Source organism: Urtica dioica, chromosome 10 (genome assembly GCF_054948205.1).
Source record: "Urtica dioica subsp. dioica isolate 48M chromosome 10, U.dioica_male_clone48M_v1_H2, whole genome shotgun sequence".
NCBI classification, from domain to species: domain Eukaryota; kingdom Viridiplantae; phylum Streptophyta; class Magnoliopsida; order Rosales; family Urticaceae; genus Urtica; species Urtica dioica.
The window spans coordinates 4590570-4733997 of NC_142765.1; the positions used below are offsets into that span (position 1 = coordinate 4590570).

The 143428-nt window shown below is 36.3% G+C and overlaps 12 protein-coding genes and 1 non-coding gene across 14 annotated transcripts; 7 read left to right on the forward strand and 6 right to left on the reverse strand.

Moving 5' to 3' along the window:
* The first annotated feature begins 7629 nt into the window (after nt 1-7629).
* UBC27 (ubiquitin-conjugating enzyme 27) lies at nt 7630-9573 on the forward strand. The gene is made up of 5 exons (XM_089628109.1): nt 7630-7945; nt 8360-8408; nt 8615-8774; nt 8872-8961; nt 9113-9573. Exons 1-5 carry the CDS (start codon nt 7765-7767, stop codon nt 9218-9220), a joined length of 588 nt encoding a protein of 195 aa, XP_089484235.1. The 5' UTR covers nt 7630-7764; the 3' UTR covers nt 9221-9573.
* An 8373-nt stretch (nt 9574-17946) lies between these two features.
* Nucleotides 17947-21942, forward strand: LOC149383171 (Protein kinase superfamily protein). The gene is made up of 8 exons (XM_089628573.1): nt 17947-17981; nt 18047-18492; nt 18582-18866; nt 19250-19567; nt 20378-20605; nt 20751-20851; nt 20958-21081; nt 21342-21942. Exons 2-8 carry the CDS (start codon nt 18163-18165, stop codon nt 21645-21647), a joined length of 1692 nt encoding a protein of 563 aa, XP_089484699.1. The 5' UTR covers nt 17947-17981; nt 18047-18162; the 3' UTR covers nt 21648-21942.
* Nucleotides 21943-41853: 19911 nt separating this feature from the next.
* LOC149383172 (uncharacterized) lies at nt 41854-43139 on the reverse strand. Its single transcript, XM_089627700.1, has 3 exons — nt 42615-43139; nt 42088-42516; nt 41854-41985 (listed from the first exon to the last, which is right to left on the reverse strand). Exons 1-3 carry the CDS (start codon nt 43104-43106, stop codon nt 41854-41856), a joined length of 1053 nt encoding a protein of 350 aa, XP_089483826.1. The 5' UTR covers nt 43107-43139.
* A 3951-nt stretch (nt 43140-47090) lies between these two features.
* Nucleotides 47091-52846, forward strand: LOC149383173 (phosphoribosylaminoimidazole carboxylase, putative / AIR carboxylase). The gene is made up of 15 exons (XM_089629081.1): nt 47091-47353; nt 47476-47691; nt 47802-47913; nt 48477-48539; nt 48647-48785; nt 48985-49040; nt 49519-49592; nt 49732-49882; nt 50213-50474; nt 50572-50688; nt 50834-50931; nt 51038-51155; nt 51247-51341; nt 52249-52355; nt 52484-52846. Exons 1-15 carry the CDS (start codon nt 47166-47168, stop codon nt 52575-52577), a joined length of 1890 nt encoding a protein of 629 aa, XP_089485207.1. The 5' UTR covers nt 47091-47165; the 3' UTR covers nt 52578-52846.
* A 3165-nt stretch (nt 52847-56011) lies between these two features.
* LOC149383174 (uncharacterized) lies at nt 56012-62288 on the forward strand. The gene is made up of 3 exons (XM_089628451.1): nt 56012-56262; nt 56884-57094; nt 57259-62288. Exons 1-3 carry the CDS (start codon nt 56098-56100, stop codon nt 62049-62051), a joined length of 5169 nt encoding a protein of 1722 aa, XP_089484577.1. The 5' UTR covers nt 56012-56097; the 3' UTR covers nt 62052-62288.
* A 6919-nt stretch (nt 62289-69207) lies between these two features.
* LOC149383175 (GTP cyclohydrolase 1-like) lies at nt 69208-72382 on the reverse strand. Its single transcript, XM_089627701.1, has 6 exons — nt 72371-72382; nt 72083-72138; nt 71350-71435; nt 71190-71302; nt 70774-71031; nt 69208-69738 (listed from the first exon to the last, which is right to left on the reverse strand). Exons 1-6 carry the CDS (start codon nt 72380-72382, stop codon nt 69208-69210), a joined length of 1056 nt encoding a protein of 351 aa, XP_089483827.1.
* A 651-nt stretch (nt 72383-73033) lies between these two features.
* On the reverse strand, nt 73034-74232 carry LOC149383176 (nuclear polyadenylated RNA-binding protein). Its single transcript, XM_089627702.1, has 3 exons — nt 73635-74232; nt 73300-73439; nt 73034-73219 (listed from the first exon to the last, which is right to left on the reverse strand). The coding sequence occupies exons 1-3, from the start codon at nt 74230-74232 to the stop codon at nt 73034-73036; spliced, it is 924 nt and encodes a 307-aa protein (XP_089483828.1).
* Nucleotides 74233-74749: 517 nt separating this feature from the next.
* On the forward strand, nt 74750-77582 carry LOC149383177 (small ribosomal subunit protein eS7-like). 2 transcript variants are annotated; one of them, XM_089628471.1, is made up of 6 exons: nt 74750-74863; nt 75793-75877; nt 75969-76042; nt 76127-76250; nt 76344-76526; nt 77247-77582. In XM_089628471.1, the coding sequence occupies exons 2-6, from the start codon at nt 75803-75805 to the stop codon at nt 77364-77366; spliced, it is 576 nt and encodes a 191-aa protein (XP_089484597.1). In that variant the 5' UTR covers nt 74750-74863; nt 75793-75802; the 3' UTR covers nt 77367-77582. The 2 variants fall into 2 exon arrangements, with proteins under 2 accessions (XP_089484597.1, XP_089484598.1); XM_089628472.1 differs by having other exon boundaries at nt 74777-74863; nt 75777-75877.
* Nucleotides 77583-80125: 2543 nt separating this feature from the next.
* On the reverse strand, nt 80126-81680 carry LOC149383178 (NAC domain-containing protein 83-like). The gene is made up of 3 exons (XM_089628470.1): nt 81417-81680; nt 80774-81063; nt 80126-80609 (listed from the first exon to the last, which is right to left on the reverse strand). Exons 1-3 carry the CDS (start codon nt 81613-81615, stop codon nt 80271-80273), a joined length of 828 nt encoding a protein of 275 aa, XP_089484596.1. The 5' UTR covers nt 81616-81680; the 3' UTR covers nt 80126-80270.
* Nucleotides 81681-86077: 4397 nt separating this feature from the next.
* Nucleotides 86078-87034, forward strand: TIM8 (translocase inner membrane subunit 8). The gene is made up of 2 exons (XM_089628543.1): nt 86078-86262; nt 86765-87034. The coding sequence occupies exons 1-2, from the start codon at nt 86215-86217 to the stop codon at nt 86951-86953; spliced, it is 237 nt and encodes a 78-aa protein (XP_089484669.1). The 5' UTR covers nt 86078-86214; the 3' UTR covers nt 86954-87034.
* A 91-nt stretch (nt 87035-87125) lies between these two features.
* Nucleotides 87126-90497, reverse strand: LOC149383180 (putative protein S-acyltransferase 7). The gene is made up of 5 exons (XM_089628542.1): nt 90291-90497; nt 89359-89541; nt 88844-89140; nt 88292-88525; nt 87126-87946 (listed from the first exon to the last, which is right to left on the reverse strand). Exons 1-5 carry the CDS (start codon nt 90399-90401, stop codon nt 87395-87397), a joined length of 1377 nt encoding a protein of 458 aa, XP_089484668.1. The 5' UTR covers nt 90402-90497; the 3' UTR covers nt 87126-87394.
* A 5628-nt stretch (nt 90498-96125) lies between these two features.
* TRNAQ-UUG (transfer RNA glutamine (anticodon UUG)) lies at nt 96126-96197 on the reverse strand. The gene has a single exon. It is a non-coding gene; the product is annotated as a tRNA-Gln (tRNA).
* Nucleotides 96198-137836: 41639 nt separating this feature from the next.
* LOC149383182 (bidirectional sugar transporter N3-like) lies at nt 137837-140703 on the forward strand. The gene is made up of 6 exons (XM_089628683.1): nt 137837-137986; nt 138126-138162; nt 138266-138476; nt 138606-138764; nt 138927-139046; nt 140023-140703. The coding sequence occupies exons 1-6, from the start codon at nt 137950-137952 to the stop codon at nt 140356-140358; spliced, it is 900 nt and encodes a 299-aa protein (XP_089484809.1). The 5' UTR covers nt 137837-137949; the 3' UTR covers nt 140359-140703.
* The last annotated feature ends 2725 nt before the right edge of the window (nt 140704-143428 follow it).

A 143428-nucleotide genomic window follows, 5' to 3' on the forward strand; every position in this document is an offset into this window, starting at 1 on the left:
AAATATTTCCTCAATTGAAGCGTTCAGATGGTGATATCTGTCAAACTTACTTGCGAAAGGATTTTTAGGACCTGCTTCAAACCTGCTCTTTTTTGGTGGACATGAGTCTTCTGATTGTCGTCTTCGGAGCTCCTCACGTCGAGGTCTTGGGGCCTCAGCCTTCCGTGCTGCTCGCTTTGTCTCCTCGGCATTGATGTATTTTTGAGCCCTTTTCAAGAAGTCATTATAGTCCTTAGGACTTGTCTTCTGAAGTGACCACCAAAATTCCGATTTTGATCGGATTCCCGATGTGATCCCAAAGGGTTTGAAATCTTCATTGAGATCATCAACTTGTAATGCATGTTCCGAGTAGCGGTTGATGTAGTCTTTGAGTGGCTCGTCATGAGCTTGCTTCACAGTTAAAAGTCTTTCCTTCGGAACCTTCTCTGAGCTTGATCCGACAAACTGTTCCATGAACTTCCTGGACAGTTGTTTCCATGAACCCACGGAATTCGGCCTAAGTTTCTTGTACCACCTTTTGGCTGAGCTAGTTAAGGTGATAGAGAATGCTCGGCACATGACTTCAGGACCTGCTCCATGTAGATGCATCCATGACAAGAAGGTATCAAAATGATCTCCAGGATCAGTCTTACCATCATAGGCCGGTATGGTAGGCATTCTAAAGCGCTCCGGCAGAGGGTGTGCTATCACCCGTACGGTGAATGGGGAGACAGTCTCTCCAATCTTCAGAGTGGGCTCTTTCTGGCCTAAAGCAACTTCTTCAATTCGACGCTCCAATATTTTGAAGTTGGTCTCATTGGTGCTTGCGTTGTCGCTCATCTCCAAGCTTCCTTCATGATCTTTCATGGTCTGGGAGCGACTTCTTTCTCCGGAAGGTTGGTACCTGTCAGGGATCTTTTCCTGGCTGGTTTAGAAACCCTCCGAGTCAGAATCTTCCCAATCCCTTTCATAGCGATCCTTGGCGTGTCTTCGGGATTTCTTAATCCCCGATTCCTGCTCCATGGGTTCTTTCCCGGATCAGTGAGATGGCTCTTCATCAGAGATCACCACCGCGCTCCTCATGGTGACCTTTTCACCTGGATTCTTCCACGTAGCTCCGTGTTGCTGGTCTCCAATGCCCGTATATGCTCTCGCATTTCCTTGAATTGTTCAGCAAGACTGGGTTGCGGGTGGATCTCGGTCATTTCCTCCGTAGTGAGCGGTAGAGTGTTGTTGTGATGCTCAATCTCAGCGTCAAGATTAACATCTGTAGTGTTATGGTCTGGAATGGACGAACTGGCCATAATTCTTCAGCGTCCCCCTCCTTCTAGCGCCAAAATGTTAACCTGAAAAATTGGTTACACCTATCTCACGAAGTGATCTGAGTTCCGAGTACGCAGTCTCGGATGGTCTCAGGTTCTAGGCAAGACTTTCTCCAAATAAAGACAATTATAAGAGAGCAATGTAAACGAGAGTGTTCTACGAAACTATAGCTAGTTCTTCCTTGTTAAAAATTTCTCTCCCCTTTTGGTCTCGTCGATGTCTCTATTTATAGGAGTCTGGGAGCCTCGGCACTTGTTAGTGGATGTCGTGGGAGGATGCTATGGATCATGAGGTGATCAGTCTCACGTCCTATGGCAGTTATTTGGTCCCCACTCTCTGTCATGAAGAGTGGGTAGTTATTTGCGCTGTCCTCGGTGTTAACCATTGAGGTGAGCGTTTTGATTATTTATTACACGTATTTTACTGTCCAACTAGTCTTTTAAACCCATTATCTTCTCTTCTCTTCGACGTTCTGATAGATAGGGTCCGTTCTTTGCTAATTTGAACGTTCGCTCCTTAACCTTCATAAGTTCTCGGACCTTTGGGTACAAACTCCAGTGGTGGATACCTTTATTCTCGGAATACCGATTAGATCATTTGATCTTAGTGAATTCTACGAGTAACAGCTAGCGAATCCGATTTTAGAACGCGTCTTTCTTCCCATCTTCATATATTTTATTCCCTTTTTTCTCCTTTTTTTTAAAACAATATGCCTAATCTTTTGTTTCAAAGCGTTTCTAGTACTATTGCGTATATATTATGATGTGTACACATATTATATAATTTAAATTTATCATTCCATATAAAATTTTAATTTCCTGATTATTATAATTTATATACTTGATATTGTCTCACACAATTTATATGTATTAGTGCATTCATCTACATATTTTTTCCTTCAGTTTTGTGGCTGATTAAGATCTTTAACGTTTTGAATTTTTTTCTTCAACTTTTAATTTAGAAATATGACATATTTAACCTGCTCGTCTCATCCTCTTCAAAATTAGTTTTCGACTCCTCATCACTTGAAAAAAAGAGAGAAATATGACTAAGAAGCAGGGCGTGGTATAATTTCCCAACACAAAATCGATGATATTAGTGTATGCACATGGTCAAGACATTACCAACAAAGTATGTAGAGGCCCGCTGGCTGGCCCAACATAATTGGAGGCCTTATGCAAAATTTAAAAATTAACTCTCTTAAAAAAATACATTTATAAAGAAATTGGTCAATATTTAAATGTCCGATTAAATTATAACCCTTTGATATTATGATAAGGGGCTTTTTTTAGCCTTTATTATTTTTTAAAATTTTGGGGTCTTAAACGTGAACTTAACTCGCTGATGGCAAGGGCCGGCACCGTCTTCCTTTCGACATATGGCATACACGACATCGTTGCACGAATTTCTTGATCTCGCCACACATACTAGTAGGGCTGTACAAAACCGAACCGAAAATCGGATAAAACCGATATCCAAACCGAACTGAAATCGAAATTTGGAGCAACGTCAGATAACCGAAATTCGGATTCGGATAACCGATCCGGTTTCAAAAACTGGACTGGATATCGGATTTGATTTTAGACAAATTTGGATATCGGTTATATAACCGAATTTTTTTATTTAAAAAATAAATTAAAAATAATTAAATGTAGGTCTTTCACAACCACCTAGACCATGACTTTAAAATAAAATAAAATTTTCACAACATTTTTTACCTAACTTTTATTTTTTTATTTTTTAGACTATGAATTATTATTTTAGAGCTTTATATGACTCGTTTTGTACTCGTATTTAAATCATTGTAATAATTTTAGAACTAGATATGTATTTAAAAACTGGATAACCGGTTTGTTTAAACCGGATATAAAACTGGATCCGAAATTTAAAGAATCGGATAACCGAATTTTGAAAAACGGATAATGGACCGGATATTGGATTTAAGAAACTGGATAACCGAATATTCGGATAACTGAATTTCGGTTTTAGACTAAACTGGACTGGATATTGGACCGAATTTTTAAAAACCGAATATTCGGATTCGGATATAAAAAATGTAAGAAACCGAACCGAACCGAACCGATCCAGTTTCAGCCCTCCATACTAGGATAGATGTAGGAGGATTGGACGAGATGCAACAATTAGCCTCTTCCACGTGCAATTCTTGGATAATCTTTAGGCGTTGCCTACATTTAGAGACGCATAAGTGATTCCCGCAAAATAATAGTCAAGAATCCGTTATATGCAGTCTATTCTTCCGGCATGAAACATCTTAGAGCACAACAGAAACGGAGAGGTCTGTGGTAAGAAATTCACGAAAAAAAATAGTCAAAGTCAAGTACCTCAATCTGCAATGTGATCAACAAGTTGCTTTGTCAACTTAGGGGCACCCACGACGCGGTTTGTAACCCATGTGCTATGTTTAAAACTTTACAAATGTGGCCTATTGTGGATATCAGGATGAGACCTTTTCTTGTCAGTGCAGATGTCGCACCAAATCATGATACACCTAAAAGATGAACTTGTTAGAAATATTGCGTAACTAATATGTATATTATATACGCGGAAAAAAATTAGACTAGCTTGGTAGAAAGAAAAATAAAAATTAAAAATAATACTCTGGCTGAAAATAATTAAATTAATTAAACAACAACAACAGAATATATTATAAAACGGAAATAAGAGAAAAGAAAAGAAACGCCGAGGATTGATCGACGATTTCCTTAAAATAATATTGCTCTCTCACAGGTGTTGAAAAAACCACAAACAATTTACCTCTGGAAGAGCTTTGCACCAAAAAAAACTTCTCCGACAAACCGAACATGTAATAAAACCGACTACCGACTACAAGAAAAAACACAAAGCAAATTTCGGGATAGAAAATTGAGAGAGAGGAGATTATATTTTCGGGTACTATGAATGAGAGAATGAGCCTCCTTTTATAGGCCAATGGTCCGAGTGGTTACAAGATTTGAACTATCCCAACTGTCCATCATAATGACCTTTAAACGCATTAAAGCTCAGTAGTACATAGTGATCAACCAATGCAAACGCGTTTATCCTCATGATTTTCATATTACATTTTCGTTTCAATTCTTTCAGGCTCCGTTTGGAACCCGGAAAATAAGAGAAAAAGTGAAAATAATAGAGAAAATGAAAATGTAAGAGAAAATAATAGAAAAAGTCAAAATTCTAATTGTGTTTGAAAGTCATAGAAAATATGAGAGAAAATTGACGGGAAAGTAACGATGAGACTAGGGACGGAGCTAACTCAAGTCCAGGGTGGACTCTAGCCCCCTCCCCCTCATATTTTTTTTATTTACATTTTTTCCCCATTTTTAAAAAAATTTACATTTTTTACCCTAAAATATGTACACTTTTGATCCATTTTTTTAAAAAATTTCATTTTTACCATAAATTTTTTTTAATTATAGCCCCCTAAATTTTTTTATTTACATTTTTTGCCCATTTTTAAAAAGTTTTACATTTTTACCCTAAAAAATTTACACTTTTGACCCATTTTTTTAAAAAAATTCATTTTACCATGATTTTTTTTAATTAGCCCCCCTAAATTTTTTTATTTACATTTTTTGCCCATTTTTAAAAAGTTTTACATTTTTACCCTAAAAAATTTACACTTTTGACCCTTTTTTTTAAAAAATTTCATTTTTACCATGATTTTTATTTTAATTAGCCCCCCTTAAATTTTTTTATTTAAATTTTTTGTCCATTTTTAAAAAAGTTTTACATTTTTACCCTAGACAAATGTGATCCCCTCATAGACAAATGTGGAGGGATTCTCATTTTCCATTTGATTTTCGAAGGAAAATGAAATCCTCATTTTAGTTATACACTTTCCCTCGCATTTTCCATCATATTTTTTTCTATCATATTTTCCTCAATCCAAACAACCTAAGTAAAATAGGAGGGATTTTCATTTTCATTTCCCTCCTATTTTCCGGGTTCCAAACGGAGCCTCAGAGAATCAAAATTGTCCAATAATTATTGCAATAACTCTCACAGTTACAAAGACAATTGATTTAATTCTCATATTAACGAAAGTGTTATATACGAAATTAAAATTTTTACTAAGGCAAAATTTGCAATAAAAAGATAAAGATTATCACAAATAAGCCCAAGCCCGGCCCGACCCGGCTCGGCACGAACAGACGGACGGCGGCGGCGCGCGTGAGGTGGATTTGGGCTTCCTTAAGCCCTTGCCCCACTACAAAATTGGATCACTCTTGGAAACCCAAACTTTTTTGCACAAATTTGATATATAAGCAACACTCATTTGTCCATTCTCATTCTATATGAGACTCTATTATTTAACTTCCTTCAAACAACATAAACACAATTAATGTGTTTCTTAAAGCATACTTTAAGTAGGTCTGACCCAAGCCTTAGGCCAACTAGGCAATGGCCTAGGACCTCAAAATTAAGGCCTATTTCAAAGTAAAATAAAGGTCCACCATTATACAAATCAAGTTTGTTTATATATATATATATATATATATATATATATATATATATATATATATATATATATATATATATATAAGGTGGAATAGAGAAAATGCAAAGCCCACTATATAAAGGGAAAAAAATAGAGACTCCCAGAAACTCACTATATAGAACCCCAGAATATGAACGTACTGAATTAAAACAAAAGCACAATTGGGCCTTGGTTAATTTCTTAAAACACCAAGTATAAATATATATATATATATATATATATATATATATATATATATCAATCCTTTATTTTAGAAGAGTTTTTGGAAAAAAAAATGTGTATACATATAAAAATTGTTCTTTTATTTGTTATTTATTTATTTTTGAACATTGATTTTGAAAAAAAAAAAAAAAAACAAACAAACAAACATGTACGGGTTTTTGGTAGGCAAACAAGTTCTCTAGGTGAATTGGTTTTATTTTTATTTTTTGGAGAGTATGACTGTATACTCACTGGCTACATGAATTGAAAATGGAAAATTTTGGAGATATCTTAGTGTTTTTTTTTTTTTTTGTAATTTATTAAGGTCATTATATTACTTTTGATCTTATTAATAACATTTATGGTTGAAAACTTTACTATTTTTTCCTTTTAATATTTATTAATTTATTAAAAATGCCAAATTTTTAGCTTTCGCCTAAGACCTCATTATTCGTTAGGCCAGTCCTGACTTTGAGTATCAATTTATCATTCATTATACTTCTGATTTTGGCAAAGTTATAATCGATGTTATATCTCTTTTCGCAAAGAATAATAATATCCAAGAATTACACAATTTCGATGAGTGAATCCCACTCAAATCTTTGTCAAAATTCATTAGCTCGCAAGATAATAATTGCTCATAAAAAATTCCCACACTTCCAACAGATGTCTCGGTGGAACAAATAATGATGCCAGTGCTGGACGGTTTGCATCACTGCATAGAAATCGACTGATGTGGCAAAAGGTATGGAGAGACACAAAAAGGATGGTTGTTTATTTGCTCACGAATACCAATTGATAATCTCTAAGACCTATTGAATCGCTTGGTGAATTCCTGATTAAGAGCATCAAATTTGCAATTATATTGAAATCAAATTGGGGAAAATAAAGTGTTTCATAATTATGCAAAAATGCCTTACCACCGAAATAAAAAGCTTAAATACTAAGTTCAAAACCTCAAGTACAAAACGGAAAATAACTGAAAATAAAAAAGCAACAAAACTCTAAATATGCAGAAAATGCTAGCAAGTGACAACAATCTAATTTGGTGCTAAAAGTCGATTTAGTACACCGTTCTAATGTAAACTTGGGCTTTGACGTGATATATTATAAGTAGTAGATCTCTTACTAAAACCATAGACTAATAAAAAAAATCTCAATTTTGACCTTTTTTTTATCATTTACCTAAATATTTTTTAAAAATACAATCATTACACATTTTTCCTCGAACCCCCTTCTTATTATTTCGTAGTAAAGGTGGACATTTTATCTTGTTAAAATTAAGCAATCGGTTAATTGACATCTTATACGGTTAAAATTAACCGAACTGATATTTTTAACCGTTCATTTTGGTAATTAACCAAGCGGTTAATTTTAAACGATTATTTTATGATTAATCACAGTTAATCAATCATTTTATATACAAATAGATTTGCACTCACTTGCTAAATCACGGTTAAACTATTTAACCGGCTAACCGATTAAACCTTTAACCGTATTGCCAACCTTTATTTCATAGTAACTTTTCTTACCTCAAAAAAAAAAAACAAAAAAAAAACCTCGTAATTTTCCGCAGTAATAAAGAAACGGAGTGATTAGTCATTAACGTTCGTCATTAACACACTCGGGAGAGACGAGAAAGAAATAGAAAATAAAGGCTCTATTTTCTTTGCTTTATAGTCCCACGACGAGAGAAGAGAGTTTCATTCGATTCCAGTTTCACACATCCAGAGAGAAAGAGAGAAATGGTGGACTTTGGTCGAGTACAGAAAGAGCTCCAAGAATGTAGCAGAGACGTCGAGTCATCTGGAATCCGCGTCGCTCCGAAGTCCGATTCCAGTCTCGCCCGACTCATCGGAACCATCCCCGGACCCCTCGGCACTCCTTACGAGGGCGGTACTTTCCAGATCGACATTAATTTGCCCGGTCAGCCTCCGATTCCACTCTCTCTCACCTCTTTCTAGGGTTTCGATGCTGTTTCATTGGAGCGGGAAGGGAATCGAATGTTCTTGATATGTGTGTAATTCGATTTGGTTTCCTAGGGTTTAATCAATGCTGTTGAAATAGTTTATCTGTTCCTTGGTTTCCGTTTCAAATTGCTTCGTTTTTATCCAATATACTGTCAGGGAGTTAAACTTGAAGAAGAAAACGAGTAGTGAGATTTTGTAACGTTACTGGTTTCTGGTCTTCTCAGCTTTCATTGTTTTTGCTCTTTTGGAAGTTGGATTATATCTCTGATGAAAATTAGAACCTTTTCTTATAGCCTTCAAAGCTGTAGTTAGATGTTTTTTTTTTTTTTGGTGTGTGTGTTTGTGGCTAAATTCTGTTTACTTCTTGCAGATGGATACCCATTTGAGCCTCCCAAAATGCAGTTTGCCACTAAAGTTTGGTATGTATGAATGAAATCGCGTGTTTTATTTAAACATCTATTGCCGATTTGGTACACTTGGGAACACACAAAAAGTTTTTGGGGTCAATCATCTGGGATTATGAACGATTTCGGACTTTCGAGTTACTCACATTTTGTCACTTGGTAAGATGTTTGTTGATACTTGAATAATATATCTCCTTTTTTCTGTTTTCTTGTGGCAAAAGGCACCCGAATATCAGCAGCCAAAGCGGAGCTATCTGCCTCGATATCTTGAAGGACCAATGGAGCCCAGCTCTCACATTGAAGACCGCTCTTCTCTCTGTTCAAGCATTGCTTTCTGCTCCACAGCCTGACGACCCTCAAGACGCTGTGGTCGCACAACAGGTCTCGACCTTATCAATCTCTCTCTATATATAATATACTCTCCGACGTACACAAATGATTTTTCCGTTTGTCTGGTTTTTGTTGTGTGACATTACAGTATCTTAGAGACTACCAAACCTTTGTGGGCACCGCCCGATACTGGACAGAGAGTTTCGCCAAGACATCGACCCTCGGGATCGAAGAGAAGGTGTGTTTTGAACTGTGAATTGTAACGAAACCAAAGTAGAAACTCAGATATCGTTTTCATGATCTACGTCAAATGTATTTTATATATGACAACCCGCTAAGAAAGTCTTATTTTTGTTCGTATGCGAATCGGGACCTGTGTTGCGTCGCAGGTACAAAAGTTTGTAGAGATGGGATTCCCAGAAGCCGAGGCGAGAAAAACTTTGGAACTAGTTGGCGGAGACGAAAACTCGGCCCTCGAAAAGCTTTGCTCTGGCTAAAGTCTTAAGATTTTGAGACGCGGCTTCTTTTCGGCAATATGACCCATTATATCCCTCATTTCAAGAGCCTGGGAAATATACTAACTAGCAGGGTTAATAATCATATCTAATACATACATATATATAATATGTTTTTTTTTTTCAACTTCTCTGTATTGAGGTCTGTTGTATTGATCTGATATGACTTCCATGAAATTGTCACCCCTACTGTATTTTTCTTTCATTTGGACCCAGGTTAATTCAATATGGTGAAAATGCCATCCATATGTCAATTTCTGTAGTTGGCAAAACAAAAACAAAAAGTTCTGACAAGGCACTAATTGTTCCAATCCAGGTCACTTTTGGGAATTGAATCCATGAGCTACTCAGATTTCTGTCCTTTTATGATTTATCTGCAAAAAGCTGTTTGTTTCATAGTCGTTTGAGAATTTAGTGAGCAAATTTATAGGTGAAAATTCAGAGAAGAAAGTGAACTGAGAAATACACAATATGCTTACTCTTATTTGATACATATCATATCGATACAAGCTAGTACTAGAGGAACAAGTCTTTACAAGATAGATATTATTACATTGACATTGGAATAAAAAAGAGTAGTGCTTTTAAGAGCAATGGTACATAGCGACCCTTCTCGGCTGAGGAGGTTGGCACAAAACGAAGAAAGCCATTGCCAAAAGCAGACCCACGAGCAGACCCGCGAGCACGCTCTCGTCCGATCCCGAGCAGCAAAGAAATCCCATCTTCAATACCCTCTTTGAGCCAACAATGAACAGAAAAGGAGTGAGCTTTTTCTAACTTGTAACACAAAGATAGATATAGAGAACCAATTATTGATGAGAGGGGTTTGTTTGTAACCACAAAGAGATACAATGCCTCCAAATTTGCTTTTGATTGGGAAAGCAATTTGTGGCTCACTCTTTACCTTCTGAGCTTTTTCTAATTGTGACCACACAACAAACTCTAATGGCACCAAATTAAGAACACCCTTCAGTTCTCACACTGAACTATACATAACGATTAAGAAGCAGATAACCATTGAGCTTAATATCTTTCAAAAAGTTTAGTGCATTTTATCAGTTTTTGGCTATCAAATATTTAAATTTTTATTTAATTAAAAAGCCCTTACGGGACTATACAGATAAAAAGTCAAAAAGCCTTAGATTACAAGAACAATATAGCTGAAAAGATAATTCAAACCTCCTTAAAAGAATATGAAAAGTGGATCAAAGATACAATCACTATATAACAATAAAAATAGTGGTTAACCAGCATATCTAGGTAACACGTATCACGACTTATTGTCGATTGCATTTTAAAGGTCCTTGTTCGACTGAGATCCACGCCCAAGTATACAAATCATTTCTTTGATCCACGTTTGAGTTATAGAGAATGAAATTTAAAACCACAATGATAAAGATTCGATAACACAAAAAACCAGATTCATGTCTGGATTATTAAATCATAAAAATAAGTGAAAAATATGTGTAAAAATAAAGAAGAAATCAATAGTTGTTGGTCTGCACGACGGAGGCGGACTCGTCGTGGTAGTGGCGGACCCATAATTTAAGTTACGAACGATGACTGCAAAGAGTCATGAAACTCTGTATGAATGATAAATTTGACAGAAGCCGACGAACACATGGAGAATAAAAAAGTGAAATACATTCCTCAGATTGAGAGCCTCTAGTAGTTAAAACCACCGAAATCTCATATTTCTATGAAGACGGCTATCCAATTATTAATTAGAGGAAATGACGGCAAAAAGACTCAATGTTTACGGGTTGTAACACTTAAATACCCATTTTTTAAAAGTGGTGGGAAAAGTACCCAAGATCAAAAATTTGTCCCTCCGTTACAACCTCTCCTCTACTGTTAAATTGGATGTTAAAATATGTGTCAACATCTGATGATTTTTTTCAAAATTAAATATATAAATAAATAATTTTAAGTATGTTTTAAATTAATATTAAATTTTTAAACACTCTCTCTCTCTTATCTGTACACTCCTTCTCTCGAAAAATATTTTTCATTAGCATTTTATTTTTCTTCATCTTATGTAGCTTTCTCGTATATAATTGGATCTAATAGGCCTCGTTTGGCATAGCTTTGTTTTAAAAAAAAGTGTTTTTAGATTCAGTTTTTGAAAAAATAAAACTGTTTTTTTTTTTTCAAAAACTGACAGGTGTTTGGTAAACTGTTTATAAAACAGTTGTTGCTGATAACAAAAGTTGATTTAGCGTTTGGTAAAATAAATATATTATAGTAAAAAGACTAAAATAGACATGTTCTTAAAAATTAAATAATAATTATTAGTATGTTTATTTATATGCATATATATATATATAAAATATTATTTTCTTAAAAAAAATCAAACAGAAAAAAAATAACGTAACAAGATAAACTACTATTGGACTCCAACGACCAACAACATTCCAATAAGACGCACAAATCATTTTTGAACAAGTTTCACTCTTACATATGAAAAAAAACGATGAGGCAAAGAGAAAAGATGTATTATGGTACAAAAATTATCACAATTTACGAAGGGAGATAGAATTTAAAACATCATACAGATGACTTATAAACACTTTGTACGAGGATATTACGGTAATTTGTATAGCAAACTTAAAAACACTTTTTCCAAAAGCTAAGAAACATAGCTTTTCTATCTCACGTACAAAATCTAAAATCGTTTTTGAAGTTTTTTGTAAAAACAGTTTTGTTAAACACCGGATAAGCAGTTTATTTTTTTCTAAAAAAAAAAAATAACCAAACGCAGCCAATATATAAATTTGTATCGTATCCTTTAAGTTCTGGATTTGATTGTTCGCACAATTGGGTCAGTTTGGCGGGAACGTAATGGCAAAGATTCAGTGTTGGAGCGATGGTGAATCCATTGGGAACCATCAAGATTCAGTGCCCTTCTTCAGCGGCGGAGAACGGGAACGATAGCTCCGATACGTTGTTAGCGATGAAGCACTACCATAGAATCTCCATGGATTGGAGTCCTGATGAACACACTGCTCTTGAGGAGAGTCTCTCGCCGTGTCATCGCTTCCCTCTCGCCACCGTCACCGTCCACGATGCGCCGTTCCTCATCCGCGAATCATTCATGTCCACGTTTGTGACCCAATTGTGGTCGCCGTTGTGTGCGTGCCATGGATGTCGACGTTGAGATAGGTGGAGATGCTCTCGATGCAAGTTCAGAGAAAATGATGTCAATCAAAGGTATTGCTGACATGTAATCGCATAAGAAAGCCTTGGATTCTGGATTCTTGATCTTCTTCATCGATTTCGGATTCGCCGTTGCCGCCATTGCTCCTGTGTTAGTCGTACGGTCTCAGTGAGCTTATCTCAAACTCACATTTTTTGTGTTCTCTTCTTCAGGGTTTGGAGTCTAGACACGGAGGAGGATATTTAAGCAGCAGAGATAGTCTAGGAGGGAAACATAAAAACTTAAAGAGGAATCTTCGATTGTTTTTGTGGAAAATTCAAAGTGAGAGTGAGTGGATGTTTTCAAGTGAAGGAATCCATTTTTTTAATGTGAAGAAGAAATACTAATTGAATTTTTGTATGGAGATGATGATAATGCCTTTTTTTCAGCGTGGAGAGAGAGAGAGAGAGAGAGAGAGAGAGAGAGAGAGAGAGAGAGAGAGAGAGAGAGAGAGAGAGAGAGAGTTTATTTTTAATATTTAAATTCAATAAAATTAATAAAATTTTGTCAAAATTATTAGATGTTGACACTTGTTTTAACATCCAATTTAACAGTAGAGGTTGTAACGGTGGGACAAATTTTGATATTTGATACTCTTTACACCACTTTTAAAGAATGGTCCATTAGGAAAATGATGCAGGGCAAACTGGACTATAGTTTCAAGAATGTTGAGATCACCGAAACGGACAAAAGAGTAGTGTTTTCTAAGTGGAATCGACCTAGTAAACAAGACCCACAAAGTTGGGTCTCGGGATTTAAGCCGAATTCTGACGTTTAGGCTTTCAAAATGACGTTTTGTGTTCTTCTCGATTAATTTAACTATAGCTTTTATTATTGTGTTTAAGTAGATTTAATTTACAAAACTTTTCATTTCCAAAAGACTTTTCTTTTCCTTAGTCTTTTCGTTTTCATTTGAATTTATGTTAGTGTTTAGAGTTTTAATTATGTCTTTTGGTATACTTGTAACCATCATTTGAAGTTGTATTTATAGGCAACTCAATCTGAATGAAAATCAATGAACATTTCTAAAAACACTTTCGTGAGAAAATACTCTCTAAATTCTTAGGTTCTAAATCGTTGAACTTATCAAGGCAAATAACTTTGTGGCGTTCTTCGAGTTCTAGACTTATCAATAGTTTCATTCCATAGACTATTGTGGCGTCTTTCATTCCCCCCTCAATCTTATCAATAGTTCAAATTACAAACTATTGTGGCGATTATCACTCCACCCAAAACACCAAACCGACCCTTCCTTTCAACCTATCCAAAAACCACCAAAAAATTCCCTACAACAACAAAAAAGCAAACCTTCATCCAAATTGAAGCAAAGACTTATTGAGGCAACCCATGTAATTCCGCAACGATTTGAGCTTCGTTCATCGCAAAGGCAGCGAGGTTCTCATCATTTGGTATCAGAGCCGAAGACGATCGTGAATCATGCAACTTTTTGCTGGGTTCGTTGAAGACTACCCCATGTCATACGTGTTCAATGACGACGTTGAAGATGAAGAACATTTTTTTGAGCCATTGGGTGATCCAATATACGACGCGGAAATCCATGACGAGGAATTCAACGACGAATCGATTTTCCAAAAATATAACATCAAAGAGCCAATATTTGACTATCCGATCTTCGAAGAGCTAATCTTTGACAAAGACGAGGAAGACACGAAGATATCTCTTTCTCCAATTATCAATCAATCCGATGGAGGTGATACAATTTTCGTTGACGTGTCTTATTTATTTGAGATTGCATTAAGTATTTTGGAGTTCATCAAGATTGTCATTCTTCATTCGCACCACCTAAGAATGAATCGAATTCGAGGACGAATTTTGTCATAAACGGGGAGAATGATGCAGGCCAAACTGGGCTATAGTTTCAAGAATGTTAAGATCACCGAAACGGACAAAAGAGTAGTGTTTTCTGAGTGGAATCGACCTAGTAAACAAGACCCTTAAAGTGGGGTCTCGGGATTTAAGCCGAATTCTGACGTTTAGGCTTTCAAAATGACGTTTTGTGTCCCTCTCGATTAATTTAACTATAGCTTTTATTATTGTGTTTAAGCAGATTGAATTTACAAAACTTTTCATTTCCAAAAGACTTTTCTTTTCCCAAGTCTTTTCGTTTTCATTTGAATTTATATGTTAGTGTTTAGAGTTTTAATTATGTCTTTTGGTATACTTGTAACCATCATTTGAAGTTGTATTTATAGGCAACTCAATCTGAATGAAAATCAATGAACATTTCTGAAAACACTTTTGTGAGAAAATACTCTCTAAATTCTTAGGTTCTAAATCGTTGAACTTATCAAGGCAAATAACTTTGTGGCGTTCTTCGAGTTCTAGACTTATCAATAGTTTCATTCCATAGACTATTGTGGCGTCTTTCATTCCCCCCTCAATTTTATCAATAGTTCAAATTATAAACTATTGTGGCGATTATCACTCCACCCAAAACACCAAACCGACCCTTCCTTTCAACCTATCCAAAAACCACCAAAAAATTCCCTACAACAACAAAACAGCAAACCTTCATCCAAATTGAAGCAAAGACTTATTGAGGCAACCCACGTAATTCCGCAACGATTTGAGCTTCGTTCATCGCAAAGGCAGCGAGGTTCACATCAGAAAATAACCAATTTAAACGTTTGGCATTGCTAAATAGCTAATGTTTGGTAAATCTTAAGTAAATAATCATTTTTATGTATTTACCGACGTAAATCTTATATAAATACTCACTTCTATATATTATGTCACATCATTATTTACGACTATTTACTTAAGATTTACCAAACATCGACTATTTAACAATGTCAAACGTTAAGTTGACTATTTTCTTAATTTTTTGTTTCAAGAATGAGTACTTAAATATTACAACCCATTAATATTGGATCTTTTTACCGTCATTTTCTCTATTAATTAAGTGTCTTTCTACCGGCACAACCATTAATTTGATAACCATGGATTTATGATGTTTAATTAAAATTGTGGATGCAAGGGCATTTTAACAATTGAAAAATCTATATTAGGGAAAGAGTGACAAAAGTGAAAAAAAAAATGTTTAAAAGGAGACCTGTGAGTGAAAAAACAAATGCATCATTTTATTGTATTAGTGACATATTTTCATTTCTCATTTTCTTAATAAGCATGAACCATCATAGAAGACTCGGTGAAAAGAAAGGTTTTCTTTCTTTTTTTTCTTCTCTTTGGAAAGCTAAAGAAGAAAGAAAGCTAAGTTTCAACTTTTAAGCAATCATAATTCATATTATGCTCTATTCCTATTGTTCCTTGTTATTTTTAGTTGGGGCAAAAGTGAATTGTATATTTATAACCAATCAAATGAATGCATGGAAAAAAAAAACTTTTGTATTATTATTATTTTTAATCTCATGGCATGGCATAGCATGGCACACTTTACTAATTTCAAGAGCACTATTTATTCATATACCAAATGTTTTTAAAACACAAGTGGGTAGAGTAATTTAAACATAAATAAAAAGAATCAGATAATCTCAAATTCAAGACTAACTTTTCGCCCCAATTGCCGCTACAATGGTAGTCATTATTTATTATTGATATATTCTCAACTCTTTTTTTACTTTTGAAAAGGTATTAATATTATGTATAGAGTCTTACCAATTTCACTTCAGCAATGTACTGAAATATTTTTACGATTAGTTAATGAAAAATGTAGATTATAGCGAAATCAAAATCATCATTGCACCGATTAAGAAATATAGTGATAGTCGTATCACATTTTCAACTAATTCCAATATTAGTGTGAAAACCCTAATATTCCATGACGATAAGCCAACATTTAGGGCCTGGTCTATTCAATCCCAACGGTACGTTTTAACCTATCGTATTGCACCAAATAATATTAGTCTTTAAATTTCCATCCGAGTTTTCAACACAAATCAACATGTCAATTTCTTGCCACGAAACACAATTACTTGGACCGTTGATTTCCCATTAAAATTATCCACTGACGAGAGCTTTTCAAAATCAACAATCATGACCAAACACACATTTAGACAGAATATATGATGTCCCTTTCTCGACTATGCCAAGTAAATATTCTTTCTTACGACCTTCTATAGACCATAAAAAACGAGCAAACCATATTTCAAATTGCACAAAATCATTATTTACATATCTAAATTAAACTATCATATTACTATTGGCTAAGCACGTTGCACCTCTATATAATTTTGCCCATGGGCAACATTATGGGTACTGTCTGATTGATATATTTATTTATATCCCCAAATATCTATAGCATATATGTATGGACAAAATATCTGTTCAATATATTTATATATGGGGAGCTTTGAAATTTGGGTTGTTTTGTTTTGCTAGTATATAATATATCATAGAATAGTTCTGAAAATAATGTGTGACAATGTCTGCAAAGTTTATTTATTTGTATATAAAAATTGGTGCTAAACGACAATGCATGGATAGTAGTGGTTGGTGAGACGAATTAAGAATCGGTATGAATTCTTCTTTGCTATTCAATTCAAATAACAAATTCGTTCCCATTTGTTGCTTTTGACTAAAAACTTCAAAACAAAGCCTTATCTCTCAGGTTCTTATCTCTTATTTCTTTGCAGTAATAAATGCAAACTCATAATGTCCCTTTTTTTATTAGGGTTTGGCGTGGTAGATAGAATAACTTAATTTAACAAATAAATAGATTTATTTTAAAAGAACACATTAATAGACTTCATAAAATATATAATCTAATAACCTCATCACGGGCAAAAATAAAATTGGATTGACAACAACCCAACATGTGTTACGACCAAAAAAATTGACTAATCAACTTCAAATGGTATAGTACTGATTAATTGGTACACAGACTCAAATCATGAAAAATTATATTACATAAAACTTTCAGTTCGACGTCAAACAAATTAATACGGGACATCATTTATTGTTACCTCATATGTATCATTGTAAAAATAAAAAATTAAAAAATAAATTAAAAAATAAAATAAAAACAAAAAACAACAACAACAACAACTAATATAAAAATAATATCTTTGGCCTAGATATTTTGTTCCTTTTTGGCTGGAATCTTTTAAGATTTCATGTCATAACCGTGGTCAATTTAGTCAATGGAACATGGTTCGGGACTTGTTGTGATACAAAAATAGAAAAGAATTGTTTAAATAAAATACACTCTAATTCAAGGGATCTCTTAATTTAATATGGACTCTTAAACCAAAACGGTTTTCAGACTTTACGTAAAAAAATATATATATATATATACACAAAAAAGAAGTCTCGCTTTGCTTTGACATTTTTATCAGACCATCTCTTTCGTTACGTCACACATCGTCTACTGGAATATTAATTTCTTAAATATAATATTTGTTTTCTTCCAAACAGTCATTTCTATTTTTCCGCTGACAATGCCACCTCATAGCCCAGGGTGGTGTTTCCGTAATTAAACCGAAGATCGTGTCCAAAGACTGGAAACTAGAGACAAGTATAAGAAATATAACTCGTTCGTGAAACTGTCTCTCACTCAGTCAAGCTCGTGTAAGCTCTTTCCTTGAATCCTTTTCTCTCTCTCCCTCTTCTTACTCCGGTTAATATCGCCGCAGATATCACTAAATACGACGGCGTTTGGTTTCGAGTTTCAGAGTTCAAAGCCGCCAGAGCGAACGAAACGCGTTTCGGAGAGAAAATTTCATTTCCGATGCGTTTCGACGGGTGAGCGATGGGCTGCATTCTCGGCGTCGCGTCTCGCGGCAGCGAAGATCGCCAGCGATCCGCCGTGGAAACCACTCGCCGCCGCGGAAAACCCGAGCGACGACGCTCCTCCGGCGCAGAGGTCAGAAATGAAGATTCCGCGCCGGTGGCGACGGAGAAGCAGGTTACCAGACGCCGGACCACCGGCGATTTCACGGCGATCGAGCGTCGGAAACCTAAACCGGACGTTTTCGCGTCGAATCAGGACGGTTGGCCGTCGTGGCTCTTGGCCGCCGCCGGCGACGCCATTGGAGGTTGGACTCCCCGGCGAGCGAACAGCTTCGAGAGATTAGCGAAGGTAAACTCTTTTTTCTCCTCCAGACTCTAAATCGCTCAATCTCTGCGTATTAATGGCTTCGCGTATGACTCTTGTTCTTAAATGCTCAGATTGGTCAGGGGACTTATAGCAATGTGTACAAAGCTAGGGATTTGATTACCAATAAAATAGTGGCTTTAAAGAAAGTTAGGTTTGATAATTTGGAGCCAGAGAGTGTGAAATTCATGGCGCGAGAGATTCTAGTCCTGAGGAAACTCGATCACCCCAATGTGCTCAAGCTTGAAGGATTAGCGACCTCAAGAATGTCTTGCAGTCTCTACTTAGTCTTCGAGTACATGGAACACGATCTAGCCGGGCTCGCCGCTCGCTCCGGCGTCAAGTTCACTGAGCCTCAGGTAGTTGAAAAAGTTCACTACTTTTCTTCTATGGAATTATATGATTGTGGATTGTGTTGTGTTCTTATGTTTAGGTTCCGAAACAAGCTAATGCCATTTTGTTCCTTTAGCCTTTTGGATTTTTATATGGGTTTGATGTTACTTAAAGACCTTCCTATGATATGTGATTGGGTCCCATACTACAGTTCTTTTCAAAATCTACTCCAATATTAGGTTGATATGCTTTTTAACGATGGGTGAAAAGAAAAAGGACTTTTTTATTTATATTTTTTTTTTATGTTCTGCTATGTTTTATTCTTACCGTAAAAATCCTCTCTTTTTCACACACTAGACACTTCAAGCTTCCTTAGAGTTTGATCTGTGCTTTTTCGGGTATAATTCAGGTAAAGTGCTACATGAAGCAATTGCTGTCGGGGCTCGAGCATTGTCACAACAACGGAGTTTTGCACCGCGATATAAAGGGCTCGAATCTGCTCATCAACGACCAAGGGGTCTTGAAGATAGCCGATTTCGGGCTGGCTACTTTCTACGACCCCGATCAGAGGCAATCGATGACGAGCCGTGTGGTCACTCTTTGGTACCGACCTCCCGAGCTGCTTCTCGGAGCCACCATCTACGGAGTTGGTATTGACCTCTGGAGCGCCGGCTGTATCTTGGCCGAGTTACTTGCTGGGAAGCCAATTATGCCGGGTCGTACAGAGGTACTGCTTTTTCTTATTATGATTTTTTTTTTAATATACAAAATAGCCACTTGGAACTAATTCTAAAAAAATAATTTAAGTTTATGATCACTGTATATAAAAATTCATCGATAGGGTCAAAAAAATTATTGACAATTGATATTTGCACATTTTTGTAAATTTTGCCTATCTCTGCATTAGTTTCAATTGGCTATACGGCTAGAACGCCCTTATATTATTTATTGTCATTGTTATTGTTATCTTTGTTTTCATATGTTTGTTGCTTGTGAATCATTAGAACTTGATGGACTCTGTACTCTGGTTTGTCACTTGTTTGCAATGTTTTAATAAATGACGCTTCATTCTGAAAGTAATTAAAAATTCAACTTTTTGTATGTGTGTGTCCATGGTCTTGGTCCACTTTCTTTAAATAAAAGATTAAATCGCTTTGTCTATCTATCTGTTCTTTGCATTATGATTCATGAACGAGTTTGTAGCTATAGGGTGTCCTTTGGGTTCCTTGCATTTAAGTCAAAGTCAATAAGCTGTGTTTTTACTTTTTAGGTATTACAAGTCAAACTCTTTTCCAGATCATTCTAGAGGCTTATGCACGCCTAAGAAAAATAAAGTTTGGAAAAAGACAAATGGTAAACATCTCAGACACAGTTATTGTTCTGCCATTCTAAGTGGGCCAATTAGTAACTGACAGATTTAGTTCATGCCTGAGAGTTCTGGTATCCATTGGTGTTATGATTCTTGTTCTCCTCTTTGATAGTTTTATAGCCTTGGCTTGAGAAACCTCTGAAAAAAATTATTGTCCTGAAAAAAAAGGTTGAACAACTTCACAAGATATTCAAATTGTGTGGTTCGCCGTCTGAGGAGTACTGGAAGAAGTACAAGCTGCCAAATGCAATGCTTTTTAAGCCACAGCAGCCATATAAGCGCTCCGTGGCTGAAACGTTCAAGGATTTTCCCCGTTGCTCTCGACCTCTCATCGAATCTCTTCTCTCAGTAGACCCCGATGGACGAGGCACCGCCACTGCGGCTCTAGAAAGCGAAGTGAGTATAATACTTCTTCCTTCGCGGATTACATTGTTTTATCGACACGTGACATGCTAATTTCTTACACGTTCTTTCCTTCTTTACTAAGAAGATATCGAGTACTTTCGGTCATAACTTTTTTTTTCACTGGCCGTGGATTCAGTTCTTTACCACGGAGCCTCATCCTTGTGATCCATCAAGTCTGCCTAAATATCCTCCCAGCAAAGAGCTGGATGTCAAAATACGCGAAGAAGAAGCGAGAAGGTTTCATTTTTTTTTTCATTTTACTTTTTTGCTTTTCTCGTGATCACCATCTTTGAAAGTCACGGAAAACTATTTTTGTTTCTTCTTTTTTTTTTCTTTCATCCAGGCAAAGGGGTCTAAGCGGGAAAGGTTGTGCTAATGACGGCGCCAAAAAAGTCAAAGTTCGTGACCGTGCTGGTCGGGCTATTCCGGCTCCGGAAGCTAATGCAGAGAATCAAGCAAACTTAGATGTATGCTCTCTCTCTCTCTCATCAAGTTTAGGCTAACTTTAATCCTTAGTTATTGCCCATCAGTTAAGATCTTTACTTCTTAAAGCTTTTGAGTTTGTCCCAACATTCTTTGGTTACAGAAATGACATTTACCATAAAATTCCAACACTATCAACGAATGACTCCTATATTTCCACCTAAACCCTACAAACAACCGATCTCCACAAAAAAAAAAAAAAAAAAAAAAAACGGCTTTATTCACATTCATGAAAAATTTTCAGAGGTGGAGACTTGCGGCACAAACAAACACCAAGAGCAAGAGTGAGAAATTCCCGCCACCTCACCAAGACGGAGCGGTCGGTCATCCACAAGAGGTGTCTTACAAAGGCCCTTTGTCTTTCGTCGACTCCGATTCGTCATTCGGCTCGGCGGTGTTCAATCCGAGGTCTTCAGGGGCGCCCGGAGGAACTTCTTCGAGGAATAAATCCAGCACAGAGGATCCTCGTTCCGCCCCGGCCCACAGGTTCATACGCGGATTCAAACCTTCCTCAGTTTTGTCAACAAATTTATTTCTCAAGGGTAAATAAGGTCATAAAAAATATTTGGGGAGTTTCTTGTTTTGGAGGGTCTAAATAATAGGGGGGAAAATTAAAAAAAAAAATAGTCCATTAGCCATAGCCCTGAATTGATTTATCATAATGCTATCGTTTTTCTTGTATTAACTCTTCTTGTACTTTGTACCTACGGCTGTGATTGATTGATTGATTTTTGGTGTAAAAGGAATCCAAGGGTAGCTCACAAGGACTCGGTGTATATTATATTCTGAGTGTATAATGGAGTCCTACTTTTGTGTACAATTTTTTTGAATTGTACAATTTCACATGTTCATGTAGAATTGGATCCCAAAAGTCTCAGAGATAACCATTTCCATTCTCTAGTGCAAGCGCAACCAACGAAGATTCACTTTTGATGTAGTACATTATTGCTACATGGGATATAACATGGGTTCTAATTTTTTTTTTTTTTTTTCACGCGTATAGTTTACAATGGATTACATTAAAATTTACATATAACTTATTAAAAAAGAGAAAAATTTAACTTCATTGAGCCCCGGCCATACACAACGTTCCAACATATTATTGTTTTACGTTTTTTAGAAGAGTTGTGCAAATGAAGCATTTATTAACACAAATGCCATGTCGACACGCTCATTTATTTCGGTTTGAACCTTATTGACTTTGATCTTATATGCCTAATTATTTTAGAAAGTTTTTTTTTTTTATTATTATTAAAGATGCTTAAATAGATTTTTATTTATTTATCTATTTTCATACCAAAATACCCTAAACGGTGAAAAACTTCATATTCTTTAGTTTTAAACTATATCTCATTTTCCTCATTATTTCACTTTCAAAATTATAATAATTGCATTTGAAATCTATTTCCGTACTGAAAATGATTTTTTTTTTTTTTTTGTGTATTATATACTTTGAATTTTTTTGGCATATTTTAATTTATACTAAGAAGTTTTTGAATTCCATCGCCTACACTTGTGTTGCTCGAGTCGATGGACCAAAAATAGAGCGTCAATATTTCACGTCTTTTTATCATATATTCTAGGTTCTCAATCTCATCAATCTCTTATTACCTAGTTTTTTACCTCTACAAAACACATTATGAGTGACATAAGTTATACCTGTCGATTTTGTCATTTATAACCTGTCGATTTTGTCATTTATAACGTTTTTACCTCTCAGGACCATAAGTTTTTTTTTTTAATTTCTAGCTGCACTCCGGAGGGTTGCCTACGTACCCATTTCGAGGATCAAGCCAGTCGTAGTTCGATTAGATATTGTTTATTTGTGATATATTTTCAGGTGTTGTATGTTCCAGGATCTTAGTACCGGTTTTCATTCTTGAGGTTTTGAGCTCCTAGACTCTTGGTCTAACCATTTTCTAGATCTTGTATGGTCCATCCCAATTTGCTCATAGCTTTCCAGCGTTTTATTTTGCGGCGTTTTGGAAAACCTTTCTTAATATTGAACAGCTGCGTATTGATAGTTTGCTGTTCGGATGCGAGCTCGATCTCTCTTTTCTTCGATGAAGTCAAGTTCGTGTCATTTATGAGTTCAATTCTTCGTTATTGTCTGCGTATTCCCTTCTGATGCTTGGTACTTCGATTTTAGCGAGGATTCTTGCTTCCATTCCGCAGACAAGCAAGAAAGGGGTTTCTCCGGTTGTAGTTCGTGGTATTGTTCGGTATCCCCATAAGACTCTGGGAAGCTAGGTGGCCCAGCCTCCCTTTTTCCTTTGAGTCTTTTCTTTAATGATGTGACAATTGTCTTGTTCGTTGCTTCGGCTTGTCCAATTCCTTGCGGATATCGGGGGTGTAGATTTGCTCAATCTGATTTTCCAATCGAAACAGAACTTTTCAAACTTTGCATAAATGAATTGTGAACCGTTGTCGGCGATGATTTCCTTGGGTGCTCCATGGCGGCAAATTATGTTCTTCCAGACTAATCCTTCGACATAGGTGTCTTTTATATTCGCGAAAGCCTCATCTTCGACCCATTTCGAACAACAGTCCGTCAGAATGAGCACGAAACCTTCTTCTTTCGGTGGCTGGTGGAAAAGGACTCAAGATATCCATATGCCATTTCATGAAAGGGTATGGTGATCAAATAAAAGAAATCTCTTCAAGTGGTTGATGGATTGTGTTCGTGTGCCATTGACATTTATCACATTTAAATGCGTACGAATGTGCGTCGGCGAGCATCGTGGGCAAGAAGTATCCTTGCCTTTTGGCCTATATCGCCAAAGATCTTGGTCCCGAGTGATTGTCCCACTATCCATCGTGTATTTCGCTTAAAACGGTTTGGGCTTCTACTCCAGGCATCTTAGGTACGATCCATAGATACTCTTTTTGTATAGCGTTTCATTTATTAAGAAATACCTCGAGCTGATGTTCCTAATTTTTTGGGCGCACTGCTTGCCGTCTGGTAGTTTCCTGTCTCTGATGTATTGAGTAACTTATGTCATCCAATCCGATTCTTTGAGTATGATCATGTTTATATCCATTGAAATGCTAGAATCGTTGATTGTTTCTATGGGAATCATCATTTTTACATCAGGATTGGAAGTTGAGGCAGGGCTGCCAAGGCGTCAGCCGAAGAGTTCTCGCTCCTGGGGATATGCTCGAGTTTGAAGTTTCAAATTGTTTCGTTAGGTTGTGTAACACCTTCAAGTATGCTTCCACGCGTTCGTTCTTGGTGTTGAATTCTCTGCTGTACAGGTATAGTGGATCTCCGTGTTCTAGTTTTGCCAAGACTGGTGGTTCCGCGAGGTATTGTTTTAGTTTGGTGAATGCCTTCTCGCAATCGTCAGTCCATTCTGCATTTTTGTTCCCTTTGAGCATCTTAAAGAAGGGGAGGTATTTATCAGTTGACCGCGAGATGAATCGATTCAGGGCCGCTATCCTACCTGTAAATCTATGCACTTCTCTTTAAGTTCGTGGTGAAAGCATTTGTAGTACTGTGTCGATATGTTCGCGGTTGGCTTCTATTCCCTTTTGAGTTACCTAGTATCCTAAGAATTTCCCCAATGTTACTCTGAAGGTGCATTTGGTGGGCCACGTGATCCGTATCTTTGAGGGATTTGACTAACAACATGTCGTTTATGTACACCTCCACCATTTTTTCGAGTTGTTCCGAGAACATCTTGTTTACTAGCCTTTGGTAAGTGGCTCCCACGTTTTTGAGATTGAATGGCATTATTTTGTAACAATAGATCCATCTGTCTGTTATGAAGGATGTTTTGTATTGATCGCCATGATGCATGAGTATTTGGTTATAGTCTCAAAAAGGCATCCATGAACGAGAGCAGTTTATGCCTAGCAGTCGCATCTACTAGGTTATCAATGTGAGGTATCGGATAGCTGTCTTTTGGACATGCCTTGTTCAAATCTGTGAAGTCTACACACACCCTCCACTTTTCGTGTTTCTTCTTTACTACCACACTGTTTGCTAGCTAGTTGGGGTATTTAGCCTCGCTTATGGAATTGGCCTTTAGCAATTGTTCAACCTCCTCATTGTCGGCTTGTGCTCTTTCGGGACCGAGCTTCCATCTTTTCTACTTTAGGGGTTTATAGCTCGAATCGACGTTAAGATGGTGAGAGGTTGTATCGATGTCTATCCATGGCATATCTATTTGACCACACGAAGGTTTCCATGTTTTCTTTCAAGAAGTTGATGAGCTGTTCTTTGATATCCTTTCTGAGCTCGGATCTGAATTCTACGCAGCAAGTTGGATCTATGTTGTCTACTTGTACTTGATCGACGAGTTCGAGCTTTGGCTTTTCGCTTCTCGGTTTCTTCTCGGACTCGTTTACCTGTAGTTTCTATTTCCGAGGTTTAATCTTGAATGCCCTCATATAGCATTCGCGAGATGCTTTCTGGCTTCCTTTTATTTCTTTTACTCTATCGGGGCTAGGGAACCGGATGCACTAGTGGTATAGGGATGTGATTGCTTTCATCGAGTGGATCCAAGATCTCCCTAAGATCATGTTGAAAGGAGTAGGGCAGTCTAGGATCGTGAGATCTACCATATGGCAGATTCATACGGCCCATACTGAGAGTTGACCGATTCTCGGCGGTGTTTCATTCTTTCCATGATGAAGTCGACTCTTTTCTTTGGGCCAGTTTGTGCGTCGGGGAAATCTTCCTCATCTGCTCGCCCTCTATTTCGGGGTGATTGCCCTTTGTTTCGCGGTCCGTTGAACTGTCTTTTTGAAGGTGCTTTAGGGAGTTCGATTCGCTTTAGCTCGCTAGAAGCGAACTTGGCCGCGAGTAGCTCCTTGAGTTCTCTGTTTTGCGGCCATGGTACTTATGATGTTGACTCTAATATATATATGTAACCCCATTTTACGTTTAATCATTTGCGCTCTATGTGTAATTTATTTAAAAATAAAAATAAAAACAAAAAACAATCACTAAATCGTGGAGAACACATACGAGAAAATAGGTAAAAATCGACATTTGATAGTCATCAAAATATAACTTATTAAAGCTATTTTTTATTTCAAAATTCGGAATTTAGAGGTTAGGGTATTGGTTTGGACTTTGGTTCAGTTTCTTATATCAAAATCAACGTCAATAAAACCATAAAAGAAGATTCACAACACGATTATCCATTTTAGAGTATAATTTTGTCATTTTAATTAAATAAAAAAAATTCTTTTAAAAGATATAGTTAAATAGATAGTACAAACTCGACAATTTTGAAAATCAAAGGTTAAACTCAACATTTTACAAACACATGATATATATATATATATATATAGATACATGTATATATAGATACATGTATATATATAGATAGAGAGAGAGAGAGAGAGAGAGAGAGAGAGAGAGAGAAATTTCTTTTTTGGTTTCAAAAGTAAATATCAAGATTAGACCAACTAGTTGAAAAATACCAACATTGAACTTTTGACCCAAATTCGGATAAAAATACCCTTTCAATCTATTTTTCCATTTTAAATCATTAAATTTCATCCAAATCAATCCTAACTTATCCGAATCCATTCGAGTTCATCGGAATCCTTCCGAATTCATCGGAATTCATCTTAAATCTTCGATTTCATCCGAAATCATCTGAATTCATTAAAAAAACTTATAATCATCTTAAATCTTCGAATTTCATCGTAAATAGCTATGGATTTCATCGGATTTCATCTTAATCCATCGGAAAAATTTGAAATTCAAAATCCTAACTTTTTCAAAACCAATCAAAATCATCTAATTATCACTCTACTCATTATTAAAACCATCCTACAACAATTCAAATACAAAAAAAAAAAAAAAAAAAAAAAAAAAAAAACTTTTTTGTCAATTTTTTTATCGTCAAAATCCTAAATTTGAAAGAAAGAAAAAGTTATTTTGAGTGAGAATGAGAGGAGAGTGAAAAAGGGAAAAATAGGCTGGAAGAGTATTTTTGTCCGAGTTTTTATATCAAAAGTTGAGTCTAGCGGCCTTGATATTTTTCCAGAATTTTCTCTATAAATACATGTGTCATTTTCCCAAAAAAAAAGTGCTTGGAAGCGGAGACGGCTACGAGTAAACATGCTTCAGCAGAGCTCTCCCTTCCTCTCTTCAAATCTAGGGTTTCAACCTCCATGGCTAACAACACTCAACAACAAAAGCTCTTCTTCTTCTTCTTCTTCTTCTTCTTCTTCTTCTTCAGTAGCGTTGAAGTAGAACCAGAGATATCCCAGACCGGTCTTGGCTTGTCGTGCCTTGCCTCACTCTCACGATAATTCACCAGAGTAATTAATTTCTTCGTTGGCTCTATCGCCAAATTTCCCCCTTTTTGGTTCTGTACTTTGAGTGATCAGTGAAAAAAAAAAATTAGAAAGAGAATTATTATATAATAATAATAATAATAATAATAATAATAATATACGATATTGTATGATAATGTACTATACAATACGATACATTATAATTATAGACGATCTATTATAGATGACAACTCCTCTACTGATAATATAGATGATCTAAATCTTTTGTATCCATCAGAATTTTTGAACACTCTTAATTTTAAAGACATGCCACCTCACGAATTACATCTCAAAATTGGTACTCCTATTATGTTGTTAAGAAATTTAAATCAAGCTACAGGTCTATGCAATGGAACCATAATAATAATAACACAATTAACAGATAAAAAAATTGAAGGTCGAATAATAAATTCAGATAATTATAATGAAAAAGTATATATTCCACGTATTGAAATGACTTCTCATGAACCAAAATGACCTTTCACATTTAAAAGAAGACAATTTTCAGTGAAAACATGCTATGTAATGACAATAAATAAAAGTCAAGGGAAATCTTTGAAAAGAGTTGGTTTATTCTTAGATTCTGACATTTTTACTCATGGACAATTATATGTTGCATTGTCAAGAACAATATCACCATACGGATTACATGTGTTAATAACTGATGTTGTGAGAAAATATGACAATCATGTAAAAAAATATTGTTTACAAAGAAATTTTACACAATTGAATTTAACATTTGATTACAAATCCATTGTTCAAATAGCTACAAGTCTTATGATTATTAATTTGTAAAATATGGGTGAATCATGATATAAGAGCGGATCATATAATTACGACATTCGTAGATGAAAAAGATAAGTTGTAATTCTACATTTTTATAAATCACTATTTTTATAATGTCAATTTTTATTTATTGATTGACATGTTGCAATATTATGTTTTATTTTCCGGTATTTATTTATTATTTTCCACAAGAACACAGCAGAAAGAGCAATCAATGAATGATTAATTTCAAAATCTTCTTTTGTTTTTCTTATATTCTTTTGAATATATATTTAATAATTTGTATTATTTTTTTGTATTCCATACTTGCATCCAAGTATGTAAACTTTTAATGGTATGTATTACTTTACAAACAATTAGTATCATTTTTTTGTTACATTATGTTTCATTTTTTGTATTCCAATTTTGCAAGTCATACATTTATATATAAAAAATATTCTATTTGATTATTAATGTCTTTTATATTAAAAAAAATGAGGTAAACTTAGTTTCGGCGCGATTCATGTGTATCTTAAAAGTGTAAGGGGTCCATATAAAATATGTATATTTTATTAATCTATTATAGTTTTTGCATTCACCGATTCTTACTCTATACCCTTTCTTTCATTTTATTTTAATGGGTTGATTATTTTATAGGTCAAGGTAGCAAAATAGAAAAAATGAAACTATGAAATTTGTTTTTAGCCTACGTTTCAATACTTTTAGGGAAATAGCCAACAGGTTTATGTGACAATAATTAAAGTCCGATTTGCCCTTGTTTATTAACAAATTCGTCATTTTCTCTCTCCTACTTTTTTCCTACATTTTTTTTACATAAAAACTTCAAAAAACCATATCTATCTCATATGAACTCGAAATTGAGTGATTCCAAATCCTACGGATTCGTGACGTCGAGATCTTCAAAAATATATCCACGTAAATATTATGCATTAGACATAATTTTCATCAAACACAATGAGTCTATTTTTGAAGATCTCGACGCCACGAATTTGTAGGATCCGAAATCACTCAATTTCGAGTTCGTATGAGAAAAATACGAATTTTTGAAGTTTTTATGCAAAAAAAACTATATCGCCAAATTTCTCCCTTTTTGGTTCTGTACTTTGAGTGATCAATGAAAAAAAAAATTAGAAAGCGAATTATTATCATTATTATTATTATTATATAATGATATACGATTATTACAATAATATACGATATTGTACGATACATTACGATACATTATAATTATAATGTACGGTAAAATTCATACAAAAGAAATTTGAGTTATAATGTACAAAAAATAATAATGTAAGATATTGGACGATAATGTACGATACAATACGATAAGATACTATAAAATTCATACTTTTTGGGCATTTTAAGCGTGAATGTCAAATTCACGTGAACTTTGTCATTCCAGACCGTCATAGTTCGTAGGATTTCCTCTTATTTCGTCCAATATAATTGTATCTCGTTGTAATCGAGCATGAGAGACCAAGTGTGAGCTTAAGAAGATGGATGGAGTTACTTTTTAAAAGGGTATTTATATCCGAAATATAGACAAAAGTCTATTTTTAGATATATTTTATAAATATGAAATATAGTTTTGATATTTTGCTAATTTGTAGGTTATAAAATTTCTCTCGATATTTCTTCGCTCAAAAGGCCGAGAAAATTTCTTTATATATACGAACAAGCAAACGTGCCCGCCCGTTGCAGCAGGATCTTTTTTTTTTGGTGGCATGGATTTGCTTGGTTGATCTAATTTTAGGGTTTTGGAAGATTGATGAAAGTAGATTGTTTTGGGTTGAATTTTAAAGTGTTTGTCTTTTTGGTTGTGTTGGGTTTTTTAAACCGGTTTGTTACCTAAAAAAAAAAAATTGCTCGGATGAAAACAGGGTCGAAAGATGGATTTATAGTTATGCATTTTAGCTGCTTGTACATTATTTGTTGAACGTCCTCTGAATGTATTGCTAATTTTGGTTTCGTTTTGAATCTGAGAATGAGACTTATAAAAAAAAATTAAAAAAACACAAATTTCTCAGATGAAAGCAGGGTAAAAGAGATGACTTGGTAACTATATTTTACACATAAATAAGAGCCGAGGACCTTCAAAGCTATTGATGTATATATATAGGCCGATTAGGAAGAAAAAAATCTTTCCCAAAATATCTGGATTTTGATGAAAGAAAGATTTAAACAAAGCTTTGGAGAATTCGAGACCGCTGTGCACATGGCTATAAATGTATTTTTTTTATAATGTTAAGGTCTTTTCCACAAAAATCTGGATTCATCGATAGAGTTAGAATGATAGAACTTCTAATATTGTTTAATGTTGAGAAAATAGCGGCATAAATACCCAAAGTTTTCGACTTGTAACACTTATATCTCCAATGTTTTAAATTCGTGGGCAAAATACCCAAGCTTACAAAATTGTGTCACCGTGAGTGTATTAGACGGTAATATCAGACGTGGAACAAATAAACGGTGAGATTGTATTACAAACATTTATTTAATTGATAAATCAATTTTTTCGTTCTATTAAAACAACAAACAACTTATAAATGCAAAAAAATTAAAATGGCAAATGCGAGAGCCACGAAAAAAGCCCCAAATTGAAAACCTAAAAATCGCCGATCTACTTCTCTTCATTATCCTGATCGAAACCCCGAAATTAGGCAAATGGAAGCTGAAAACTCATCATCCACAAGCCGTTGTAACTTGAGTCGACGTCGTTCACAAATTGCAGGACCGAGAAAGGGAAAAAAATGCTTGTGCGAAGTTCAAGAGGTTCAGAGGACTTCATGGACCAATCTGAATCCCGGAAGGAGATTTGTGGGCTGCTACAAGACCCAGGTAAGGACGTGGTTTCTTGATTATGTTTCAACTCGGTTTTGGGTTTTAAACAGTTTGAGGGTGGATGCAATTTTTGTCCGAAATTTGTAAATTAGTGTGTAAATGTTTGTCTTGTTTAAACAGTACGAGGGTGGATGCAATCATTTTGAATGGATAGACCCTGAAATTTGCGCGAGATCGAAAGAAGTGATTCCTGGTTTGCTAAGACGATTGAACGAGTACGAAGAGGAAATCAGATTTCTGAAGATGTGCATTGAAGAAAAAGAAGTAGTTATAAGGACGAGTATGGAGCTGAATCAGTATAAAAGCTGTTGCAATGGACGTATTTTTTTTTGTTTTCTAATGTTGATCAGTGCTATTGTACTTGTGAAGTTATCTGTGTAACCTCAATTGTTTGGTTTGAATTCTGTTTTGGTTAGTGTTAAATGTAAGGGTTTGAGTTTTGGTTTGGTTAGTTTTTGTGATGAAATTGTTATGGTCATATAAGATTATAGTTCAATGAATTCAGTTTATGATGAATTTGGTTTGAATTTTGTTTTGGTTAGTGTTAAATGTAAGGGTTTGTATTTTGGTTTGGTTAGTTTTGTTTTGATCTCGCAATGAAATAAAATAGGTCAGTTTGTACCATAAGAATTTCCATTAAACTGTACCAAAAAACAGGGTCAATTATGCAAGACAATTGCACCATTAAAGTCTACCAAGCATTAATGGAAATTCAGAAACAAATGTACCAAAAAACAGGGCCAATTATGAAAGACAATTGCACCATTAAAGTCTACCAAGCATTAATGGAAATTCAGAAACAAATGTTCCAAAAAACAGGGCCATTAAAGTCTATAAAACACATCCTAAACATCTGCATTCCGAGTGTTGTCAATGGTGCCCACAAGAAGAGTTGTAGTCTTTATTTTGTACATTTGATGTAATAAAGTCTCATGAAGACTCTTGCTTGTAATTGCCTATCTATTCATTAATAAAGTTGAAACGTTCATTCATTCTTTCTTTGTTTGAAGCTTTATGATAAAACCTTAGTCTTTTAGTCCATAAACAAACTTAACAACTTACGAAGAGACAAATGTAGATTTGCATGAACAAACTCTTCGTAGTTTGCTTAAAACGATATATTCGCAATCTTAGGGTCAAAGGACTATTGACCTCAGTATGATTGTTAGAAGAATCTATGATGTCTGGTTATGAGGCATTGAGAGTTGGGGACTCTATAGTTCTTCTAGGTATCTTCCGAAGGTACTGAATTGACCAGTGCACTTCTAGAGACAATATAAGAACAAACCATTTAACCTCTTATGTCTCGAAGTCACTATGTATGAATTGCATCATGCTTACCTTAATCCTGAAATGAGACATGCCATTTCACACCTTAGTATTCTCATTTGAGAAAGTCAAAGTTCGGACTCACTATGTCATTCCGAACAGGGCCTATTGGTGAAAGACTAAGTTGTGAGTATGTCATGAGTAACTTTGTGAAGTTCTCATAGATATGGAATTCATGTACAAGATTGCTGAAATGCAATGTATGTCACCTCATGCTTTGTTCCTTGGAGTGTGAATAAATGAACTGGCCAGTGTCCAAATTGAGTCCTGACTCTCTTGGATGAAACAATGTGACTTGTTAGCTCCTCGTCAATACATTGTTTCTAACTTATTTACAAGCGACAAAGGAGTTGAGGAAATAACAGCTAGAAGGGTAAAATGGTAATTTAGTAAATCCCGACTAACTGATGACATTCATGAAGGGTAGCATAGATAATATTCAGTGGATCCGCTCATTATAATTAGGTCGAATTCTTGAGTAGAAAACAAATTCATTTGAACCGAGAGATTTTCAGTGTCAGCTCTTTAGTGGAGTCAGCTGGCATTAAGCTAAACTTGGAAAAGGTTTGTGAACTTTTGAGTCCAAGTGTTTAGCTAAAGCTTTGTTCATTTGGGTCCATGAGGTCACTGTCACGAATCACATCGATAGGAATAGTTAAACTGGAAGCTAAGTCAAAACAAGAACGAAAATTGTCAAAAGGGTATTTTTGTCTTTTGAGACAAAGGATGAAATGAATGTCAATAAATTTTTTGACAAGTTCATTTGATGACTTAATGTCACTCGGCCATAATATGATTAATTGGGCCTTGTGGATTAATTTCATTTCATAAGAATTTTATTGAAAATTCTTAATGGGCCTTTTTCATGTTGTCATGAACAAAATGGAAAAGCTTCTAGAAGCCCCTTCTAGAAGGTGATAGGCGCCCATAATACCCATAGGAAGAGAGAATATTTTGTGCATAAATGTATCAAGATACTTGCCAAAAGAAAAAGAGGAAACAAATTTCCCCTAAGAGGAAACATGGTGGGCGCCCAAATGTTGTCAAGAGAGAAGCAAACAAAAGAGGAAACAAATCCAAGGACTTACTTGTTTTGTCTTGGACGTGCACCTCTTTGAAGGAAAAGGGAAATTGGCTCATGAATATGTGATATTCTATAGAAGAGGAAACTACCTTATTGAAGGTAATCCTCCTCCTATAAATAGAAGCCTCATTCCTCACATTTCATTCATCCAAGTTTAAGAGATTTGAGAGACTCTCTCTCTAGAACTTTGGCCGAAAATCCTCTCTCTCTCTCTCTAGTTTATTTTCGATTTTTTCTTGTCTTGGCACCTAGGTCCTCACTCGACCTAGTATTTAGCTCTGCGACTTCGAGACTCGTTCTTAAGTCGTAGTGTTTAAAAGTGCTCACTCACTGATTCCTTCTTTTCGAGTGATTTAGTGATAGAAACTTTCGTGGTTGCTCGAGGTGCCGAGGAAAGGAAGAGAGACGTGCTGCGAGGGGAGACGAGCGTTGCAACTTTCCAAAAGCTTCTACAAGGTTCAAGCTTCAAGAAAGGTTAGTAAACTTCATAGCTCATATTGGTTTTTAATTACATGTACTTGCACTTGTCTAGGTTAGTAAAAACTGTTTTACTTGTAAAAGAAAATTTTTAAAATTCCGCCGCTTCCAGAAGCGTTAATTATTTTCTTAAACCCTAGATCGATTCCAACAAATGGTATCAGAGCTATGGTCAAAGGAATGGATGTGCATGTTTTTAAATTATGAGCTTGAAAATCGTTTTCGAAAGTTTACTAATTTTGTGACAAGTTAGAATTGTAATCTTAGTTTTTTTTAATTTATTGCTCATGCCTTTAAATTAAAAACCATGTTGATTTTCTATGAGTTTGGGATGATGTTAAAACACATTAGAATCAGTTCTAAAAGTTTTTAATTTTTTATATTGAAAAACGTGTTTTAAAGGTTTGAGAATTTTCGAGTAAATTTTGTGACTAGTTTTATTTTCTTGCTAGTTTCGTTTACTTACTTGAATCGTTTTATGCATGTTGTTATTTCTTTTATTCTATGTTATTACCCTGCTAATAAAACACAAATAAAAGCTTTAAACAATATCTTAAAACGTTCCGTTACACTCGATTCTTTTTCGCACCTAAAAGGACGAAGCTTTAATTTATTTCTTTTTCTTCGAGCTGGAATGTAAACCCGCATTAAAAGCGGCATAACTCTCTGCTCAGAAATCTAAATTTAATGATTCTTGAATCAAATTAAATCTCTGTCTGTCCTCTGTCCAATGCCACCGGTTTCGGCTGAAAAGGACATCGGAGCCGCCAGATATGGCGATTTTACTCCGAGGTGCGCGGCTGTCTGAAACTCCAGTTTTTTTAGAAATCCGGATTTTCAAACCCCACTACCATGAGTTATAGAACTCTAATGAGAAAATTTTCTTGAGCAAAAATGTTTTTCATATGATTATAAACATGATGTGTAAAGATTAAAAGTTTTGATTTTTGAAAGATTAATTGAAATTGAATTTTTACAAAACTAGTTTGAATTTTGAAAAACCGTTTTCACTTTCAAACTTGAAAATATTTTGTCATCCAAATCAAATAAGTTTTCAAAATGTTTTCAAAACTATATCTATATCACATATGTTCAAAATCTATATGCTCTTGAAATTTTGAGTGGGAGGTCTCCTTGTAGACAAGCCGAAAAATAAAAAGATGTGTAATCTCAAACTTTCAAGTGTTCGAGTGAGTTGAAGTTCACACTTCCCTCACGCACTTTCCCGAAATAGAAAATAGGAAAAGATCGAGTATGTCCCTTGTGCCTTTATGCACTAATACTGCTCTGAACATGTCGATCTAGGATTCTCTTCTAGTTGTCCGCTCTGTCGCTCTCTAACTAGGAAATTTTTTTCCGAACTTATAAGAGTCGATGAACCAACTCCAAAAACTAAGTGGGAGGGTTATACTCGTTGTTTGTAACCCGCGATCCCCAACACTAATGAAAGATGCAATAACGTGGGACTAAGAGCCGCTCTTGCGACCCTCACTTAAATGTGAGTACTCCAAGGCGTTATTGCTTCGATCATTGCTCAATGAGCTACGTCCGAGAGTGATGCAATGATGGCAAGGCCTCCCCTTGGGGGATTGTTTTTCAAAGCTGATCTTTTGGACTAAGTGGTTGGTTGCACACTTAGGCTCAATCCCTAGTATCCTTCCTTAAGGCTCTGCGAAAGGATATGAGTGATCAAACCAATTTACAAGGTGGCTAGTCAAAATGATGTACTGACATCTTGGCTTAGCATTAATGATGTGTCATTTACTTATAAAAGGAGATTTTTTGCGGCCTTCTCTTGAGGGAGTAAATTATCGTTTGGTTTATAACACCTTTGGATTTTATAAAAGTCTTAATAAAACTTAAATCCTAAACCAAAGACTAATCATAAACTTGTTTCAACTTATATAGGCAATATGTCTCCCAACCATCTCTCTATCTTTCTTTCCTCGATCAAACTCGAAAACGAAAACTACATAGACTCGAAACGTAACCTCGACATAATACCTACCGTTAACAAGCACAATTGGGTACTCACCACCCCATGTCCTCTTCTGACGAATGATGATTCAACTCAAGAGGACAATGACGCCTTAGCGGCCTGGCTTCGATCCGATGAGATTGTGAGGTGCTATATCTTGGCATCTATGAACAATATGCTGAAAGAGCAACATCGTGACTTCGAGACTGCCGCTGACATGCTCTGCAATCTCCTTGAGATGTTTGGAGGGCAAAGGCGTCAAACAAGGCTACAAGCAGTCCGACAGTTTATGAACTGTCACATGAAGGCTAGGACTCCTGTTAGAGACTTTATGATACTGATCATTAGTTTTCTAAATAAAATGGAAATCCTAGGATCTGAGACTGATGGGAAGAATCTCATAGATATGATCTTAGAAACTCTCCCCGCGTCTCTTGATACCTCCAAGATGAACTACTCCATAAACAAGCTAGAGTACACTGCTACCAAGCTTATGATGGAACTTCACACTGCTGTAGGTCTCACTAAGAGAAAGAGGAATCAAGGAGAGGCACATGCTACTGAGCAAAAAGCCTCCGCCTCTGGAACTGTGAAGAGACCTTACAAGGCCGATAAAAAGAACTGTCCCGCCTATCTCAAAGCAAAGGAACATAGTATTGTACTAGTTACCGAAGCATGCTTAGTAGCTGATAATGTATCAATGTGGATTCTTGACTCCGCTGCTACTAACCATATTTGTTGTTCCTTGAATGGTTTCAAGAAAACCAAAAGCTTAGAGGAAGGCGAGTTCTGTTTCAAATGGGGTGATGGGAGCCTGGTGTCCGCGAAGGCTGTGGGATCCGTGACGCTGTCTTTTGAAGACCGCACTTTAAACTTGAATAATGTTTATTTTGTTCCTACCTTTGGGAAGAACTTAATATCCGTTGCTCGTCTTCTTGAGCAAGATTATTGTTTAAAGTTCATTAAGAATGGAATTCGTATTTCGTTTCCTGATAATTCTTTTGTCACTGATGCATGTATGAAGAATGCTCTTTTTTACATCTATCCCACTCAACCTTCTCTTTTAGACACCGAAATAGATAACGATCTAATTAGGGAGCCAAAGAGGATCAAACTTTCTGAATCCTCCGATCTAACAAAATCAACATACCTCTGGCACTTAAGACTTGGTCATATCAGTCTAGATAGGATTAAGAGACTTGTGAGGGATGGTCCACTCCAAGCCTCTGCAATAGGTTCACTACCTACTTCTGAATCCTGCATAGAAGGAAAAATGACTAAGCGACCTTTCTCCGATAAGGGTCGAAGAGCCACTGAGTTGCTGGAACTAATACATTCTGATGTATGTGGTCCGCTCAACCAACAGGCACGTGGAGGATACGAATACTTCGTTACCTTCACTGATGACTACTCAAGATATGGGTTTGTCTATTTGCTTAAACACAAATCCGAGACCTTTAACGTATTTAAGGTCTTTAGGGCTTTAGTGGAAAAGCAAACTGGCAAAGTGATCAAAACCCTTCGATCTGATCGAGGTGGTGAGTATATGTCTGGAGAGTTCGATGACTTTCTTAAAGAAGAAGGTATCGCTTCTCAGCTTACCGCGCCTGGCACACCTCAACAAAACGGAGTGTCAGAGAGAAGAAACCGAACTCTTATGGAGATGGTTAGATCAATGATGAGTTACTCATCACTCCCGCTTTCCTTTTGGGGATATGCCCTCGAAACAACCGCCTACATTCTGAACCAAGTTCCGTCCAAGACGGTTCCTGGTACTCCTTATGAACGATGGACTGGCCGTAAAGTGAATCTTGGCCGCATCCGAATTTGGGGTTGCCCTGCACACGTGCTGAGGCAAAAGACTAGCAAGTTGGCTAGTAGGTCAGAATTGTGCCTGTTTGTAGGATATCCGAAGGAAACCAAAGGTTTTACTTTCTATAGTCCCGAGGACGATAAGACTTTCGTTAGCACGAATGCTCGTTTCCTTGAGGAGGACTTTATGAAGGATGCAAAACCTAGAAGCAAAATTGTGCTTGAAGAAAAGTTGGGTGAGGAAGCTTCTACCTCGTCTGTAAGAACTGTTCTTACCCCAACTAAAACACAACCTAACTCATCAGAATCTCGTCAAGTAGTACTTCGACGTAGTGGGAGGGCTACTCAAAAGCCTGACAGGTACATGTCTTATGGAGACTCTCTTGTAGCCGTCTCCGACATGGATGACCCTGTTTCCTATAGCCAAGCGATGGCTTGTTCTGAATCAAACCTTTGGCTTGACGCCATGAAAGTTGAAATGCACTCGATGTATGTCAACAAAGTCTGGAAACTTGTAGACCTTCCTGAAGGGATTAAACACGTAAGGTGTAAGTGGATATACAAGAAGAAAAGAGGTCCTGATGGGAACGTCGAGACGTTCAAAGCATGACTTGTGGCAAAGGGTTATACCCAACAAGAAGGGATTGACTATGAAGAAACCTTCTCGCCAGTCGCGATGCTTAAATCCATCCGCATACTCCTATCCATAGCTGCAGCTCTCGACTATGAGATCTGGCAAATGGATGTCAAGACAGCCTTTCTGAATGGCAATCTTGACGAGCGCATTTACATGGCTCAACCAGACGGTTTCGTGGATAAAGGTCAAGAGACCAAGGTTTGTGAGTTGCTTAAATCCATTTATGGACTAAAGCAAGCATCTAGGTCATGGAATATTAGATTCGATGAAACTGTAAAGAGCTTCGGCTTTGAACAGTCAATAGATGAGCCTTGTGTTTACAAGTTAATACACGAAGGCAAAGTTGTGTTTCTGGTACTATATGTCGATGATATACTACTCATTGGTAATGACGTGGGTAAGTTATCTGAGGTTAAGGTCTGGCTGGCAAAGCAATTCGAAATGAAGGATCTAGGAGAAGCTGCATACATTCTGGGAATCCAAATCTTTCGAGATAGGAAAAACCGGACCCTGTCGCTCTCTCAAGCATCTTATATTGATAAGGTGATGGATCGCTTCTCGATGCAAGACTGCAAGAGGGGTCAAACACCCTTTAGGCATGGAGTTTCACTCTCTAAGGACCAGTCTCCCAAGACTGCACAAGAGATTGAAGACATGAGGAAAATTCCTTACGCCTCTGCCGTAGGAAGCCTCATGTATGCTATGCTTTGCACCCGACCTGATATATGTTTCGCCGTTGGCGTAGTTAGTCGTTTCCAATCCAACCCTGGACTCGAGCACTGGATTGCTGTTAAGCATGTTCTTAAGTATCTTCGAAGAACTAGGAACTTGATGCTTACATACTCAGGTATTGACCTGACTATGACGGGATATACCGACTCCGATTTTCAAGCGGATAAGGATTCCAGGAAATCCACTTCGGGATCTGTGTTCATCCTTAATGGTGGAGCTGTTGTGTGGAGAAGTATTAAGCAATCTTGCATTGCTGACTCCACAATGGAAGCAGAATATGTGGCTGCTTGTGAAGCATCCAAAGAGGCTGTATGGTTTAAAAAGTTCCTTAAGTATTTGGAAGTTGTTCCAAACGTCGACGAGCCCATGACCCTTTATTGTGATAATAGTGGGGCTGTCGCTAACTCAAAGGAACCTAGAAGCCATAAGCGCTCTAAGCATATTGAGAGGAAATACCATTTGATTCGAGAGATCGTGCAGCGCGGAGACGTGGAAGTGGAGAAGATCTCAACGGTGGACAACCTCGCAGATCCATTCACCAAGGCCCTAGCGAACAAGGTCTTCGACCAACATCGTGAGGGATTAGGCATGAAGGACTACACACACCTTCTTTGAGTCAAGTGGGAGTTTGTTGTCAATGGTGCCCACAAGAAGAGTTGTAGTCTTTATTTTGTACATTTGATGTAATAAAGTCTCATGAAGACTCTTGCTTGTAATTGCCTATCTATTCATTAATAAAGTTGAAACGTTCATTCATTCTTTCTTTGTTTGAAGCTTTATGATAAAACCTTAGTCTTTTAGTCCATAAACAAACTTAACAACTTACGAAGAGACAAATGTAGATTTGCATGAACAAACTCTTCGTAGTTTGCTTAAAACGATATATTCGCAATCTTAGGGTCAAAGGACTATTGACCTCAGTATGATTGTTAGAAGAATCTATGATGTCTGGTTATGAGGCATTGAGAGTTGGGGACTCTATAGTTCTTCTAGGTATCTTCCGAAGGTACTGAATTGACCAGTGCACTTCTAGAGACAATATAAGAACAAACCATTTAACCTCTTATGTCTCGAAGTCACTATGTATGAATTGCATCATGCTTACCTTAATCCTGAAATGAGACATGCCATTTCACACCTTAGTATTCTCATTTGAGAAAGTCAAAGTTCGGACTCACTATGTCATTCCGAACAGGGCCTATTGGTGAAAGACTAAGTTGTGAGTATGTCATGAGTAACTTTGTGAAGTTCTCATAGATATGGAATTCATGTACAAGATTGCTGAAATGCAATGTATGTCACCTCATGCTTTGTTCCTTGGAGTGTGAATAAATGAACTGGCCAGTGTCCAAATTGAGTCCTGACTCTCTTGGATGAAACAATGTGACTTGTTAGCTCCTCGTCAATACATTGTTTCTAACTTATTTACAAGCGACAAAGGAGTTGAGGAAATAACAGCTAGAAGGGTAAAATGGTAATTTAGTAAATCCCGACTAGCTGATGACATTCATGAAGGGTAGCATAGATAATATTCAGTGGATCCGCTCATTATAATTAGGTCGAATTCTTGAGTAGAAAACAAATTCATTTGAACCGAGAGATTTTCAGTGTCAGCTCTTTAGTGGAGTCAGCTGGCATTAAGCTAAACTTGGAAAAGGTTTGTGAACTTTTGAGTCCAAGTGTTTAGCTAAAGCTTTGTTCATTTGGGTCCATGAGGTCACTGTCACGAATCACATCGATAGGAATAGTTAAACTGGAAGCTAAGTCAAAACAAGAACGAAAATTGTCAAAAGGGTATTTTTGTCTTTTGAGACAAAGGATGAAATGAATGTCAATAAATTTTTTGACAAGTTCATTTGATGACTTAATGTCACTCGGCCATAATATGATTAATTGGGCCTTGTGGATTAATTTCATTTCATAAGAATTTTATTGAAAATTCTTAATGGGCCTTTTTCATGTTGTCATGAACAAAATGGAAAAGCTTCTAGAAGCCCCTTCTAGAAGGTGATAGGCGCCCATAATACCCATAGGAAGAGAGAATATTTTGTGCATAAATGTATCAAGATACTTGCCAAAAGAAAAAGAGGAAACAAATTTCCCCTAAGAGGAAACATGGTGGGCGCCCAAATGTTGTCAAGAGAGAAGCAAACAAAAGAGGAAACAAATCCAAGGACTTACTTGTTTTGTCTTGGACGTGCACCTCTTTGAAGGAAAAGGGAAATTGGCTCATGAATATGTGATATTCTATAGAAGAGGAAACTACCTTATTGAAGGTAATCCTCCTCCTATAAATAGAAGCCTCATTCCTCACATTTCATTCATCCAAGTTTAAGAGATTTGAGAGACTCTCTCTCTAGAACTTTGGCCGAAAATCCTCTCTCTCTCTCTCTAGTTTATTTTCGATTTTTTCTTGTCTTGGCACCTAGGTCCTCACTCGACCTAGTATTTAGCTCTGCGACTTCGAGACTCGTTCTTAAGTCGTAGTGTTTAAAAGTGCTCACTCACTGATTCCTTCTTTTCGAGTGATTTAGTGATAGAAACTTTCGTGGTTGCTCGAGGTGCCGAGGAAAGGAAGAGAGACGTGCTGCGAGGGGAGACGAGCGTTGCAACTTTCCAAAAGCTTCTACAAGGTTCAAGCTTCAAGAAAGGTTAGTAAACTTCATAGCTCATATTGGTTTTTAATTACATGTACTTGCACTTGTCTAGGTTAGTAAAAACTGTTTTACTTGTAAAAGAAAATTTTTAAAATTCCGCCGCTTCCAGAAGCGTTAATTATTTTCTTAAACCCTAGATCGATTCCAACACCGAGCTCCCTCTCTTTCTTGTTGCTTTCTTCGCCTTGCACTTCTTTTAACTGTTTCAGTTGTTGGATTGGACTTCGGTGGTCTTCCTCTCTTTTTAGGAGGAGATAACTGTGAAAGAAAGAGAATTAGTTTCAGATAACATCATATATTGTAACAAACACACATAGACCATAATATAAATTCAGATTCAAGTAATCATACCTGTGAAACAGTTTGGTTTTCACAAGTTCGCTTAGAATGGCCACTCTGTTTGCAGTTGCTGCAACGATTTACTTGTCCCTTCCTACTCTGTTTTGTGCCGTTGCCAGTTCCAACACGCGGTGGTATCTCATCATTCTGCTTGTTTCTCTTTTTCTTTGGACGGCCTGGTAAAATTTGCTCAGTGGGAGGCAGAATTGGGTTCAAACCACAGTCTGGCCATTTGTCAGGACTGGTCATCGGGTCAATCATTCCAGAATACGCAGCTATGTATGCGTCTTTCTTGTACCAGTCATGTATAAAGTCGAAGTGGTCCAAACCAGATGACCAAATGCACGCCAAAGCGTGTGGACAAGGTATTCCTGTAAGCTGAAAGAGTCGGCACGTACAGACTCTTGTTCTCAAGTCCACTGCAAAGCTTTCAGTCCCAAATAACATGACCTAAATAAAACCAGATCAAATCAAAACAAATTTCAAATCAAAACAAATTTTAAATCAAAACAAATTTTAAATCAAACAGATTTCAAAGAGATTATTACCTGAAACTTTCCATTCCCAGCATTAGTTGCCATACAATGCTTTGTTACATTCTTGTGGTTTTCAATAATAGTAAAGATCCTGTTACCAATTGGACGAACCCATTTGTGTACTTCCTCCCTTTTCTGCGCAAATCGAACCATTAACCAGAACCGAATCTTCTCCAGGAGCGTCACAATTGGCTTATCTCTTGCTGGCAGTATGGCTGCGTTAAAACTTTCACAGATATTGTTTATAAGCATGTCACACTTCGCTTGAACTCTAAATTGTGACTTAGACCACTGTGACGGTTCTCTCTTTGACAGCCATTCATAGGCTTTCTCATCTTCATCTTTCAGTTCTTGCATCCGTTGCTTAAACTCGGTTTCAGTCGTGGCACGTGCACATGCCCACAACATTTGTTTCAACATCAAGCCACTATGATCCTTCTTGAAATTAGCATGTAAATGCCTTACACAAAACCGATGCTCAGCCCCTGGAAAAACCTCTGCCATAGCCTTTTCTAGCCCCTTTTGTCAGTCAGACATCATAGTGAATCCAGTGCTGTTATGGACACCAAGATCCTCTTGAAGTAGAAGCAGAAACCACAACCAACTCGAGGTGTTCTCTTTCTGAACAACAGCATAAGCAACAGGAAATTGGGAGTTGTTTGCATCAACACCTATAGCTGCCAAAAGCATGCCCTTACAATATCCCTTGAGAAAGCAACCATCAAACCCAAGCAAAGGTCGGCAGCCCTTGTTAAAACCATCTTTACACGCCTTCAGACAAATATACACTCTCTCAAAGACTCGCTTACCCTCAATAAGATCGGTTTTGAGCAGTGCCGTGGACCCTACCAATGAACAATTACAATTAAATTGTGAAATTTTATCTCTATTTGATTGAAACAGTTTGGTGCAACTTTATCTCTATTTGATAATTGAAACTGTTTTTTTGAAAGAAAAAAAAGAGAGAAAATCAGTTTACCTGGATTAGTACTTATGAGTTGTTTGCAATAGTCGTCGAGAATAGCAAATTGGATTAGTACTTATGGTTTAGGGTACTTTAACCTGAATTCTTTTAGTTGTTTTTTTTTTCATATCTAAAGGTAAAATCGTAAAATGTTGTAATTATGCAAAACTATCTCCGCACACTAATTTGACTTTATGTGAATAGTGAATTCCGACTTTTCTTTATATATATATATAATATGTCATTTTCTCTATATATATACGAAAATTTCTCCGATTTCTCTATAATCGGAGACGGCTACGAGTAAACATGCTGCTTCAGCAAAGCTCACTCTTCCTCTCTTCAAATCTAGGGTTTTGACCTCGTCTGAGCTCAGTGGAAACTTACATGGCTAACAATACTCAACAGCAAAAGTTTTTCTCTTCTTCTTCTTCTTCAGTAGCGTTGAAGCAGAAGCAAAGATATCCCAGCCCGGTCTTGGCTTGTCGTGCCTTGCCTCACTCTCACGATAATTCACCAGAGTAATTAATTTCTTCCTTGGCTCTATCGCCAAATTTCCCCCTTTTTGGTTCTGTACTTCGAGTGATCAGTGAAAAAAAATAATTAGAAAGCGAATTATTATTATTATAATTATTATTATTTTGTTAATCTTGTCGAGACTGGTCAAGTCTAAGATCGTTGTTTCCTTTGAATTTTTGTATCAGTTTAATCAGCTAGAACACGTGCTCTCTTTCTTCGACTGCTTAGTGAATGATTGTAATTGTGGAGTTCCTCTAGAACAGTGGATTTTGCTGATGTTTACTTTTTATGATTCTCGTCGAGACATCCTTATATATATATATATATATATATATATATATATATATATATAAGTGGTATCTGGAGATGCAGTGACTGAGGAGGTTTGATGTGTGTAGGAAAGATAAGATGCCTGTTCACGGGATATAATAATAATATACGATAATATATGATAATGTACGATACAATATGATACATTATAATTATAATGTACGATAAAATTTATACAAATGAAATTTGAGGTATAATGTACGAAAAATAATAGTGTAAGATATTGTACGATAATGTACGATACAATACTATAAAATTCATATTTTTTGGGCATTTTAAGCGGTGAATGTCAAATTCACGTAAACTTTGTCATTCCAAACTGTCATAGTTCGTCGGATTTCCTCTTATTTCATCCAATATAATTGTATCTCGTTGGAATCGAGCATGAGAGACCGAGTGTGAGCTTAAGAAGATAGATGGAGTTATTTTTTTAAAAGGGTATTTATATCCGAAATATAGACAAAAGTCTATTTTTAGATATATTTTTTAAATATGAAGTATAGTTTTGATATTTTGTTAGTTTGTTGGTTATAAAATTTCTCTCGATATTTCTCCGCTCAAAAAGCCGAGAAAATTTATCTATATATAAGAACAAGCAAACGTGCCAGCGCGTTTCTGCATGATTATTTGATACATTTTAATACCAATAAATTATGTATATAATTGATTAAATAATAAAATTAAATTATATGTTTGATTTATTGGCTAAGAAATATTACATTGTTTCAACATAATCAAAATATGTTGAACGATGTCGCGCAACTGCAAATTTGTTTTAGTGTAAGTCAATAATAATATATATAATTTCTAATTGACACCTTTTGCACTAAATAAAATATATAATAAATTTGAAAAATTAAATGAAATACACCAACTTCTAAATATAAAATTGTGCATTGCAAATTATCAATATAATTAATGGTCATATTTTAATACATTTTTCTTAAATTCATGGAACATATAACTTACATTATTTAACTTTCTTGTGGTTTCCTAAAAAAAAAAAACAACTTCTTTTTGGTTGTTATTAGAATAGATAATCATATGAGATAATTTATTGGGACAAACAGCACGATTCTGATAGAGAATAATGTTCAAGACAGCATATGCGATTCAAACATTAAACGAATGTTAACTAATTTATTAGAAATAACATAACAATAAAATAATGTATTATGAATTTATTTGACAAATGTTCATCAAATAATTGTTTAACGTTAGTTACACTTGAAACAGTTTTTTTCTTCTTCCACACGTTGGTGTTTCTTATATAATTCATTGAATGACACCTATAAGTACAACACTACTTTCTCCATATCTTGTTGTTGCTAGCAAAAAAAAAATATCAGCCACGTTGATTTTATTATATTTTTATGTTTAGAAAAAAAAAATGCACTCATTTTTTCGCTTTGAATAGATAGACCATCAGCCATTTACTCATCTTTTGTATCTTCGTCATTCTATTTTGTTCAAAAGAGTTGTATAAAAAAACATTATGGAGAGAGAGATAGAGAGAGAGAGGAGTAATAAGATAGAAGAAGAAAAAGAAACTTCTATCGAGATTCGACCGACCTCAAAATTTTAAACTCTTCTCAGCTTCAGGCCATCGCTTCCAACTCCATCAAGGACTTGGGAGCCATCACCGAGACCGTCTTCGCTATAACTCACCACATCAATCTGATCAACGCCACGAAGTCAATGAGGACCGCTCAGTTCAATGTTGTTCGTTCTTCACAACCTCAGATATCGTCCATCATGTGAATGTTCAAAATTTTATTCTTTTCTCGTTCGAAATTCCAAGAGGAGCTCAAAGACTGTAACATGAACCCAAACGAAACCGTTAATCGCCTTCTCACTCAAGGTCTCTAAAAAATTATAATCTTTTACTTGGTTGGGGTTTCGCTCGCGTCGGATTGTTATTTGCTTGGTTTATCTTTTTTTTTTGGTGGCATGGATTTGTTTGGTTTATCTAATTTTAGGGTTTTGGAAGATTGAGAAAAGAAGATTGTTTTGGGTTGAATTTTAAAGTGTTTGCTTTTTTGGTTGTGTTGGGTTTTTTAAACATGTTTGTTACCTAAAAAAAATTGCTCGGATGAAAACATGGTCGAAGGATGGATTTATAGTTATGCATTTTAGCTGCTTGTATATTATTTGTTGAACGTCCTCTGAATGTATTGTTTATTTTGGTTTCGTTTTGAATATGAGAATGAGACTTATAAAAAAAATAAATAAAAAACACCAATTTCTCAGATGAAAGTGGGTAAAAGAGATGACTACTTGGTAATTACATTTTACACATAAATGAGAGCCGAGGACCTTCAAAGCTATTGATGCATATATATAGGCGGAATTGGGAAGAAAAAAATCTTTCCCGAAATATCTGGATTTTGATGAAAAAAAGATTTCAACAAAGCTCTGGAGAATTCAAGACAGTTGAGCACATGACTATAAATGATTTTTTTTTTATAATATTCAGGTCATTTCCACAAAAATCTGGTTTCATCGAGAGAGTTATAATGTTCGAACTTGTAATATTGTTTAATGTTTAGGGTAATTTAACCTGAATGCTTGTTTTTTTTTTTTCATATCTAATGGTAAAATCGTAAAATTTTGTATATATAGTGATTTCCGACTTTTCTTTATATATATATTGAATTCCGACTTTTCTTTATATATATATTGTCATTTTCTCCTCTCTATATATACGAAAATTTCTCCGATTTCTCTATAATCGGAGACGACGAGTAAACATGCGCTCTCTCTTCCTCTCTTCAAATCTAGGGTTTCGAACTCGTCTGAGCTCCGTAGAAACTTCCATCGCTACTCAACAGCAAAAGTTTTTCTCTTCTTCTTCAGTAGCTTTGAAGCAGAAGCAAAGATATCCCAGCCCGGTCTTGGCTTGTCGTGCCTTGCCTCACCCTCACGATAATTCACTAGAGTAATTAAATGGAGTTCCTCTCGATCAGTGATGTTTACTTTTTATGATTCTTGTCGAGACATCCTTATACATATAAGTGGTAATCTGGAGATGCAGTGACTGAGGAGGTTTGATGTGTGTAGGAAAGAGAAGATGCCTGTTCACGGGGTATCCGACACCATTGTCGGTGTTCTCGGAGGCGGTCAGCTAGGTCGTATGCTTTGCCAAGCGGCTTCACAAATGGCTGTGAAGGTCACGATTTTGGATCCTCAACAGGACTGTCCTGCGAGCTCTCTCTGTTATCATCACATGGTCGAGAGCTTCGATGATAGCGCTTCTGTCGAAGAGTTCGCAAAGAGGTTTATTTTTGGCTTATTTATTTCAGCGAATTTGTGAAATATCTGTTTGGGGATTTATGTGTTGCGCTTTTTTCTTTGGGATTGTTAAAATGTTTGGCTGTGTTGGTCAGGTGCGGAGTGTTGACTTTTGAGATCGAACACGTTGACGTTGCGACTCTGGAGAGGCTTGAGCAGCAAGGAGTTGACTGCCAACCGAAAGCCTCGACGGTTCGAATAATCCAGGTATTAATCCTTCTTGTCTCACTTCAAATCGCGTTGAGAATAAATTGCTTTGAAGATTCCACTGTACGCTATACTAATCCTATAACTGTCTAAAGATCGTTTTTTCCTTTGAATTTTTCTATTATATTAATCAGTTACTTATAAACATGTCTCTTCTCTGCCTAAAAATTAAAATAGCTGGTTGTGTCTCTCTTTTTCGAATGCTCAAAATAGTAGAATTGTAATTGTAGTTCCTCTTGTACAGTAGATTTTGTTAATTGTTCATTAGGAGATGGATTTTGTTTTTTTGTTTTTTTGTCGAGAGTGGTCTAGTCTAAAGATTGGTTTTTCCTTTCAATTATTGTGTTGTATTAATCAGTTATCTATACACATGTCTCTTCTCTGCCTAAAGAATAAAAAGAAAGAAAAACAAACAGTAGTTATTGGCTTCTCTTTTTCGAATGCCCCGCGAACGAAATAATAACATTGTAATCGTGGAGTTCCAAAAGTACAGTAAATTTTGCTAATTGTTCCAAAGAATATTTGGACAAGACCAAAGCTAACTTGTTTGGCACAAATGGCAGGACAAGTATCTCCAGAAGGTTCATTTTTACCAGCACGACATACCACTTACCAAGTTTATGCAGGTTATATACTCTTAATACGTGTTTGAGACTGATGGTAGTGAATTAGCTCTCTATATCTACAGCCGTGTCTGTGACTACGGGCTAATGAAAAACTATTCCAAACGTAGGTCAGTGATCTCGAAGGAGCTAAGAGAGCAGGGAGTCAGTTCGGATATCCATTAATGATAAAGAGCAAAAGGTTAGCCTATGACGGGAGAGGAAATGCTGTCGCAAATAGTGCAGATGAGCTTTCTGCTGCCGTTTCTGGTGACGTCTTCAAAACTTTGAAAGTTTCTTTATTGTATAATTATATAATTTTTTTTTTTTAAACCCCGGCATTAGCTATTACATGATAGAACCAGTTAGTGTTTGTTCCTACTTTCGACAAGTCTCAACCTTGGCTTAACAATGGCTACAACTCACATATTCTCTGAAAGGTTTTCAATTTTTTTTTTTTTTTTTGCAGCTCTTGGAGGGTTTGAACGTGATTTGTATGTTGAGAAATGGGCTCCTTTTGTAAAGGTATACCTTGTTAACTTGATACATTGACTGCATTTTTATTTTCTTCCTGAAATGGACATTATACACTAACACTAAATTTTTCCTTTTGCATAACGAACTCTCTATTTATTCTAAATAAACTGGGTATCTTCGTAATTTATATCTATAAGGTGTTCCAGTCTAGACATGAGTCGAGTAATTTCTTGTTTTGCTTATTTAGCTTGTTGGGTCGTTCAGACTTCATAGTTATACCAAATGTTTAGACTGTTCTAGAGTTATATAATTTTTTTTTATATATATTTTAAATATTATTATTTACTTTATTTAATTTTATTAAAAAAAAAATTCATATCAAGTCCTCCTAACCTTTTTTTTTTTAGCCTCCTCCCTCACCTCTCTGGCTCTGTCCTGTTCATGGCATGTCAATAAATATAAAATTGTAGTTGAAAGATGTTTCTAATGAAGTTCCTAAAAACCGTTTGGCAATACGTTGCTGTAGGAATTGGCGGTAATTGTCGCAAGAGGAAGAGATGGCTCAATCGTATGCTATCCCGTTGTTGAAACAATCCACAAGTACGCATCAGCATTTTGCATTCAGAGTTTTTTTTTTAGTTACCACAAAATATTTAAGGGCTTGTGATGTGTATCAGTTTGGATGATGCAATCTTGGTCATATATCTTATCGATTATCTCACGAATTTTTTATGTCTAGGGAAAATATATGTCACATCGTCAAGTCACCTGCGAATGATGTGTCACGGCGGATTCGAATTCTGGCTACTGAGGTTGCACATAAGGCTGTCAGTTCATTAGACGGTGCCGGAGTCTTTGCCGTTGAGTTGTTCTTGACAGAGGACAACCAGGTATACTACAATTATATTAATGAGACTTACACAAAGACCTCATTTATAGATGCTAATTCCGTGAATATCTCCTGTTTTTAGAACTTCCACAAATATACAAATACCTCTTTATTTTTTTTAAACGATTTTTCCCCTTATTTTAAATGGAACTGTTAATTGTTAAAAAAAAAGATGTGTGTATGGAATAAAAAAATAAGAGATATTTGAGAGATGAAGTTTGAAAATAAGGTACTGGAGATGTATGCTATTTATGCATTCTTGAGATCTTTCTGGGCCTTGTATTCTTGTATTGTGCTAATCTATCTATAATGGTGTTAATTTTTTCTTTAGATCTTACTGAATGAAGTTGCGCCTAGACCTCATAATAGTGGTCACCACACAATAGAGGCTTGTTACACTTCCCAATACGAACAACACTTGAGAGCAGTTCTTGGCCTTCCACTTGGTGATCCGTCGATGAAAGCTCAGGCAGCGATAATGTATAATCTACTCGGTGAAGACGAGGGAGATCGCGGTTTCTTATTGGCTCATAAAATAATTGGAAGGGCGTTGAGAATTCCGGGCGCCACAGTTCACTGGTATGATAAGCCAGGTAAGTTGTATATAATTTTTTTTTTTTCATTCTTGGCTATGTCATGATTAACATGTAATTAATAACACAACTTGTTTTTATCGTTGTGATGAACCAGAAATTCGAAAGCAGCGAAAAATGGGCCATATCACGATTGTGGGTCCTTCCATGGGCGATGTGGAGAAGCGTTTGGATTCAATGCTGAAGAACGAAGTGTTTGACAGTCAATCAACAGGTTAGTTTTATTGGATGACTCTGTAAAGTAAAAGTCTGTTAAAAAGAACATTCCAAATTTTCAAAACTCTTGTCGGTTTGTCATCAATTCTTCATAATCAATGAGAAGGTCGTGTTGATTATGTTTCTTGTTTCCATTTGGAAAGTCACACCACAGGTTGGGATCATCATGGGGTCCGATTCAGACCTGCCTGTTATGAAAGAGGCAGCAAAGATTTTGAAAATGTTTGATGTGCCTCACGAGGTTAGCTTTCCTAACTTTTACTTTTCTTGCGCGAAATCATCCCGAGTTATCACCGACTTACGAGTTTCGAACTCTTACCTTTCGATTCACGTGACATAAATTGCAGGTCCGAATTGTTTCTGCTCACCGAACTCCCAAGCTGATGGAATCATATGCAGAGTCCGCTGAGGGTCGCGGGATTAAGATTATCATTGCCGGTGCCGGCGGTGCAGCCCATTTACCAGGCTAGTCACATAAAACTCCGCTCTACACATTCCTTGACATTTATTCGTATCGTTTCCACTTCAACAATAAAATCGGATTCGAATATTTCAGGAATGGTAGCTGCACTTACTCCTCTTCCAGTAGTTGGTGTTCCTGTGTGTACCTCAACACTAAACGGCATCGATTCGCTCCTGTCAATAATGCAGGTAACAATTTAAAAAAATTCAGTTTTACCGAAACAGTCGAATATAACTATGCGTGTTAAGATGAAATATGATTATCGATATCACTGAGCTCAGTAGTGTGAGCTCGTGACCCAAGTAAGGGCATTGAGTTGGTGGGACAATCTGTTCGTACAAGAATGTCGGATCAAGGTTCGGGCTTGTTGCGATATTTTCGCACACGCAAGTGCACGTGTCGCTCAATTAGTTAAGTTCGTAAGTATGAGTCGATTCCACGAGAACTATGCTTAAAAATTAGGACTTCATGCTTTTTTGTTCGGCTCTAACTTGTTCGAAAAGTCTTCTAATCACTTCAAAATTGCTCCGTAACATTACGTGACGCTTTACTAACCTCCTTAACACTCAAATGGTCTCTCAAACTTGTAAATCACTCAAAAACACATCAAACATACCAAAAGTTACTCGAAAACGTGTGAAATTCAAGCCGGAAAATAAGAGTCTAACGCGTACAATACACACCTATCAAGGCTATATATTGATATTGAGGATAAATTGCTTATGAATAGTGATTATACTGGCCCCCCGTTCCAATCTGGAAGTTGGGCCGTGTGACTTAAGCGAACACCCATATATTGTGGCCCCTATGACATGTCTATTTGATTCTACATATAAAATCTTCCAAACGCTTCCATTTCGAATCCCAAAAATCAACTTGAAGAAGACTCCACTTTGCTTGTTTCGATGTAAATCATCCAAACAACACTCTATAACCTTATGGAGTTGCTCTATTACGTTCCTAACACTAATAACCCGGAAAAACTTGAGAAATCTACGACAAAAAAAAACATCGTCGATATTTGGTTCTCTTTTCAATGCTTCATGCAAATCAGTGTGTATATAATTTTTTTTTTTTTTGGTATAAATCTTGCAGATGCCTAAAGATATCCCAGTTTTGACGATGGCCATAAACAATGCCACCAATGCGGGTCTTCAGGCGGTGAGGGTGTTGTCCATCGCTGACGACGATTTGAGAGACAGGTTAGAGATCACAATCAACCCCTCTTGGGTTTTTTTTTCATACTCTTTATCATTTTCTCCCGAAACAAGTTACCGATGAATCGGCTGTGTATGGATTTCATGCGACCGTACGTATAACTATGATGCAGAATGAGGCAGTACATAAAGGAGAAACAGGACGAAGTGTTGGCAAAAGCAGAAAAGCTTCAAGCCCAAGGCTGGGAATCGTACTTGAATAACTAAGAAAAATCTTTCTTTAGGGATCAACCGCATTTCCTCGACTCCGAAGAAAATGATGCTTGAAGCAAGTTTAGACTATTTCTTCATTGTTCCTTGTGGAATCACCTATCATAAGGGGAAATTTTTATATGTTGCCTCCCACTTATTCAATTCAGTTGGCCATTTTTTCATGGCGTATTACCTTTTATTTATTTATTTATTTTTAGCGATAAACTCATTTTAGTGACTTTTGCTTACCCATTAAAAGGTAAATTAGTAGTGATTGCTTGGTATTTGATTATGTTCTCCATTGTTCCTTAACTACATTTTAGTTTGTACAGAAGTTAAGTTGTGAAAATTGCATATGTTAGTGTATTTTTGAAATGTCTATAGAGTTTTTTACAGCGAAAATATTATTTTTCATCTTATAAATAACTGTTCACAGATTTTTTTATTTATTTATAATTATTTACTGTCTGAGGTCTATTTAACTTTATTTTATTTATAAAGAAAATAATTTATGTTTAAACAAAAATATTTAATTTTTTTTTTGAACCACCATTGTTTTAAATTTTTTGCAATTTTACCAGTATAGTTTCAATTATGATGTAGAGAATGACACAAAAAAGTAGAAATTTTAAAGTCTGTTTAAGCTCACTATACCGTAAAAATAAGGTGGCCTCATAAAAATATGGGTAAACTAGCAACGTAGCCATTTTGAAACATGGTTTTTGGAATCTAATCAATGTTTGGTAAATTTTGCAATCTAGCCATTTACTGAAATTTACGGATATAAAATACCTAATTTACCATTTTCCTTATACTTACTTGATCAAAGCACTAGCCCACGTTTGACCGGTTTGAATTGTATACAGCTAATTAATTTCATATTTTTTCGCAATTTAATTGGATATTTAGCTAATTTAATAGGAGATTCGGTGATGTAATTAAAAGAGAAAACTAATATTTATTTATTGAATAAGTCAAAGTCAAACACGTTAATGAATACACGGGATTAATCATGAACCGTTCAAAATTTGAAAATAAATTTGGAAAAAAAAAAGAAGAAATTGGTTTATTTGATATTATGCGTGTGAATCCAGCTGTAATGCAATAAATGCACAAAACATTTACCATAATTAACAGAAATTAACAAATCAGCGGAGATTAACAAAAATTTACAAACATTTACATTGTATTTGCTTACACAGCTATAATGTTCATTAAAGAAATAAACGCTCAATAACCAACTTTGCCAAATATAGATTTTTTTTTTAAAATTCGAAATATATACACGTATTTATATTGTATACAGCAATTTAATTTTAGCTTTTTGAATTCATAATAGGAGATTCGGTGATGTAATTAAAATGGAAAAGAAATATTTATTGATTGAATAAGTCAAACAGGATAATGAATACACGTAATTACTCATGACCCGTTCAAAATTAGAAAATAAATTTGGAAAACAAAAATACCGTATTAAATGCGTATTAAAGGAAATGAAAGAAATCGGCTCTACCTGCACATATGTAAATTTACCATAATTAACAGAAATTAACAAAGCAACGAAGATTAACAAAAATTTACAAACATTTACACTGTATTTGCTTACACGGCTATAATGTTTATTAAAGAAATAAACGCTCAATAACCAACTTTGCCAAATATATATATTTTTTTTTAAAATTCGAAATATAAACCAAATATAACAAATTCGGCTACAAACTCAAGTTTCAAAACGTGGGCTAGTATTTTTGAAACCAAACCAAGGCTAATATAGTAAATACCATATTACATAAATATGACACGTCATCAAATTTGGCTAGATTCGAAAATTAAACGAAACGTTGGCTAGATTACAATTGCAACGTTTGATGTGGCTTAGATCGACTAATTTTTCTAAAAATATTGTGGCCTTAAATGTTATTGATTGTTTAATCCAAGGATTTGAATACCGTTATCGATGTCGTACCGGGACTTATATTTTGTTGGATTATCGGGAGATATCCTTGATTTATCGGGATATGTAGTGAGGATATGTGCCGATGAACTTTCTGTTATCGATGTGGTTTATTAGTAAATGCTGGACTTATTGAGAAGATATACAATCAGCAAATATATATAATGATGTACATATATATAAATATATTAGTACTTAATTAAATTTATCATTCATTTATAATCCTTATTGTTATACAACTGATATCCGAATTTTCCTAAAATCAAAATCGATATCTGATCTAGTTTTTGAAACCGGATCGGTTCCGAATCCGAATTTCGGTTATCTGACGTGGCTCCAAATTTCAATTTCGGATTGGTTTGTATATCAATTTTATCCGATTTTCGGTTCGATTTTGTACAACTCTAGCTTGCGGTGCTTTTTGACACGCCTATGACCGACACTTAGTCGCGTGTCTTCCTGTTTTTCGGCCGAGTTGTCGTTTCTCTCTGACTGGTGGATTCTTTAATTTTTTAAATGATTTTTTTTCTTTTGATGTTTTTTATTCATTAAACATTTATTTTAAAATTACATGATCATAGGATTACGACATGTGTACTTCCGTAAAAGATAACTGTCAAAATAATAACAATAGAACTAAAAATTAACATTAAGTATTTTATATACAAAAAAAAAAGTATTTAAGTGTATTTGGCATAAAACTTTGAGTATATTCCCACCGAAAATTCTAATCCTAGCGCAATCAATTCGAACATGAAAAAGAATTGTGATGAAAATCATTTGAAAATGAGAGAAAAATATGAGTTTTTTGAATCAGGGGTATTTTTGTCCGATTTTGAGCCAAAAATCCATATTCAGATATTTTTAAACATTATGGTCTAATCTTGATATTTAATGGCTTATTAAGCCCAATTAATGAAATTTTTCAATATAAATATAAAGTCGTATTCATAACCTTCGTAGATACGCCTTCTTTGTTCCTTTCTTTCTTCGTCTTGGTCTTCCCAATAGAATAAAATAAAAATAAGATTTAGATAGTGTTTGTCTTTGTCCAATACTCCAATGAACGCCAAAAGTCGATTTTTTTTTAATTTTTTTTTATCCAAACGCCAAAAGTCGGATGACTGTATGAAGTTGGCTTTTCCGTACAACACAGTGGACTAGCATCCAATTATTCCTTTCTTTTTCCTTCTCTTTCCCGCTTCATTTTCTATTTTTTTTTCCTCGAAAAGATGCTTCATTTTCTATTTGTTTTGTATCATATTTTTGCCCCAAAAATCATCGCCAAATTCTAATTCACTCCCATTCTTTCAAACACGTGGTCACGGTATGTCCTTACGTGTGTTTCTGAGAAATCGAGCATAAATAGAATTTAGGTCAAAGTTGTGGTAGAAAGTGATATTAATGATATATAACTTGTCGAAGAAGTTGTTTTGACTTTTGACTTTCGAGTCCTTTATTATATTATTTAATATCACAGCTCTAAGTGGTTTCTGAACTTTATTTTCTTTCCTCCTCTGAACTGAAGCATAGAACCGAACAGTCTTTGAACTTTATTTTCTCTCTGATTTCTGTACGGAAATGGCGAGTCCGAGAGAGCACATAGAAGAGATTCGCCGGAAAGACTTCGGGATCGGCGGGGACAAGTCTTCTGAGAGAGTGATGAAGTCTCTACACGAGGTCTTGAAACACGTGTCCGTCGAGATTTACTCGAAAGACGTTCATTTCTTAATGGAGCTCATTCAGGTAAACATTTCACAGCCGCGAGAAACAAAGCGTTTGAAGCTTTTTTTTTTTAATAGTTTTCCGTGCTACCTTTTTTTTTTCTTTCTTTTTCTTTTCTTCAGTCCTTCGGTAGTTCAGTGGTTTGCTTTTTGTTTCAGTTGTCACAAGAACCTAAGGTTTTTTAAAATGAAAATAGCTATCTTAATCTTACTTAGGCTTCATGATTTCGCATTGTTTTTGGGTTCATGGTCGTTTATATATATATATATATATATATATATATATATATATATATATATATATATATATATTTGCATTCGTCGCTTCTTTCTCAGCATTGATCATGAAAAAAAAAAAATGAAAGGTTTTTCTTTAGAATAGTCTTTGCTAGCTTTGTAACAACGGAAGTGGCGTAACTATTTCTTTTAATTTTTGTTTTCGTTTATGAACTTTTCGTTTCATGTACGGTCATTTCGTTTGGTGATCAACTGTTAGACTCCATTGAAATATCTTAGAGTTACATATTAGCTATGAAAGATGGCGTAATTGAAAAACTAACCTAAAAGTACAGACACAAATGTTTTGAACAATATTAGGACAAGTGAAGCTCAGTTGTTGTTGTTTTTTTTTTTTTTTTGGTAGAATGCTGAAGATAATGAGTACTCTGCGAGCGTTGATCCATCGTTGGAGTTCGTCATAACATCTAATGACATCACCGCCACCGGAGCTCCGGCGACTTTGTTGATCTTCAACAACGAGATCGGATTTTCACCCAAAGATATCGACTCCATTTGCAGCGGGGGCCTATCAAGCAAAAAAGGAAACCGGAAAAAGGGATATATCGGTGAAAAAGGTACGTTTTTAAATAAACTTAGAGTTTGTTTCATTGTGTATCTTGATTTCAAACTAAAACTTGATCGAATGGTTATTTATTTTGTGTCTAATTGATATGCTCCATTAGTTTGATGACCAGTGTGATTGTTTAACTCGTGTTTTTTCTTCTTCTTTTGATTTCAGGAATCGGCTTTAAAAGCGTGTTCTTGATCACGTCGAGGCCGTATATTTTTAGTAACGGATATCAAATAAGATTCAACGAAGAGCCATGCCAGCACTGCAACTTGGGCTACATCGTCCCTGAGTGGATTGACCAGAACCCGAACATGTCGGAGATCAGGCAGATATACGGCTCCTCCGGCGAATCGCTTCCGACCACGGTCTTGATCTTGCCGCTGAAGCCCGACAAAGTCGCAATGGTGAGGCGACAGCTGTCCACGATCCACCCACAGGTCCTCCTCTTCCTCTCGAAGATCAAGTCGCTCTCGATCAGGGAACAGAACGAGGAGACCGTCAATGGAGTCTCGATCACGAAGGAGACCGACTTCAAGCAGAGGAAGAGCATGGACGCCGAGTCTTTCACTCTCCACCTGAACGCCGACGAGGACGGGTCTGCGAAAGAGTGCAGTTTCTACATGTGGAAGCAGAGGTTTCCAGTGCCGAGCGATTGCAGGGTCGAGAAGAGATCGGAGGTCGACGAGTGGGCTATCACTCTCGCTTTTCCGAACAACGGAGACCGACTCGGGAGGAAAAAGGGCTCGGAGTCTCCGGGGATATACGCTTTTCTTCCGACCGAGATGGTCACGAATTTCCCGTTCGTGATCCAGGCGGATTTTCTCTTGGCCTCGTCGAGAGAGACGATCCAGCTCGACCAGGAGTGGAATCGGGGGATTCTCCGATGCGTCTCCGAGGCCTTCGTCAACGCTTTCAAGTCCATGGTCGAGGCTCACAGGGATGCTCCGGCGTGGATCTTGCCGGAAACTTTCCGGTTCCTTCCGGTGGAGGATTCGAACTACAAGGAGCTCAACGTAGTCAGGGACTCGATAAGGACGAGGCTGGCCGAGGAAGAGGTGGTCCCGAGCGAGGCCGTGGTGAGGCAGAACTTCTTGCACAAGCCCCGAGAGGTCGCGAGGCTCGATAAGTCTTTCTGGGCCGTCCTCGACGCAGCTCGTGCCGAGGGCGTGAAGCTCCCGGGGCTTTCTTCGCACGGGAAGTATGTTCTGAGCTCGCCGTTGGACAGAGAAGAGTACGACCGAGAGCTCGAGTTTCTTGGGGTCATGCCCGTGGAACCCGAGTGGTACGCGAAATGCATCAAGGGATGCAACCTCGTCGAGAAAGTCTCCGATCGCGTTTACCTTGAGATCCTCTCGTTCGTCGCCGAGAATTGGAAGACCAAGTTTCTTCGTTGCGCCGAAATCAAGGACGTGCCTCTGGTCAAGTACCAGAAGGATCAGAACGAGACGGTGGGCTTTCTCACCATGAGCGGGTCTGCGGCGAGCGCGGTGTACCTCTCCCGAAACCTCAAACAGGTCTCGTGGATGATCGGATGGAGCGGCGAATTCTCATCCGCCACCGGGATCTTCTTCGTGCCAAAGCCGACTCACGAGGCGATGGAAAAGTGTCCGAAGAAGGAGGCTCTGCTGCGGTGGCTCAAAGAGGAAGCGAAGGTCGGGGCGGTCGACGTTGCCGATTTCGCTTCCCTCGTCTCGCGATCGATTTCGGCGAAGAAAGATCGGAGGCTCGTGGTGGCCTTCGCGCACTTCTTGCTTCACTCTCTGACGAAGAAGGAATTTCTGACTGTGACTCAGGCTTGCCGGCTCTGCAAGTCTATGCCGGTGGTGGAGAGCTACGGGAATGTGAACTCTGATTGGAAAGGCCTTCTCGTCCCGGCGAGTGGGAGCAAATGGGCCGAGCTGGTTCTCTCGAATCTGTGGAGTCAAGACGGGTATGTGGAGCTCAGCGAGGACTACTTGGCCTCGTTTCGTGTCGCTGGCAAGTTGGTCACCAAGGAGAACGAGCTTCTAAGCTTCCTCGGAGAGCACGCCAGAGCCGAGGACGTGCCTCGAATCCCGATCCCGCACTCTCGGATCCCCTCCGTGTCATCCTCACTCACGAAGGAAAATGCGTACATGCTTCTAGAGTGGATTCGGAGCCAGAAATCAAGCCGCGGGTTCTTCCCGAGCGGGTTCTTGGCGAGCGTGAAGGAAGGTTGTTGGTTGAGGATCACCATGAACGGAAGCTCCGGTTCGAGGCCTCCGTCTCAGTCCTTCCTTCTCGGTTCCTCCGATTCCTCATGGGGAGATCTTCTTCAGAACAAGTCCGTGTTCGTGGATGTGCCTTTAGTCGACCGGAGCTTCTACGGAGAGAGAATAAACGGCTACAAAGAGGAGCTGAAGGTGGTCGGCGTCATGTCGGAGTACTCCGAGGCATGCCGGTTCGTCGGAGACCGTCTCATGTCTCTCGCGGATTCCGGCGCCTTGACCCGAAACAACGTGCTCTCGATCCTCAAGTTCATCAGGTTCCTGAGGTCCAAGTGTCTTTCACCGAACGATTTCATTACAACTGTGAAGAAGAGGAGATGGGTGAGAACCTCCCGCGGCGACAAGTCTCCGGCGGAGACCGTCCTGTTCGGCGAGAAGTGGAAAACCGTGGCCAAGATTAGCGACATCCCGTTCATCGATCTGGACTTCTATGGGGAGGAGATCTGTGATTTCGGGGAAGAGCTCGCTCTTCTCGGCGTGGTCGTGGATCTCTCCGAAGACGGCGAGGGCTACAAGCTAGTCGTCGATAATCTCAAGCCGTCGCTGAGCCTGTCGTCTCTGCCGGTCGATGCTCTTCTTCTCGCACTCCGGTGCATCGGCAGAACCTCGTCCGACGATCGAGTCGTCAAAGCGCTGAAAGGAACCAAGTGTATAAGGACTAAAGTGGGCTACAAGGCTCCCGAGGAGGTTGTCCTCTGCGACCCGGGGTGGGGTTTCCTTTTCCAGGTCTTCGACGGCCTTCCTCTGATCGACCCGGATTTTTACGGCGAAGCCTTATTCAAGTTCAAAGCTCAGCTGAAACTGATCGGAGTCACTGTGGACTTCGACCAGGCTGCGAAGGTGTTCGCCGGTTACTTCAACGACCGGACGAAAAAGAAGTCAGTTTCCAAGGACAACGCGGTCGCGTTTCTCGGATGTTTCAGACGATTAAAAGAAGCCGGCATCAAATTCCCGGCGGAGCTCAAGAAATGCTTCTATGATGCCAAGTGGCTGAGGACTCGCCACTGCGACTATTACAGGTCTCCGAGGGAGTGCGTTCTCTTCGGTCCAGAGTGGAAATCTATATCTCCGATCGCCCGGTTACCTTTTGTCGATGACACTGACAGTGGATATGGCAGCGAAATCCACAAGTACAAGAAAGTGTTGAACACCTTGGGTGTTGTTACCAAGCTCGACGATGGGGTCAAGTTCGTCACTGAAGGACTTTACTTCCACAGCATCGAGTCGATCGGAGCCGAGACCGCGCTGGCTCTTCTGGACTGCGTCGCGGTTTCACGCAAGAAGGGTCACGAGTTTCCCCCGGAGTTCATCAAAAAGCTCTCTCAGCCGTGGCTGAGGACAAGCTCTGGATACAAGTCTCCCTGTAAGTGCTTGTTCTTCGATTCCGGATTCGCCGAGTATTTGAAGGCGACCGACGGGCCGTTCGTCGACCGGGAATTTTACGGCCCAAAACTCGCGTCGTACAGAGAAGTCCTTGGCTCCATCGGCGTGGTCGTGGACGTGGAAAACGGGTGCGAATTGATTGCTGGAGAACTCGGATCCCAGTCGGAGTTTTCGACGGTAACAAGGTTTTACACGTACCTGAGCCGATTCCGCTGGAATCCCAAGGCCGAATCGGAGAAGAAGATCTGGATCCCAAACGGCGATATCGACGGGGACTGGGCGAGTCTGAAGAGGTGCGTGGTGTCCGACGAGACCGGGCTCTTCGGCTCTCAACTGACCATTCTCGACGAGCATTACGAGGAAAACCATCTGTTCTTCTTCTCCACCGCTTTCGGCGTCAAACCGAGACCCCGGACGGAAGACTACCGTGAGCTCTGGAAGACTTGGGAGGTTTCGGGCCGGGTTTTATCGCACGACCAGTGTTGCAAGTTCTGGAGTTACATGGCCAAGAACTTGACCCCGAAGATGGAAGAGACTTTCGCAGCCGAGTTGGAGAAAGTCCCGGTGAAGGTGAAGCCGGGCCGCCACCGTTCCGACGACGAAATCGTGCTCCGGGACAAAAAAGACGTGTTCATCGCTGACGATCTCCAACTTAAAGATCTTTTCGAGAAGTCCGGTTTCGGGTCCCTTTTCGTGTGGTACCCTGAGCCGAGCCTGCCGAGCCTCCCCCGGACCAAACTCCTCCAACTCTTCCAGAAACTCGGCGTCCGAACGATCTCCGAGTCGGTCGTCCAGAGAGAAAAAAACCCGATCGGCCGGAGGGAAATTCTTCCCGGCGGCGAACTGATCGGGAAAGGCCTGGCGCGGCTCGTCCTCGGGTTCCTAGCGGTGGGAATGGAAGCGGAGGATCGCCACCGAGCGCTCGGAGAGCTCTTGAAGCTGAGCGTGGTCGAGACCGAGGAGCCGATCGAGGTCTGGTACGATCTGAGCCTCTCCTCGGGGAAGACCGCGAAGGTGAGAGCGAGGCGAACGGTGAGGTGGGACAGAGGAAGCTCGACGATCTTCACGGCGGCGAGGACGAGAAGCGGTGATGACGTGGCACCGGGCCACGCCATCGAGCGAGCCACGTGCTTCTCGGAGGTGGTGGCGGAGGGAGTCCTGTGGGAGAGCGGCGAGCGCGTTCGTGACCTCGCCGAGCTCGTCAGGCTCGCCTTTCTCATGGATTTTCACGACGACGAGATTGAGTTTCTCATGAAGTCAAACAACTTGCAAACTTTCGTGGAGGACGATGAGTTCTTAGCCTCTGCTTTCCCTGCCTGTGCGAGAAAGTGAGACAGACCATCCTTTTTATCTTGTCATAATATCTCTACGAATGAAAATGTGTAATTATGTAGCGCATGTGACTACTTTGAAGTTTCAACTATCTGGACGCGTAACTAGAAAATGCAATATTTTGTGTATCTATGATATATATTAGGCTTGGATGGTAACATGTGGTGTGTTTATTTCAGAATGTTCAACGAAGATTTCTTATCCAATCAATTTTAATGAACAACCTTGATAAAAACGGTGGCAATGTTAATAAACCGCGAGTTCTTGATCAACTATGAGTACACTGTGTATATATAATACAGATACGCGGTTTCTGAACTATAAATTAGCGATGTTATATATAAAAATAAAAAAAATTAACATATTTGTGACACTCATTTATTTGAATTTAATATTTAATCATGCGCGACTTAAAGAAGTAAAAGCAAGGAAAAAATATAGAAGAAAAATCAGTGGCTTCAGTTAGCAAGCAAAGCACAAATAAGCTGCTAAAAGCCTAAATCAATGAAAATAACCGAATTTGTAAAAAAAAAAAAAAAAAAAAGAAAAAGAAAAAAAAAGACGGGGATATTCAGTTAGGACGACGCTGATATAACGAATTATATTATTATAAAAAATAGAAGAAGAGGCTACCCTCATAAAATACTATTCAATTTGTTGTAAATAAATTGGTATGCTCAAAGGTCAAAATATAGGGTAATTTAAAGTAAAAAATATGGGGTAAATTATTTATTACCCTGCACCTAATTTTTGACTAATGTACATAAATTTTCACTATAAATACATGGGGATGATGAAGGAAAAATCCATCCCCCAAGTTCCCACAATTTACTTTCTCATTTTAGTCTCCATACTCTTCTCCTCTAAATTCTCATCTTATTAGTGTTAAAGAGTATTCAATTCAAGTTATTCCTTTGATTTTATAACACGTTATCAGCACGATCACTCTCGTCAAGATCAATTCGGAGGTATAATACTCTAAACACTAAAACTCGTATAACTATTATTTTTGTATAACACCATATTACTATACACAAGAGACTCTGCCACCTTATGGTAATATGATGTGATTTACAATATTTTAACTTCGTTAATGTATAACATCATAATACTATATGCATGGAAGGCTCTGCCTCCTTATAGTAAAGTGATGTGAACTACATTTTACTTGTAATTAATATCAATTTTCTATATACAGGAGGCTCTGTCACCTTATAGAAAAATGCTATTAATTGCTAATTTATTTTAACTGTTCTAGTTAATATTTTACTTTGATTGGTTATATCATTTCAATACTCGTACATCTACACATTGTTTACTACACAATGTTATACTTAAATACAATTATTTTTCTCACAAAATTAAGAAATACCCAACGGTAATATAACGACTATAAACGGCTATATTTCACCTTATAAATACATATCTATTCAACTCATTTTTAATTACACAAAAATCTCAAATTCTCTACCTCATACATATTTTTCTCTTCTCCTACTATTTTTCGGTACAAGCTCAAAATGTCTCACTTACTGCTAGTCTTTATTGCCATATTTATTGTTATGTTTAATGCTTATACTTTTACCATAGAAATTCCACCGAATGAATTTTATTTTGTTGTAGTAATGTTTGGATTCATGTATTTCTTTTTTATTCCTTACAATTCTTGTAGACTTATATGTCTTTAATTATTAATCTAATAAATTTTATATTTCATAATAGTTATCATCATGGCAAATCTCGTCAAGCTCGATTTCAGTCCTCTAGACATCATAGGCCAAAACTACATGCCTTGGAAGGTGGATGTAGAAATGCATCTAGAATCTTTGGGTTTACTGGAAACAATTTTTGAGGAAAACACCTCGTCAAATATAGACAAGGCAAAATCTTTAATTTTCCTTCGTCGAGATCTTGACAAGGGACTTAAAAGTGAATACCTCACCACCAGAGATCCAAGTTTACTCTGGAAGGAATTGAGGGATAGATATTTTCACCAAAAGGAGATCATGCTTCCAGTATATCATGATCAATGGAACGCTTTACGATTCCAAGATTTCAAAAAAGTCAGCGAATATAGCTCTGCGATGTTCCGAATAGTATCTCATCGGAGATTTTGTGGAGACCAAGTGATAGATCATGACATGCTGGAAAAGACATTCACTACTTTCCATGCATTGAACGTAACCTTGCAACAACAATATCGTGTTCGAGGATTTACGAAATATTCGGAACTAATCACTTGTCTTCTAATCGCAGAGAAGAATAATGAATTGCTGATTAAGAATCACTAATCCCGTCCGATAGGTTCAAAAGCTTTACCTGAAGTAAACGTTGTCAACTCCGAAGAACCTGAACAACGGAACTATATTCCGGGTCGAGGATGAGGTCGAGGTCATGGTTGTGATCGTGGTCATGGTCGCGGACCTGGATACAGACGTGGTCGAAGTGGTTATAATCATAACCATTCTTACAATACCACGAAAGATTATCATAAGAAGAAGCAAGATGAAAAGTATCACGATTATCCCCACAAAAAGGGAAAATACCCAAGTACTTCCAAGGGTAGTGAAGATGTTTGTCATAGATGTGGCACAAAATGGCACTGATCTAGACATTGCCGTGTTCCTCAACATTTGTGCAGTCTATATAAAGCATCCTTGAAGGGGAATAAAATGGAGGTCAACTTTATTGACCAAGAACCTTTAGATGACTCAACTCATCTTAATGCTTCCGACTTCGATGGTGATCTTGCGCACACTGTTGCTGATTCTGCTGCTTTCACAGGAGACTTCTAGATTAATGATGCATGCATGTTTTTCCCATGCTTGGGAATGAAGCAAAGCCTAATATTTTACCTAACTACTTAAATATAAATATGTATAATATGTGTAATATTTTTCAAGACTATGTAACACATTAGTATTATATAATATAAGTACATCTTTCTCATCAACTTTATTTTTGTTTTTATCTGAAGTTATCATATGAAAAAAGCAAATTGTGAGGCAAACCAAATGGTTGGTATTGGAGAAATTTGCATACCGGATAGTGGAACAACACATACTATTTTGAATGATAAAAAGTTTTTCTCAATGATAAAACCAACGAAATTTTTTTGTGAATACAATATCAGGTCCTGTAGATCTGATTGAAGGTATTGGTAAGGCAAATTTCACACTGCCAAATGGAACAGAATTCAATATAAATAATGCTTTATTTTCACCGAGATCCAAACGAAACTTGTTGAGTTTTAGTGACATATATTCTCATGGATTTAATACTCAGTCTATAACTGAAGGTACCATGAAATATGTGTGTCTTACGACATCCAAATTCGGAAAGAAACAAATTTTAGAAAAACTACATATGCTCCATACTGGATTGCACTACACATATATAAATGCGATAGAATCAAATTCGGTAGTCATTGAGTCTTCAATTTTAATGACATGGCATAATCGTTTGGGTCATCCTAGTTCTATTATGATGCGAAGAATTATCGAAAATACACATGGGCATCCATTGAAGGGCCAGAAGATCCCTCAAGGTAATACTTTCCCATGTAATGCTTGTTCTCTTGGAAAGCTTATCATAAGGCCTTCACCGAGAAAGGTTGAAACAGAATCACCTAAGTTCCTTGAACATATTCAAGGTGAAATATGTGGGCCTATTCACCCACCATCTGGTCCATTTCGATACTTCATGGTATTGATAGATGCCTCTAGCAAATGGTCGCCTGTTTGTCTGTTATCAACTCGCAATATGGTATTTGCGAAATTACTTGCTCAAATAATTAAATTACGAGCTCAATTGCCTGATCATACAATTAAGAAAATTAGGCTCGATAATGCTGGTGAATTTACATCCCAAACATTCGATGATTATTGTATGTCAGTTGGGATTGACGTTGAGCATCATGTTGCTCATGTACATACACAAAATGGTCTAGCTGAATCGCTAATCAAGCGCCTCCAGCTTATTGCTAGACCATTGATAATGAGAACAAAGCTCCATGCTTCAATATGAGGTCATGCAATATTACATGCTGCTGCATTAATTCGCATCTGACCAAGCGCATATCATAAATACTCCCCTCTACAACTTGCATTTGGCCAAGTACCAAATATATCTCATCTGAGAATTTTTGGATGTGCTGTTTATGTGTCTATAGCACCACCTCAAATAACAAAGATGGAACCTCAAAGAAGACTTGGAATTTATGTAGGATATGAAACTCCATCTATTGTTAGGTATCTAGAACCTCAAACTGGTGATGTTTTTACAGCACGGTTTGCTGATTGACATTTTGATGAAGAAAAATTCCTAGTATTAGGGGGAGAAAGAAACCAGCTGGAAAGGGAAATTACTTGGTCTGTACCAACATTATTGCATCTTGACCCTTACACAAAAGATTGTGAAGGAGAAGTGGAAAAGATTGTACATTTGCAAGATAGTGCAAGTCAACTTCCTGATGCGTTTACAGACACTAAAAGAGTGACTAAATCATACATTCCAGCTGCAAATGCTCCTGGGCAAATTGATGTCCCAAAAGGACAAGTTGAAAATAAAGTCACTCATGAAGTCACAACACGCCTGAAGCGTGGAAGACCATTCGGTTCCAAAGATAAAAATCATCGGAAAAGAAAATGAGCAGAGAGACAAAATGACCCCAAAATGGAGGAATGTATTCCAGAAATACAAAACGAGGAAAATCGAGAAATATCAATTAATTATGCCAATACAGGTATACAATGGAACCGAAATGATGAAATCAATGATGCATTCTCATATAGTCTGGATGTCATGGATGAAAATGATGGAGATCCCGAACCAATGTCTGTTACTGAATGTAAAAATAGACACGATTGAGGGGAATGGAAAAAATGCAATTCAAGCCGAACTTGACTCGCTTAACAAGCGCAAGGTCTTTGGACCTATAGTACTCACACTTGTAGATGTGAGACCTGTTGGATACAAATGAGTATTTGTACGAAAGAGAAATGAGAAAAACGAGATTGTGAGATACAAAGCTCGACTTGTTGTCCAAGGTTTTTCTCAAAGGCCCGGAATTGATTTTGAAGAAACATATTCCCCTGTAATGGATGGAATTACATTCAGATACTTGATCAGCCTAGTAGTGCATGAGAAACTAAATATGCATCTCATGGATGTTGTCACAGCTTATTTATACGGAACGCTTGATACTCAAATATATATATGAAGATCCCTGAAGGATTCAAGATGCCTGAAGCATCTAGTTCAAATCCTAGAGAAAAATATCCCATCAAATTACAAAGATCTTTATATGGGTTAAAGCAATCCGGACGAATTTGGTTTAATCGCTTAATTGAATATTTAATACAGAAAGGTTATGTCAATAACTCTCTTTGTCCATGCGTATTCATTAAGAAAACAACATCCGGATGTGTGACCATTGCTGTTTATGTTGATGATTTAAACATCATTGGGACTGATGAAGAGATCAAAGAAGTAATCTCTTACTTAAAGCAAGAATTTGAAATGAGAGATCTTGGAAAGACAAAATATTGTCTTGGATTACAGATTGAGCACGTGAAAAATGGAATATTTGTGCATCAGTCAAATTACACGAAAAATGTTATAAAACGCTTCCATATGGATAAGTCAAATCCTTTAAGTACTTCAATGGTTGTCAGATCCCTAGATGTGGTAAAAGACTCATTTCGTCCATGTGAGGAATCTGAACAGATTCTTGGACCTGAAGTACCATATTTCAGTGCGATTGGAGCCCTTATGTACCTTGCTAATTGCACTCGACCAGATATAGCTTTTGCAGTTAATCTATTAGCAAGATTCAGCTCAGCTCCTACAAAGCGACACTGGAATGGGGTCAAACATGTCCTTCGTTATCTTCAAGGAACGATTGATTTAGGATTATTTTATCCTAACAAGACAAAACTAGTTTTGATTGGTTATGCAGATCCACACAAAGGGAGATCTCAGACTGGATATGTATTTATATATGGAGGGACTGTGATTACTTGGCGTTCTCAAAAGCAAACGCTCGTTGCTACATCATCAAATCATGCGGAAATTATATCACTACATGAAGCAAGTCGTGAATGTGGTATGGCTGAGATCAATAACGCAACATATCAGAGCCACCAGTGGTCTTCCAACAAACGAGGAACCCATCACACTTTATGAAGATAATGCCGCATGTGTTGCTCAAATGAAGGAAGGATTCATCAAGAGCGACATAACAAAACACATCCCTCCGAAGTTCTTTTCGTTCACTCAAGAGCTAGAGAAGAACAATGTTATCAACATCTAGTATATTCGTTCTTGTGATAACTCATCTGATCTCCTCACAAAAGCGCTCCCCACTTCAACTTTCAGAAAACATTTTCATGACATTGGAATGCGTAAATTGCAAGATTTGTAGAAAGACCGCACTAACGTCTGCATCAGGGGGAGCTTTGCATAGCTGTACTCTTTTTTCCTTACTGAGGTTTTTATCCCACTGAGTTTTTCCTACTAAAGTTTTTAACGAGGCAGCATGAACAAGTAGATGTATCAATAAGCATCCCAAAGGGGGAGTGTTGTAAATAAATTGGTATGCTCAAAGGTCAAAATATAGGGTAATTTAAAGTAAAAAATATGGGGTAGATTATTAAATACCCTACACCTAATTTTTGACCAATGTACATAAATTTTCACTATAAATACATGGGGATGACGAAGGAAAAATCCATCTCCCAAGTTCCCACAATTTACTCTCTCATTTTACTCTCCATACCATTCTCCTCTAAATTCTCATCTTATTAGTGTTTAAAGAGTATTCAATTCAAATTATTCCTTTGGTTTTATAACACAATTAACATTGTTTTGTGAGTTTGTTTTTTTTTTTATTTTTTTTTTTAGGAAATGACGGCAAAAGTCCCTTAAGTTTTAGGAAACAGCTAACATAATCCCTATTCTTTATTTTGAACGGGAAAAGTCTCTAACCTTGAAAATTACACATTCCGTTAGTCTCTATTGCTATATTCTGTTAAATTGTTAACAAAATTAACATTTAAACATTTTTTTTGTAAAATAAATCATTAAAACATTTTAAAAAGGTCCTCCACTGCCACATCAACACCCTCTTTCGTTTATTTTTGAATGTTTTAATGATTTATTCAAAAATAAACTTCTTGATCCTTCTGGAGATCATGCACGTGTGGCTCGCCTCCACGACCACAATCACATCGCCGAGAAACGACGAGACCGTCTCGGATATCTGCCGCGTGAGCCGTTCCTGAACTTGTAACTTGAAGCCGTAGTAATGGACTATCGACCGGAGACGAGAGGTCCGACCTGGATTGGGATCGCTTTCCTCGCTGCACATGTAGCTGATGTGAACAACGCCGTGGAACGGAAGCAAATGGTGCTCACACTGAGACCAGAATGGAAAGTTCAGCTCTGACTCGATCCGCTTCTCTCCGCCGCCGCTGTTGACGGCTCCACCGCCGAACCCGTTCACGAGCTTCATCTCCATCTCGACGTTCCGGAAGTTTCCGAGCCACCCGACGAGCCGCGCGGGCATGCCCGCGAGCTCTTTCCTCGTCGAGTCTTTCCCGAGCGACCCGACGATCGAAGCCACGACCGCGGCCATCGCCGGTTCGATCTTCGAGGACCCACCGCCGAGGACCTTGTTGCGATTTTTCTGTACACAAGTGCACGTAGTCGCTCAAGTAGTAGAGTTCGTAAGTACGAGTCGATCCCACGAGAAAAATGTTTAATTAAATTGACAAGATTACTAGCACGAATTGAACCCGATGATTTGATGATTGTGATGGTTATCAAAACAAACGAAAATTAAAAATAATTAAAATACGGTAGATTACGATAATGAGAAAGCAAGAAATATGGCTTCACAAGTTATTCCTATGGTTTGGATTCGGGAATTAAGCACAAAACACACACACACACACTCTTATGTTTGCTAATCACGCTCACGATAATGGTAATCTAAGATTTCTCTCGAACATCTAAGAATCTAAACCTATGCCGGGATATCTTCTCTCGATCTCAACCCCTAAAAACAACGGCTAGCATTAAAAACAAGAACGTTCACACGACTCCGAAACAGCCTAGCTATGTCTAGCCTAGGAATGTATCCCGGTAAATTAATCATTGTGCACGACTAACCTGATCTCTCCCGAGCGTCAAGCAATCCTAATATCATGAACACGGTAGCTAATCGAATTCAAGCATTACATACAGAATTAAAATAAACAAACATTATAGAGCATACGAACATTAATTTGACATGATTGAATCCATAACCATATTCCTAACTTGTTACACCATAGCCCTTAAAGAATTTAGTGCATGACTGAACGGAAAATAAACGGCGATGAATATGAAGCAAACATGACTAAAAACTGAATTATATTAATAAAAACGGGAGTTCCAAAGATTCAGAGAATAGAGATAAAAACTGTGAATGATGAAAACGAGAATTGTGGCGACGATGATCCTCTCTGAATGCTTCTTCTCTCCCGGGATTTTTGCGGCCGAATGAAAACAAAAACTAAAAGAAAAAAGTAAAGATCCGTTTCTAAATATACTTAAGTGTTTTTGTAGGTTTCCTAGGTTTTTCGGAGCTCATTTGGGCCGTCAGAACGTGTCCAACGGCTTGGATTACAATTAAAACGCGTGACAAATAAGTTGGACTTGGGGCCTGTGCGATGCACACCCCTTCCTGTGCGCCGCACATGTCTTTTCTGGGCAGCCTGTGCGCCGCACACAAAATGCACAGGAGAACGCACAGGCTCTTCAAATGGCTGTGCACCGCACAGGGACCGCACAGGGCAAACGCACAAGACTCTGTAAGTTTGTGCGTTGCCTCGCGGGTCCGATTCACCTTGAACCACCTATCTTGAGCTCCGGGTGTCGGAATCGAGATCCGAAAGATGTTCTGAACTCCTTGTGATTGCCCCGTCGTCGTCGAATGCTTTATTTGTCATTTTTGAAACTTCAAACTCTGAAAATTAAGAAAAACACTCCAAAACACATGAAAATGCTCTCGAACTAACTTCTTTTCACTTCCGAGAGTACAAACAAACACGTTTATAACGCGCAAGGCCGGCTCCGATCACGATCCCGGTCCACCATGGTCCCTCGGAACTTAAGTAGGCTCAAGAACTTGGCCCAGGCCGCGGAGCCTCCGTCTTCGAAGACCCCGAGCTGGAGCAGACCACGGACTTGACCCGTTCTTTCGAGGTCTGAACGAGGGCCGGCGAATCGAGGATCGGTAATTAGAGGCGCTCGCACTGGAGAATGACCGTCACGCCGGACGGCCTGAACCCGTGGTAGAGCGCCGAGCAGGTCTCGTCGGCGAGCCGTTGCGGGTCTTGGTAGGGGTGTAATCGGGTTGGGTTAGTCGATTTTTCATGTTCTACCAACCCGAACTGCTACAACTAATTTTTTTAATCTTAAACCCAAACCAACCCGATTGAAAGGTAAAACAAACCAAACCAACCCGAAAATAATCGGGTTGGTTTGGGTTGGTTTTTTCGGATTATAATTATCGACAAATGACTTTATAACTCGAATGAAAATCATATACGTATATTATATCTAGAACGTTTTGTCAAATAAAATTAAAATTTTACTTATCTTAAAAAAAATTACGGATTAAAATAAAAATTACGCATATTTTTAATTACCAAGTTTTCATGCAGTCGTAAATAATAAAGTATAATACTGAGTATTTTTTATTTAATTATAATATTATTAAAAAAATAATATTTTTTTAAACAATAGTACATATAAAATATTTGCAATCTTACAAAAATTAAATAATTAACACTATCGGGTTGGTTTGGTTCAACCCAATCTCACGACTATAAAAAACTAAACCAACCCGAAACAATTACGGTTTGGGTTGGTTACAACCCAAAGTTCATCGGTTTTTAATGGGGCAGTTTAAAAAAGAGTGCGGTTTGGTTTGGATGATCGGGTTGTTCGGTTTGGCGGTTTTGATGAACACCCCTAGGTCTTGGAGCCGCTTCGCAAAGATGTCGGCGACTCGGGAGAGCTTGCTCAAACCCACCACACGCTTTAAACCCACCACAAAATATGGCAGTGGCGGACCTTTTTTTTTTAAATGTTTTAATGTTTTATTTTTGATTTATTTTACAAAATAAACGTTTAAATATTGATACTGTTAACAATTTAACGTCATATAGCAGTCGGGACCAACAAAATGTGTAATTTTAAGGATTAGAGATTTTTACCGTTCAAAATAAAGAATAGGGATTATGTTAGCTGTTTCCTAAAACTTCAGAGACTTTTGCCGTCATTTCCTTTTTTTTTTACTTTATTTTACAGTACTCACTTAAATTTATGAAATTACAAAAATGCCCCATAAATTTCAGAAATTACATAAATACCATATAAATTTCAGAAATTACATAACTACCACTAAATATTATAAGTTACAAAAGCTCCCTAAACATTAATAAAATTTTATTTATTATTTCAATAACTTACTAATAACAAAATACATCAATATAATAAGAAAAGCTACATATTTTGTTGGAAAAAAATTACATTAATTGTCCTTTTTCTGTAACAATATGTTTGTATGTCCCTCTCATATTTTGGTCATAGTAATGTTTCACATTCAAATAATATTTAACACTAAAATATATTTTAATTTGACAACAAACTGAAAATGAAAATATAGAAACTTATCGTTCGGGGAAAAATAAGATAACTATATTCAAATCTCTATTTTGTTGTACCAGCTCATATCTATATATAGAAGAAAAAATAAGTAACCAAAGTTAGGTATATTAATTCCTTACGTATTAACGAATACCATGAGATGATCACAAATATACATTTATATGAATGATCTAATGAAATGCGTGACAAATAAACGTAAATGAGAAAGGCTAAGGAACAACATACAAGAGCTAATTCACGTCCTAAGGAAACAAGAATACAATTTAGTCAACGGTGTGGTCTGTTTTCTTGGGAAGAAGAGATGTACTTTCATTGCTTGGATGATAACATGATTTAACGTTCAAAAATTGCTTCATCGCGACCGGTCCTTTTCGTATAGCTCTCGATAGTCTCTTCCGGTTCTTTTTACCCGGCCTTTTGGTCATCCTTGTTGTCTTTGTCTCTTGATCCTGCAAAAAAAAAAAAAAAAAAAAAATTAAATTGAACATTTCTTTTCTTCAATTTTTCGAAACTTTTCATTATTACATACCTCCTCGTTCGCATTGGAGTCATGAGCTTCTAATGCAATAATGCTATCAACGCTGCTTTCTCTACTTGATTTCTTTTGAGTTTCTTGATCAACATTATTATCATTAATCTCTTCCTTAGTATTAGCCTCCTCATTATTACCTGCACGCATGCATTAACACGACATGTTACAAGATATTGTGCGACATAAATCGACAAAATGTTTAAGAAAATTAGTTTCGCATACTAGTTTGTACCACAAATCGATGATATACATTTTTGTCGCACAGTAAATTTGCGCGATAGATATTTATGGGAAAGAGGATACATATATACACAAATCAAATAGAGACTCACCAATTATCTCATGTGGTTCATCGTTAAGTATTCCTTTCTTCTCGTCCAACGCCTCAAGGTAATACACCCTGAAACTCGGCGACCCTGCACATATATTTCTTTCCGCGTCACCCTCTTCTTCTACTTCTTCATCTTTCTTTTCTTCTTTTTTTTCTTCCTCTTTTTCTTTTTCCTTTTCGGGTTCTACGACTTCTTTTTCTTTCTCATCACCATCATCATCACCATCATTTGGTTTCTTATCTTGTTCTTCTTTTTTTCCTTCCTGTTCTTCTTTGCCCTCGATCTTCTCCTCAACATCCTCTTTGGCGTGACCATTATCATCATTGTCCACATGTTCATTCATGGCTTTCGAAGAAGATGACATACTCTCGCGATTGTGATCATGATCATCGCCTAAAGACGATGGTACGGACCGGCGAGTCAACGCCTCGCTCTCTTGACTTTCGTTCAAAAGTTCCTTCTTCGAGGGCGTTGACTCTCCGGTGGCGTGGCTTCTTCGCCTTCGAATCTCCTCGATTTTGCGCCGGAAAAGGGGTCGGAGTTTCGGAGGAATTGATAATATATCTGTGTTGACAATCTTTGAGTTTTGACACCCCATTTTTTTTTTTTTTTTTTGCTGGGGGCTACAATATTGAGGATAAAGTTGAAAATGAAAATAAAACTATATCTATTATGTCTTCTTGTTTTATTTTTTGGCTTTGTTTGACACACTCGAAAATTTCAAGGGTTCTATATTGATTCTTTCAGCTTGGGATTTTTCGCCAAAAGAATCAACCCCTGAAACCTTCCAAGACTCGATTGGTTTACGTTGGTTGTTTGTATTTTCTGATAGCTGTAAATTTTTTTTTTTTCCAACCAAGTAATTAACCATATTTTGTTGTTTAATTGTTCTAATTATAACTATATGCGTTTGACCATATTTTTAGGTTGTTGGTCAACAAGCACAGCCCTTGAAAGAGGATATCACGCATGTGCGTGGCTATTTCTGTCAGTGAAACTGTTGGGTATTAAGGCCCAAAGAAAAATCCAATTGGGCTGATAATCCAATTGGGCCTAAAGCCAATTTCTGATTAGTCTATTGATTGTTGATTTGGGCTTAATTGTGGGCTGGCAGAGCTGTTTGTTTCGCTTACATCAGTTAGGGTTGCGAATCATAGAACTCTCTCTTCTCACTCTCTGTTCTCTGCGTTTTCTCTCTCGGTGTTGGCTCTGCGTTTTCACACAGCAAGGTTTGGTTTAATCTGTGTTTATTCTCGACTGTGTTTTGATACTTCGAAATCCGATCTGGAAATACTGAATTAACTAGACGCCATTGACCAGATTTTTCATCGTCTTAATCGTTGTTTTTAATACATATTTTCCGTTGACGGAGAATATCTTTACTCAGTTTGTAAAATATGATTTAGATCATGTAATTTTCTGCACAGTTTTTGTTTTGGGGTAATCATTAGTTTGGTTTCATCTTCAGTTTTTTTTTTCTCAGACTGTTTTGAGGTTATTTTGCTGTCACTTTTGAGAGATAGTAGATTGTAAAAGGAATTAGAGAATTTCGTACAATTTTGATGAGCTTTTGAGTTTAAAAGTGTGATTGTCGTTGGGTTTTTGACTGAAAGACTTTGCTGAGGTTGTGTTGAGTATCGCTTTTCTGTTTGGGTCTGTTCTGTTAAATTAAGTATTCGAGTGCTTATTATTCATTTCTGTATAAATTAAATTCAGTATTTTACATTAGACAAGTTGATTAATTTGCTTGTTTACAAAGTTTCAGATTCCATGCGTTAATTGAAAAATCTATCTATGGTGTACGCTTTTGTACTGCTTCGTTTCTATACAGTATACACCCATTCTATCAAACCTAGTTGTAGTATGATATTTGGTATAATTATAGTGAACATTGAATTTACAACCTTGAATAGAAGTGTGTCTTGATTAGCAATATAGAACAAACTACTTGATAGAATTTGAATAACTTTTGTAGGCTCTCTTTTCATTCTGTAGTGATATTTGTTAAACCTCAACAATTACTATGTATGTGCTCGAGAGATTTAAATTAAATTTGTCTTTATTAGTCTAGTTAATCAACTTGTTTGACCGGTAAGTTGTTGCGTTTAAAACTTTATTTTTCATTAGCTAATAAAAACCCAGCTTGTTCACTTTGTAGATTTGTGAAGATGTACACCACTAAGAAGAAGATCCATAAGGATAACGATGCCGAGCCCACGGAGTTCGAGGAGACGGTTGCCCAGGTTAGTCCCATTCTTCGGTAGATATGTGCAATTCTCACATCAATCGTAACTTGTTCATCTAAGAATTCTATTTGTTCTCTGTGTATTGCAGAACCTCTTTGATTTGGAGAACACCAACCAGGAACTGAAGAGTGACCTGAAGGATCTCTACATCAACTCTGCAACGTGAGAGCAAGCATTCTTTTTTCTCTTTTTTCACTTATGAGGTTTTTATTAATTTATTATGTTGTATGACTTTTTTTTTTTTAGCCAAATGGATGTCGCTGGAAACCGCAAGGCTGTCGTGATCCACGTCCCGTACAGACTTAGGAAGGCTTTCCGCAAGATTCATCTGAGGCTCGTCCGCGAGTTGGAGAAGAAATTCAGCGGCAAGGTAAAATCTCTTCTCTGCAAACCAAGAAAAACCAAAATAAGGGTTTTGAATCTGGTCTTGAAGACGGGTATTTTCATTCTTTCTTTAATTTAGGATGTGGTGTTCATCGCAACCCGGAGGATCGTGAGGCCGCCCAAGAAGGGCTCGGCGGTCCAGCGCCCCCGAACCCGAACCCTCACCGCTGTCCACGATGCCATTCTTGAGGATATCGTTTACCCGGCTGAGATTGTCGGCAAGCGTTGCAGATACACCCTCGATGGCTCCAAGATCAGCAAGGTTGGTCCATTACTATTTTCTAGGATGTTTACAAGTCTATACAATTTATCATAGTCCCAGCTTATCTTCGTTCTCTGCTGTTATTGCAAGTGTGTCTGGTAGTAGAGTCAATTAGGAGTTCTCACTAATCCACAATGTGGACTTGGTTTTCAATTATAATGAATATCATTTCATTATTAATTTTTCGTTCGGATCAGCAATGTTGGCCCATAACTATTTTGTGTTAAGTTTATAATTGTCACAGTACCAGAGAATCTTAGTTCTGTGTTATTATCTGCTAACCAATCTGGTAGATTCAATTAGGAATTCTCACTAATCGACAATGTGTACTGATTTACAGTTAGAATAAATATAATTTGATTATCAAAATTTTGTTTTGATTAGCAAGGTTGGTCGTTAACCTTTTCTCTTTGTTTTTTTGTGCTTTGTTTTATAATTAATACGGCTAATTGCAGTTGCAAAGAATTAAATTCTGCGTTATTGTTTGCAAATTCATTTGGTAGTACAGTCAATTAGGAACTCTCACTAATCCACACAATTTGGACTGATTTACACTTCATAATTATAACCAAGATATCGCTGAATCTTGTCATTTCTATATGTTGAAACAATTAAATTGCTACAACTTATCTTTGCACTTGATCTTTGTTGTCTTATTGAGTGATGGGAAATCTGCGAATTGTTGATCATTGGTTTTTTGGTATTTACCTGTTTTGGCAGATTTTCTTGGACCCGAAGGAACGTAACAACACCGAGTACAAGTTGGAGACTTTGTCTGGAGTTTACAGGAAGCTTACCGGCAAAGACGTCGTGTTCGAGTACCCCATCACAGAGGCCTAAGTTATATTTTGTAATCTTTAGATGAAAATGGTGGTTTGTTTTTTTATTTTATTTTTATTATTGCTGTTTCTTGTGTTAGAGTTTTCAATTGTTTCAGGCACTCTTTGAAAATTTTGACTTCATATTGGTGCTTTTAGACAGAGTGGAAATTGTTCTATTTTTGGTGTAAAACTTGCATCTATATATTGCTAGCGTTGGAGATGCTATTATCAGAAAGTATGATTGCTCGTGACAAAAAAGAAATCTAAGCTCGTAACTTCTATATATGGATTTTTTATTTTTAACATGGGAACTTCAATGGCCCAAATCCAATGTGGGAACTTTACAAACACAAAGTGAAAGTTACTTTAGTGGAGCATTGAACCTAACTTCTCCTTTATTTTAATGTACTGTTTAAAGTTGTAATGTGCATGTTACGTATTTAAATCTTCCCTGAAAGATTATGGCATTAAGCAAAATTTTCCCAGGAAGAAAAAAAAAACCCATGAAACCATGTCTCTATTTTATCGTCCTAGAACAAAAGTTCAACTTCCCGTGTGAACCGACTGGGAACCGGACGGGAACGGTGAATTGAAGAGGACCGGAAGGGTATAGGCTAAAACCGTTTTCGTTCTTAGAAACCAGTGGGAACACGGTCGAACCGGACCGGATTCCTTTGGACCGGATTCCGTTGTATTAAGGCGTAGTTTGGTCTAATATTCGGGAAAACCTATCTTCTCGATCCCCATTTTATCGAAACCCTAGGATCACGGCTTTCGTTTCTCCGAGAGCAGATTTGCTCAGTTTCTGGTCAAATTTTCCGGTTTCCTTCACATTCGCCATGCTATTCGTCGGATTCCGATTGTCCCAAGCACAATTTGTCAAATTTCTGAGGCACCCACGAGGTAAGTCACTCAGATTTCTCGGATTTGGGGTTTTTTTTTTTCTGAATTTTTTTGTTTTAATTCATGATTATGATGATGAATATGTTGATTTTATATGAGTATGATGATGAATTGATGATTATGATGATGAAGTATGGCGTCCGATCCGGCGGAGAAGTATTGCGAGTTCGTTGAAAAACGACCGAATGGAAGCAAATGTAAATTTTACGGGTACATCATAGGCGGTGGTGGAATCACTCGCGTGACGAGCATGGACAAGACAAATTGTGTGAAGATATGCGACAAAGTTCCTCATGAAGTACATGAGGAAATGCGAGAGTTAGTCTACGATAACTCTCAAAAGAAGAAGCAACGTGAGAGTTTGGGTGAGTCGACGCGAGCCGACCTCCGAAAAAAGTCTATGGGACTCTGACGAAAAAATAGACGAAAGTCCCGGTGGATCTTCGGGGTCCTCCAATCCAAGAAGATCGCACCCCGCGGTCAAGAAGAGATTGGCCAAAGCCGTCGATCGATTCTTCATTCATGAACAAGTCAAGTTGCATGACCATCAATTACTAAACATGAAAGACATTCACGATTGACGAAACACTTGAGACAATCCACCCACAATTACTAATTAGTGTATTTTATATTTTGTCGTACATGTTGTATTAAATTTATATTCTACTTATGGCACTTTATGTTGAACTTTATCTTGGTTTGAACTTTGAATTTTATGTTGAACTTTATCTTGGTTTGAGTTTGAAGTATGATGAACTATGAAAAGGAGGTTTAGTTTCGCAAAATATGAAAAGTATGTTTACTTTTCCAAAATATTTATCTGAATATGTACCTTCGGTTTCCCATATTTTTTGTCGGTTTTCTTTATGATAAGCGGTTTCTTGCTGGTCTTGGTTTCCTATTTGTTATCTGAATAGTTGTCAATTTTCTTTCTGGTAAACAGTTTATCCCCAAACTTGAAGTCACGATACGGTAACGGCAATGGTAAGTCCAACCTTGCATAGAACCTCCACATGCAAGCATGTCCACATTGTACTTTTTTTTTCCTACTTGATGCCCTCTCTCAATATAAAAGGAAATTATCGATTCAAAAAGTGATGAATATATTCCTTTCTTGCTTTTTCTTACGGCTGTGATCGTATCATGCTTCTATCTTCTTTGAAAACATTTAGAACCTTTTTGACGTTGAAAGATAAAGATTCCTGTATATATATATATATATGAGTTCTTATATATAATAGCTTGCCATCTTCAACCTCTGAACAATGCACGTTACATGTATAAGAGCTCACTCTGATCTTATTTAATTATGAAGACAGTTATCATCTGATTAAGATAGTCAAATATAAATTTTAAGTATCTTATCTAAAAAAATGCTATTTGGCTTAAATAGTACTACCTGGATTAAGTTTGAGTAAATAGTATCTTGTCGAAATTATCCTCCGTCAAATAAATGGACAGAAGTTTGAGTCTTAAATAGTATCTTATATCAAAATCATCCTCCGTCAAATAAATGGACAGAAGTGTCATGTGTCTTGTATTTGCAAGAGCTTATAACTGAAAGAAAAAAAAAACGGACATATTCCCTTCTCCCGTGAGCAAAGAAGTTTAAATTGTGGATCAAAGAAAGAGTGGCTTTTTTTTTTTTTTTTTTTTGTTTTTGTTTTTATTGTTGCAATTAAGCCCTTACGTTCGTGGCGCGGGACAATTTCATCCATTCATTTGACGGGAGGAAGTAATTTATCCAAAAACTATAAGGTTAGAGATATTTTTACATTAAAATAAAACTCGGGGACAATATGAGCCAAATAAGCAAAATATTAATAATAATAATAATAATAATAATAATAATATTAATATTATCCAACATTCCGTGATCCCCAGAAGTAACTTAAAATAGCACATTTTTTTTTATTGGTTTCAATTCAATACCTATTATAAGAAATAAAACCACGTCAAACTCTGACCGAAGCGCTTGCTATTAATATTTTGACGTCTTAAATATGAATAGAACGACATCTCAAAAATCTGGGTAGCCATTATTGTTCTCTTCATCACGGCTCGCATAGTTACTCGAAGAAACCTCATTAAACGAACTAGAACTCGATGAAGAACAAGGCGACGATGGACCGCCGGCATTATTGTTATTGCACCCCATAGCAACATCAAAACTCCTTGGCTGATAATAATTATTATTCATCCCAAAATTTCCCAGATTATTATTGTTGATGTCACACTCCCAATTCTGCTCAATATTCTCATCCCTATTGTTGTAGTAATTATTTACAACCTTTGTACTTTTTTCCTTCAAAAATATTCGGCAAAGGACCCAACTATTCTCAGCTTGGTCTTGTGAAGCCTGCCCATATATAAAAAACATGAAATCAAAATCCACATAAATAAATTAGAAAAGACTAATAACATATACATATATATATATATATATATATATATATATATATATATATATATATATATGTGTGTGTGTGTGTGTGTGTGTGTGTGTGTGTGTGGTTGACTTACGTGTTGAGGTGTACTATTGTTGGTGGTCTCTACATTATTATTGATCATATGAAGACTATACTCATGCATGAACCAACGAGTCCTATTCCCTTGTGGAGGCTTTCCTCTATAGAAGACAAGAGTCTTTCTTGTTCCTACAATATTCTTCTCCATTGAAGACAAGATCTTCTTATCTGATCCCGTCGCTTTCCAAAACCCCGACCCCATTTTTCGGTTCGCCCTACTCGACGACCCGTTTCGATTCTTCACTTCCTTGTTGCTGAAAAAATACCTGTCTTCTTCCATATCACCTACAAAAACGAAAAAAAAAAAAACAATAATAACTAAATATATGTCATCTAGTATTGAGATGTGGAGGCTAGTTTTTCATTTTGGGAATTTTAAGCGCGTATTATGTTCGCCCTAGTTTTTCTTTAGATATGATTGTATACAACTCGATTTTAGATTTAGATTGATAGTGAAATATGCACTCTTGCATTGAGAGTGAATAACTATATATAAATGTGTTTTTTATACTTTGTTTAATCGATCAATTGTTAAATAGTTAGGTTGGATTAGGCATTCCAATCCTAATATACACACTATATTAAGTAGATTAGATATAGCCATGCATGCATGCATTAACGTAAATTGAGCATAGTACCTGAAAAGGGCAAGTCCCAAGGATCATATTTGGCGAGATTGATCTCTGGAATGATGTCCGAAGAAGATGGCAAAGGACATGCAAATATTTTGCGTCTGAGGTATTGAAATACGATCTCTTCCTCCGTGGGCTGAAACCGAAACCCAGGAGGTAGTTTGATCACTCCATTGCTGTTCCTCGTAAAGTTGAACTTGTTCATGCTGACGAAAGTGAGAGATGTATCTTGGTAATATCAATAGAACCTAACAAAGTTTATTTGTGAGACTTGAGAGATACCAAGCAGTGGGTTTGCTGAGTATTAATAGACCACTGCTCGTCATGGGAGAGCTTCGCTTTAACCAACAAATGCTAATGGTGACCTGGAAAGAATTTTGCTTTTTAGGTTAGGTATATATTAGTCAAGAAATATATAAGATATATATATATATATATATATGCGCACACGCACATATATGATAGAAATGTGGCGTCACTTTACTTGATTTTTAAACAAGTATATAAATATATAACACAAAGAAACTATATATATATATATATGTATATATATTCATTTAAGAATATTTTTCCCTGATGACTTCGTCGTGCAATTGTTATTAGCGACGACAACGCCGTTTTGGATTGATAATTTTCCCTGATGACTTTGTGGTTGGTAAATATCTTTATTTATAAATAATTAGTTTTATCTATTGATTTACATATATACATATATTATTTATCTGTACAAAATAGTTATGAAGTAAATAATAGCGTATATATAACAAAATGTCTAAGTAGCTAGCTAATCTTATCATATTCGCCAAGTTAACATCATTTTCTTCGGTGTATGTATGTTGCTTCTGTTGCGGTGATATGATATTATTGTATTAGCTAGCTAATTGTAAGTGTCACGTGATTTCATCTCAAGATCAATGAGTAATTAATGTGATGAATAACTAATGACATTATAAATTTATGTTAGTTCTCACTCTCTTTTTTAACGTGCAAATGTAAACAACACCACTAGCTAACCATCAATACAACGTAGCTATGAAGTAAATAAAAGTGCAATTGTAATAACAAGATATTTCACTAGCTAGAGCTCATCTAATCCTCTTCTAGTTTTTAAACATCGTTTTACATCCCCTCTAACTGCTCGTGATCCTTTATGACCTACGAATAGCGCTCACGAAGTAAATACTATACCATCTATCGACGTATCACGGATATTGATAATATATAACTAAGAAAATACTACCTAATAAGTACATAAAGGTGCACGGTTAAGGGACAGCTATAATTTAGGGCGTTAGAACTATCTTGTTAATTTCAAACTTGATTTTAAGGGACTAGTTAACGTTTTGTTTATTTTTGTAAATTAGTCATTTAGTAAAATTAACTTATGAAAATGCTAACGACAATCATGTAAAATGCTATCTGACTAATGACGACACGTCATTAAATGTGGTTAGAATTTAAACATGTTTGAAGCGTTGATTAAATTGCAAATCAAACGTTTCAAATTGATTAATCCGTGAGATTTTTCTATATTGTATTCTTCTCTTTTTTTGTACCAAATTTTTATTTTCCATATTTTTTCAGGTATAAAGCTCTTGCTTACATGAAGTTTTTTGGTTGGTATCCTATTAGATTTTGGTTACGAAGTTTTTTCCCCCTTGCATTCACGAATAGCTGCTTTTTGATAAAGTAAAAAAAAAATTAAGGAATATGATATCTAATTTCATTCTTAATTCTAGTCAAATGGAAATTTTATTGATTTCTAAGGTTCTTATTAATGAAGCAATTAAATATTTTCTAAAGAAACATATTTCTCTTAATAAGTTAACCAATGAGAAAATATTCTGATAAATAAAAAACCAATGAGAAAAATAATCTTAAATTTGTTAACTCGATATAATTCAATATGGCATCGTACGTTTTCCGATGGTATACACATATTAAATGAATATGATTAAAGCATGCAAAAGAAAGGAACACTTTCATTGTTCTTTTGACACCACCATTCATGGAAATGACTCCGCTAAGTTTCTTAAGAAGCTTAAACAACGAATAAAATAATTTGAATCCTCCGACATATCAAAAATAGATAAATGAATAAATTAAACAAAGCTAACCTGAATCTTTGTTCATGTACTTTAATCTACAGTACACGTAAGTTTTTTTCTGTCTTTAGGAAAAATTTGCTTTTGGCGCATAATTAATTTAAGAACTAATTATTTACTTTCTTTGAATATTTATGGTAGATGACTCGGAAAGTATCTCTAGCCGCACTTTGTACTCTTTGAAAAATAAATATCACGCTTTAATATATATGTCTTCTAATTGAGGTATATGAAAAAAAGGCTATAACTTTGTAAAGGTAAAGTCAACAATCGGATTGGTACTTTTCTTCATTGCTAAGATGTAGCTTTAATTTTCAACATCTTTCTTCTTCTGCTTCAAATTTTATATTATAGAACTATTTGAATTATTCAAGCAAGAATGTGGGCCAATATAAAGATCCTTCGCCACTAGTAGAAAGTAGCCCTCATTTTTTTCGAATTGAACATCAATTGCTTCAAACAACAGTAACGAAATAATTAATATTTTTTCAAGCTATAATAAAAGATCGTTTAGCTTTCAAATCTCCGATGTCTTTATGTTTTTTTTTTTACACATGGGAATCTCATTTGCACATCCCCTTTTCTAAAATCTTTGAAGTCTTTTTTTTTTTCTTTTATAGATAAACCACTTAAGAAGAGAACACATAAATAAATGTAAAGAACAAAATCATGTCAACAATAAAAAAAAAACAACTTTATTTGTTAGTGATTTTCGAGATATAAAGTTCTTATTGTGCGTGCTTACCTTTTTTTTTTTTTTTTTGTCGAATTTGAATGAAGGACTAAACACATGATCTTGGACCAAATGAAAGTTAAGGTTTGATCATATGAATAGAAATCGAACCAATAAGTAATAGTTTGAGCTCGGGCATCATATGCCAAAAACTTTGACGCTAATATTTGCCTTTTAATAAAACTTTTTTTTTACTTATTTATTTAATAATTTCCCTCATATGGAAAAGTTGATAGATGCTTAATGCACAAGAAAGCTTGTGAATAGTGTTCTTCCAGTATTTTAGACCTCTCACTTGTATCCTCAGTTTAATTCAAATGTAACAATTTCATGTTCACGATTTATCATCTTATTTAATTGTGAATGGGAGTGCAGTGATGGTTCTATGCCCTACTCAGGCCCGGCTCAAGGGGAGGGCGAGTGGGGCAACGGCCCAAGGCCCCCTCCCAAGATAGGCCCATTTTCAAATTTTGAGTTATTAGTTTATTAAAAAAAATGACCTTAAGTCTGGATAAGCGAAAACAAAACAACGTTTCTCTCAACAACAAAAGGCCCATTATTAGGTTAAAGGCCAAAACCTCTCAGCCACAAAAATGCAATAAAGTTAAATAGTGGTATTAAGAAATAATGTCTACGCCTTTGTTGTTTATTGCAATTGTAAAAGTTATTTAATAGCATTTAACCTTTAAAAAAAACGAGGTTTGATATTAAGAAACCAATTTTTTTTACAAACAACGAAATGGTATTTTGTTATGCTATATATATATTACATTTCTGATTCAATTGATTTTACACTATCAAATAACGAAAAAAAAGAGTAATTAAAAGTTCAAGATATATATATATATATATATATATATATATATATATATATATATATATATATAAGTGTTCTATCTTCATAAATTGTGTGTATTTTTTTTGTCAACATATTAGTAATTAATGTTAGATAGTTTTTTGTTGTGTTTTTTTCTTCAATTTTTTTCTCGACACGTATTAGTTAGTATTATGAACAGGAAATATTCATCGAGGTATGAAAAAAAAAATTAAAAAGCTCCATAAATCACAAAAAAGGAGATTAGAAATGTTTGTTAAATAAAAAAAGAAAATTACACTAGATGATTTTGTGTAATTTTTTTGCTTTCTAATATGAGTTTTTTTTAAATTAAACTAAGTTGTATAATAATTGCATATTTAATATTTTTTAATGATAAATTAATAATATATTATTTTTCTAAACTAATTTAAATATAATTATAAAATGCCATTTTTTCACCTCTCGCCCAAAGCCCCCAAATTCCTTGAGCCGGCTCTGGCCCTACTCCATAATAGTGGCATATTCTCACTCACTAATGTCGAAATCAAGTAGAAAAAATCTCCATCACATATGGCACATGATATGATCAGTTTGCCATCTATTATATTCTTTCAAGTCGAGACTTGGAGAATTATATATAGTGTCTCGTAAGTAGCAAGTACTAATAATTGTAGTTGTTTATGACTACCTACATACCTCTCACAAGTTATATCGGAACAAAAATGTCCTTAAGATTACACTTAATATCTGTAACAAAAATTTAAACTCTTCTTCCATTTTGAAAAAATTATCTTCCTTCTACTTGTGTCAGTAAGTCTAAAACAAACTCGTTTTTTAGGCGAAGACGAACGTTTAAGGTAAGAGAATAATAGAAAGTTTCGAGCCAAAAAAAAAAGAAATAATAATAGAAACTGTAGAAAGGAAATGAGATATTATAAGATTACACCTTAGATAATACTTGGGCCAAAAAGTGAACAACAAGGCCCACTAAAGAGTCCAAACTCTCTTACCATTCTCTCTCTCCTCCCCAAAATATGATGTTTTTGAGTCATTTCATAGCTCTGCTCTAAAGTCGTCGTCTTCTTTCTAGGGTTTTAGGAGCGTCTTCTCCAAAGTTTATCGACGGTGTTACCGAAAGCATTAACCGCCATGGACGCTTCAGCACTAAACAACCCTGAACTGCTCAATTTCATCAACGTAAGTACTCGTAATCGCTCTCTACCTCTATTCCCGCAGTTGAATTTCTGTCTCCTTTCATTTGATTTGGCTACGTACGCTGTGAATAGCCTTACATGTGCTCTTATGTTAAGCGATAAATTCACGGTCTATGAATTTTCTCTTACTTCTGATAATTGAATTTGATTCTTAGCGGAGTTTGATTAGTTTTGCAATCAGTCAGATTTGAACTTTTTATAACCTATATGTATTCATATAGCTAGAATTGAAGAATTTAGGGTTTTCTGGGATCAAATTAAGGGCTAGTCATTGACTGTTACTGTGATGAACTTTTTAATTGCATAAATATTTCCAGTTTCTCAGTGCTGATTGTTATGGGGAAAAAAAAGTACTGCTCAGAAATAATCTGAATATTGTGCTTTTGTTCATATAATAGCTTAATGTCTGAACAAAAACAAAGAGTATGTGGTTTCTTCTGGTGGTGATGTTAAAAGGGTTTTTTTTTTTTTTTTTTTTTTTGCAGCAAGAAAAGGAGAGAGCGATGGTGAACGAAATGGTGGCGAAGCTGACGACGGTGTGCTGGGACAAGTGCATCACCGGAGCTCCGGGGAGCAAATTCAGCTCCGGCGAACAGTCGTGCCTTTCAAACTGCGCTCGCCGATACTTGGACATGAGTGGCCTCATCATGAAGCGCTTCCAGAACATGCAATGAAATGTGTTTTATTTTATAAATTTGAAATCCAACTATTCATTGTGTCACATTTGAAATTTTGATGCTTTTTTATTTTGTTTTTATGGTGTCTCAACATTGTTGCTTCCATATAAAGTTTCAGGAGTATGATAGCTTTCAAGAGTATTGGGTTTAATCCAAAGAACAAACAAAGTGATAAAATCCATATTATGGCACACACGAATTTTGATTGCTAAAGAATTAAGTGCTCCAAAAAATAAAGAGCATGTCTTACAAACAACAAAGCTCTCGCCTTTAGTAACCCCAGGTTTTATACGACTGGTTGATCTCTCCCAAACCCATTGGTCAAGCACCTCTACCAACTCAAACTTTACACATCATTGTAAATAGTTTCACTCTTTTTTTTTTTTCTTTTTTTTTTGCCCAATTAGAAATCCATATATCTTGTCACCGGTTCAGTGTTCAATGTACATTTTCGCGACCTCGCGTGGGAGGGGAATTCTCGGAGTCTTCTTCGGTGACGCGCCTCGAATCCCCAACTCCGGCGGCGGCGAGGGCGAGAATCTCCGGCGAGATGTTCAGGCTCCCGCTTCTCCTCCCCCAGCTAGACCGCCTCGAGTACAACACATCGCGCCTCTCGGCGCCGCTCTCCGTCGGAAGATTCCGGCTCAAATCCGGCGACACATCACCGGCCGGCCCTTGTTCCTTGTCGGCGCTGCTGGGGCGATCCTCGTAATCTCCGCCTCCGCCGCCGGGTCCCGCGGACTCGTCCCACACGACCTTCCTTCCCATCTCTATGTCCCCGCCGCCAAAGGCCTTGTCCATCACGGGACTCACGAACCCGCCTCCGACTATGCGGGGCATCACCGAAGGGTCTTTCGGTACTTTCTTCCTGAAGTCGTTCTTCGAAGCTGGGATAGCGCTGCAGAACGTCTCGAAGAAGTTGCGGAACACACCTATGTTGTACGGGTTGGCTCGTCGTTCGTATCGATATCTGAAGTTCTCATAAGTCGACTGCAAAAAGTAAACAACTTCGTTGAGTGCACAAAGTCCATGAACTGTTGTCCGAGTGAAAGTTTTGTTCTTTTACGAATTTTTTGAGCAAAATGGTAGAACTATTGATTTCCCAGCCCTGGTTAGGTATATTATTTACGAAATTCAACGTCTGAACAACGTAATACAAATTACAGACTTTAAAAACTTCATAAGAGAATGATTTTTTTTTACTATTATACTACAAAGTCAATAGTTTGAAGATCATTTTGTTCCCAAGATTAGTTTATGGACCAAAACGCATAAAAAATGAATTTTGAGTTGTTAGGTGTCGTAACATTTTATGTTTCCGAGGTTGTTTGATACCTGGTTTGTACCGATGAGGTATAAGTGGAAGAAGGTAAGGCCTCCAACGAACCAGAAAGCTATGAAACTGTAAACAATTAGCACAATGGAAGCTGGAGTCTTGACCATCGCTTTCCAGATCGACACATCTTCACTTTCAGCAATACTCCGTATGTAGACCCAACTGAATCCGTGTACGAATAGACAGAGTACGGTAGCGCATGAGATGAACATGAAGAAGAACCGGTAGTTTCGCTGCAACACGAAAAACAGAATAGACTTCGAAAATCAATCTTGTGAAGGACAGAGTGAGGGGGGAAAAAATAGATTCCTCTCTTTGAATTAATATTTTTTTCTGAAGAAAATGAAATCCTGGTTTTAGTTAAACAATTTCCACCGAGTTTTTCTTCATTTCTGTATGTCTGTGTCAAAATTTCCTGATTCCAACAAAGCATTGAAAACATTTGGGATTTTCATATTTGGGGACCAAGCATTTTTCCATGCTCCAAACAATGGGCTTAGGGACGAAAAAAAAAAAAAATAATAATTAGAATAGTTGGGTTATTTTCTTACGAGTCCAATACACTGACCGACCCACGGGCAGTGATGATCGAACTTCTGGACGCAGTTATTGCAAATCGAGCAGTGAGAACAGCGAGGAGGCCTGTAAAGCATGCATGTATCGCAGTACTTGATCTTCACTGAGATTCCATTAACCATCACGTCTTTGACTCTTGGAAGCCGAATCGTTGGAGTTTGGCCGGCTCCGACCTCAGCGCTTCCCTCGTAGTCCTCAGGCTCCGGCGGGTGAGCGTTCCGGGGAACTATTCCCGGGTCTCTTCCAGAAGTCAATAGAAGAAGAATCAAATCCTGGTAGAAAAAAAATAAAGTGAGTCTCGAAATATAAACTTGTCTTATTCCTCAACATATCCGCGGGTATTCGAGAAAGTCTCTTTCTCCTCCCACATATGATTATCTCTAACGTCTATTTGTAGACTTACACAATACTAATAACTCTAAAATTACACCTCAACTAATTACTAATTATTATAAGTACTCTCAGCCCTAAGATGTTACGAAAAACTTACAATGGTTGCCAAGGCAATGACAGAGACCATGATGGAAATTCCTGAGTTATTTGGGAAATAATCGATCAATTTGCTGGCCACAAAGACACAGAAGACTACCACCGGGGCTGTTATGAGGACTATGGTCAACATGATCGATCTAGCATCGGGTCCGAATATAAGCCTTCCACCGCAAAGAAAGACCTGCCAAATCTCGAACGACAGCGAGTCTTATTAGTACGAATGTAAAACAAAATCGGCAACGTGTTTGCACTAAAAGGCTGAAAAAATAAAGTGGGCGAAAAATACGTATGCTCAATCAAGAGCTTAAAGTAGTGTCCGTTTCATTTGATTATTAGTTAAAATTAAGACAATCAACTACAATACTCTAAAAGGATTCAGTAACAGTTAAGCTTAGACAAGAAAATTGATTCTCAATCTTAGACTGTAGATTATAGCAAATCAGTTCAACTTATCAAACTTGGCTTCTCTGAGCAAAAATAACTTCAAATGGAAATGTTCATAAAGATTACTGAGTGTGAACTAAGTCATACAACCACAAATACACATTCAAAATTTGAAACCTCAAACCCTAAAAGAAAGGGTAATAGAATCTTAATTAAGCAAAAATCTCAAAGCATAGTCGCTAGCATCCAAATTCCACATCAAAATCTCTAATACCAGAACCGAAAACAAAAAATTAATCAAATGAATAATTCCGTCATTGACTGAATTCCCAAAATCCAAAGTGAAATAAGAATTGTCAGTTTTTTTGCAAAGATCCATACAAATCAACAAAAGCCAGTACCTCTATTCCCAAATTCAGATAAGAAAACCGTCTTAAAACCGACCACCATGCCTCAATTACGCAACAAACCCAGAGAAAAACAATAATAACCAAAATAAAGCGATTTGAAAATTGAAATAGAGTTGAAGAGTTTCCGAACGCTTACATTACTTCCTTTCCAGGCCTTGTAAGTTCTGAGCAACGCCGCTCCGTCTCCGGAGACTCCGGCGGCGGACTCCGAAGCCCGAGGAGGATGCTGACGTGGCGCAGCATTCATTCTCGCTCTCTCTCTATCTCTCTCTCTATACTCTCTAGAAATTAAAAATAAAAAAAAAAAAAATTTAAAGTGTAATAAAAAGTCAAAGAACCAAAACCTCTTTGTAAAGAGAGAAAGTGGACTTTTGCTGTAAATTTCTGTGCTGTTGTCCACATGGGCCAAAATCGATTATTTGGCCCAATACCAATTTTTTTTTATATTTATTACATAATTTCTTTGTAGAAATCTCAATTTTCGTAATTTAAGTCACTTCTTAACGCGATTAGTCTTCATAATCATTCTGATAAAAAAAAAAAAAAAAGAAGTCTTCATAATCATTTACTGATGCGTGTAACAGTTATATAATAAAACCATTTTGATTTTATAGACGTAGTTGACTCGCACAACTCTATTGAGAGTTGAGACACGGTGTCAAACTTGATGACAAATTGCTTGATGACGTGGCAAGAACTAAACGGTTTGAAACTTGTCAACCACCAACAAATCAAATCAATGTGTTTGCAATAAATAATATTTGATTCGTAATTGGTTGGATTATTTTATATCTACCCCCAAAACATTGTACGTCATGTTACATGTGATGTACAATATTCTACAAATTTGAAATTCAGACATCTGGAAGGAGATAATTATTTTTCTGTGTTTCGGATTTCTATTGGATTTATTTTTGTGTTTTTGTTATTTATTTATTTCTGGTTCCGACACGGTCAGTCAGGCAGGCGAATTTGACTGATTAATTCCTCACATATTGGCCGAGTCTTTTCATCTGTTACGTAGAATGTTTCAGTGACGTGTCAGCCTCGCTGTGCAAAGATCTCAATTTTTTCGGGAATCAGATCCCTGTTAATTTTCTTTGTTTTTTTGTTATATTGTATTGGGCTTTGGGCTTTGGGAATGGCTCGGCTATTGTGGTCCTTAAACTTAGCCCAATAGGAAGTGTTGTCATCATGTTACATGTAAAAGTGAGAGATTATTCATATTCTATGACTTGTACCATGATTTTGGACCAAAATCTACTAAACCCAAATAAATCCTAAACTATGATTTAATGAAATGAGTAATTACATATTTATCCTTCATATTTAGTTTATTTTTATTAGTTAATTAATAAAACAAAAACAATTATTTAGTTTATATTATGAAAACAAACATCATTACAAAAACCCGGAGAGCAGCCCTGGGAATCTCCGACGCTGAAGCTCCTGGGAACGACGGTCATGGACGCCGGAGAGCAGCCCATGGCCATCCCGGTGGCGGCGATCTCGAAGTGTCCGCCGAAACAGCCCGCCATGGATTCCGCGTAGAATTTCTGTGGTTTTAAAAGTTAAAAAACAAAGAAAAAACGATTCTCGGGATTCTGGATAATTTTGAAAAGTTTCTAAAAATTTCTGGGTTTTCGTTGAAGATTTATTGACGTTGATGTCAATAAAAATGCATATTTATTGACATCAATGTCAATAAATCTTCAAAGGAATTTTCCAGAATCGTTGAAGATATGTCAATAAATCTTCAAAGGAATTTTCCAGAATCGTTGAAGATTTATTGACATTAATGTCAATAAAAATGCATATTTATTGACATCAATGTCAATAAATCTTCAACGAAAACCCAGAAACGTTGAAGATTTATTGACATTAATGTCAATAAAAATGCATATTTATTGACATCAATGTCAATAAATTTTCAACGAAAACCCATAAATTTTTAGAAACTTTCAAAATTTTCCAGAATCGTGAGAATCGTTTTTTCTTTGTTTCTTAACTCAAAAAACCACATAAATTCAACGACTTAAAAAAAGATGAACCCAAACAAAGATGACTAACTGGAAAATGAAAACAGAGAGTGCAAGAGAGTTGAACCCAAACCTTATTTCCTTGAGTTGAAGCAAAGAGAGAGACGTGAGAGAAGACACAGAGACATGAAATGCGCAAGAAAAGAGAGGGAGGAGAGAGTGACGTGAATAACCCATCCCATTAATACAAAAATAAAAAAAAGAAAGTCAAATAATTAAATAAGAAAGAAAATCAAATATTATTAAAAAATAAGGGTATTTTTGTATTTAGTGAAAATAGGTAGTCATAGTTTAGGATTTATTTGAGTTTAGTAGATTTTGGTCCAAAATCTTGATACAAGTCATAGAATAGGAATAATCCCTAAAAGTAAAGCTTTTAGCTTAAATTGTATATTGAAGGGATTATTCCTAAACTATGACTTCCACACTAGTTTAGGATCAAAATCTAATATGTCTAATTTAATCCAAAACTATGACCACACTTTTTCTGCAATTATCTTTTTACCCTTGCTTTTTTCTCTTATTTCTCTTCAAAAAAACTAACCCACGTTACCATAAACTCTAGTATTACCTAGCCCTACGCGACGAAAAAAAAGCTCACCAGGAAGATTTTTTTTAATCTGAAAAAACTAGAAAAAAAAATCTGCGAATTTGTTTAAAGATTTATTGACATTTTTGCCTTTTATTGACATCGATATCAATAAATCTTCAACGATTTTTCAGATTTTCATAAATTGTTTAAAACTTTTTTAGAATTCTAAGAATCGTGCTTGAGCATGAAGTCATTGAAAAATATCTTCTTAGCTAAGCACAAGGAGGGAGAGAGAGAGAGAGAGAGAGAGAGAGAGAGAGAGAGAGAGAGAGAGAGAGAGAGAGAGAGAGAGTAAATCAAACGAAAATAAAAAGAAAAATATTTTATTGATGGTATTTTTGTACCAAAAAATACAAGGTAGTCGTAGTTTTGGATTAAATTAGACACATTGGATTTTAGTCCTAACTTAGTGTTGAGGTCATAGTTTAGGAATAATTCCTATATTGAAATAATGATCGTGCATTAAGAAGGATAAACAAATTTGTCACTCAAGCTACCTTATATGAGAAACTTTTTCTATAAATGCATCGATTCTCAACCTCTTTCTTGGAGTACCTCGTTTGTCAGTAAAATTCAACTGAACTCAAATCAATATATAAACCTAAAAATCGCACGGTGGTTTTTCAAATAAAAAGATTAATAGAAATTTTTTTTTTACCATGGGAGCTTCAAACTTTTGCATCCATGACATTATCTATATTTCCAAGGAGAATTTTTAGGAACAATTTGAAATGCAAGATGTAACTTCCCCAAAGCATAAATGATAGTTCTTGAGAAAGATATTGTAATATAAAAATTTCATAAAATAGACCTCAAATAAGTCAAAATATCAAAGCGAGACCTTAAACTTTTAAAATATCCAAAATTAGACTTTGACCAAAAACGGACAAAAAAAAATCATTTTAGCCTTTTTATCATTTGTATCTCATTGCACATCATCGTATACCATCGTAATTAAAAAAAAAAATCTCAGCTTTTGAATGTCATTGTACACTAACGGATACCATCGTACATTGTATAAATCTCATATTGGCTAATAGAGTCACTTCTAACAAAAAAATGCTATAATATATCATATTGGCTAATAGTGTCACTTCTAACAAAAAAATGCAAATGTGATTTAGGTTGCGTTATAAAATGTTTACAAGTAATTTATACCTAACAGGTCCCCATAGAACATAAAAAAAATGCAAATGTGATTAGTTTTTTTTAAGAGCGCTTTAAATAAGTAGCCAAATTCAAACGTTAAAATTTAAATTTAGCCAACGTTTCATAACTATTAGCAAAATACCCATTTGATGAAGTGACAAAGATAATAAACATGTATAAAATCGATTTTGTCATTTCCTTTAAAACCACCTATTTATTTTCATAAATTAAAAAAGGAAACTGTGATAAATATAATCCCCAAGTTAGGTACTACCAATAATCACATATTAGTAGTTTACACTAAAAATGAAGAAAAAAAATTCATGAAAAAGAAGATGAAGATGAATGCCAATTAACATTAATTAACGATTATTAGTTATGCAGATACACAAGAAGAAAAAGATCAAATGCAGATGGTTGCATATTAACAAAAGTTAACGGAAATTAACCATACAAGAATCATAAGCAAAATTGGAAAACAACCAAAATTAATGTTAATAACAAGATATTTATTGGCGATCCAGGAACCAGAAAAAAATGAAGACCAGTAATCTATTAACGATAATTTACAAAAAAAAAATTAAGTGATGAACAAAACACAATTAAGAGACTATACAAACCCGAATCTCGACGGAATCTCTGGCTGCCGCCGCCGAGCAGCCAAGATGCCGATCTGGTGTTGCTTATGACCCTATATAACGCTCATTTATTGATGCGATCTCTCTCTCTTCCTTTTGCTTCCGCTTCTCTTCGCCTTCTTCTCTCTCTCTCTCTCTCTCTCTATTGCAATCGTTGCGGGCATAAGAGCTGGAAGTTTGTTCACGCTGTTTGTTGTAAAGGAGGTGATGGTTAACCAATTGCTCGCGTTGTTCCTTTGTCAAGAATAATGGCTTCGCTCCATGATTATTTTTTAAAAAAAAAACTAACGATTTTTTTTTTTGGAGAGAGAGAGTAGCTACTTGCTAAAAAAATAAGGAGTCAAACTAATTAATAGTTATTGACAAATAAAATAATATAATAATTATATATTTAAACATATTCCACAAATTAAGAAAGAGTAAAGAAGAGACAATAAATATGTCGTGTAAGCATGATGGCTATTTGTTTAACATTTTCTAAACATTGGTTATATTGAAATTCGAATGTTTTAAGTGCCCAATTTGATATAATTTCTCTATTTTTTAAAAATATATATGATAATTAAGCGTTCTTCGGTTTTTTTTTTTTAAATATATATACACTTATCTATTTCATATATATATTTATACATACACACACACACGTGTTTGTGTATAAATATCTATAAATTGTTATCAATTAATGAGTTTTCAAAGGAAAATTTGAGGATTTTTTTTTTTTTTTGGTTTTGAACGAAGGAAAACTTACATAGGTTTGAACTTTGAACTCCCTCCTGTCCAAAAATAATTTGGGATTCCATTTCATTTTTCATTGATATAAATTAGACGATTTTTAAAACAAATTTCCATATAATGCTTAAAAATTCGATATTTTAGTTCATAATTTGTAATAAAATTCGCTCCATGATTATTTTTTTAAAAAAAAACTAACGATTTTTTTTTTGGAGAGAGAGAGTAGCTACTTGCTAAAAAAATAAGGAGTCAAACTAATTAATAGTTATTGACAAATAAAATAATATAATAATTATATATTTAAACATATTCCACAAATTAAGAAAGAGTAAAGAAGAGACAATAAATATGTCGTGTAAGCATGATGGCTATTTGTTTAACATTTTCTAAACATTGGTTATATTGAAATTCGAATGTTTTAAGTGCCCAATTTGATATAATTTCTCTATTTTTTAAAAATATATATGATAATTAAGCGTTCTTCGGTTTTTTTTTTTTAAATATATATACACTTATCTATTTCATATATATATTTATACATACACACACACACACGTGTTTGTGTATAAATATCTATAAATTGTTATCAATTAATGAGTTTTCAAAGGAAAATTTGAGGATTTTTTTTTTTTTTTGGTTTTGAACGAAGGAAAACTTACATAGGTTTGAACTTTGAACTCCCTCCTGTACAAAAATAATTTGGGATTCCATTTCATTTTTCATTGATATAAATTAGACGATTTTTAAAACAAATTTCCATATAATGCTTAAAAATTCGATATTTTAGTTCATAATTTGTAATAAAACGAATTTGAAAAAGGAGGTCCTACCGGGAGTCGAACCCAGGTCGCTGGATTCAAAGTCCAGAGTGCTAACCACTACACCATAGAACCAAATCCGTTTATAAATATTTAGTCGTGTTTCCATTTATTTCTTTTTTCAACTGATAAACCTCAACTTTAGTCATGTAATAGAAATTTTCTAAACGATATAAAAGTCTTAGTGAACATTTTACGAAATAAAAAATGAATAGTTATTTTGATATAAATTTTAAAAATAAGAATTAATTTTCTTTTAATTCACATACGCTTAACGTTAATCAGAAAATGGAGAATTGTTTCTTGCGTCTATAGAAATGAACTAACGATGGCCAAATATCTAGAAACATGCATGGGATAAATTAAAAGCCATCAGAATTATTGGATGGCTAAACTATATACAAATATTGCATTTTAAGACTTTATAATATGAAAATAGAAACGTATATTTTAAACAAAAAAATTTCAGGAACATTATCGCTATATACATATAAATTATGAGAAAAATATATATTTTTTTAACATGCACCGAGAAATCTCAACTATTTGTTTTGCCCCACCGAGAATCAGCGGATATGGTTGCTGATCTGGCAAATTTATAGACAATTATGGGTATGGTGGAACTCACCAATTTTTGGTGTTTATTTCTCCGCTATTGAATTTGTTGAATATCAGCTCCAGATAAAACTTAAATTACGCGTAGTGGATATTGCTTCCGTTGTAAACAGAAAAGGGCATTTATTAAAAAAAAAAAAGAAGTAAACAGAAAAGGGCAATTAAATTCAATCACGAATGTGGCTTGACGTCACGAATCTGTAAATTGAATCCAAAAAGAAAGAAAAAAATCATATATATATATATATATATATATATATATATATATATATATATATATATAAGTTTATAAGATAATGGAGAGAGCTTTCGGTATTAATGATTAGCACGGTGTCATTGTTAGTGTGGGACATCTTAATACCACAAACAATTCCGATAACTTTTATCAACCAATTAGAAATAAAATAATTTCTTATCGCATGCACACATACGTACAGATGTTTTCCCATATTTTTTTATTCCCTAATTTGATCTTCAATTTGCAACATTATCATGCTTCTCTACGCCACAACAATATGGACCACGTTCCGTCACTTAATGTTTGCCTTTCTATCCGAATCCCAAGCAATCAATAGATTTCAGTGATCTCATAATAATCAAAGATACAAATAAAAAAAGCTAACCCTAATTTAAAAGATAAACGAATATGATATAAACAATTGAAAGGCCTTTATTTGAGAGCGCTAGATTATATTTTGGAGGTTATAACTTATATCAAACTATTTTTTTCTCATTTAAAGATTAGCGATGCTAATTATTATTGGGGTTTGGGACATTGACCATCATAATTTATAATGAAAGTGATATGTTATTATAATAAGATATGAATTATGACATATTCTTATATCTATAAGAGTAAATATAAGGAAGTGATCAAATTATGATGCCTAAAACGTCGTATCAGTTATAAAAAAAAGAGAGAAAATGGTCATCTTTATTTGTCTAAAATTATAAATAAGTATCACGTTTTGGGGTAAATAAATTAGATTTCGGGGGAACAAAGTTCATTGGTTTATGTATTTTTCATGTGCACGCAAAGAAGTTTATTAAGTATTTAACTTGGTGAGTTGGCTTAAATATAGTAGGACAAATGTAGAGAAGGTATTAGTTTGAGATGTATAAACGTCTAGTACTGAAGGACATTTGTGATAATTTCGGCGGTGTAAATTTTTTTTTTTTTTTTAACGTCAAATGATGATCAAATTTATTTATTTATTTACTATTTTTCATTCATGAAACATTTAAGTTCATATTACAAAGAACTCTTTTAAAAATAAAAAAAAATAGAGACAAATCCTTCTCTTAGAGTATTGAACTCATGTCATCACGCAAAAAAAGACCTCACAAGCAAAAAATAGTGTCACGCAATCTAGATGCTTAAAGATGGAAGTAGTCCCCACTGTCCGTCATTTCCTTTCTTTGTCCCAATCGCTCGAAGGCGGATTGTCGTGACTTTGTCCTTGCTCTCGTAGCAGAGCAAGCGGTCTGAGGGATGTTGGCGCGAGGTTGAGGACGCGGGTTACTTTGTTCCTCGATCCGGTTAGTCCCCAAGCGTTATGGCGCTTGGACTCCCACGCGTTGGTTTTGCTCTTGAGCGTCTCTCCATTCCGCCTAGTGGTTGTGGCCGATATCCCGGATACTTGAGTAAGGTTTGTCGTGTTGACCACCTTCGTTGTTGGGTTCTTCGCCGGGTGCATGGTTGCCCTTGTTCGTGCATTTGGCCTCCCAAGTGGGAATTTCGTGCCTGGTCTTCTCTCACTTGGGCGTGGCACATCATGGCCCTTTTTTCCCTATCCATGGCGAGCAAGCTCGTCAGTAGAAAGAGATTGATTTCGAGGCGCTCCATTCGAGTGTATTGTTAGATGAAAACAGGGTCGGGGTTCACCACTCCAGCGGCGTCTAGTTTCGCGAGTGGAGCCATGCTTGCCGGAGGGCTCCCTGGGATTAGCCATTTCTAGCTGGAGTTTGAGTTCGTGTGTGGAGTGCTACGCTCTCCGCTCGTCGGGTAAGAATACTTAGAGTCCTTGACTTCTCTCTGACCCATTTCTTTACCTTGACTCCCTCTATCTTCCTCCAACCACCATCTCAAAACCCCGACCACCATCAAATCCTTTAAAAAAGAAATGAATCTCGATCAGATTCTGTTTCTTGTCATTCTCGTCGTCTCAACATTTTCGGTAGTCCTAAAGGATCGCATCACCTTCAACATGGATATGACTGAGGTGAAGTCGACACCTTAAAAAACAGTGAAAAAGATTTACGGTAGGGAATCGGGTGGTGCGTCCTCAATCATTAGACGCTTGGTTGATCAGAGTAATTTGCGGCGTAGGCTGAGCCGTCGCCACTAGAGGGGCGACCTCTTGTGGCTCAAGTACCTTGGGGGTGGCTTGGCACGTTAGGATCTCCTACCGGGCACTGAAGTGGCGTTTTAAGTTCACATTGGGCTCTAGGCATCTTGGAGATCTCACGCGCTTGGGCAGTGAGAACCTATCACATCCCGATTCTTTTCCTTATCCCAATCGCTCGAAGGCGTATCGTCGTGACTCCCTCCTTGCTCCCACAAGAGCGATGTGAAGGATGTCAACCCAAAGTTGAGGATGCGAGTTCCTTTGTTCCTCGATCCGATTGGCCCCCGAGCGTTGTGGCGCTTGGATTTTCACTCGTTGGTTTTTTTCTCGAGCATCTCTCTATTCCGACTGATGGTTGTGGCCGATATCCAGGATACTTGGGTCGGGTATACCATGTTGATCGCCTTCGTTGTTGGGCTCATTGTCGGGTTCTTGCCCTTGTTTGTGCATTTGATATCTCGTAGTGATTTCCTTGGTTGTCGTAGAAGCAAAGAATATTCCTTTAAATAATAAATAGAAAACAAAAGTTTTTTTTTCTCAGTCTCTGATCACTACTACAAATGTTGGATTATACAACCCATTTTCTACAACGCTTATGACAAGCGTTGTAGAAACTAGTGATTCTACAACGCTTATGACAAGCGTTGTAGAAACTTGGTGTTTCTACAACGCTTATGGGTAAGCGTTGTAGAAACTTGGTGTTTCTACAACGCTTATGGATAAGCGTTGTAGAAACTTATGGATAAAGTTACACAATCACCATATTTCTCACTCTATCCAATCCATTTGTCTTTCTCAAACCCCCCTCTCTTCCTCTGACCACCACCCCGAAATCCCGACCACCATCAAATCCTTTGAAAAAAGAAAGATTCTTTTTCTCATAGTTCTCCTCGTCTTAACGCTTTCGATAGTCCAAAAGGATTTTATCACCATGAACATGGATGCGATTGAGGTGAAGTCGACACCTTCATAAAGGCTGGAAATGATACTTGCGGAAGCAAATTAAGTGATGCATCATCTCTTATTCGACACTTGGTTTTTCAGATTAGCATACAGCGCGGGCTGAGCCGCCGTCATTGGAGGGGCGACCTCTTGAGCTCCAGGCATCTTGGCGATCCCATGCGCTTGGACGGTGAGATCCTTCTTACATCTCCACTTTCTTTTCTCTTCTCATCGCTCGAAGGCGGATTGTCGTGACTTGGTCCTTGCACTCGCAATAGAGCAAGCGATCTTAGGGATGTTGATGCGGGCGGTTGAGGACGTGGGTTCCTTTATTCCTTGATCCGGTTAAGCCCCGAGTGTTACAACGCTTGTGTTGTCAATGATGCCTACAAGAAGAGTAGTAGTCTTTACTTATATACATTTGATGTAACAAAGTCTCACGAAGACTCTTGCTTGTAACTGCTAAATAATCAATAAAAGTTGAGATGTTCATTCATTCTTCCTTGTCTGTTTGAAGCTTTATGATAAACTATAGTCTTTATTCCTTAAACAAACAAATGAAGAGTCAAATATAGATTTGCACACTAGGACAAAAAACGTCATCCGGTGCGACGATTGTCGCACCTAATACTTCATATGTCGCACCTAAAAGTTTATTGGGTGCGACTTTAGGTGCGACAGAGTCGCACCGGAAAACCCGTCGCTAAAGGCATTAGGTGCGACATGTCGCACCAAATGCCCAAGCTGTTTTCTTGCCAAATTTAATAAAATTGGCGGGTAAATTCATATCGGGTGCGACATTGTCGCACCCAATGCCGTTCCCGCCATTATATTCGGTGCGACAATGTCGCACCGAATATGTTTTTTAATTAAAAAAAAATTACAGAATTAAATAAAAATTAATTAACAAAATTCTAAATTAATTAGAAATAATATTATGAAAATAGAGTTCTTAATTAAAAATACAAATTCATTCTAAAAAAGCGAAAAAATAAATTCCTAATTTTTTTTCCTATAAAACTTATCGATAGTAGAATTCCCTCTACCGAATAAGTTGCCAGAACTTCGGGAACCGCTTTCACGTCCTCGTCCACCACTGCCTGACGCGCTGCCGCTCGCTCCGCCGCTTCCGTAAGGGCGGTCTCGCAAGAAATCCATAGAACCAGTAATGCTAGAACTACCTATAAACAATAAAATAAATTTATAAGCTCGTTCGTGCTAACTAACATCCGGCAGGTTCAGAATCCAACCATTTTCCGAGCATTAAAACGCTAACTAAAAAAATCGAACAGAATAAAAACTTACTTAACATGAGGCTCTCTGTCCTTGCGGCGGAATTTTAAAAATTTTCTTTTACAAGTAAAAACGGTTTTTTACTAACCTAGACAAAAGAGCAAGTACACGTAATTAAAAACTATTATGAGCTAAGAAGTTTACTAACCTTTCTTGAAGCTTGATCTTTGAGAAGCTCTTAGAAAGTTGCAACGTTCGTCTCCCTTCGCATCACGTCCCTCTTTCTTTCCTCGGCACCTCGAGCAACCACGAAAGTTTCTATCACTAAATCACTCGAGAGAAAAGGAATTAGTGAGTGGGCACTTTTAAACACTACGACTTAAGAACGAGTCTTGAAGTCGCAGAGCTAAACACTAGGTCAAATGAGGACCTAGGTGCCAAAACAATAAAACGAAATTGAAGAGAGAGGGAGAGAGAGGATCGGCCAAGTCTAGAGAGAGAAGCTCTCAATCTCTAAAACTTTGGGATGAATGAATTATGAGGAAATGAGGCTCCTATTTATAGGAGAGGTCTCACCTTCAATAAGGTAGTTTCCTCTTCTACAGAATATCACATATTCATGAGCTAATTTCCTCTTTTCCCTCTTGAGACACTCGGCCAAACAAAGGCTTCTAGAAGCCTTGATTTGTTTCCAATTTTGTTCATGGCTTGCCTTTTTCTCAACTTGGCCGATTCCCTTATGCATCCCATATGCAAATTTGTTTCCTCTTTTTCTTTTGGCAAGTATCTTGATACATTTATGCACAAAATAATCTCTCCTATTTCTCTATAGGGTAGGCGCCCATATTTTCTAGAAAAGGCTTCTAGAATTTTCTTCACTTGTTCATGACAACATAAGAAAATGCCCATTTAGAATTTTCAATGAAATTAATTCACCAGGCCCAATGATCAAGTCATGGCCGAGTGACATTAAGTCATCAAATGAACTTGTCAAAAAATTTATTGACATTCATTTCACCCTTTGTCTCAAAAGACAAAAATACCCTTTTGACTATTTTCGTTCTTGTTTTGACTTAGCTTCCAGTTTAACTATTCCTATCGATGTGATTCGTGACAGTGACCTCATGGACCCAAATGAACAAAGCTTGAGCTAAACACTTGGACTCAAAAGTTCACAAACCTTTTCCAAGTTTAGCTTAATGCCAATTGACTCCACTAAAGAGTTGACACTGAAAATCTCTCGGTTCAAATGAATTTATTTTCTACTCAAGAATTCAACCTAATTATGATGAGCAGATCCACTGAATATTATCTATGTTTACCCTTCATGAATGTCATCAGGTAGTCGGGATTTACTAAATTACCATTTTACCCTTCTAGCTGTTATTTCCTCAACTCCTTTGTCGCTTGTGAATAAGTTAGAAACATTGTATTGACGAGGAGCTAACAAGTCACATTGTTTCATCCAAAAGAGTCAGGACTCAATTTGGACACTGGCCAGTTCATTTATTCACACTCCAAGGAACAAAGCATGAGGTGACATACATTGCATTTCAGCAATCTTGTACATGAATTCCATATCTATGATAACTTCACAAAGTTACTCATGACATTCTCACAACTTAGTACTTCACCAATAGGCCCTGTTCGGAATCACATAGTGAGTCCGAACTCTGACTTTCTCAAATGAGAATACGTAAGTTGTGAAATGGCATGTCTCATTTCAGGATTAAGGTAAGCATGATGCAATTCATACATAGTGACTTCGAGACATAAGAGGTTAAATGGTTTGTTCTTATCTTGTCTCTAGAAGTGCACTGGTCAATTCAGTACCTTCGGAAGATACCTAGAAGAACTATAGAGTCTCCAACTCTCAATGCCTCATAACCAGACATCATAGATTCTTCTAACAATCATACTGAGGTCAATAGTCCTTTGACCCTTAGATTGCGAATATATCGTTTTAAGCAAACTACGAAGAGTTTGTTCATGCAAATCTACATTTGTCTCTTCGTAAGTTGTTTAGTTTGTTTATGGACTAAAGACTAATGTTTTGTCATAAAGCTTCAAACAGACACGGAAGAATGAATGAACGTTTCAACTTTTTATTAATGAATAAGCAATTACAAGCAAGAGTCTTCGTAAGACTATATGACATCAAATGTACATAAATACGCACTACAACTCTTCTTGTGGGCACCATTGACAACAATTTCATACCTTACGTATTCTCATTTGAGAAAGTCAGAGTTCTAGATTCAAAATGTGATATAGACAAGACCTATTGGTGAGGTACTAAGTTATGAAGATGTCATGAGTAACTTTGTTAAGATCTCATAGATATGGAATTCATGTACAAGATTGCTGAAATGCAATGTATATCACCTCATGATTTGTTCCTTGGAATGTGAATAAATGAACTGGCTAGTGTCCAAATTGAGTCATGACTCTTTTGGATGAATCAATGTGACTTGTTAGCTCATCGTCAATACATTTCTTCTAACTTATTTACAAGCGAGAAAAGAGTTGATGAAATAACAGCTAAAAGGGTAAAATGATAATTTTGTAAATCCCATATAGTTGATGATATTCATGAAGGGTAAACATAGATAATATTCAATGGATCCACTCATTAAAATTAAGTAGAATTTTGAGTAGAAAATATATTCATTTGAACCGAGAGATTTTCAGTGTCAACTCTTTAGTGGAGTCAGTTGACATTAAGCTAGAACTTGGAAAATGTTTGTGAACTTTTGAGTCCAAGTATGCTAGCTCAAACTTTGTTCATTTGGATCCATGAGGTCACTACCACAAGTCATAAGAGTAGGATTAGTTAAACTAGAAGCTAAGTCAAAACAAGAACTAGACATGTTTTACGAAAATTGTCTAAAGAGTAATTTTGTCCTTTTTGAAATAGGATGGTATGAATGCCAATAAATAAATTTTTTTACATTGTCATATGATGACAAGGAATTTAAACCACACGGCCAAGTTTAGGGAATTGGGCCTTGAGGATTAATTTCATTTCGTGGAATTTTACTTGAAAATTCTTAATGAGATTTTCTTATGTTTTCATGAACAAATGAAGAAACATCTAGAAGCTCCTTCTAGATGCATGCAAACCGTCCAAACAAAGAGGAGAAAGAGACTATTTTGTGCATTGATGTATGAAGATACTTGCCAAAAGAAAAAGAGGAAAAAAATTGCTTCTAGAAGCAATACACATGGGCGGCAACCAAGAGGGAAGCAATCAAATGAGGAAACAAATTCGAGGCCTTGATGGACAAGGTTTGGAGATGCAAGGTATAGAAAGAGGAAATAAGATTTGCTCATGAATATGTGATATTCAATAGAAAAGAGGAAACTACCTTTTGAAGTTAATCCTCCTCCTATAAATACACCACCTCATTCACAATTCATAATACATAATTTTAGAGATTGAGAGCTTCTCTCTTTAGACTTGTTGGCTGCACATCTCTCTCTCTCTAACCCTCCTTGTTCTTTTGTTTTGGCACCTAGGTCCTCATTAGACCTAGTATTTGTTTTAGCTCTTTGGCTCAAAGACTTGTTCTTGAGTCATCGTGTTTAAAAGTGCCCACACACTAAATCCAACCATTCTCTTAAGACTCTAGTGGTAGAAACTTTAGTGGTTGCTCACAAGTTCAAGAAGACTAGTAGGAGAGGCGAGCTGCGTGGGGAGACAAACGTTTCAACCTTCTAAGGCTTCTCAATGTTCAAGCTCCATTCGAGGTTGGTACCGAGTGAAAACTAAATGTAGTTTTAAAAATTTTAAATTATATGTTCATGCGCTTTGTCTAGGTTGTAAAAACGTTTTACGTGTTTTAAAGAATTTTTTTTATTCCGCCGCTTACTAGAAACGATAAAACTTTTCTTAACCCTAGATCTATTCCAACAGCTTGGACTTCTACGCTTTAGTTTTTGCTCTGGAGCGTCTCTCAATTTCGCTTGGTGGTTGTGGTCGATATATCTGATGCTTGGGTCGGGTGCGTCACGTTGACCTCCTTCGTTGTTGGGCTCTTCGTCGAGTCATTGCTTTTGTTCGCGCATTTGGTCGCTCGATTCAGAATTTCGTGTGTGATCCTCTCTCGCTTGAGTATGGCGCATCATGGCCTTATCTATATTATCCCGGGAGAGCTCGCTCATCAGTAGGAAGATATTTTTTCGAGGAGCTCCATTTGAGTATCTGGCTCGTTGAAAACGGGGCCGAGGGTGGGGTTCGCCACTCCGGCGGCATCTGGATTCGCCAATTGTATGATGCTTATGGTCGGGGTGGTGTTCACCGGTGGGGCTGCATTTTTTGGCGGGGCCCCTTGAATTTGGTCATGTCACGCTTGAGTTTGTGCCCGTGTGTGGAGTGCTACGCTCTTCGCCCGTCGAGGGGAGGTACTTTCAGAAACGGCCACGCGGTTTGACATCTTGTAGTGATTTCTTTAGTTGTCGTAGAAGCTTTCCTTTTGCTTGCGAGAATGTCGTGGTTGTTCTCGATACCATCTTCTTCTATCAATAGAATGTTAATGTGTTTTTTTTATCAACACTCGTGTGACACATGGCGCAAGATGACACAAACACGTTTCTCCTTTTGAAGGGCCTTGAGTCAATTTTTAAGATTTTGAGAAGCTCAAGGAAAATTAGGATAAGAACCCGAACAAAGGGCAAGCACCCAACGAAGAGCCTAACAACGAAGGCGGTCAAGATGACGAACCCGATCCAAGTATCCGGGAGTCAGTACTACCAAGTAGAATGGAGAGACGCTCGAGAGAAAAACCAATGTGCGGGAGTCTAAGTGCTGTAGCGCCTCGAAGGCGGATCGCCGTGACTCGATCCTTGCTCCCACATCAGAGCGAGCGGTGTGAGAGATGTTGACGCGAGGTTGAGGACGCGGGATGCGCCCTCACTCTCTAATCTCTTGGTGTCACTGGTGAAACGAAGACTTACCACCACTCTCAAATCTCTCCTAAGAATCGAGGATCGATGGACGATTCGAGCCAAGGCCCCAAAGTGCTCCTTCTTTCTCTTGACTTTTAATAGAGTGGATTATTTCCCATTTTGTCGCAATAGAACGATTTTTCGGAACTTCTGGTCATTCGGGTTATTACCCTAATTTTCTAAAAATTTCTCGAAATCTTAAAAAGTGATTGAAGAGTGATTCAAGGCCCTGTAAAACGAGAATAACTATTAATTGTTTGTTTTAAAAAATGAATCATTACTATCTTTTTGGTTCGAGGATAATGATCAATATATCTCTTCTACATACATCTCACTTTTTTTCTTGCTTTTGAAAACGTCATATTTAGCGATTCATTGGCCAAGGACGTAGTACTTTTTCATCTTTATATTTCCTTCACACTTCATTCAGCCTATATATGTCATCCACAGTAAATAAAAGAAGATATCAAATTCAAAGAGGAAACAAATATCAACTTGAGAGGCCTAATCTTCAAAATCTTGTCGATCATATTCTCACAGATATATATATATATATATATATATACATATATATACATATATATATATATATATCTATATATATATATATGGATAATAATTTACCAACATTATTATCATTATTTTTCCTTCAACACTTATAATTTTATTAGCACGCGGGGAGCAATGTTATAACTTATATAACCAATGACTTAATTATAATTTGAACATGCGCGTTCCAAATATTTTAAATATACATTTATTTTATTCACTTTTATGATCTCAATGACTATCCACGTATATACCTGATCTTAATAACTTTTTTTATACGTTTAATGTAATTTATTGATATATACTTATTAATACGCATGCTATGTAGTGCTCGTTAATTAATTAATATCGTAATGTTTCTCAAATTAAAATGCAACCATATATTATTATTATCTCTGCGTTATCCTCTAGAGAGGTAGAACTGTAGGTCGATCTTAGCTACAAGTCTAGTCATGATATGTTCAAAACATATATGTAAACATTATTAGAACAACATGTAAAGAGCTTCAAAACCAAATAGCTATCCGGGTTCAATTAATTGTTCCTATATGTAAGATAAAATTACAAAAAGAACATTTCAGTCATGTCACAACCAATTGTTTCTAACTTTATATGACCTTAGGATATATATATAAGCAACCTAAGGGGTCTATGACCCCCTAAGTAATTTATGAGTTCATGTTTTATTTTTTATACACTAATTTTTACTATTTATATACCTTACATACAATAATTCTTACTTTTACAAGCTTCTACTATTTTATGCCGGTCCTCTCATTAGTCATTAAAAACCTAAACATTACTCCTAATCTTGGTCAAAATCGTGGTAATTAAATTAAATTGGACGGCAATCTTCTTTCTAACTCTATTTTAAAGTATCCTGGATAGCTCTAATAAAGGAAAAAATAATAATAATTTTTTTTAGCTATATTGGATTAGTACTGCATGCATGTACATTATAGCATACAAAAAAATATCATTAAATAAATGAAACTAATGTTAATACTTTTTGGCAGTATTAGATGTAAATGGGACGATGGATAACAATGATTAATCGGTATGTCAAACACTAGATTCCAAGAATTTGGGATGAAATTATTTTGTCATATTGGATTTGGATTCTAAGTATATGCCATATGGTGGACTGGTACTGGCGTTTGACCGTCTCATATGTGATAATATCCCGGAAGAAATGGCAATATCACAAATGTTCACGTAAATAACTTTGCGGCATGTCATATCTCTACCTTACTATAAAAGACCGTAGACCAAGCGTGAGATAATGCCACGTCTCAATATATACTCATGTTATGTTTGTGTTCAGCTATTGATATCTTTAACAATTTCTTTCTAAATGGACAATGGCCCACTACTCTCTCTCTCTCTCTCTCACCACATATGATGTCTATACCTTATATAAAGGCGCAATTCATTAGTAATGATAAATTAAAGATAAAATCCAAAAATGTGGTATTCTGCTATAATGGTATGTAAAGAAAACAACCAAACGATTGATAGTAGTATTATTAAAACATAAAGACTTCTGGATTTATTATTAAGTTATGTAATGTATAGTTTTAAGTGCAATAGATATTGTTTAATTTATAATTAAATTATTTAGTTACAAAAATAAATTATAAACGATTAATTAATAACAAGATGCAATCATATTTAATATTTTTTTTACCCTTTTTACACTCTTTCTCTATAATATTTTGAATTGTATTTATTTTTAATAATTTCTTTAAAATGATGTTTTTTGTATTTTGGGTAACAAAACTTTTATTTTTGTATTTTCTTGTAATTAAATTTAATGGGTCTTTGTTTTTTTTTTTTTTTTTTTTTTTTTTGCTTAAAATAAGTTTTTTTTTCTATATAATAAATGTTTTTTAGGTAATATTTTATTGTAAAACTATATATATATATATGTATATATATGTATAGATATATATTATTTGGTCGATTTCATAAAATCAAAAATACTAAATTTTATACTAAGGCCCAAAATAAGCCCATGACAAACCCCAAATAAAGCTCTCGAGAAAGCCTAACTTGGGCCCACGAAGATAAGGCCCACAAGGGTGGGATGGTATAAAGAAGCGTCCAACGCGCGCCGCACCCGGATCATGGCGAATTGAGCTACGCGAAGTCCATCGCACGCGCCAGTCAAAGCCTCATGCGCGCGTGCCAGCCACTAGTCGCACGCGAGGCCTCTCGCGTGCGACTCGCATGCAATGACCACGAAATTTAGGGCCTCTCCAGCCCTCAATCTCCTATAAATATACCCATCACCCAGAGAAAAAAAGTACACAATTTTCTCTAAACACAATCACTCGAATGAATTAGCTCATTTGACGAGCTTGAACAATCATTCCTCACTCGCTTCAGTGGCTCCCGCGAGAGAATACTTGGGAACACTCACTTGTGATCTCTCAAGCAAAGAAATGGGGAATCCCTCCGCGGATACTTGGTTAGATTCACATAAGAGTCTAAAAATTTAGACCGATTTGAGGACGGAGACGCCATTACGGCTATCCTCAAAAGGCTCCGAATGAGGGACTTCCTCTGCTTCCTCGCTAAGCGAGAGCCGCGAACAATGGCCGAGCTCTCGACTCGCCGAAAAAAATACAGGTCCCTAAAGAACTTCATTCAAAGCCAAAAATTTCACGACGATCGTCGTAGGGAGAAGGAAGAATTGACAACCGTGATATGACCAATTACTGCCGTTTCATAAGGACCATGGTCAATTGACATTCAACTCAAAACCTGATGAGACAAATTGAAGACCTCATTCAAGAAGAAGAACTAAATGAGTTTTCCTCGAAATGGTCGGTACCGCCAAGGCCCCCGTAGGCCAATAGGCCATCGTGGCTCACCAAAAAAAAATAAAAGAAACCATCTGCCACCCGTCAATATCGTCACCTAAATCTTTAGGGCTTTATTTATTTTCTCGCTTTCAATAAATCCATGACTTGAGACAAGACAGTTGTGATCCCCCCATGGAAGAACATGGATAAATAAACATTAATACCTTCTTTTACAGATAATAAAGGTTGACTCGATCCCGCGCGGTAACTTGTACGCCTCGCGTTACTTTGTCTCTCGATGACACTTTTTGTGCCAAAGTGACTAAGTGATCGTGCGTCTTGGTCCAAGTGCCTAAGCGATCCCATTCGGTAGCTAGTATGTCTTGCGTTACTCTGCCTTGTAATGATTTAAGACGCCCTAAGTGCGCACCAAAAGACCCTCCAAGTGGCACACATAAAACGCCCCAAATGGTGCTCCCAAGACACATCAAGTGGCGCACTTAAGACGTATCACGAGGCGCACCAAAAGACACCCTGGCGCACCTAAGACGCCTCACGAGACGCACTTAAAGATTCCTTGAGTGGCGCACCTAAGATGCCTCATGAGGCGTACCCAAAGATGCCTCGAGTGGCGCAACCATAGACTCCCCAAGTGGCATACCTAAGACGCCCAAAGTGGCACACTCATAGACGCCTCAAGTGGCCAACTTAAGATGCCTCACGAGGCACACTGAAAGATGCCCCGATTGGCGCACCTAAGACGTCTCACGAGGCGCACCGAAAGACGTCCCGAGTGACGCACCAAAGATGCCTCACGAGGTGCACCTAAAGACATCCCAAGTGGCGCGCCTAAGATGCCTCGAGTGGTACACCTAAGACACCAAACGAGGCTCACCCAAAAATGCCTCAAGTGGCGCATCCCAAGCGGCACATCTAAGACTCCTTACGAGGTGCACCCAAAGATGCCCCGAGTGACGCACCTAAAATGCCTCACGAGGCGTAATCAAAGACGCCCCGAGTGGCGCACCTAAGACGCCTCACGAGGTGCATCTAAGATGCCCCGAATGGAGCCCCAAAGACACCCTGAATGGCGCATCCAAAGATGCCCGAAGTGGCATACCTAAGACACCTCACGAGGGGCAATAATGATTGTCCTCCGAGACACAATCAAAGCAACAACTGTTGAACAAGCCAATACATGAATTACCGAGAAAGCAGGGCAATGCATCAAAGATATCATAGTGATGTGTTAAAGACACCCACAAGGTGCAACAAAGTCGTCCACCCCTACGCTGTTAGGAATTCTTGCCCTTGGGAAGATTTTATTTGTAATTCTTACTGAAATTATTAATTAAATAAAGTTCGACATTTATTATCTATTTGAATTGAAAGCGGTTATTTCTTATAAAAATTTATCAAACATTCATCAATCCGTAGTCTCCGTATTAAACTGAATCGCATGTTGGGCATCCGAGTTCGGGCAGTGACCTAAAACATGGTCGATGATTGATTCATGCCTGGATAGCCGAAGCTAAAATCTTATATGTGGAGCACGAGTGAAAGTTGATAACTTAGTGGGCGCATCTGCACTTGTGGTAAGTGTACGACCTGGACAAAATGGGTTGAACCTAGAGGATCTTGGTCACGAACTGACTAGATCAGTGGTCACTCGTCACGATGAGTAAATATAACAAAAAATTGGTTGCGTAAGCCACCCAATCCATAGCAATTTAATTTTGGCCAACGTTTTGTAAATAATCTGTAAATAGTCTAGTTGCTTACGTGGCATCTCATTAATTGAAATAATTTTACACCTTTGCCCTTATTAATTATAATTTAGGCAGTTTTTTTTTTTTAATTTTTTAATCAAACCTATTAGGAAAGTAGTTAACCTGGTTTGTTTGAATTTTTGGACGTGTGGATATGGAGAAATTTCAACGTTGACTTAACAAATTTGTTTCATTTAGGCAGTTTTTTTTTTTAAATTTTGAATCAAACCAATTAGGAAAGTAGTTAACCTGGTTTTTTTTGAATTTTTGGACGTGTGGATTTGGAAAATATTCTTCATTTATTGATATTATTTTGTTTTCCATATATTCATAATTTTAGAACGTCCAAAATATTTCCAGAATTTTTTCCAGTTTATTTACACGAATATACTGTATATATGCTTTGTATTTACAATGAATATACTGTAAATATGTTTTGTATTTACACGAATATACTGTAAATATGCTTTGTTTTTACACGAATATACTGTAAATATGCTTTGTATTTACACGAATATACACTATCCGAACAAAAACGAATCATCCTATTCTGTACAACCAAATAACCATTGAAACTCATCTTTCTCGTGTATCCAATCACCGACCCATCTTCTTTGGGCGTCGGAGCCTTCTCACAGGCCTTTGGCAATCCCGGTCATGTAACAACCTCGAATCATGGTGTTCCACATGCAAGTAGGCTTTGCCGGAGTTCATGCCGACCTTGAAAACCATCACCGGGGAGGAATCGGCGGCTGTGACCTTGAGCGCCATCGTCGGGGAGGAATCACGGGCTGTTTCTTACGGCCAAGATCTCGTTCAGAGACAACCTCTTTTTCTCCACAAGGCTCGCCAATCCTTCGGCCTCGCCCCCGTGATGCGCCGCGGCCTGGAAGAGCTGTGACGGCGGTGGTGGTGGGGGAGTCGGTGTTCATGCACGGAGGGCTTCTGGTGGAGCACGTGGATTACGGCCTGGAGCGCATGAACAAAGAGGTGAGGGAAGAATTCTAATTTCTGAAGATTTGATATTTCTTTACGCTGGAGAGATAATGAGAGAGGGGTTAGATATGCATTTATGGAGTTTTAAATGCTCCCTTGATTTATGCGAGGTAGTTATGGTCGAAATTTTTTTTTCCATTTAAATTATTACGTTGGAAATAATGGGCGGGAGTCATTTAACGTCATTCACGTCTTTTAACTTGATGTAAATAGATTGCTGTGGCTATTAACAGAAGGTTGGCTAAAACCAAAACCCTTATAACCGTATGGCTATATACCTATATACAGGAGAGTTCAATCTTGGCTTACATGGTGGAGTATTTGAACAAGATTAGACGAATCGATGGAAAAAGAGAAATGACTTTTTTGTTTTTTTTATCGAATTTGTTAAGCTTCTATTACTAGGTCCATAGTCCCCGATTCGGCTTCGATAAAGACGAATAAGAACTTTTTGGTAATAATGAATATTATTATAATTTCACAGCTGTAAATTGTTTAGCATAATTCGTTTGGAAATTTGTCTATTTGCCGAATTAAATATTTATTGTGGAATAAATTATTTATTGTTGAATAAAGTAAACAATTAATTGAATTTTAAGTTGAGTCTTATGGACACTGTAAAATTCAAAATTCCTAGGCCCAGTACCAGTCTAAGTGGGCGCCTACTATGGATATTAATTACCCAATATTATATCTTTAATTAGTTGCTAGATTTGTGATAACTAATTAAATAAGAGAGAGAATAATAATGGTTGAGATATTCTCTCTCAATTATATAAGGAAATAAGATATTGTCATTTATTCTCTCTCATAATTAATTTCATAATATCTAGGATAATAATAATGGTAGAGATATTCTCTCAATTAAATAAGAAAATAAGATATTGTCCTCATCATTCTCAAATTTCTAGATTACTTAAATGTAGGAGAAAAAATAAGAAAATAAATATCCTATATTATTATCTGATGGATGAGAGAAAAAAATAGGATTTGTAGTCAACATCCAATGGCTCATGCTTAACTACAAAATAGGAAATAATAAAGGAGAATAAAATATATCTAGGAGATTCCTAGAATATCTCATTTCTACCACTATAAACAGTGGTCTAAGAGAAAGCAAAAATCACTCAAGCTAATAGCTAAAATTTCGACCAACTTTCTCTATGTTGGCCATGTGATTTTCTCTTTCCCTCTCCCTTGGAATTCCGTGATTCCATTCCCATAAACACGGTACGATCTGAACTCATAAATAAGAGTCGTAGTGAGATTCAGAGTGTGATCCACACCTTATTCTTGTTCGTCTGGAGATTACGTTTCGGAAGACTAAGGTGTCATCGAAGCGTAAAAAAGAGATCCCGAGAGCTTCAAAGACATCCCGAAGGTCTGATCGTAGAAGACGACGCTATGATGGTGAGACGAGACGAGAAGAAGACGAGGAGCTCGAGGAGATCCCGATCTAGAAAGCTTAAGGAGAAACCCGTAAGTTTTCTATAACTCGTCTCTTTAAATAGGTTGCTTGACATATATGCTCTCATGGTTAAATTAATTAAACTAAACTAGATCTTGTTTTAATAACCATTAATTTGATTAGCTTATGATAGCGTAATTAATTATTTTTTTCCGCATGGTTATTAATTTTGGGTGCATAATCACCAACAAGTGGAATCAGAGCTAGATATTTTGTTTAGTTAATCGATTCATTCTCGTAATTAAAATAAATATGCTTTGAATGAAATTATATATGGATATGAGTTTCATGCAATTCGATATATGATTATGTGAATTGTGATTCATGGTTTGATCGTAGAATATTTGATTCTTGCTTTTCTAGATTTTATGTTAAACCCGAAATTCAAATGGTATAGGTTTTATGTAATTTATATTATTATTGTTGTAATCCGACGAGCGCGACGTTCTTGATCACGACGATCGACGAGAGACGGACCACAATGAAGGACAATAATGAACCGTAGATAGCCTCCACGGTTGCACTCAAGAAGCGGTCATAATTGACCGCCCCTTCCCCTTAGATGGACGCATGGCCATGTTCTCGTGCCGGGTCGCGCCCTCCTGGCGGCAGTGGTCCGGTACTGCCACAAGACTTCCTTGCTTTAAGGCAAGTGAAGTGGATTCTTCCGGGCCTCAACCCGGAAACCCTAGTGGACCCCAGCCCCAATTAATAAAAAAATTAGAAAAAAATTTAATTTGGATTTATTTTTCTAAGGGACATATGAATGGGCCCAATTGAATCCATTGGCCAATATGGTTGGGCTCATCTTGCTTGTTTATTTAATTACTTAGCCATGTTTATTTAATTACTTAGCCATGTTTATTATACTATAACTTAGAAATTGTTTCATGGGTTTAGCTTATCATGGGCTTTTATTCTTAATGTAAAATTATCTAATTAGATTAGGATAGTTTTTAAATGAATGAGTTGAACGGATCGGAGAGCTTTGTCACCAAGCCGATAAGAGGCTAAGTGGGGAGGTTATTAAAAGACTTTGTCTTCCCTCCCTACTGAAAGCTTTTCCGTGAAGGAATACTGTTAGGATAATCAAAGACTAGAATGTCATGAAATTCCTAATAACTAAGCTGTATTGAAACTTATGTTTTTAAGGGTAGCTTAGAAATACTCGATTTTTTAATATGATTTAGTTAACCCGAGTACATCACCTAGATTAAAGTTAATGCTAGGAAAATTAAAATATTGAAAGTATATTGAGTCATAGGCCTCCAACGTTGACACAACACCGTGAGGATGAAAGATCCAATCGTGTCAGCATATGGATGAGGTTACTCAGGTGGGAATAATCCTGAATTCCATTTCAAGTGACTTCATACAGTTTATATCCAACTATATCATGAATAAGTTGACGTATGGACTGTCTCAACTGTTGAATGAGCTACACACTTTCGCATATATCACTCTGTTGGGAATTAAACCCCTATAAATAATCATGCGGAAGAATTAATTACGCTATCTTAAGCTAATTAATATCGATTATATTTAAAACAAGATCTAGTTTTACGAGTTTGTACTATAAAGTTGAAGAAACAATCTAGCAACCGATAAGAATACAAGTTCGACGACACTTACGGGTTGGGCTCATGAACCAAATTCTTCAAGCCTTGTCAGATCCATCTTCGTTCTTGAACGTTCGTCGATGAAGAGGACTTCTAGATCAGCTTTAGTCGTCGATGATGACACCGCAGTCTTCCGAAATGTAATCTTCGAGACAAATAGGACAACTGAGTGGGCAGCTTTCTGTATCTCACTTCGATCTCGAAACAATGGTGTTTCGGATCTCACCGTGTTTATGGGATTGGAATCACGGAATTCCGGGGAGAGGGAGAGGGATAAAATTTTTGTCCGCTACAGAGAGGGAATGGACGAAATTTTTCCTCTATTTTTGGATGATCTTTGTTTAATCCTAGACCCCCTATTTATAGTGGTAGAGTTGAGAGGTTTTAGGAAACCCTAGTCTCCAATTATAGATCAACCGTTAGATTTTTATTTAAATCCCTACTTTCTCTCTCAACCATTAGATCATAATCTAGGATATATTATTCCATAATATCTTCCTTTAAATAAAGAATCTACTTAAAAAGGCAATATCTTATTCCCTTTTAAATAATGAAATATTATCAAATCTAATATTATCTCATAGATATTAGGAATTTAAATATAGAGAGAATAAATGCAAATATCTTATTATTCTCTCTTTATTAAAATCATGAAAGAGAAAAATTGGGCGTTTTCCTAATATATACCCACTATGGGTATTTCGAATTTCATGTCCCCATGAGCAAAGGATTTCGTTTTTTGGCGTTTTTCCAATATACCCACTGTGGGTATGGACAAATTAATTGCTTCTCCGTGGGCCAATGAATTTTGAATTTCGCAATGTCCATAAAGCCCAATTCAAAATTCAATTAATTATTTACTTGATCCAACAACAAATAATTAATTCCACTATAAATAGTTAATTCGACAAATAAACAAATTTCTGAATGTATGCTGCTTATCCTAACATGTGAGTTATAATAAAAACATTATTATTAGAAAGTTCCTATTCGTCTCTATCGAAGCCGAATCGGGGACTATGGACCTGGTATTTGAAGCTTAACAAATCCGATCAAAAAGACGTAAAAAGTCATTTCTCTTTTTCGATTGATTCGTCTAATCTTAGTCAATACTCCACCGTGTAAGCTATGACTGAACTCTCCTTTAATACTAGAATTATATTTACTCATCGTGACGAGTGTCCACTGATATAGTCAGTACGTGATCAAGATCCTCCAGGTTTAACCCGTATCGAGAAAAGGTCAATTATTCCGTTATACCTTTATAATACATATAAGCCCTAAGCATTGTTGCTTCCCCAGCGAAAGATTCTCTCGAACGTTACTTACTTCGAGAGTGCCGGCAATCTGTCGGTTCTGAAAAAACCCTTAGGTGAGAGAACATTTACCTTCTTTCAGGAAGGCTGGATTCCGTATCTGTGAAACACTTCCCTTCTACGATCAAGTCCCGAGTTCCCAAAACATCTGTTTATGCAACCTCAATTAGCCTTTAACGTGATGAACCAAAGAACTAAGTAACAAGACCTAGAAGTCCATGAACACTTCAGGATTTAGATCAAGTCTCATTGTGACCATCATAGTGACCTCGGCTAGTGTGTCGTAACGGTGCTTAAACGTCACATCTCAGGCAAGGTCTGTCAAGGTCGTACACTTACTAAAAGTGTAGAATGCTCCCACTAAGTGATTAGCCTTCACTTAGTGTCCCACATATATGATTTTAGATACAGCTTCCCAGGCGCGTATCAATCATCGACCATGTTTTAGCATACCGTCCGAACTTAGATGCCCATCATGTAATCCAGTTTAATACGACGGCTATGAGGATAGTTGTTATTGATTCTATATATTAATATCAGAATTCAACCAACTAATCATAAATGCTACAGTGTTCTTCTTATCGAATTCAATAATCGTTTATCCTCACTGGGCAATATTCCTAACACACTCGACATGAGAAAAACAAAGGGTCGACTCTCTATGCTGACAAGAGTTCTTCGTCAAAAGCCAAGAAGAAGTGGACTTCTGGTGCTGAGTCATCTAAGGCACGCCTGAGTACTTCAAAGGGAAAGGTCCCGCTAAGAAGGAAATGAGGAACTTCAATAGATGTGGAAAAGGAAAAGAGAAAAACATGAAAACGTTGGTAAGTGCTACCACTGCGACACTGATGATCATTGGAAGAGGTATTGTCCTTCGCACTTGACTGAGCTTGAGAAAAACAAGAAGAATGCTGGTATGGTACCTTAAAATTCATGATTAAAGATATCCTAAAAATGTTTTGAGAATAATTATTCATATGAGCATACTTCTTTTCTTGTTGCAGAGCAGATCTGATGGAGCACGTAAATGTTGACGAGCTTTTTGAACAATGTCTGATTCAAGCCCGAATTATAGAGAAGCTCATGCTCCATTTGAAGATCTAATTTCCCGCTAGTTTTATTACTTTCATTTGTTGGATTTATTTTTGAACAAGAGATGTGTCATTTATTATTCGAGGTTTTCTAGATTGTAGTCTTTCATGGCTATTTCAGACGGGATGAATCTTTTCTTTCTTTATTGTTTGATACAATATTTATGAACAAATGGTTGTGTCATTATATATTTCCCTCTTTATTGAATGCCTTGATGGCCTTTATGTTATTTGATTATGCATGAATGCTTAAGCCCTTGAGATAGAAGATATAGAATATGAAGGACACGCTTTCCGTTCATATACTATATAGATGCACAAGTATATTTTTTTTCTAAGTTATTATCTCTGTTAGAATTTTAATTAGCTTTTATTGCTTTATTTAATTATTATATTGAATATGTTTAAGAACTATTTAGAGCTTTGATAGCGTCTAAATAATTGTTACCTTATTTCGACAATGAATTTTGCGAATAAGAGGTAATAAGGAGACACAACGAAATAGTTAGTGTTGACGAATTGAATTAGTGGGAGCATCCTTAATTGGAACCTAGCTACTCTAGTTCATTGATTGAGTGAGAGCATCCTTAAATGGAACCTAGCACTAAATAATCAAAATTATTGAGTGAGAGCATCCTTAATTGGATTCTAGCAACTATTATTCAATAATTAAGTGGGAGCATCCTTTGATGGAATCTAGCCACTTGTTGTTCAATAAATAGCAGCATCCTTCATAGGATTGAATCCATCATTGATGATGGTATCCTTAACTGGAACATATCTGTTATTATTTGAGGGGAAGGATAATTAATGATTACATTGCCACATAAATCAATGAATTTAAGGAAGGGTAATTGAGAATCACCTTGCTATTAAAATCGATAAGCGAGTGGGAGAATCCTTACAAGGATCTTTGTCACTATCATCAACTATATCTTTCCTTAATGAAAAGACATGATCTTGAAGTATCGCTCAAGATCAATCTAACTTACCTAAAGTCATAAACCCATGATTGTAGATCTACCTGTTAAGCCATTAGCTTAAAGGAATAGAGAGATCTATAAGTAGATTAATGAATGAGTTTGAGCTTTAATGAGCTATTTGGTACCTAAGGTATTGAGCCCTAGAGAAGCGACATTGGCAACAATGGTGCTCATCTTTCTGATACCACGAACTAGTTCATTGGGATCTTCTGAATAGAAGATGAACTGTCCTTTATGGATGAAGTTCTGAAAAATTTATAACATGGATCATAGTAGCTGAACGACTAAAACCTTTTGAAACATGAAAGGATGATCCAAATAATGAAACAAACAAACTATGATTGTTCATGAATGTTAGTTACATAATCGATATTGTAAGAATGATCTATAAGTGTAGCTCCTAAGGAGTGTCAATAATAAAGTCATTACTGTTAGAGTATTGGACCCAAATAATGACACAAGTAAATTGGCTGAGCTAACAGTTTCTGAAACTTGAAGTTTAGAAACGACAAGCTCATTCCATGTTGTCTCAAACATACTTATTGTTGTAAGGTATGAGCTCAATGTTGAGGCTAAAGACATTGTCATTAAAAGGACTAATCACTATACCTTAAACAATGTCGAATTTCCGAGAAAATCGACAAAGTGTTGAAAATACTAAATTTCTGGAAATAGTGAGACACTTAGTTATTTATATATAGTAGATCCTCAAAGTCTTGTATATATTGAATATGAACACGACGGACAAGGACAAACTATAAATAATCAAGTAATGGAAATAGATCAATAGAGTTCTTATTGAAACACGTTCAATAAATCACACTATGGTTAGTGGTGATGAGATCGATACATGCAAATGTGCAACTTGTTTTGGCGCCAAAGGGATATACACCAAGAATAGAGAGACTTATCATCTTAAAGATATAAAGTCTGGTGTATAATCTAAAAGATGTGCGAAATGTTAATATGTACTAAAGTAAATTAATTGACTACGAACAATTTGACTTGACCTTAAGTAAATTAATTTACTTTGAACAATTTGACTTGACCTTAAATGTCAGGTCAAAGATCAATTGCAAAGAAGCATGAACTGGAAGAATGTTAAATGCAAAATACGTCGATCGACATAACTGATAGAGTACACATAAAAGTGGGAATCCATATGATGGGAATCTCAAATCCTGGGTCAAACATCTAATCCGTCTACTAAGGATATCTAAGAATTAAATGGCTCAAGGAAACTTATCTTCTCTGGTCAAAGTGGGAGATTGTTAGGAATATTGCCCACTCGAAGATAATAAACATGAATGATTACTAAATTAGATAAGAAGTTTATTTGATTAGCATCATACGATTAATGGGTTGATTTCTGAAATCAGAATAAAAAACAACTATCTTCCATAGCCCCGTATTAAACTGAATCGCATGATGGGCACCTGAGTTCGGACGGTGTGCTAAAACATGGTCGATGACTGATACACGCCTAGAAAGCTGTATCTAAAGTCATATATGTGGAACATGAGTGAATGATGATCACTTTTGTGGGAGCATTCTGCACTTTTGGTAAGTGTACGGCCCGGACAGACTTTGGTTATAGATGCGTCGTTTCAATACCGTTATGAAGCACTAGCCGGGGTCACTTATGATGGGCACAGTGAGACTTGATCTAAATCTTGAAGTGAACATGGACTTCTGGTTCATATCGCCGGGTTCTTTGAATCATTTCGTTAAAGGCTACTAGGGCGCTGATTAAACTTATGTCTAAGGAATCCGGAATATGATGTGAGCGGAAAATAATTCACAGATACGGAATCTAGCCTTCCTGAAAGAAGGTAAATGTTCACTCACCTAAGAGTTGATTCTAGAACTGATAGATTGCGCGCACTTCCAATGTAAGTAACGTTCGGAAGAATCTTTCGCTGGGAAAGCAAGGTGCTTAGGGAATATAAGTATCAGGATAAGTACAACGGAATAATTGAGCTTTGTCGATACGAGTTGAACCTAGAGGATCTTGATCACGAACTGACTAGATCAGTGGACACTTGTCACGATGAGTAAATATAATTCTAGTATAAAGGAGGGTTCAGTCTTAGCTTACATAGTTGAGTATTTGACCAGAATTAAAAGAATCGATGGAAAAAGAGAAAGGACTATTTCGTCTTTTTCATCAGATTTGTTAAGCTTCTATTACTAGGTCCATAGTCCCCGATTCGGTTCTGATAAAGACGGATAAGAACTCTTTAGTAATAATGAATATTATTATTACAATCTCACAACTGTAAAAAGCATTCCTTTCGGAAATTTGTCTATTTACGGAATTAAATATTTATTCTGGAATTGATTATTTATTGTTGGATCAAGTAAAAAATTAATTGAATTTTAAGTTGGGCCTTATGGACACTGTAAAAATTCGAAATTCCTTGGCCCAGTACCAGCAATGTGGGCGCTTACTTTGGGTAGAAATAACCAATATTTTCTCTTTAATTAGTTGCTAGATTCGTGGAAAAAAAATCAGGTAACTAATTAAATAAGAGAAAAAAAATGGTAGAAATATTCTATCTCCATTAAATAAGGAAATAAGATATTGTCATTTATACTCTCTCATAATTAATTTCCTAATATCTAGGAGAATAATAATGGTAGATATATTCTCTCCATTAAATAAGAAAATAAGATATAGTCTTCATTATTCTCAAATATATAGATTCCTCACATATAGGAGAAAAATAAAGAAATATAATATCTTCGATTATGATCTGATGGATGAGAGAAAAAGTAGGATTTGTAGTCAAGATCCAACAATTTATGTTTAACTAAAAAATAGGAAAGAATAAAGAAGAATAAAATATATCTAGGAGAGTGGGAGTAGGAGATTAAGAAGAAATATACAACCCTGGCTACTAACGTTCGAAGGGATCCGTGTCCACCTACAAGTGATGTGAGAGTGGGAGATGAAGAAGAAAACATAAACACTGGTCCAAGTGTTTTCACAGCCTCGTCGTAGTGGGAGGGTCTCTAGAGAGCCTGACCGATATTTTGGCTTTGAAGTAAACGTCGCTACATTGGATGCGAACGACGATGGCCCCGCATCCTTTCAATATGCCATGGTCGACTTGGACAAAGATAAATGGATAGACGCCATGAATCAAGAGATAGAGTCTATGTACTCGAACCCAGTCTAGACTCTTGTAGATGCAGTTGAACAAATTAGACCGATAGGGTGCAAATGGATCTACAAGAGGAAGAAAGGAGATGATGGACAGGTCGAAAATTAGACTGATTGGCAAAGCAATTCCAAATGAAGGATTTGGAGAATGCTGCTTTTGTTCTAGGGATCCAAATCATTCGTGATAGAAAGAACAAACTACTAGCTATGTCTCAAAGTACTTATGTTGATAAGGTACTTGCTCGTTTTCTCGATGCAAAATGCTCATGGCGCATTATTAACGATGCATTCAAGAATATTCCTATCTAAAGAGCAGTCTCTTAGTGGAAGACATGAGTCGAATTCCATATGCTTCAGCTGTTGGGAGCTTAATGTATACTATGTTGTGTACAAGATCCGACATATGTTATGCAATGAGAGTTGTTAGTAGATACAAGTCTAACCCTAGTCGTGATCGCTGGATAGCTGTTAAACACATTCTGAAATATCTTAAGAGAACTAGGATATGATGCTTGTGTACACAAGTAATGACTTGGTGGTACAAGGATACACTGACTCTGATTTTCAAGCAAACCATGTGGAAGTCAAAGTCTGGTTCAATGTTCACTCTCAATGGAGGATCGATAGTCTGGAGAAGCGTAAATCAATCTAGGTATCGCAGACTCTACAATGGAAGCTGAATATATTGCAGCTTCCGAGACAGCCAAAGAGGCTGTTTGGATTAAAAATTTCTTAGCCGAACTGGAGGTAGTTCACTGTGACAATGGTGGAGCACTTGCAAACACAAAAGAACCTCGCAGTCATAAGAGAGGAAAGCATTTAGAACGAAAAATACCACCTGATAAGGTAGATAATTCGAAGGGTAGACGTGGTTGTCGTAAAGATCTCGACGCTGGATAACATCGCGAATCCGATGACTAAAGAACTGCCTGAACGTGTGTTTCTTAAACACATAGAACTGATGGTTCTTAGAATCATGCCACATCTTCTCTAGGTCAAGGTGGGAGATTGTTAGGAATTCTTTCCCATGATAAGATTTTATTTGTAATTTTCGCTGAAATTATTAATAAAATAAAGTTCGACATTTATTATTTATTTGAATTAAAAGTGGTTATTTCTTATAAAAGATTTATCAAACATTCATTAATCTGTAGTGTCCGTTTTAAACTGAATCGCGTGCTGGGCATCCGAGTTCGGACGGTGAACTAAAACATGGTCGATGACTGATTCATAGCTGGATAGCTGAATCTAAAATCATATATGTGGAACACGAGTGAATTTTGATAACTTAGTGGGCGCATTCTGCACTTGTGGTAAGTGTACGACTTGGACAGACTTTGGTTGTAGATGTGTCGTTTAAGTACCGTTGCGACACACTAGCCGGGGTCAATTATGATGGTCACAGTGAGACTTGATCTAAATCCTGAAGTGATCATGGACTTCTAGATCATATCGACGACTTCATTGACTCATTTCGTTAAAGACTACTAAGACGCTATATAAACTTACGTCTTGGGAATTCAGAATATGATCTGAGCGGAAAATGATTCACAGATACGGAATCCAGCCTTTCTGAAAGAAGGTAAATGTTCACTCACCTAAGGGTTGATTCCAGAACCGATAGATTGCGCGCACTTCCGAAGTAAGTAACGTTCGAAAGAATCTTTCGCTGGGGAAGAAACGGTGCTTAGGGAATATAAGTATCAAGAAAGGTATCGAAATAATTAACCTTTGTCGATACGAGTTGAACTTGGAGGATCTTGATCACGAACTGACTATATCAGTGGACACTAGTCACGATGAGTAAATATAATTCTAGTATAAATGAGGATTCAGTCTTGGCTTACATAGTGGAGTATTTGACCAAAATTAAATGAATCGATGAAAAAAGAGAAATTACTATTTCGTCTTTTTCATCGGATTTGTTAAGCTTCTATTATTAGGCCCATAGTCTCCGATTCGGCTATGATAAAGACGGATAAGAACTCTATGGTAATAATGAATATTATTGTTACAATCTCACAGCTGTAAAAAGCATTCATTTTGGAAATTTTCTATTTGCCGAATTAAATATTTATTGTGGAATTGATTATTTATTGTTGGATCAAGTAAATAATTAATTGAATTTTAAGTTGGGCCTTATGGACACTGTAAAATTTGAAATTCCTTGGCCCAGTACCAGCAATGTGGGCGCCTACTTTGGGTAGAAAATACCCAATATTTTCTCTTTAATTCGTTGCTAGATTTGTGGAAAAGAAATCAGGTAACTAATTAAATAAGAGAGATAAAAATAATGGTAGAAATATTTTATCTCCATTAAATAAGAAAATAAGATATTGTCATTTATACTCTCTCATAATTAATTTCCTAATATCTAGGAGAATAATAATGGTAGAGATATTCTTTCCATTAAATAAGGAAAAAAGACATAGTCCTCATAATTCTCAAATATCTAGATTTCTTACATATATGGAAAAAATAAGGAAATATAGTATCCTAGATTATGATTTGATGGATGAGAGAAAAAATAGGATTTATAGTCAAGGTCCAACGATTTATGCTTAACTAAAAAATAGGAAAGAATAAAGGAGAATAAAATATATCTATGAGATTCCTAGAATATCTCATTTCTACCACTATAAATAGGGGTCTAAGAGAAAGCAAAAAATATACAATTGCAGAGGCAAAAATTTCGCTCATCACACTTGGTGTGGACAAAATTCTCTTTCTCTCCCTCTCCCTCATAACTCCGTGATTTCATTCCCATAAAAACGGTACGATATGAAATTATAAATCAGAGTCATAATGAGATCCAGAGTGTGCCCACACTTTCTTTTTATTCATCTCGGAGATTACGTTTCAGAAGGCTAAGGGATCATCATCAAGTCCATCACCATGAGAGTACCCGGAGATCAAATCGTGGGAGCTAAAGCCAGAAGATCTAGTTATTGGAGCTCAAAACGGGATTTTGAAGAACTAGATTAAAGTTTTTGTAGCTAAGGAGAAACCCGTAAGTTTTTCTAATGACTCTTCTTTTTAATTCGGTTGCTTGATATTGCTCTCATGCTTAATATTAATTAAAGTAAATCTAGATCTTGTTATATAACCTTAATTAATTAGCTAAGTAGCCTTAATTAATTAGCTAAGTAGCGTAATTAATTTTTTTCGCATGGTTATATGGGTGCATAATAACCAACATACGCGACGTACGGTGACACGCTCGCTAAAGAACAAAGACTCAAGAAATCCAAGTTTTCTTAAACAACCGGTAAGATTATTTAGTTCGCTGCTCGGAGTCCTCAAAGCAATGAACTTGGGGGACTAATGTTGTCGGTCGTTTTCGAAAAACCAAAAATATTAAATTGTATACCGAGGAAGATAAGCCCATGGAAAATCCCAAACAAGGCTCGTGAGAAAGCCCAACTTGGGCCCACAAAGATAAGACCTACAAGGGCTAGATGGTAAAAATAAGCCTCTCAACACGAGTGTGCATGGCAACGGCGCGACACGTACTGATCATGGCGCGCTGCGCCAAGTGCGCTAAGTGAGTTCCATCGTGCGCGCTCGTCAAAGCCTCTCGTGCGCGCCTCAAGGAACAGGGTACGCGCGTCGCGCAAAGCCCATGGGTGGCGCGCCAGCCTCCAGTCGCGCGCATGGCCTCTCGCATGCGCCTCACATGCCATGACCATAAAATTTAGGGTTCTCCAGCCGTCATTCTCCTATGAATAAGCTCATCATCCAAAGGCAAAAGGTACACGATTCTCTCTAAACACAATCACTCTATCCCAAAGTCGTGAAACGCCCCCGAAGACCCTCCACACTTGCTTTCACTATGATCGAGCTCAATTTTCTCAAGTATTCTCAAAGAATAACGGTGCCCTTACCTCATGCACACCAATCATAATAATGTTGAGCGTCGGAGCGCGCGCCAAAGACACCGCCTCTACGCCCCTCTAAGCTTATTTGCTTCTTCTTCTTATTCTCAGATCTCCGCAACGAACGAAGAACGTTCTTGAGCTAGGAGAGAGTACTCGTGATTTTCGAGTTCTACAAACCGACTCGGGCGCAATCACTTAGTTCGGCCTTGGATCGATCCATCCGAAGTCTTCAACATTGTCTAACTTTCAGCTACAACATACAGTATGACAGAGAAAATGTCATACTCATGTTTAAATTAAACTATTTATTTTATATGTATATATATCTAAAATTAATTTACAAATAAAATACACAACTTACACAGTAAAAAATAAGTATATTTTAAATGAAATAAACGCGAAATAAATTTAATGAAATGAGTAAAGGATCACGATACCGATAATACCCGAAGCAGCATCTACTCAGCGCCAGAGTCAAGCGAAAGGAGAAAGTAACAAACATCCCGAATCATCGATTCACTACTAAGATGCGGACTACATTTAGTCTGAACTCACCCTTTTTTTCTTCACAGCATCCGTTCCTCTGTCAGAATCACCTGGTTCCTTTTTATCCGGCTTCTCAAATCCCGGTATTAACAACAATGCTTTAAGATCCGGAGCATAGGAAAATACTTTATGAAAAATGAGTACATACTATAAGTTAGCATTTGAACAAAAAATAAAATATCACTCAAGGCGTACCATTCACGCACCATGAGAGCATGGCGTGATAACTAGTAAAATATTATAGTAATAGTAAGTAATTATACATGAGTTTACGATAAGAAGTTTAAAAAATTAACTGTTGAGAACATAAACTCTAATTAAAGGATCACACGAGAGATAAATCTTTTTAAAAGATATGTGAAGAGTTTTCAACACATTATAAACATTGAGTTTTAAATAATGGTCAAAATTTCAAAAAGTGGAACAAACTAGCTAGTAAAATATATGATACTAATGCTGAAGTAAAGATCTCAAATGTTTTTGAAGGGTAACAATAATCTCAACTGTAATTCATGTTGTAAATATGCTGTTATGTAATTTCTATAGGGATAGCCAGGTATATGATATAATTTTGACTATTTATGTTTTTAGCGTTTTTACTTAATAATCAAAATTAAGATTAACTATGCGCCATATTTTTTAATATTTGAATAATTATTATAAAATTTTAATCAATAACATTTATCAACTTTTTGAAATAGTATTATTGTTGATAGGCATGGAAAGAACATATAACACACACACACGCGCGCACACACAAATATAGCCTAATTTATTTAATGATTTTCGCGTTTCGTGCACCAAAAATTCAAAAGCTTTCATGCGCGCGTAGGTGAATTATTAGTAACTTCAGGAATTCAATCACTTCTAGAATTTTATTTCGGCGTATAAAAGTTTCAAATAATTGAATTGGTAAACACTTTTGCTTCTTGTAACTAGGACTCTTTTGCACATGTTTGTATTCATTTTGCGACTTTTATATTAACGCTTAGAATAGCAGCCCTTTCATGCATGGTGGCCAGTCTGGAAATGTAAAGGATGAGAATTAGCCTTTAGTTATTTGGGAGCTACAAGCTAAGATTCGTGAAGAAATTGCGTATTATCAACTTCAAACAAAGCAAAAAAGGTAAATTTTAAGATATCTGCACGTAAAAATCAATCAATCAATCAATCAAATGGTGATATCATCAAAGATATCAAACTTTCATTGCATGTCATTTTCATTTTCATGAGGAAGAAGATTCAAAACTTTCTTTATAAGAAAAAAAAAAAACATGGTCACATACGATAAACCAGTAATAAGCTACAAGATACCGTTTATATTTACTGTACATATATATATATTATAATTTATTATTTTATTGACCTTTTTTTCCAGTAATAATCGTTACTTTTCATCATTATGATATCATGGAAATCAAATCAGACAAAGGAAAAGAACGGTTGCTCTTTATTCCCTTTATTTTGCTTGGACATAAAACATTCCATGCAAAGAGGTTGATTGGGATTTTTTACAAGTGGCAAAAAGAGCGTCTGAATTATAGACTGCTTTTTTTTTTTTTTTCTCTATCTTTTTCTTTCAAAAATAATTATAGACTGTTTTGCATTTGATCGGTACACATGGCGTCTGCGCGTAGACTCCATTATCACTTCTCTTCTCCACGTCGCATACAATCATGTAAATGTACACAGCTTCCAATATGTACGGCCGAAATGAAAAAAAAAACTGTTTATATAATTATGTTCTATTTATTTTCATAACCATTTCAAGAATCATACGAGAAATATATATAAGACAAATTAGAAGAATTAAATATACAATGATCATTAATGAAAGCATTAATTTTCTTTATATCTTGAATAATATTAATACAATCATACATTGAAATTTGAAAATATATCGTGCTTTATTTGGATTATAATGGAATTTAAACAGAGGTTCATGAATCGTTAGATATTATATTTATATTAAACTATTATCTTTTTCGATTTTTTATTCATCGTGGTGGGTCTCTTTTGAAATTGACTATTTGACAATAAACAAATTTAAGAAACCCTCCACTCACATTTAAAACGAGTCATAATAAAACGAAAACAGATAATTTATATTTATATGCACGAGCTAATTCTTTCTTGTGCGCTTAATTAGATCAATACTTATTTATATTTTTATTCATGATATCAATCTAATAGAAATTCCGTAAAATATGACAATGTGTTTAATCTCTACGGTAAAATGTCAACATATTAAAAAAATATATATAACAATCGACAAAATACTCTTAATGACTAAACAATAATTGCATCTGGCTGTGGACATATTTTTTGTGCCTCCGACTTCGATAGTATGTGACGACGAACAATTGAATCATAATTTTTTTTTTTAATTAATTTGGCCCTTCAAAGGTATCATAGTGATGCGTTGACTTTATGGACTTTCAGTACACGCATGGTTCAATATCACAGGAGACCTCGTATTTATTTTTTAATTTCTAAATGAATGCACAAAAGAATGAAATCACATATGCATCAGATGGAGCCGATCTATTTGTAATGTCCCACCGGTTTTTGCGCAACGCGCCCAATGAAGACGACGACAACTAGCTAGGTGAATAGATGTTTGTATTGTTAGCAATATTAAAATAATATTGTGCGTAAAATATATTAATAAAAAAATTCCAGAAAATTAAACAATATAAAAAAATACAATATATGAATTAAATAAATAAATCGGTAAAAATAAAGACGGAGAAAAACAAAAGGGTCGACGAGGTTCGTTTGACGATTTTCTTGAAGCTTTTACCGTGCTGTAATTCGTGAACGCAAACTTCACAACAACGATGATGAGACGAGCGGAGCACCACTACGAACGTCTTCGACGCACTAGAACCAGAGTGTCAAAAACTATTACCAGACTGTAAAAGAAAAACTAGAACTCGAATTTTTGGAGGGAGATGAAATATGAGAAGTATGAACTTCGATGTGTTTTGAAATGAGAGCTCAAGCCTCCTTTTATAGGCATACAAGAGTTCGTGAAAATCTGCAATCATTACTGCTCGGTATACCATAACTACGAGTTAATGGGAGGTTACAAACGTTTGAAACTGAAGCATAACTACTCAGTTACAATTTCAAAACCTTAGCCCATTAAACACCTCGGTTACAAACCATTACCATGCACTTAAATAACAAATAAAAGATTTTATTTTAATTTTAAAAATAAAATCGGGAAAGAAAAATAATGGATAAGCCCAACTCGACCCACCGGCTCGACCGACAGACCGGACTGCGGCTGTAGATCGCGCGTGTGTGATGAATTTGGGCTTGTCTAAGCCTTTGGCGCTCTACAAAACTAGGTCGACCTTGGGAACTCAACCCCTTTAGACCAAATTTGCTATATAAGCTCACACAAAATTCACATATCTCTTTCACGTTGGACTCTTGTATATACACACTCAACCACAACACTTCCATTATTCTTTCACAATTATTCGTATTTTTCAACACCATTTGAGCATCAATTTTTCATTCAATGTAGCTTTGATTTTGACAAAGAAATATTCAATCTTATGCCCGTCACAACGATGATTAAGAATACGTTGAAATTAATCAATTTTGATGAGTGGACCCCACTCAAATTTTAGCCACACATCATCCACTCACATGTTAATAAATGCTTTTTATTAATAATATCTCAACCATGTATAGTTATCAAAAGAGTTATTGGAGGCAAAAATACTAAATATTTTCGATTTTTTGCAATCTAATACTCAATTTCTTAGAAATTGCAGAAAAAATACTTAATGTTACAAAATGCTATCTCCGTTACTAACTACACCATTAAAAGTAGATGGAAATACATGTGTCAGCATCCTAAAATTTTGACAAAATAAAAGTAAAAAAAATTATTTTTATTATGTTTTAAATTATTAAAAATAAAGGTGGCTGAGTCTATGGTGGTCAAGTTTTTGGCGGCGAAGCTGAAAGAAAGCATCCCTTCCTTGCGAAGCACAACGCTAGTGTTATTGTTTCGCATTAGATGCCCGTTCATTTTCTCCATTGCTGCTCAGGTATCGAGATTGAGCTCTCTCGTGAAGAGGCTCTGCGTTTTCTTGCTCGTTATCTCCGCAAAGCTGCTTGTGATGTTTGAGCTCGGCGCATCGGAGTCTTTTGCCTCGACGCCGCCATTGTGGGTTTTTCGCTCACCTAGCCAGATTGTAGAGGGATCATGGTTTGTCGTTCTGGTCGTTCGCGGATGCAGTGGCGATCTTCTCGATGCCAGAGATCCAGATCAGGAGGAGGTATGGAAAACCTAGTCGAGGAGGTCCACCGTTGACAAATGAGTGTGAAGAAGACAATAGGAAGGGGTGAGGTCGGAGTTTTTATGAAGAAGACGACGGCGGCCATCGTTGCAGTATTGTTGTTTTGTGAGAAAAAATAAAATACATTCTATTTTCTTATTGTCATTTGACACGTACGGAGTAAACTTTAGGTGTTGTTTATAATTATTATATCTTTTTCTTCCTATTATAAAAATTAACTTAAAACTAATTAATTTTTTTTGATAAATCTATGCCATCCATTCTACTTTTCACGATGCAGGTAATAGCGGAGAGAACATTTTTTGTAACACTATTTTTATCGTAATTTTTACAGAATGAGTATTAAACTGTAACGAATAAAAAATATTGAGTATTTTTGTAGTCAATAATCGTATTGAAACTAGTATAAATTTTAAATGTACGAATTTTGTCATCGGTTCATTACTACAAAATAGTAGTTTACACCAATTATTAAAGTATTGCTTACTGCAGTGGCACCGCATTCACGACTCCATTGTCATACATATTAAAATACATATTAAAACTGAGAATTCACGACTCCATAACTAATCTTCATTGCTGATTTTGTAGCAGCAATGGCAAAAATGTGAAGATTTCCAAATGATTGCCCTTGATGTTTCGGATAATCTTCAACGATACTCGTGTGAATTTTAGCAACTCTTTTTGCCGTTGATAGAATTCCTATGTACTTATATACTATAGATTATATACATGACCAAATTACTCAAAACTATATTGAGTATTCAATTTTGTGAAAGTATCATGGGATTCATCTAAAAGCCAATTGGTAATGAGAGAAGTAATCCATGACCTTTATAAGCTCTTGTTAGTTCTCATTCACTATCAATGTGGGATTCCTAACAGGCTCCCTCAAGATGGCGGCTCTTTGCGTTCGCTCATCTTGGACCGAATCTCAACGATTGGATCGGATACCCGTTTGGGCTTAATGTGCTCTGATACCATGTGAAAAGTATCATGGGGCTCCATCTCAAAACCAATTGATAATGAGAGGAGTAACTCATGACCTTTATAAACTCTTGTTAGTTCTCATTCACTTTCAATGTTGGATTCCTAACAAATTTATATCGTCGGGCTAGTTAATACCACAATGATTTGAGTTCATATAATTCTATGAGTCCTATGACATTTAAATACAATCTTATATATCAAAATATGACTATAGTTTAGCATAAACTAATCACATATATACAATTAAATTTATTTAGTGCAAACACTTGAGACATCTATATTCTGAAAGTTCTAGATTAATCTATATGTATGTCTAGAGTAAGAATAGTTAATTATAATGACAAGTGACTTTAATGAACGCACCATAACTGTTTGTGATGTAAAGAAATGAGAAAGAACAATTGCGTCGAAATTTCGTGGTGTGGTGCACTATAGCCTGTCACATTTCAAGCCATTGTTATTGGAATCTCTTATTAGTTTTAAAAAATCAACACAACACAAAAAATATATGTTTTATTTGTGGTTTTGAGAGCGGCTAATAATCACACGGAAACCAGTATTTCATTAATTAGCTCTCTCCGAAGCTACATATCTACATTATAACAATCTTAAGCCTTAACAATGATAATATATAAATACAGTAGTATATTTGAATACACAATATTAAATTACTCTCAAAGTTCATGGAAAAGTATACTTCAAAGTTCATAGTAGTGGAATAGTACCCTTTAACCTTTCACTAGTATGAAATAGTAAAATATAACACATCCATACTTTCTACGTCTAGTTCGTACCACAGCACGTGTAATGTCATACGACAAGTCTCTTAATGGTTGTTCCTATCACCTAAACTGCCTTTTAGTTCTATTGAAAAGCTAATTAAAAAAAATGATAACCCTAACCATCCTATCGAGCTAGTTTTCTTGTTTTTGGTAAATAATTCTATAATTGAAGTAACTTTTTTTCTCTTAACGGAAATTATTAATTCGTACGAAAGTCTTAGGTTATTCATTTGTCAATATATATTTAAATGATAGACAGAAACTGAAGATAACTTAATAAATATTAAGTATGAAATTCTCACCACAAAAATAAAATAAAAAAGTGTGTTAGATAGCTGAAAATATAAACAAAAGTGTGTAGTTTTTAAATACATAATCCCTAGATTATTTTTTAATGTATATTTTGGTCCCCGAATTCAGTTGATGAGCAAAACTACTCATGAAACCATTGATTTTGTAACATTCTTCGTTTTTCATAACACTATTACAATTATTATAATGGAAAAATTCACCTTAAAAGATGGAATTGAAGCTAATTACTCTTTTCATCACCCGGATGTACATTGATTTCACGAATTTTGATAATTTTCATTATAAATAGATTGAGAAATTATAATTATTAGTTACCCTTTCAAACTAGTTATTTTTTTAATTAAAAAAGTAAACATTCGACAGTTTCTAAATCTATTGTCAATAATATAATTACTTTTTTATTTAATTATTTTCATTTATAAGAATACCCATATTTGAGTTACCTCTCTCATTTCTTGTCTTCATTCCTCAATCTCGGGCAGCAAGCATTCTTGAAAATAAAAATGGTATCAACACAAAGCTCTATTTAGAAGAGTAATAATTTGACATTGGTGAATATATATACCTCCTTTTGCCGGAATAAATTTACCTAACATCTTTTATAATATATAAAAACGATGAAGATTCACTAGTACAAAATATAGCATCAAGTGCGAATTTTTTCGCACCTGAAAGTACTTTCAGGTGCGACTTTAGATGGGAAAAATTCGCACCCGAAAGTCCGCACCTAATGCTCCTCGGTGCGAAAAGTCGCACCTGAAAGTCTTGATTATCAGGTGCGAAACATTTAGGTGCGACTTTTCGCACCTAAAATTGCACTCAAACTGTGTCCAAAACGCTCTTTAAAAGTGGGGAAAAAGGTATTAGATGCGACTATTCGCATCTGATGCTTTAGCGCCAAAAGTATATGATGCGACTAGTCGCATCTGATGCTCTTTCCTGCCTAAAATTTTGGTGGGATACAAGAGTATCAGATGCGACTAGTCGCATCTGATGCTTTTGACGCTAAAGCATCAGATGCGACTAGTCGCATCTGATGCTCTTTATCTTTAAAAAAAAAAAAATTAATATGCTGATTTTATTAATTTTTATTCTAATTTTAATTATATGATAATTATTTCACCACTTTTTCAGTTACAAAGGCATAACTTTAATTAACAATTTCATAAATGAATTTGACAACTAAAGTATAAGTATGCAAAGACAAACAACTGACAAGAACAATGGTATAAATTCATAATAAATATTCTGTACACAATGGAGTCAAACAAATAAAGTACATGAATTAGAAAAAACAGAAATTCATAATAATCGACATGTTGTACATTGTAATATCAATCCGAGACTCATACTATAAAAAGACTTAATTACGTTACTGAAAGCTATGATCTGAAAATAAAAAATATATATCATCTAAAAATAAAAGATACAAAATTTCTTCATTGTCATCTCAAATTCAGCCTGTATTTCTTCATTATCTTCTTTTAACAAAGCAAACATATAAGTTAGCTTTCTCAGATTGCACAATGACACAAAACAACCAACAATGTTATTAGATGAATGCTTAACAAAGAAGATATTAAAACATGCAACTAAAGAACAACTCTTTGTGCTACAATCATATTCAGAAGTTGTTATGCATTTCAATCATGACAAACTCGTTCTCATTCTATCATTTTTTTCTAAACAACAACCTATTCATGTAATTATTAGACAAATTACAATTCATAATTGATAAATTACAATATATCAAAACTAATTAAAACAAAACACTAACCTAAACATATTACTAAACATTAACATGTTATCAAATTAATTACAATTACAATTAACATAAACTAATCAAAATTAAATTAAACAACCTAAACATATTACTAACTATCTAATTAACCTTTACAATTATCAACATATATTAACCTACATATTTCACATTAACTAACCTACATATTAACTAACCTACATATTAATTAACCTAACATATTAACTAACAGATTATATAAAACTAACCTAACTAACTAATATATACACTAACCTGCAGAGAAAGGACGGCCAGGGACGCACGAGTTTGGTTGGAGGCAGGGACTCCGGGACAGGGGCTCGGAGGCTGGGACTCGGAGGACAGGGACTCGGCAGCGGGGCCGGGGCTGAGCGCACGGCGAGGTTCGGAGGCTCGGGCGGGACGAGGTTGTGAGGCAGAGAGAGGGAGAGAAATACTGAGTTTAAGAGAGAGAGAATCCAGTGAGTGAGAGAGAGAGAGAGAGAAAGAAATACCGGTGGAGAGGTCGCAGAAGGGGCGACGGCGGAGAAGACGGCGGAGCGCGGCAGAGGCTGTGGTGGCAGAGAGAAAGAGAGAGAGAGAGAGAGAGAGAGAGAGAGAGAGAGAGAGCTGTCAGAGAGGTTTTAATGGTTGTGGAGAGGCGTTGGTGGTTGTGGAGGTCGTTGTAGTGGTTTGTGGTGGTAGAGAGGGCGGAGTAGAGTTGCAGAGTGAGAGAGAATGTTTTTTTGGTCTGAAATCGGCGGACTCACTGAAGAAGACGAAGTGCAGAAGATTTGATTTTATAGAAAAACCTAAATTTTAGGTGCGACTTTGTCGCACCTGAAAGCTCTATTAGATGCGATAAGTCGCCCAGATAACTTATCAGGTGCGATTAGTCGCATCGGATAATATCTAAAAAAGAATTAAATCAGAATGCCACGTCAATACTGAATGAAAAAATGAGGAGGAGAATTGGCCCGCTTAAATTTTAAACTATCAGGTGTGACTATGTCGCACCTGAAAGTTTTTTAACTATCAGGTGCGACTAGTCGCACCTGATACTCGAAAGAAAAAACAATTTTAGCGAAATTTTTTGGACTTCGGGTTGACAATCTGGTGCGACTAGTCGCACCCGAAAGTCATTTAGATGCGACTTTCAGGTGCGACTAGTCGCATCTGATGGTCATGCGCATCAGAAAACCAAATTTGAAGTAGTGATTATATAAGATAATTTTAATTTATAAACAATAAATAGTGATATTTATCATACAAGTTCCATTTATACGATATAAACGACGTGATATAAACAGCTTACACCTATTACTTTTATACATTATAAATCAGCCAAATTTTATACTTTATAAATCAGCCAAATATCGGCAAAAAAATATTTTTTTTAGGTTAGTTATTGTGGCTAATTTTCAAGTTTCTCTTTTAATATATTATTTTTATTTACGTAAGTTGCGTAAAATAAAAATAAATATATTGGACCATTATTGGCACCAAATATTTTGGTTCTCCTCCTCAATATATATCCTCAAAAAGGTAAAAGGTACGAGAGAGCATTTCTTTTCCCAATATCTATTGTTGGCTTGTCTTAAAGGTGTGAGGTTTCATCTAAAACCAAGCTTGGTAATTAGAGGAGTAACCCACAGGCCTTATAAAGAGTCCAGGATCACATTGGCACAGGCACTGGAAGCGTGAAGTATAGGCCCAATCAGATAGTCCACAACCGAGAATGGGCCCCGCTCTGATATCATCTTAAAGGTGTGGGGTTCCATCTAAAATCAAGTTTGGTAATTAGAGGAGTAACCCACAAGCCTTATAAAGAGCTCAAAATCGTAATATTCAGTCGATGTGGGACTATCTTTGATAGCTCGCGACACTCTATTTTCTCACCATATATATATACACAAACGTATAGAACGACTAGCAAAAACTCGTACGGAAATATCTCACACCTTCTAATTAAACGACAAGATTAGTGGTGAGGAATGTTAACATGACCATGGAGTTGTACAGTACTAAGTTGTAAAGACTAATCATGTGCGAAACTATTCTCTCAACGCATCGAATCATGATTCACGAAGGAGACACTTTTATCAAATCTTATCGTCCACATTGGTGGACCTTATTCAACTCTCCACCAAACACTTTAGAGCCCATCTATATCTATACTATACTAAAATTTAACCACTAAAATCAATCAGTACAAAAATATATATATATATATATATATACACACATATATATATATATATATATATATTTATTAAAACTCAACTTTATTTTTCTGACTAGCCAAACACCTGAAACAGTGACAAATAAAAATTCACTTACGAAGCTAGCACACAAGGATATGGGTATTTTTAAAGAGTAGTACTATATAATATACGAGCCGGTAGATTCATGTAATTGTCACTAGATCAAGTAAGGACACCTGTGATATTATGATATTTAAAATTGAAAGTCCCTGGCTTCTTCACGCGTGACGGGTCAAAAAGCTTTATCACAAGATAGAACGCAATACATATTTTTATTTAGCAATAGGATACGCGAAACCCAATAGAGAGGGAAAGAAGGATATTTTAACAAATTAATAAATAAAAAAATCGTGAGGGAAATATGCCCGTTTAAATGGAAATAGTGCATGTTTGTCTAATACATCTATACACACGTCAAGCTGTGAAGTTAAAACAAGAAAACCGATATATTCCGTAATGAGTTACATGACATGATTTAAAACAAAATTGGTACGGTTCGAGTTAGTGAATATACACACAACATACATATATGTATATATATATATATATATATATATATATACAGATATATTAATATAATAATATACCCTAAATTGCCAAGTGGGATGCCAAGTAAAACGGCTAAAAATACATGAGAAAAATGATGAACCATTAAAAAGCAAGTGAGCGAGGGTATTGTCACGTGAAAATGGACATTGGGAGTACTTAAAAACGCCAGTAATATGTGTAACTTGTAACGTAAATAATAACCCTAGCACGGCACACATTATAAGTTATTATTATTTAAAAATGAAAAACTAGTGTTGGTGGTGAGGTGGCATTTTTGGGCGCATGGTCTTGGTGTACTACGGCCAGCTAATTCGTCATTCAACAATAATTTAATATTTTTTACATTATATTCATTGTCTTTCCATGCAACCCCTATGAACTATTCATATTGAGAATTATCAATAATTTTACGATGCTTTTTTTCCACTATAAATACCAAGCACTTCTTCATTCTTAGTTCGTGGCATGGAATAAAGAAGACTTAAACACTAAAGCCCTCCTAAATCCACCTCTTCAAAATTGTTTGAGAGAGAGAGAGAGAAAAAGAGAGAAGTACAGATTCATCACAACAAGCAAAAAATGGCACATCAAGCAGTTTTCATCTTTGGCCTTCTAGGTATATTTACCATTGATTATTACCATCTCTCTCTCTCTCTCTCTCTCTCTCTCTCTCTCTCTCTCTCTTAACATAATTTGTTGAATTTGTGCAATTAGAGACTAACTATTTTTGTATTTTCTTCACTTGTTATTCTTAGGGAACATCGCTTCCTTCATTGTTTTTCTGGCCCCAGTGTAAGTCATATAGTCATATTTCTATCCAATTAATATCAACATATAACCATCATATTCATACTCATCCAGTCATCCTTATATATTTGTTTGTATATATGTATAGGCCAACGTTCTACAGGGTGTACAAGAAGAAATCAACCGAAGGGTTTCAATCGGTCCCGTACGTGGTTGCACTATTCAGTGCAACGATGTGGCTTTTCTATGCAACTCTGAAGCCTGATTTGATCCTTTTGATCACTATCAACTCCTTTGGCTGTGTTATCGAAACCATCTATATTGGAATGTTCCTTGCTTACGCCCCTAAACAAGTTAGGGTACGTGTATAATAATAATAATAATTATTATAATAATAATAATAATAATAATTATTATAATAATAATAATAATAATAATAATAATAATAACTAACGTAGGTACGTGCATGTATTTTTATTATCTTTCAGATGGTCACTTTCAAGCTGCTTCTTTTGGTGAACTGTGGCGGGTTTTGCTTGATTCTCTTGCTCTCCCACTTCTTACCGAAAGAAATCAGACCGATAGTTCTCGGGTGGATGTGCACGAGTTTCGCGGTCAGCGTTTTCGCGGCGCCTTTGAGCATCATCGTAAGGAAAAACACCAAAAAAAAAAATTACATTAAATTATTCTGGTTGGATTAAATATATATATATATATATATATATATATATATATATATATATTTACTATATGGGAAGTTACGACATGCACTTTAACATTTGCTATATATTTGGTTTGTTTTTTTGTAGAGGGTTGTGATACGCACAAAAAGCGTGGAGTTCATGCCATTTTCCCTATCATTTTTCCTCACAATCAGCGCCGTTACGTGGCTCCTCTATGGCCTTGCTTTGAAGGATTTGTGCGTGGCGGTAAGTGACCAATGTTACTAATTGAATATATTTTAATTTTTAGTAACATCAACACAAATATCAATCGTAATATTCTTGTTACATAAATTTAATGCTTTGTGTTTTCCTAATTAACGAGTTAAATATAATATTTTTAAAAGGGGACAAAAAAACAACATAAACAAAAACAAAAACCCCTTTTTTATATTAAAAAAAACAATTTTTTTGTAATGTTCTTAAAATAGCTCATCTCTATCCATATCTTGGTCATCAAAAGGATTAAGCATTATGTAACGCTACTCCCACTACCTGGTGCATTAATTATTATATCACACTAAACATATGCATGCATAAATCTACGGCTTATAATTAACGTTAATAGTTTTTTTAAACATAATATTTTGATTGAAAAAGTGTAATTAGAAGAAGATACGTGTACTCTCTAATTATTAAGCTTGATTGATTACTTTTCTTTTTCTAATATATATCTCGAACTACAATGATTGACATAGGGATCACATAGGTGGAATTTAAATCCGTAATGTCAATATGCTTTAAATTTCCAAAAACAAAAAAAAAACAAAAACAAAAAAAACATGTCAATATGCTTTATGTATATAGTATTTTTACACCTTTAATACTTGAGTACATATTGCTAAATATAATACCTTACTCGTCTCTCCACTATTATATATATTTAAAATGTTTATGTTGCAACAAAACAAAGTACTCAACAAAATATCTCAACGCACATATAGCTTAAAAATATGTATATCAATAATAATTCTCAAGACATTCAAATTAAAAAAATATAAAAAGACATGAAGTGACCTAAATGGATCATCTTTTATATAAAAGCCTTTTTTTTTTCTTTCCAAGTATTATTCATTTTGGATATAGTATGTTGCCTCTCCTATGAAATTATTATGAGATTTATCCAGCATAATAATTGTGAACATAATATCTAAGGAATTTATATATATATATTTTTTTACAGATTCCAAACGTCCTAGGGTTGATCTTTGGGGTACTTCAGATGGTACTCTATTTTGTGTACAGAAACAAAAAGGCCGTTAACCTAATTGAAGATCAAAAGCTTCCGGCCGAACAAATCAAATCCGACGTTGAGAAAGCACATGACTCGGTTGTATTGGCCGAGGTACAAGTGATTACCACCGAAGCCGCTAAAAACGACAACAACAACGGCGAAGAGCGTAACAAACGAATCAACGACGAACAATTCGCTAGACCGGTCCAATCGCCCCATTGTGTCATCAACATGGAATCCCCCGTGGTGATCAACCCAATTCCGGCGGTGAAATGCGGTGCTTGATTAATTAATCATAATAAAGTCTCATATTGTCAATTTCCATAACCCCAAACTTTTTCTTTTCCTGTCCTTTCCTTTTCCATGTACGTTATTTGGCTTGTCTACTTATGATTTAGTCTCTCGCTCTCTCTCTTTAGGTTTCACTATCACTATACTATGTAGAGGATGGTGTACATACGGTTGTACTTATAATTTGTGCAGTCTTTTTCTAAACTACTTTGCTGTTTGTCACGCCATGCATATGGTATGTGACTATAGTGAGTCCAAAGTAGTCATGAAAACTGTACTATATATCTGATGTCATTTACTTTCATAATGAATAATATATGTCTTGTGTGCTTTTGTAAACCTAGTTGCATCATTTAAATTATTATCCAGCTGCAAATAAAGGTTAAAAATTTGTACGACTAGCTTGTTATTTTTCTTTCCGGTTCCTATATTATTAATAATGTCAACAACATTTCTCCCACCAAATTATGTCTAATATACGTACAAGAAACTAAATAGCAAATTGCAATAGTAAATATATTAAGATATATATATATATATATATATATATATATATATATATATATATATATATATATATATATATATACATATATATTGTTTCATTCGAATGTAAAGAACGACATAGAATCTCTTGAGTGACATAAAGATCTCCAAGATTTAAAGATCTCAATTTTGGAAATATATGCAACGACATAATAATATCAGCATACTAAAAAAATTATGGTATGGTATTTGAATTTAAACTACTTTCATAATTTTACTACATATCACTTTTAGAATTTACCAGTTCCTTCAAACTGCCTCTACTTGTATATAATATTACATGATGATCAATTTCTACTGAATTATTCATCTATTTTAATTTCATGAGTACAAAAGAAACAAGGATTTTTTGCGTACCTGGAAGTTCTGAAGATCGATTTGGCTCAACGTTGTTTGGTCATAAAATAGAAAGAATTTTTTTTTTTTTGGCAACTATAGTCCACACCGTCCGATTCACCTTTTGATAAGCTTTTATACTAATTATAGTTTGGTATCAACCATTCGTTTCAGCCTTCCTTTTTCCATAAAGAAAAAGTCATCTAAAGCCTTCGCTTTAATTTGTTGAATAAAAGAGAGAGTTTGAAGGAGAGAGAGAGAGAGAGAGAGAGAGAGAGAGAGAGAGAGAGAGAGAGAGAGAGAGAGAGAGAGAGAGAGAGAGAGAGAGAGAGAGAGAGAGAGAGAGAGTTTGTTATTCAGAGTAGTCAACTGACTCTTTTTTACTGATTTCATTAATATAAATATGATTACACGGATTGATCTCAACCGTTGGTCTCTAACTAACTCCAACAACTTACATATGTTCAATCCTAGCCGTCCATACTATCTCGCTCACATATCCTCGTCAGCTCACTAGTATACACTATAATACACCCCCCTCAAGCTCAAACCGGCGCAGCGAGATTAAGCTTGGAGAAGAGCGCTTGACAAAACGTGGGATGGTAAGTGGCTTAGTAAACGCGTCAGCAACTTGATCTTCGATGGGCACATAACGAACTTCAAGTTGCTTGGACTGGATTTTCTCTCAAACAAAGTGCACATCCACTTCGATATGTTTCATCCGAGCATGGAAGACTGGATTCGAAGCTAAAGACGCAGCACCGATGTTGTCGCACCATATTATTGGTGGTTGGGCATCAAGTTTGACTCCGAGCTCACTGAAGAGTGATTGAAGCCAAATGACCTCCGATGCTTTTAAGGCGAGAGCACGATACTCTGACTCAGTGCTGCTCCGAGCAACAACTTCTTGCTTCTTAGACGCCCATGAGATCAGACTGTTTCCAAGGAATACGTACATCCCGGTTGTGGATCGGCGATCATCGATGTTGCTGGCATAGTCGGCGTCAGAGTAGGCGACCAGGTTAAGTCGTGGAGCTGCAGTGAATTTGAGTCCTTGGTCTGGTGTGCCAGCGAGATAACGAAGGACTCGTTTGCAGGCACTCCAATGGTTGACAGTTGGAGCCTGAAGAAACTGACTGAGCTTGTTCACTGAGAATGATATATTCGGGCGAGTCATTGTGAGATATTGGAGAGATCCAACTGTGCTCCGATAGAGATGGTTGATCAAATAGTTCGATATCGTCTCGATGAAGCTTGTGACTTGGACACATAGGCGTGGGACAGGAATTGGACTCAAGCATATTGGCCTTTGTTAGTACTTCTCGAAGATACTTTTGTTGAGTTAGGCACATACCGAAATTATCACGTGTTGCTTCGAAGTCTAGGAAGAAGCTGATCGAACCAAGACTCTTGAGTGTGAAGGCTCTGTTCAGGTCAGCAATGGCCTTTGAGATTAGTCGTGGATTGTTTCCAGTCACAAGTATGTCGTCGACATAAACAAGCATTAGAATGCAGTCGTGTTTATGACGATAGATGAACAAGGACGTATCAGATAAGGAGTTTGTAAAGCCCCACGCAAAAAGAGCTTTGCTCAGTTGATCAAACCAGGCTCGTCGTGCTTGACGAAGTCCATAAAGTGCCTTTTTGAGGAGACACACATGATCCGGTTTTGTGGGATGAACATAGCCCTTAGGTTGGCTCATGTACACAGTCTCGTTAAGCGTGCCATTTAGAAAGGCGTTGTTTACATCCACTTGCTGTATGTCCCAGTTGAAAGTTACAGCAAGGGTGAAGACCACTTTTAGTGTTGAAGACTTGATCACCGGACTGTATGTTTCAAAGAAGTCTAGGCCCGGAGTTTGTTGAAATCCTTTCGCCACAAGGCAAGCTTTTAATCGTTCCACACTGCCATCTGCAAGTAGCTTGACTCTGAACACCCACCGATTTGCTACTACATTCATGGAGTCATTGAATGGTACAAGCTCCCAAGTCCTGTTATTCATTAAGGCAGCATATTCCAAGTCCATGGCCTTTTTCCAATCAGGGTTAGACAAAGCATCATTAGTAGATGGAGGTTCTCTCACAGCATTACATATTAATGACATTATTGTGAAAACTTTAGGCTTTGAAATTCCATTCTTTGACCTGGTTATCGTAGGATGTGTGTTGAGAGGTTGTGGTG

Coding starts and splice junctions, on each gene's coding strand:
- UBC27 (XM_089628109.1), top strand. CDS start 7,765: ATGGTGGACTTTGGTCGAGTACAGAAAGAGCTCCAAGAATGTAGCAGA. Junction 8,409..8,614: donor CAGTTTGCCACTAAAGTTTG/GTATGTATGAAT, acceptor TTGTGGCAAAAG/GCACCCGAATATCAGCAGCC. Junction 8,775..8,871: donor ACGCTGTGGTCGCACAACAG/GTCTCGACCTTA, acceptor GTGACATTACAG/TATCTTAGAGACTACCAAAC.
- LOC149383171 (XM_089628573.1), top strand. CDS start 18,163: ATGGGCTGCATTCTCGGCGTCGCGTCTCGCGGCAGCGAAGATCGCCAG. Junction 18,867..19,249: donor TCAAGTTCACTGAGCCTCAG/GTAGTTGAAAAA, acceptor GGTATAATTCAG/GTAAAGTGCTACATGAAGCA. Junction 21,082..21,341: donor AGAATCAAGCAAACTTAGAT/GTATGCTCTCTC, acceptor AAAAATTTTCAG/AGGTGGAGACTTGCGGCACA.
- LOC149383172 (XM_089627700.1), bottom strand. CDS start 43,106: ATGGCAGAGGTTTTTCCAGGGGCTGAGCATCGGTTTTGTGTAAGGCAT. Junction 42,517..42,614: donor CTGGGAATGGAAAGTTTCAG/GTAATAATCTCT, acceptor GGTTTTATTTAG/GTCATGTTATTTGGGACTGA. Junction 41,986..42,087: donor GAACTTGTGAAAACCAAACT/GTTTCACAGGTA, acceptor TTTCTTTCACAG/TTATCTCCTCCTAAAAAGAG.
- LOC149383173 (XM_089629081.1), top strand. CDS start 47,166: ATGCGCTCTCTCTTCCTCTCTTCAAATCTAGGGTTTCGAACTCGTCTG. Junction 49,593..49,731: donor GTTGTTGAAACAATCCACAA/GTACGCATCAGC, acceptor TTTTATGTCTAG/GGAAAATATATGTCACATCG. Junction 52,356..52,483: donor GACGACGATTTGAGAGACAG/GTTAGAGATCAC, acceptor ACTATGATGCAG/AATGAGGCAGTACATAAAGG.
- LOC149383174 (XM_089628451.1), top strand. CDS start 56,098: ATGGCGAGTCCGAGAGAGCACATAGAAGAGATTCGCCGGAAAGACTTC. Junction 56,263..56,883: donor TCTTAATGGAGCTCATTCAG/GTAAACATTTCA, acceptor TTTTTTTGGTAG/AATGCTGAAGATAATGAGTA. Junction 57,095..57,258: donor GGGATATATCGGTGAAAAAG/GTACGTTTTTAA, acceptor TTTTGATTTCAG/GAATCGGCTTTAAAAGCGTG.
- LOC149383175 (XM_089627701.1), bottom strand. Junction 71,303..71,349: donor CGTGACGGTCATTCTCCAGT/GCGAGCGCCTCT, acceptor GCCCTCGTTCAG/ACCTCGAAAGAACGGGTCAA. Junction 71,032..71,189: donor TTAAGTTCCGAGGGACCATG/GTGGACCGGGAT, acceptor TGACAAATAAAG/CATTCGACGACGACGGGGCA.
- LOC149383176 (XM_089627702.1), bottom strand. CDS start 74,232: ATGGGGTGTCAAAACTCAAAGATTGTCAACACAGATATATTATCAATT. Junction 73,440..73,634: donor TGAACCACATGAGATAATTG/GTGAGTCTCTAT, acceptor GCATGCGTGCAG/GTAATAATGAGGAGGCTAAT. Junction 73,220..73,299: donor ACTCCAATGCGAACGAGGAG/GTATGTAATAAT, acceptor TTTTTTTTGCAG/GATCAAGAGACAAAGACAAC.
- LOC149383177 (XM_089628471.1), top strand. CDS start 75,803: ATGTACACCACTAAGAAGAAGATCCATAAGGATAACGATGCCGAGCCC. Junction 75,878..75,968: donor TCGAGGAGACGGTTGCCCAG/GTTAGTCCCATT, acceptor TGTGTATTGCAG/AACCTCTTTGATTTGGAGAA. Junction 76,251..76,343: donor AGAAGAAATTCAGCGGCAAG/GTAAAATCTCTT, acceptor TCTTTAATTTAG/GATGTGGTGTTCATCGCAAC.
- LOC149383178 (XM_089628470.1), bottom strand. CDS start 81,615: ATGAACAAGTTCAACTTTACGAGGAACAGCAATGGAGTGATCAAACTA. Junction 81,064..81,416: donor TTGGGACTTGCCCTTTTCAG/GTACTATGCTCA, acceptor TCGTTTTTGTAG/GTGATATGGAAGAAGACAGG. Junction 80,610..80,773: donor ACAATAGTACACCTCAACAC/GTAAGTCAACCA, acceptor ATATATGGGCAG/GCTTCACAAGACCAAGCTGA.
- TIM8 (XM_089628543.1), top strand. CDS start 86,215: ATGGACGCTTCAGCACTAAACAACCCTGAACTGCTCAATTTCATCAAC. Junction 86,263..86,764: donor AACTGCTCAATTTCATCAAC/GTAAGTACTCGT, acceptor TTTTTTTTGCAG/CAAGAAAAGGAGAGAGCGAT.
- LOC149383180 (XM_089628542.1), bottom strand. CDS start 90,401: ATGAATGCTGCGCCACGTCAGCATCCTCCTCGGGCTTCGGAGTCCGCC. Junction 89,542..90,290: donor AGGCCTGGAAAGGAAGTAAT/GTAAGCGTTCGG, acceptor GAGATTTGGCAG/GTCTTTCTTTGCGGTGGAAG. Junction 88,526..88,843: donor TCGGTCAGTGTATTGGACTC/GTAAGAAAATAA, acceptor TTCGTGTTGCAG/CGAAACTACCGGTTCTTCTT.
- LOC149383182 (XM_089628683.1), top strand. CDS start 137,950: ATGGCACATCAAGCAGTTTTCATCTTTGGCCTTCTAG. Junction 137,987..138,125: donor TTTCATCTTTGGCCTTCTAG/GTATATTTACCA, acceptor TGTTATTCTTAG/GGAACATCGCTTCCTTCATT. Junction 138,765..138,926: donor CGGCGCCTTTGAGCATCATC/GTAAGGAAAAAC, acceptor GTTTTTTTGTAG/AGGGTTGTGATACGCACAAA.